At 44.3% G+C, this 102,429-nt stretch overlaps 3 protein-coding genes across 4 annotated transcripts in view; 1 reads left to right on the forward strand and 2 right to left on the reverse strand.

Moving 5' to 3' along the window:
- ACOXL (acyl-CoA oxidase like) overlaps positions 1-271 on the reverse strand; it is a gene marked incomplete at its 3' end in the record, with an annotated part of 353,946 nt that extends 353,675 nt beyond the window's left edge. Inside the window, 1 exon segment of the mRNA XM_081254598.1 lies at positions 135-271. Coding sequence (XP_081110724.1) covers positions 135-259 — 125 coding nt within the window. The 5' untranslated portion in view covers positions 260-271.
- Positions 272-7,145: 6,874 nt separating this feature from the next.
- Positions 7,146-49,903, forward strand: BUB1 (BUB1 mitotic checkpoint serine/threonine kinase). The gene is made up of 25 exons (XM_081254144.1): positions 7,146-7,186; positions 10,452-10,511; positions 10,592-10,730; positions 11,549-11,745; positions 14,387-14,430; positions 15,334-15,434; positions 16,926-16,982; positions 17,075-17,255; positions 18,479-18,630; positions 21,073-21,329; positions 23,324-23,382; positions 24,702-24,830; positions 24,927-25,037; positions 25,782-25,881; positions 26,851-26,932; positions 27,925-28,099; positions 33,196-33,283; positions 37,348-37,583; positions 38,745-38,888; positions 45,922-46,037; positions 46,350-46,511; positions 46,689-46,846; positions 46,946-47,120; positions 47,672-47,778; positions 49,335-49,903. The coding sequence occupies exons 1-25, from the start codon at positions 7,161-7,163 to the stop codon at positions 49,528-49,530; spliced, it is 3,252 nt and encodes a 1,083-aa protein (XP_081110270.1). The 5' UTR covers positions 7,146-7,160; the 3' UTR covers positions 49,531-49,903.
- Positions 49,904-55,687: 5,784 nt separating this feature from the next.
- On the reverse strand, positions 55,688-97,686 carry LOC308627956 (two pore channel protein 2-like). 2 transcript variants are annotated; one of them, XM_081254457.1, is made up of 19 exons: positions 97,344-97,686; positions 89,445-89,533; positions 88,341-88,455; positions 85,907-86,035; positions 81,716-81,832; positions 81,256-81,374; positions 80,956-81,057; positions 79,370-79,496; positions 75,583-75,784; positions 68,420-68,564; positions 66,654-66,839; positions 65,069-65,133; positions 64,186-64,273; positions 62,560-62,629; positions 59,960-60,171; positions 59,760-59,858; positions 57,473-57,586; positions 57,114-57,238; positions 55,688-56,144 (listed from the first exon to the last, which is right to left on the reverse strand). In XM_081254457.1, exons 1-19 carry the CDS (start codon positions 97,416-97,418, stop codon positions 55,999-56,001), a joined length of 2,325 nt encoding a protein of 774 aa, XP_081110583.1. In that variant the 5' UTR covers positions 97,419-97,686; the 3' UTR covers positions 55,688-55,998. The 2 variants fall into 2 exon arrangements, with proteins under 2 accessions (XP_081110583.1, XP_081110584.1); XM_081254458.1 differs by lacking the exon at positions 85,907-86,035.
- Between the last annotated feature and the right edge of the window lie 4,743 nt (positions 97,687-102,429).

The following is a 102,429-nucleotide window of genomic DNA, read 5'->3' on the forward strand; positions in this document are numbered from 1 at the left end:
GTCGGGAGGGACCTGCTTCTCGGTCACAGCACCCACACCCCCATCTCGCCCTCGCCCTCGCAGGAACGCGCGGGGACCGAGGGGACGCGGCAGGCGGCGGGACGCACGGGGCGGGGTGGCGACGAGGCCGGTACCTGTGCCGGAAGAGCGGGCAGCCTCCCAGAAGCCAGAGCAGCTCGTTCTTGAGGCTCCAGAATTCGCAGTCCAGATAGCGGTGCAAGGACGAGTCCCCGAGCCCCAGGTCCGGCGCCGGTTCCATCGCGCCGCCCGTCCTCTGGCGCGTCCGCGAGGCCGCTTCCCTGCGCGCCTCCTCCAGCTGCTGGCACTTGGGGCCGAGAAGCGCACGCCCTCTTATCCGCACGCCGCCGCCAGCCAGTCTCCTCCCTCTTCAACTGCTCGTCCCCTTCCTCCCCCGCGCTGGCCCTGCCCCGGCTCCCTGGGCACCAAGTGAAGAAAGAACGGTCCGGGGAGTCTGGGCTCTTACAGTGGTCTCCCCTGGAACAAGCTCTACTGCCTGGCCCTGGGGCTTTAGTTTCTGCCGCCCGTGCCCACGGCTCAGTCGTCCCTCCAGTCGCTGGCCCACAAGAAGTGAGTATTAGAACCCTACAGGGGGAGTTGGTGAGGTAGACACAGGGTACGCTGTGGGCACAGGGGTCCTGGTTGCTCAGAGCTGTGACATCTTACTCAGAGGACCTCCCATGCCAGCCTCTCTGCCACCGAGATCCAAGATGCCCCAGGCCATGCTCTGGTCTCCTTACGGAGTCCACGCTCACTCTGCTCTCTGGAGCCAGGCCAATGAATGGAAGATGAGGTGCTGAGGCAAAGAATATGACTTTACTATGAAAGCCAGCGGGCCGAAAAGATGGCAAAGTCTCAACACAACCATCTCATGGGGGTCTGGATGCCAGTTTCTTTTATAGCACAGAGAGGGGGAGGAGACAAGGCAGTAAAAAGGCATAAGTTTTGCAAATATCACCTGGAATGGCCAGCCTCGGGGAGGGGATGTGTTAATTTCTGCTTTCTTGTAGCCATCCACAGGTGGACAGGGTCCCGATGTTTCCCTGAACAAAGGCACTTTGGTTTAACATTCAGGCAGAGGGGCAGGGTTCCCCGAGGTAGGCCATTATGTATAGACAGTATCCTTTTAGTGAACAAAAACAGAGGAAAGCAAAGGTTAAAGTAAAAGAAACAGATCCAACATGGAGTCAGATTTGGCCCTTCCCTGTTACAGACCCAACTCAGCTGCAGCTCAGCTCAAATCCTTGCCACCCCCAAATTGGGCATTCCAATGAACTTTAATATTACTGTAATCTGGGGGTGGCCCAGGCCTGCACAGTAGCTGGGAGATGCAAACAGAACAAGGCAACGAACAAACACTAACTCATCTCCCAGCACCCTCCTTCTGTTGTTTTAACAAGTGACAAATGTTCATTCCTTTCCTCTCTGTTAAGTATCATATACTTTATTGATTCTCCTTTTAAGTATGAAGGAAATGTGAGCTTCCAAAGACCACCCTGCTGGGGAGATGACTCTTGGGGGTGTAGTGTAGCTGGCAGTTGGGTGGCTGTCTGCTGTCATTAGGTTAATGGACGTCACTTGTATCAGTTTCCTACGGCTTGTGTAACAAACATTTATTGTTAAAGTTCTGGAGGTCAGAAGTCTAAAATAGATCTTATAGGACTAAAAATCAAGGTGTTGGCAGAGCTGGATCCTTCCTGGAGGCTCCAGGAGAAAAATCCCTTTCCTCATCTTTTCCAGCTTCTAGAAGTTGCCTGCATTTGTAGGGTCCCAGCCCCTTCCTCCATCTTCAAAGTGCATCCCAACAACCTCTGTTTCCTTGCTGGTCTCCTGACTTGGAACTTCTTGCCTCCCTCTTAGAAGGACTCTGGTGATTACATTGGGCCCACCCAGATAATTCAGGATAATCTCCTTGTTTCCATATCTGTAATTTAATCACACCAGCAACATCCCCTTCCGCAGGTGAGATAACATACAGGTTCTGGGGATTAGGCTATGAACGTCTTTGGTGGGCCATTGCTCTGTCCACCATACCACCTGTGCAGCTGCAAGTAACAATACCTACCAGAGGCCATGAATAAGGACTTTGTCTTCTCATATAACAGGGAGGCTGGGGGTAGGAAAGCCCGAGGGCTAATTCAGTGGCTCTACCCCAGGGACCCAGGTTCCCTTTCCATCTTTCTTCTCCAGCATCCTTTCTCAGTGTGTTATCTTTATCTCTCAGTCATCAGATGGATGCTGCAGCTCCAAGCACCACTTGGTGCCAAGCAGAAGAGGGGCATTTCTTTCTATATCAGTCAGGATAGCACAGTAGTAAGAAACAACCTCAAAACGACACACACTGTGGTCACAAATACCCCAAACCTTAGGGTTTAAAAAGACAAGACTTTAATTCTCAGCACGCCACCTAGGGGCTCTGCCCCAGGTCCTCTTTCTCCAGGTCCCAGCTGAGAGAACAGCCACTGTGTGGCCACACAGGCTCTTCAAGCTTCCAGCTGGAAAGGGCCTGTGTAACTTCCACACACAATCCATGGGTCAAAGCAGTTCACTCCTGACTCTATGGGGGAAGGGAAGTACCGTCCAGGACATGCCCAGAAGGCCAACACCCCAAATAATCTGGGAGCAGCACTTGTGGCTACTAAATCTTGCCGAACATTTGGCTCACTGTCTGTCCCATAGGCAATATGCACTCTCCACTCCCCAAAGGAGACAACCAAACAAAGTCCCAGACTATCACAATATCAAGTCCAAGGCCCCTGGGGGATGCACAGCAGTCTCTGCATCAAGTCAGGATGCGGTACCTTTCGATTCAGAGACCTAAAGGCTAAAAAGATAAGTTACTAAGTAAGCTTCCTAGTCTATGTAACTTCAGTGAGAAAAAAATCCTTTGTAGTTATAAGTCACGAAGATTTTGCTGGAGCTTTGTTTGCTACCCAACCATAACCTAACCCATCCTAGAAGATCCTGGAAGAATTCTGATGCTGAAATAAAAAACCAAAGTGTGTGCAACTGGCTTAGAGACACTGAAGGGAGAGGGCAGTGAAGATGATATGAAACAAAGCTGGATGGAAGGACGTTCATGTTATGAAGTGGCAAACATCTGACAGTACTGTCACCAACAGATGACACGGCCTAATGAACCCATCACTTCAGAAGAAGATGCTGAAAACAATGTTAGCACCGCATGTTGGCTGCTACTGGTGGTGTCGGACAAGTTATTATAAGAGATGAACTTAGAAAAGAAGTGGTTTCTGCATTAGCTGCATATTAGATTAATTTAGGGTGGTTTGTTTGTTTGTTTTTTACTGCTCAGTGGCCCACTCAGCGGTCTCACCTGTGGACGCAGAGCCTTAGCCCTTGGATAAGCCCCGTCCTTCCCATTTTGCCACCGTTGCTAGGCGCCCTGAGAAGTTTCTCCCGTGTGATCATGAGCAGCTCCGCCGCCTCTCCCACTGGACACAGTGTGACTCCATGTGGAGCCCTGGGCTGCGACGAGAAGGTGCACGTGGGGAAGGGAGCCTGGAGACACAGCTCCCTTTATTATCATGTCACTTTGTGAACAGGGCCCTCCAGCAGAGTTTGCAGTGAGAAAACTCAGCAGCCTTTGCTGACTGCCTCTCTTATCCCAGCAGCTAGACAGGTGCCCAGGGATAGGGAGGGGGAAGATTCCAGAAACAGCCACCACGCTGTCCTCAGGAATACCCACCCCTCCAAACAGCCACAGCTTCATTACAGGATCACCCCCGATGCGCCTGCCTCCTTTTCTCCCCAGGATGGAGTCTTTGACAAATGGACTCCAACGGGCACACTCCAGCCCCACCAGGCACAAGTGGCACATGCTGGGAATGCCCAGTGTGAACATGGACCAATGACACACTAAGGACTATCTCTGTATGTTGCATGCAGGGATCTCCATGACGAGCTGTTTAAAAAGCAAGGGATGAATGGTGTGTAAAACCTTCTACCTCTTGTGTAACAGGAAGAGTATGTGTGTGTGCACATTTACTTATATTTTCAAAAAGAAACAAGGATAAACCAAAAGCTAATGAACTGTATGAGCTGTTTGTATATTTTGGAGATTAATCCTTTGCCAGTTGCTTCATTTGCAAATATTTTCTCCCATTCTGAGGGTTATCTTTTCATTCTGTTTATGGTTTCCTTTGCTGTGCAAAAGCTTTTAAGTTTCATTAGGTCCCATTTGTTTATTTTTGCTTTTATCTTCATTACTCTAGGCAGTGGAATTGAAAAAGATCTTGCTGCAATTTATGTCAAGGAGTGTTTTGCCTATGTTTTCCTCTGAGAGTTTTATAGTATCCGGCCTTACATTTAGGTCTTTAGTCCATTTGAGTTTATTTTTGTGTATGGTGTTAGGGAGTGTTCTAATTTCATTCTTTTACATGTAGCTGTCCATGCTGAACAGCAGAAAGTAATGCAACAATGTAAAGCAACTATACTCCAATAAAAATTAATTTTAAAAAAAGCCAATGAAAATTATTACCTATAAGAGGAGAGAGGGAATGAGGATGGAAGGTAAACTCTCTGAATATAACTTGTTTTATAATTTTTACTTTGAAGCTAGGTAAATGTTTTACATAACTTTAAAAAATTAAACCAAGGGCTTCCCTGGTGGCACAGTGGTTGAGAGTCTGCCTGCTGATGCAGGGGAGATGGGTTTGTGCCCTGGTCTGGGAAGATCCCACATGCCGCAGAGCAGCTGGGCCCGTGAGCCATGGCCACTGGGCCTGCGCGTCTGGGGCCTGCGCGTCCGGAGCCTGTGCTCCGCAACGGGAGAAGCCACAACAGTGAAAGGCCCACATACCGCAAAAAAAATAAAATAAAAAAATAAAATAAATTAAAAAATAAAAAATAGTAAAATAAAAAATTAAACCTAATGGGAAAATAAAGTGGCCCCTAAAAAAGCAAACTGAAACAAATTTACTCAATTCTATTTCAAGTTGGTGGCATGATCACAAGAGAAAAACTATTCAACTAACTTTAAATTCATTACTTTGAACAGCCCACTAGGAATATAGCCCAAGAAGGGTAAAAAGAAATATAGAGAAATATTATACTACATTTAATAGTCCTAATAGCAGTAGTCATATTGGTGTTATTTTGAAACTGTTTTGTGTATGCTGTAATATAAAACAAATAATTAACTAGATAAGTGGCATTAGAATCCAAGATCATTAACATAAAAAAGTGACAAAACCAAAATCAAAGAAATTAAGGCAAAATCCTTAAGTTAAATCCTTACCTTAAATTTGAATTGGAGGGACCTCCCTGGTGGCGCAGTGGTTAAGAATCCGTCTGCCAATGCAGGGGACACGGGTTCTATGTCTGTATCTCCATCTCCCAGATAATACCACTAGTTTCTTAAGGACAGGATCTGTTTCAGTAAGATAAGGTTGTAATTAGGTATAAATCCAATAGCAGTGGATGCCCAATCAACGTTTCCTGATTGTTGACTGACTGAGGTGCTATCAGACACAAGCTGAAGACTTGAGTTAGTGAGACCTAAAAATGTGTTAATTCCTATAATGGTTAGCAGAACCTAAACCTGTCTAAGGACCCCGGAGTGAGCACCCTCTGAGTTAACAGCCCCACAAATTGGATACTTGTGTAGATCCAAATTAATTAATTAATGCCCTGAAAGAAATTCTGGACTCTTGAGAGCATCAGGATTTCCAAAAGCAGCTAATTTTTTTAGAAGGTATTTAACTTAAGGGCTCTAAGAGAGCAAAATATCCACACAGTTTCTCTAAAAGGAAGGTAATCACATGAATAGCTCTTTATATTTTACTTGCATTGTCAAGTGGCTCTTGAAAGAACCTTGAGAAGTAGAATGGGAAGTTACTAAAAGACCAAGGGGCAGAGAAGGTTAGGCTGACTGTTTTCCAACTCACTCTGAGGTAGGAAGCATCAGCGTATGACATATGTCTTCTTAGACATCTGGACTCCGTGACAAGGAGGTCTCTTCATTTTTGGTTTTCGAATCCATACGTCCTCGGTCTCCAGAGCTTCTAGTTCCACGGAAGATGATGACAACTTTCCGGCCGCCAATCTATACTCTATCCAAACTTCCGTTCTTTAATTACCAGTTGGATGCAGGAACAACTCCCAGTCCCTTGAGCCCTCATTTACTCTGTCCACACAGCCTTTCAGATCAGTTAAATCAAGCCTGGAGGTCTCCAAGGGTACCAACCCATCGCTTTCATTTGCCATGTATCAATATAATTTACATAACTAACCCTGAAGTGCCTACCGACGTGCCCTCACGTTATAGCCACTAAGCTAAAAACCCACTTAGGTTCTTCCCTGGGCTTTTCATGACTCACTCCCTAGCACTCTGTGACAGCATTTTAGGGTCTGGAACCAAAATTTCACGGGCTTCAGCATCTAGGTTATTTCCTTACAGCAAGGACGCGGAACAGAAAACTGCGGGAAACCGGGAAGTGTGCCACTCGGCGGGGTTCCGTTTTCACCACACCTGCCTACCTCTTAAGCCAGAGGCAGGCATTTCCCCCAGGACTCTGCGACCTCAAACAAGTCTCGACTCTACAAACGGGATTAATTTTCCTTTTGCCATAAACCAGACATAACGATTCTGGTTTATTTATTTAAGTAAAGGATGGAAGAGGCACGACTCTCCGGACCCAAGGGCCGAGGCACAATTTTTTCCACCTCAGGAACCTCAAGTTAGTTTTTTTTCTCCTACGATACCTTCCCTGGGATGATGCTTTAACCGTGTAACCACGTAAGCCAGTTGCAGCTTGGACAGCTAAGCCAGTTGCAGCTTGGACAGCTAAGGAAAAAAAAACCCATTCCCTACTCCTGACCCAACCTAGGGCGCCCTCACCAGGCCGCACCCGGAATCCCAGCCCCCGCTCAAGACCCCGCGAGCTTTCGGTTCAACATGGCTGCGGGAAGCGAAAGGAGAGGCCTGCGCGCGGGATGGAGGCGGGGCTTGGTCTCCCGGCAACGGCCCCGGCGATTGGCCAGCCCATCTGCAGCCGAGGCCAATGGTTAGGCGCCTTGCAAACGCTCGGCGTGGCGACTGCGGCTGCGCGGGAGTTTCGAATCGGCGGCGGCTCCTCGCTGGCGGTGCAGGTGCAGCTGTTGCTGGCTCGCGTCCTCTAGCCATGGATAACCCGGAAAATGTTTTTCAGTAAGTGTGGGTCTGTGAGAGGGGAGGGGCGGGGGCGTGATCCCCAGCTGCCGGCAGCCAGGGGGCTGGGGTACCTGGGTTCGGGCCTGATGGTCTGCAGGTCCCCGGCCCGGCCCGCCCCAGACCTGCCTCCCTTTGCCCTTCCCAACCCCTTTCCTTGGCTCCGGAGTTTGTCCCCTCCCACCGTCACGCCACCCACCCCTACCCCATCCCAGCTGGGCTGTGGGCCACTAGGGAGCCGTGGAAAGGACCGCGCACCGTGTAGCCGGGACTCTCCGCTGAGACCCCGGCCCTGAGGCCGAGCTGCGGCTGGAGTGGCAGTTTGGGGGGATTTGGACGGTTCCTGAGGCCCTCAGCGCTCCTTGATTCTTTGTAAGGAATCCGCTCTGGGCAGATCGCCGCTGTGGAAGTAAAACGTCTAACCCAACAAAAAAATAAAACTTACACGTAGGTTTCATGAGAAACTTTCAAAGCCACTCATTTTAAAATTCTGCGAAAGAGAGAGAACTTAAAATTGCTTTAACCCCTAATCCCACAGTCAGTTTTTAAAAGTCTTTGAATAATGTGCACTTTAAGGGGAAAAATGTTCCCTTATGTTTATCATCATTTATGTCAACCTGCTAACAATTTTTAGAATTCCTACGCCTTTGCTTTTTATTTGTATGACTTAGGTGATTTATCCAGACTGTTTCAAAAGCATTTAAAACACTTAAACCATATGCGACAGGAAGTAAAACTGGTTAGTTTTATCAGCACCGAGGTAATCTTAACTCTCTGGGGATCCGAAGACTCAGGTGGTTAAGTGCTGTCAAAACAAAAATTTGTTTGCCTTAAGACTTTTTCTTTAGCCCAGCCTGCAAAGGATTTCGATATTAGAGGCTCGTTTTCCCCCATTTTAAAAAAGAAATCAGGTATTTCCGACCTTACTTTGACTTTTTATCTTTTAAAAATAAGTACTAATTTACATGGTTAAAAAAAGATTTAGAAAAGTGTTCACTGCGCTCTATACTTGACTGCTCTCCCACTCCCTCATATGTAACCATTTTTCTAGTTTATTTTTATATTTATTTTGCAAATATAAATATATTATAATAACATATGAGCGTATCTATATACATATATGTACGCATGTGTACAATTCCTGCCTTTATTGCACATAAAATGTAGCGGAGTGTACACACTGCTTTTTTTGCTTAACACTATCCTTGGAGATTTCGTTCTATCAATCCATAGATTCTTTTCTCATTCTTTTTTACAACTACATGATATTTCATGTACCACAATTGATCTAAAAAGTCCCCCATTGATGGATACTTGGGTTGTGGACAACATTTTGCTATTACAAATAGTGCCGCAGTGAAAAATCTTGTACACATGACATTTTGCATATATCTGTCCTCTAGACTCCCAGAAGTGGGTTTGCTAGATCAAAAGTAAATCCATCTGAAATTTTGGTAGATCTTATTACCAATTGCCCTGGCAGGGACTGTGTACACTCCCACCTGCAAGCAAGTTGTAAGAGGGCCTGTTTCCTTCGATTCCCCTCTACACTTGTCACATTGTTGCAATCTGGTGGGTGAGAAGTTGTATCTCAGGGAGGTGAATTTCTCTTATGAGAGAGGTTGAGTATTTTTCTGTGGAATACCTTTTGTTCATTTCTTAAATTGGGTTGGGTTTGCTTTTTTTCCCCCAACTTCTAGAAGCTCTGTTTGGTTATCCCAGTTTATCATTTCTCTTTTGACTCTGCTTCGTGTTTTGTTTTATTTGACATATAGAAACTTTTAGTTTATATATAGTTGACTTCATCTAGCTTTTCTTTTGTGGCTTCTGGATTTTGAGTCATAAGAAACATTGATTTCATCTGTATCTTGAGGTAAAAGAGCTAGAAGATAGTATTACTTTCAAACCTTTTTCCCCTACCCCCGAAAAAAGTCACGTAACAAAAGTCATGTAGCATCTCTGATAGAAACCTAGGAGTGTTCCTTAGCTAAAAGACATTATTACTTTCAAACCTTTTTTCCCTACCCCCCGAAAAAAGTCACGTTACAAAAGTCATGTAGCATCTCTGATAGAAACCTAGGAGTGTTCCTTAGCTTGACTGTCTCTTACCCAGTGTGCAATCCCATCAGCAAGTCTCATTGTTTCCTTTTCCAAAACACCCAAATTCCACACTTACTGTTCCCACCATGGTCCACCCTGTCACTGGGGCTCTGCAGTAGCTTCCTAACTGGTTTCCGGCTTCTATTCTCATCCCCCACCCGCTTCTTCACTTGGAGAGACAGAATGCACATTTTAAAATGCAAATTAGATCTTGTCATCCCCACCCTTCTCCTAGCTCAGTGTACTTACATAGCTGCTTGGCACCTATCAAATGTCACCCCCTCAGAGAGGCAGGCTTTCTTTCCCTGACCACTCTACCTAAAAATAGTAAGTCCCTCAGAGAGGCAGGCTTTCTTTCCCTGACCACTCTACCTAAAAATAGTAAGTCCTGTCACATTCTTACCCCTTCTCCCATCTTTTGAGGGCTTTTTCTTATGTGCTTAATGTCACCTGACAATATTTTACAGTTTTCTTTTTGTTTGTTTGTTTACCGCACTAGCACCTGGGGGCCCCTGGAGAACTTTGCTGTGCTTGGTTGGGTTTTTTTAAGCTGTGGTTGGGTACACGGAGGTCGGGCCAAGCAGAGTTCTCAGGGAGCTATAGCCACTGACTTCTGAGCATTGCCATTGTGTGTTCTTCCTCAGGGACGTTGTGTTCCACTGAGGCGCAGAAAGCAAACTGGATCTGGAGGCCCTGATTGGTGGGACCCTGGGCTGTCGCGCACCCTTCACAAGGCCTCTTCAAGTCTTCCAGCCGAGCTCCTGAGCAGCAAGGGGAGGGGTCTGAGTCAGTGCCATGCCTGGGTCCCAACATTAGGAGGAGGAGCAGCAAACTTGTGGGTGCTGCCCCTGATGGTGGTGGTAGTGACATCGGGAATCAGTGAGAGGGGAAGGAGACTCTTGGGGATAGACCTGGGGACCTTCTTTTAGCTGCTTCTTTATAGGGCTACCTCAGGGGCCTTGCATCTCACTTTCTTCTGAAGAAACACTGACTGCTTATGAGTTTTCTGACTTCTGAGGGAATGCTGTTTTCATTTTTATTATAGCATTGGAATTGATATTTAAGATTTCTATTTTAAGGTGTATAAATGATAAATATAAAATATATCTTTTGCTTTTAGGAAGTATTCCTAATAATCCCATGTACATATTTTTCTCTGCTCTAGAATGTTTGAAGCCCATATGCAGAGCTACAAGGGCGATGACCCACTTGGTGAATGGGAAAGGTTAGCATTTCATTTATTTTTTTTTTCTGTAAACTATATGTGCTGCCCTGAAAAATTAATATTATCCGTATTTTTTCTAGTTACATGCAATGGGTAGAAGAGAATTTTCCTGAGAATAAAGAATATATGACAACTTTATTAGAGCATCTAATGAAAGAATTTTTAGATAAGAAGAGATACCACAATGACCCAAGGTTCATCAATTATTGTTTAAAATTTGTAAGTATACTTTCAGATGTATAATCACATCTCTAGTCATGTTGTCCTTTTGTTTTTTACCCCAGATTTGAAGATCATTTTAGACTGTCTTTTACTCTGATACCTTACGTTTCATAAATTTTTTTAAGTTGTATGGCCAGAGACCCGTATTTTACAACTTTTTGGCTTCTGTACTCTGGAATCAGTGATTTAATTTTAAAATCCTCCTTCTCTATGTATCAAGTCTGAAATGTGACAACACGAGGTAGAAACCATTAGATTAAAAGAAGGTTCGTTGGATGAGAAGCATGCTTGGGAAGGGGAGATAATCAGGCACTCCCAGTGGGTTCCTGGGAGTAAATTAAATTCATTATGAATAATTAAGAAAATATTAACTCTCAGAAATGAAATTTAGTACTAAAAGGAGAAGGCCGCCTCAGGTTAGGCTGGGTCTCTTCAATCTTGAAATAAAGGCTTGGGGGCGTGATTTCTAGTAATAAAATCGTGAATGGAATAGATAAAGTAAACAGGGATTTGTTCACTAAATTTCCAAATATGAGGATTAGAGGTCTGTGGAGCTTGAGCAAGTATAACTTTATATACTATGTTACAGAACCTGCTGTCTTGGGAAATAATGTGGGTTATCTGGGGACATTGAATGTCAAGGAAAGGAACGAGCGTAACTTTGAGGCTTGCCATCAGAGGACCACACAGGCCTTCCCCTGCACAGTACATCCCGAAGCCTCCAGGAAGACGAACGCTGAGGGCTGGCTGGACTTGGCCACACTGAGACTGGCAGTGCCTTCGTTCTCATGTCTGTCTGCTTTGGATTTCTGCAGGCTGAGTGCAACAGTGACCTTCATCAGTTTTTTGAGTTTCTGTACAACCATGGGATTGGGACCCTGTCAGCTCCTCTGTACGTAGCCTGGGCTGGGCATCTGGAAGGCCAGGGGGAGCGGCAGCATGCCAGTGCCGTTTTTCGGAGAGGAATTCAGAATGAGGCCGAACCTAGAGAGCTGCTGCAGCAACAGTACAGGTAGTTCGAAAATAAAACTCCACGCAGTGTCTCCTACCTTGAAATGCAATGTTTGCTCTTAAAAGATTTTTATTGTTATCTGTTTGTACAGGGAAATCCTTCTCATTGGGGAAAACGGGGATATATAGAATAGGGGAAAAGCTGCCCAGAAATATTACTGTTAACATTTTTGTGCACTTCCTTCCAGTATCTTTTCTGATGCCTATGTGCGTGCCTTAGTGTCTGTGTATTTTTATAGTAGACCGTACTGTATGTCTGGTTGTATGTACTGAGCTTTATACTGCTCTTAAGAAATTATGCACTTTTATACTACTTATAAAGTGGTTGTGAAGTCTGTCGCAGAGCTGTGTCATAATTTAATTGTTCTCCAATGGAACATTAAAGTTGTTTCCAACATTTTGATTTTTATAAATAACAACATAATGAATATTTTAATGAATAACTTTGTTTTTCACAATTTTTAACTTTATCAGTGATTTCACCTCATTTAGGGTGTTATTTATATATACCCTAATACAGAAAACTAAGGAAGCAGAAGAAACCCGTCAATTTTAGTTCGCATTTTTTTCTCCGCTTGTAATAGGGTTGCAGGCGTGTTTTACGTACATATGCAGCCCTGTGTCAGGGTCTTTTTTCTTCATCATAAAAGTATTACCTATTATTATCTAGTTCCTTCTGATAGATTCTCAGAATTGAAACTATGGAGTCAAAGCGTGTATGAAGATTGTTCAGGCTTGTGGTACATGTAACCAAATTCCCTTCTCAAAAGGTGGTACAGGGGCTTCCCTGGTGGCGCAGTGGTTGAGAGTCCGCCTGCCAATGCAGGGGACGTGGGTTCGTGCCCTGGTCTGGGAGGATCCCACATGCCGTGGAGCGGCTGGGCCCGTGAGCCATGGCCGCTGAGCCTGGGCGTCCGGAGCCTGTGCTCCGCGGCGGGGGAGGCCACGGCAGTGGGAGGCCCGTGTACTGCAAAAAAAAAAAAAAAAAAAGGTGGTACAGGTTTCTGCTGTCTCTGTCTAGCAGCATAGAGACAGCTTGTCTCACTGCGCCCCTTGCCGGCTCTTAATACGCTCATTGTTTTCCACTTTGCTCCAGTGCGCATGCTCTTTTTAAACTTTATTATGAGAATTTTCAAGTATGCGTTAAAAAAAGAAAAGTTAATATAATGAACCTGAATTTACTTATCACTTGCTTTTAATAATTATTAATATTTGATCATGCTGTGCTGAAGGATTTTTTTAAATTAATTAATTTATTTATTTATATACTTTTGGCTGCATTGAGTCTTTGTTGCTGCACGCTGGCTTTCTATTTGTTGCAGTGCGCAGGCTTCTCATTGCGGTGGCTTCTCGTTGCGGAACACGGGCTCTAGGCACGCAGGCTCTAGATCGCAGGCTCAGTAGTTGTGGCGCATGGGCTTAGTTGCTCCGCGGCATGTGGAATCTTCCCGGACCAGAGCTCGAACCTGCATCACCTGCTAACCACTGTGCCACCAGGGAAGTCCCTGCGCTGAAGGATTTAAAGCAGATCCAAAACAGCAAAATATTTTACCCTAAACACTTCCATAAACATCTCAAAAAGGTGATTTCTTACAGAACCTTACATCATTTTCACACCTAACAAAATGAATAGTAATTCTTTAATATCATCTAATTTTCAGCTATTCTTCATTATGTAAAATGTTTTTGTTTTCTGCCTTTTTTTTAAACCGTTGGTTTGTTTGAATTGAGTCAAACAACATTGGCATTTGTCTGCATTTGGCTGTACATCTCTCAGTCTCTTCATACTATGCACCCCTCCTCATATCACCCAAAAATGTCGGGCTTGGAGGTTGCATATTACTTGATAGGTTGATTAACATGCAAAGATGCATGAAATGACACGTTTAAGAAGTCCTCACAGCATGAACAGTAATATATCTGCTTTTTAAAATAGTTTTGTACTTTAACATCTTTCTTCAAACCATTGTACTTTTCATATATTCCAGATGTAGAGAATGCCTAAAATAGAGAGTTCAAACACCCCATGTTGTAACATGTACATACTTGGTACCCTCAGAAGGAGGGTATGTTTGTTATATGAATTTAAGAAATACTAACATAAACGAGGCGAAAGGAGGAATTTTTCTAATATTAAGTGTATTGGGTATGAAGACAATCCAGAATTTTTTTTTTTAATTTGAAGCAGCTCTAAAATTCAGCTTTACATTCTCTCTTAACCTCAGTCTTTACTAGCTTATAGTAAGCTGTCTATCATGTTTATTTTTCACTTTTTTTTAAATTAATTAATTATGTATTTTTGGCTGCTTTGGGTCTTCACTGCTGTGCGCAAGCTTTCTCTAGTTGCAGCGAGCAGGGGCTACTCTCCGTTGCGGTGGCTTCTCTTGTTGTGGAGCACACGCTCTAGGCGCATGAGCTTCAGTAGTTGTGGCACGTGGGCTCAGTAGTTGTGGCGCACGGGCTTAGTTGCTCCATGGCACGTGGGATCTTCCCGGACCAGGGCTCAAACCCGTGTCCCCTGCATTGGTAGGCAGGTTCTTAACCACTGTACCACCAGGGAAGTCCCTAGTTTTCACTTTAATATAATATATATTGAACTGTAAATTATAATCTACATTGATGCCTTTATTGCTGTCTTTTAGGTTGTTTCAGACACGCCTCACTGAAACCCATTTGCCAACTCAAGGTAAGTAATGCTTTCTAAAATGTCCAATACGTTGGTAATTTAGTCTGATTTTCACTACCTTTTTTTTGTTTTCCTTAAAAAACAAATCCATCCACTATTTCTTGATTATATTGTCTTAGATAACAGGGGTGGTGCTATGATAATAATAATGCCTGATAAATAGCAGAGCAGGGACTCTGTCAGCACTTTAAAAGAAACCCCCCTCCAACACACACACACACACACACAAACTTGGTGATTTCATTGTATTTTTAGGATTTTTAAAAAATAAAAATAAAAATTGCCCCACATAGAGGACAATACCTACTCTGAAGTGAATCTGTTCTGAATTGAATCAAATGTGTTTAATGCAACTTTTAAAGAAATGTAGTATTTTTTTTTTTTTTTTTAGAAATAACAGATTACATTCTAACATTAAGCATTGACTATCCTGTTGTTTAAAATAACTAGTGTTTACATGTCTTTCAGGGACTTTATTGGGCATTTTGAATTGATTAGAAAGCTATCTCTACCATATTTCTCTTATTTATAAAATATTTTAGTTGCATTTTCTTTTTTTTTTTTTTTCGCGGTACGTGGGCCTCTCACTGTTGTGGCCTCTCCCGTTGCGGAGCACAGGCTCCGGACGCACAGGCTCAGCGGCCATGGCTCACGGGCCCAGCCACTCCGCGGCATGTGGGATCTTCCCAGACCGGGGCACGAACCTGTGTCCCCTGCGTTGGCAGGCGGACTCTCAACCACTGCGCCACCAGGGAAGCCCTTTAGTTGCATTTTCTGAGACAGTGTAAATGAATTTATTTTTTAATGCTACTTATTGAAAGATCAAGGGAATGTATTTGTAATAATTTTATTTAATATGGTTTTACCCTTATTTCTTTTTATTTCATCTTTTTCCCCTCATAGCAAGAACCTCAGAACCTCTGCATAATGCTCAGATTTTAAACCAACTGGTAACATCAAAATCCAATCCAGGAAATAACTCAGCCTGCATTTCTAAGAATCAGGTAATAATAATGATTGTAGTTCGTGTGGGAACTGGGAAGGGTATGGAAGGGTCATCCAGCTGCCTTCCACAGCTACTTGGGCATCTCATTTCTTTGACCTTGTCTCCCAAGACTCTAACCTCCATGTCAGCCACCTGTGCCTGTGGCACCTTTCCAGGCCTGTCATCATCCACCACTGCTCACCTCAAATATTAAATTTAAAATAACTCACTGATCATAACTTCCTGCATTGTCTGACCTAGGGACCCCTGCTCCATGACCTCCTGTCTTCGCCTCCTCCCAGCAGCCTCTCTCCTCCTTTGTTCTGCGGGGCTCCCTTTCACAGGCCCAGGATTCCCTACCTTGGGTCACACCCACGTGGAGCCACCTGAGCCCACCTAAAACACTCCTGGCTTCGAACTGTAACTTCAGCCAGGGCTTTACTACTCCCTGGCAATTACGCTTCCAATTTCCCAGTTCACTTTTTATGTTTTACGTATCACTTATGTTTCCCATTTTACTCTCTAATGCCAAATTATAATGATTTTACACTTCTTTTTACTCTCCTCAGACTTGGGACCCGACTACCTCTAACCTCTTTCTCAGGAACTGGCAAAAATACTATTTCAGTGAAACAGCAGAAGCCATCAGATGATGTCTGTCCATTTCTGCCACCAACCAATAAATAACTTCACCTTTCCCTCCATTGCAGTGGGGCGAGGTGGCTCTCCTGCCCTGATGGCTTATCAGCATGTGAAAACGCTCTTTCCTTGCTTCCTAGCGTCTTTCCTCTTCACAGTACTGTTGCTCTTTCAAAGGTGGCTAAGGACCTCCCTTAAGCTAAATCCCATGGAAATGCCTCTGCTCGTAATACACATGTGCAAGTTTTATTAATGTAGCACATTCCTGATGTAGAATATGAATTTCCAACTTTGACAGATACTCAGATGATCCCAATTTACATCCTACTCATGTTTGCCAGTCTCATTGCTTCCTGTTGTCCCGACTGTAAGTTTCTAGGCAGCGGAGTTGGGTCTTGTTTACGGTCACTTCCCAGGACCTAGCTCAGGACATGACACGTATGAGATGTTCAGTAAATACTTGTCTAGTGAATGAATGCTAGCACTGGAGACTCCTCAACATAGAATAGTACCAGAAGAAAATTTTAGTGATTTGTTTTTAAATGTAGCTATTTGGAATGTTAAACTCATTACACCTAGGTGCTGTGGCTCAGCTCCTGGACTACGTATCAAAGGGAAATAAGTGCCCTTCTCGACTACCAAGCAGATATTTTAAAATCGCTTTCTTATCAGACTCTAGTTGCAAAACTATCATAAAAGTAATAATGCAAACCTAGGCTTCAGATATTAATTGTAACTTGAAAGAACACATACACATCTACTCAATGATTCAGAGACCCCTCAAGTGTTTTTATATTGTTTTGTGAAGTCATTTGGATGATAGATTCTTTCCAGATAAGTGAGTGCTTGTGTTTCTTTTCTGTCTTTCTAGGGTTCAGAACTTTCTGGAGTAACATCTTCAGCTTGTGGTAAAGAGTCAAATATGCAAGTACAATCAGTGCATTCATCTATTGCTTAGTTTCCTTCAAGAGCTGCTTCAGTACACTGTTGTAAATAATGTATTCTCCCCATTTTAGGGAACAAAGGGTGATCATGATTTCTAAATCAGGATATTCTGCACACCCACCTGTGGCAGCCAAAGCTGATGTGCAGCAGGTTGTCATGTACTGCAAAGAGAAGCTTATTCGTGGAGAGTCAGAGTTTTCCTTTGAAGAGCTGAGAGCCCAGAAATACAGTCAACGGAGAAAGCATGAGCAATGGGGTACTTGCACTCTTACAGTCTGAGCTGTCCTAGGCCACTTAGCATAATCCTCATCTCTGAGTAATTACATTTTTAGCAGATAATTGACTAGACTGAAAGAATCTGCAAGAAAAATGTCTCTAGCTCATCCTGTCAGGAGCCTGAAAATCTTTGTTTAATACTAGTGTAGCAACCACATTTGTCCAAAGGCTAAATTGGTGTCTTTTGACAGCAAAACTCGGGGTTGAAACAGCACTAAAGGAGATAGATATCCACACCAGTGTTGCCTTAGCTTTTAGTGAAGTAGATATCTTTAACCTTTCAAATAATATCTGTACGGATTTGAACTTCTTTATCTAGCAATTCTAAACCTCTGGGTCCGTTATTTGGACTGTGAAAGGATTAGGTTAGGAACTGGAGTTGAGATTTTTCAAGATCTGCAACTACTGTAAATGAGACATTCAGGAGTCCTCCGATGACAGTGCCGTGTTCTTCATGGCTGTGCCGTACAGTGGATCAAGCTTCGTTCCCCAGGGAAAACTGAATGTTAGCACCAGGGTTGGCACTTGCCTTTGCTGTAACAATGTGGACCTCAGAGGGAAATGGACCTCTGTCCCACTCGGGGCTTTTACACCATCTAAGTATTTGTGCTGTGCCCACTCTGTAGGCCACTTTTTGTTCATTCATCATTTCTCTTTTGGTTGACAACTGAGAGGACAGTCAGTTGACGCTCGCGGAGGACTCTTTTGTGCCTTGCACAGATGCTGAAGTCTGAGCTGGACAGTTTGATTTGTACGGGATGTGGTTATGTTAACCAGTTACTGGAAATGGGACCAAGAGCAGTGTACTTGAAACACTGACCATTCGGTGCACTTTACTCTTATTTCTTCTTAGAAAGCACCTAGAGATTTAAATCTTTTAAAAACTGTTCCATTTTCAAATGATTTGCACAGTTCTGCAAGCGGTGCTTAGTATCGTACCGTGCTATTACCAAATCTTTTTGTTGCTCCTCCTGTAAATTTTTATAACTTACATGCCCTGGACTTAAAAGTAACTGCTAGGGGAAGGTAAAAATTATAACTGAAAAGTCATACATATTTCAGTTCTCATAACCTAATACACATGGAAAAGACTAGTAAAAACTTTGCCATCTTAAAAATAACCTTTTACTGATTTTGCATGGATTCCTCTGATGACCTGAATTTAAATTTCACATGCAAACCATATTTTCTCTTTTCCTAAAGTTAATGAAGACAGGCATTATATGAAAAGGAAAGAAGCAAATGCTTTTGAAGAACAACTATTAAAACAGAAAATGGATGAGCTTCATAAGAAGTTGCACCAAGTGGTGGAGACATCACATGAGAACCTGCCCTCTTCCCAGGGGAGGTCTGAGGTGTGTGTGCCCCTTGCCGACGCTTCCCATGCCCAGTACAGGGGTTTCTGTTTCTATTTGTCCTCTGTGTGCTCTATTTTTAGAGTTAATTCTGATGTTAATTTAGTTACTAGCTTTCTGAATTATGTTCCCCCCAACAGTGGGGGAAAAGACAGTCCAACACACTTCCAGCGACAGCAGAGGTCACACTTAAAGAGCCAAGAATCAGAATGACGCTGGGCTTCTCAACACCAACCCAGAAAGATGTTCAAAATGTAGAATGAGAAAGGAAGTTACAGAACAGAATGTGTAGTGTGTGTGTGTGTGTGTATGTGTGTGTGTGTGTGTGTGTGTAGGCACATTCTTATGTACTTATGTATTAGCGTATATAATCCTTTTTCTGATTTTGGGGGTGTGTGTACAATGAGTGTATTATTTCATGAAAATTCAAATATAATGATTTCTTTAGTTTGTGTTGAGAAGCCAGCACGCACCTGCAAGAATGGGTCTCAGGACCTGTTTTTTCCACAGACTTACTGTGGCCACATTCCTGCTTTCAACTCCACCTTCACGTCCATCCTGAGATGTGTTCAAATTTCTGAACTTCTCTGGAGATCAGCCTCCTCCAGCTGCTGTTTTAGGTGTTAGGATTCCTTTACTGTCATTTTGGTGAGGTTTCGGGAGGACGTGGATGATAAAGCACGTGTTTAAGCCACTGTCTTTAACCAGAGGCCTCTGTTTATGAACTTATTTCTGTATATGAGTGGTATAAGGATATATTTTCCAAATGGATCTCCATTTGGCCCTAAATCATTTACTTACCAGCTCAGCCTTTCCCTATTGGTTTAAAATATCTTATCACATACTCAATTTTTAAGGTATAAGATCCATTTCTAAAATAGCTGTCTCTTTGTTTTAGTCAATAGGTTTATTCTTGATCATTCTATATTGTGTGTTTACTGTAGCATTGTTGTACGTTTTGATATCTGGTGGAGAAAGTCTGATTATTATTTTTTTAATGTATTCAGAAAATGAATATTCATTTATTTTTAATCTTTACTAATTTGGTAGGTGAGAAAATGGTATAGGTCATTTTTAATTATCTTTTTTGATGACTAGTGAGAATAAACTTTTTATATTTTGTCCATTCGTCTGTGAAATAACTATTCTTGCCCTAGATATTTGGTGCTTTTCTTAACAATTTGTGAGAATACTTTACTATGGTGAGAAATTAACTCTTTGTCTTTTTTTTTAAGATTTATTTATTATTTATTTTATTTACCTTGGGCTGCGTTGGTTCTTAGTCGCAGCACGTGGGATCTTTCCTTGTGGCGCGTGGGCTTCTCCCTAGTTGTGGTGTGCTGGTTTTTCTCTTCTCTAGTTGTGGCTCGCAAGCTCCAGGGCACCTGGGCTCTAGTTGAGGTGTGCAAGCTCAGTAGCTGTGACGCGCGGGCTTAGTTGCCCTGCAGCATGTGGGATCTTAGTTCCCTGACCAGGGATCAAACCCACATCCCCTGCATTGCAAGGTAGGTTCTTTACCACTGGACCACCAGGGAAATCCCACTCTTTGTCTTTTAACTTGGTAACATAGGAGTGTATATGTACAGTCTAAGTACATGTGAGTAGAAAAGCAAAGATTTCAAGTTAAGGGCCCATGTCCTTCCCACTGTGAGCCATGCTTTTGTGGCAGTTAGTGCAGTTTATATTCATGTTTCCTACTCATTAAAGAGAAAATGGTCACTAAGGGTATTTTAATAGAAGGAATACCATTATGAGCACTTGGTAACATTGACTGTTAGTCTTTTCCCAAAATTAAGTAAAGAGAAATGTGCCAGTTCTTAAATACTAATGAATGGCCAGGGCTGGTATTTTATTTTATTTTATTTTATTTTTTAAATTTTTTTAAAAAATTTATTCTATTTTTTTTTTTTTGGCTGCACTGGGTCTTCGGTGCTGCGCCCGTGCTTTCTCTAGTTGCGGCGAACAGGGGCTACTCTTCGCTGCAGTGCGCGGGCTTCACGGGCTTCTCATTGCAGTGGCTTCTCTTGTTGCAGAGCACAGGCTCTAGGTGCGCAGGCTTCAGTAGTCATGGCACACGGGCTTAGTTGCTCTGCGGCATGTGGGATCCTCCCGGACCACGGCTCGAACCCGCTTCCCCTGCACTGGCAGGCGGATTCTTAACCACTGCGCCACCAGGGAAGCCCCGGGGCTGGTATTTTAGTGGTTAGAAGTATGAGCTGCCGGTTGAGTGTGTGGTTAAGAAGCTACAGAAGCATCCACCGCGTCGAGTGGCCTTTGTTGTTGACTGTTCATTTCAGAATACCTGGAGGGGTAAGGAGCTGGCTCAGGAGGAAAGGAATCTACTGAAGAAGACAGGTGCCATTCTTTGAAAAGCTGTAATACCTAATTAGTAGCAGTCTGGACCTCATGGCTTTGTTTTTGTTTGTTTGCTTACCATGAAAGGTCAATCCAGCATGTATGGGGCCACACACAGGCTCCCCGCAGGAACTGAGGGATCTGAGTCTTCCACCTGTCCCTCAGCAGACCTCAAAGGATGCAGGAGAGACACCCAAAGAGGCATCTGTTGTTCCTCTTATGGCAAATGCTATCACCGCTGCTTTGGTGTCCCCAGCCGTCACCCAGAGTGTAGTTCCCCAGGTTCCTCTGGCAGCCCAGCCAGTGACAGATGCCATGTTTATGGTGGCCAGCAAAGATGCCAGGTAAGCCAAAGGTAACCCTAGAGATGACAGTGATCTGAATGGTGTCTGACGGCTTCTTTATGTGACCTGCAATATCAAGAGCAATGTGTAAAAGATGGATGGGTCTTGTTTTTTCAAAATAAGTTTTAGATGGGCATGTAGTGGAAAAAGCAAGTTACCAAAACATTAGCCCCAAATCTTTTTTTTTTTTTTTTTTTTTGCGGTACGTGGGCCTCTCACTGCTGTGGCCTCTCCCGTTGTGGAGCACAGGCTCCGGACGCGCAGGCTCAGCGGCCATGGCTCACGGGCCCAGCCGCTCCGCGGCATGTGGGATCTTCCCGGACCGGGGCACAAACCCGTGTCCCCTGCATGGGCAGGTGGACTCTCAACCACTGCGCCACCAGGGAAGCCCTAGCCCCATATCTTTCAGCCTCACTTGTTGTTTCTTTTAGAGTATTTGTTTTACTTCATACTTCCCTCTTGAATTATAATTTTTCGATACACTGAAACTTAACAATCTTTTTGTAACTGAAGAATATACAGCTGTTAAACTGAAGTTGCCTTTGCTTCCTGGCTTTGACTGAACATATGTAGGGGTTCATTACAATCCAGATAGTTCCTTGACATATATTCTTCTCATATTCCTTCTGTCTTTCCACCGGGAGCAGTTTGGGATTAATATCTATTACACAATAGGCCAAAATATGTCTATACACTGCTGTGGAGGTTTTTTCTCCAATTTTGAGGGATTTTCCTAGATTGCAGAAATTACAATTATTGTCGCATCGCTTGTTTATATTTTCCTCTTCAGTCACTTTGGTGCTCTCTCTTTTTTAGACATAAAAATTTTATTGATCTATTAGAATAAATAAAAGCTACAATGTAACTCACACCCTCCCCTTGGGCTAAACCCCTTGGCACAGATTATGGTTCTTAAGTACTGGTTCTCCTCAATGTCCAAGGTTAACTTTACAAATGATTTCTCCTGGAAATAAGATTTAAAATGATCGTGCTTTTTCAGCCACATTAGGACAATAATTCAGACCGTGTCCTATATCAAACCATGTATGTAAAAAGAGGACTGTTGTGTGGGGCTGTAACTTCATTAGTTCTTCGTAGTTAATTTACGCAACAATAAGGTGGTCACAACAGCAGCAGTGACAGGCCCCCGGAGACGTGATGCGTGTCCAGCTGAACCTTATAAAGTTATGAAACTCTCTAGCCTAATAAGCATTCAGATCATTCAGAAGCCTTTCAGACTGACCCTGACCTTCGCCTAGGCAAGGGACTGAAAGGACCCCCCTCATGCTCTCAGTGGCCTAGACGGCTGACCACGACAGAGAAAGGACACCTTTCTCTGGTATCTCATATAAAACTCACGTTTTTATGACAGTTTAATGGGGATTTGTAAGATTAAAAGTGCTTTGCACTTTTTACTTTATACCCTCACAGGGTCCATTAAGGGAAGCAGCGTTAAATAGACAGATGAGGTCCACTATCACGACTGTACTTAAAATAAACTGTGATGTAAGTGTCTCACGTACCATTTTTTCCCCTCTTGATAACTGCTGAAGTCTAGAGGACAATGCACTGTGGCTACCTGCCCATCACAAGAGAGGTGGCCCCTGTGGCGAAGGCGCCAGCGCTTCCCCACGTCACAGCGCAGGAGAGTAGTGCCGGGCGGCAGGCCCGGAGCTGGGGGTTAGCCCTTTAGCCTGTGTAATAAATGGGGTCGTTCGAACCAGGGAAGCCCTTATCCTGCCCTACCTCATGTATGAATGATTATCGGGTGTTAAAGTACAGAATCACTATGTCAAGCAAACGTGAATTCCTGGCCTTTATCTCTAAGAATTATTGTCCTCGAAAGGAAATGAAAGAAAACATAAAACATCTTATTCACTTACACTGTAGACCTAGGCAGTCCCATCTGTGTTTTAACAACAGGCTCGTAACTGCTGACATTTTTTACTGTTCTTTCTTGAGAGTTAGTGTGTCTCAAGAGTTTTCTCTTCCAGGTGTATGAATAAAAGTACTCATGAATTCAAGCCGCAGAGTGGAGCAGAGATAAAAGAAGGTAATGTTTAACTATTGATGTAATACATTGGTGTCTAAGCTGTTTGCCCAGACTCGTCCGGGTCGCTCAAGGGTCTGTTTGGTGGCTGCAGTTCATGAAGGCTTCAGGCCTTCATGAACCTGGGTGTCAGCTTTCCTGTTCTTAGAAGGCAGGGGTTCGTTAAACCCCAGACCATTTCAAATAAAGGTAGAAATTCACTTGACAGTCACATCTTCTTAGTTGGAATCCTTTGGAAACTTGATTTGTGAAAACTTCCCTATTAAATTTCTCAGCAGATTTTAATCTGAAACCAGTCATCTTTAATATGTTGTGAAGATGGAAAGGTGATTAAAAGTTTAATTAGGACTGTTATACTTCTGTTCGGTACTGCTTTGTTAGAGGTATTTGCATAAAAGTAAGTTTTATAAATAAAATAAGACCCCTGGATTGGGTCTTCATTCCCCTCACTCCTTCAGGTACTGTGCCATCCTTTCCAATGACAGTTTAGTGGGAGCTGAGCTACTTGAAAAAGCAGTGACACCTACATTTAACCAGGACCTAACTGAGCACTAGTAGAAGCCAGGCACTGTTCTACATAATGAGAGATGCAGTCGTGAACAGAAAGGACAGAAATCCCCACCCGCAAAGAGGGGAAAGGAAGTGTGGCTGTTCGGGGAGTGGGGAGGGCCCAGGGGTTGAAATTTCAGGGGCAACTGGGAAAGACCCTCACAAAGAAGGTGATATCTGGGTAGAGACCTGACGGGGGAAGGGGCCCACGCAGCCCTTGGAAACCTGGTTCAGGTGGAGGGAGCAGCAAGGGCAGAGCCCTCAGGCAGGAATATCCCTGCACTGTTTGGAGCACAGCAGAGCGGCCAGTGGCCGCAGGGAGCAGGGGAGGAGGAGGAAGGTGAGGTGGGAGCCGAGAGGCTCAGGCTGTGCAGGGCCGTGTACACCATGGTTTGGGCCCGGCTGAGGGAGATGGAAAGCCAATCCTAAGATATACAACGTCACTATTAACTACTTCTTGGGTATAGTGGAGCAAAGAGGGCTATTCATGACCAGTCTGCTAATTTGATATGATCTTAGATCAAGCCACTTAATCTCTTTGAGCTTTTATTTCCTTTTCTGTAAACGGATACTTCTTGCCTTGCCTACCTCGTGGGACTATTATAAAGAGAAAAATGAAAGATATGAAAGCATTATAGTACTGGAAGTCCTTAGTGAGGATTATCAAGAATAATAAAAATGTATAATAAGTATAATAAGTTTCTTAAATTGTGCCTTCTAAACTATTCTGATTTCTCTACTGATGCTGCATTTTGTCCCCATTTCTTTAATAGGGTGTGAAACACAGAAGGTTGTTAACACAAGTTCTTTTCACACAACTCCTAACACATCACTGGGACTGGTTCAGGCAACGCCATCCAAAGTGCAGCCGTCACCCACCGTGCACACAAAAGAAGCATTAGGTATGTAAGGCCTTTTGTTTGAATGTGTAGCATCCGACAACAAATTAATGAAAGCTCTTCTGCAGCCATGTTTACCATTCTTTCTATTCTTTTAAGGTTTCATCATGAATATGTTTCAGGCTCCTACCCTTCCTGATGTTTCTGATGACAAAGATGAATGGCCATCTCTAGGTCAAAATGAAGATGCATTTGAAGCCCAGTTTCAAAGTAATAACAGATTGTTTAATAGCTACTAAGTGGATAGCGTTGTGGGTGGTTGCCCACAGAAATAGCAAGGATTATACAAGAAGTGGTCCTGCCCTTGGTTAGCTTGTCACATAAGGGCATGGAGTTTGTGAAATAAAAAACACAATGTTGTTTGGCAGGGTACTCAATGTGTGCCCTAGACTTGGTTTGTTTCTTAAAAAATAATAAATAGTAAGTGCTAAAGAAGAACAAAATCCGCAAGGGTAGGAATGTCCAGGAAGGGCTGAGTAGTTGAGGGATACTTGAGCCTTGCCCAGCAGGGGAATGTTCGGGCTGGAGTGTTGGGAGCCAGGACTAGCCCACCTTTGTCTAGAGTCAGAGGATTTGTGCTGGAAGCCAGAGAGGGATCACGATGAAGATAAATATAGAGCTAAGAGCTTAGTTCCTCCTTGTAGGAAAGCAAAGACATGGAGAGCTTTATTCAGTGTCAGTGACCACAGCAGTGTGTTAGGAGAATGGCGAACGCTGCTTTATGTGTGGCAGGAGCTTGAGCTCGGAGGCTCTCGTGCTAACCCTTGTGACCATAGTTAGTCCCTTCATGTCACTGCAGAGTGACTTACCTCATTGCCTAGTATATCAAAAACTGACATCAGTTGTTTTCTGTAAGCTCTTATTCCATTTTCTTATTTGTAGTTGAAGTTGCACCTAAAGGATAGTGTTTTTGGCCTATTTTAATAATTAACTGCAATTTTTTTACCCTTGCAGAAAATGCAGCGTCTTCTGGGGCTTGGGGAGTCAATAAGATTATCTCTTCTCTGTCCTCTGCTTTTCCTGTGTTCGAAGATGGAAACAAAGAAAATTATGGGTAAAGAAATATCTGGTTAAGATAACACTGGGGGAGATGCATATTGCCATAGTGACAGGGACAGTGCAGAGATCCCTCCAGGAGTCCAGGTGGTGAGCTGGTGAGAGAACAGGACCTGCCAATCAAATGGCCTGGGCCCCAGCCCCAGCTCTGCCACAGATGAGCCTTTTGACCACATGACCGGGAGATAGCTGCTGAAGTTCTTTTCCAGATCTGCAGAGTTCTGGGGGGTTACAAGAAAGTAGTCCTTCCATAACAAAAGTATTTGTTACAAAAGGAAACCGTATGGTTATAAATCATCAGAGAACTAAGGGATCCTATAGATTTGAAATTGTATTAGCTGTAAATGAATTCACCAGTACAGGTATCCATACATGCTCTGTATATATTTGCAGGATTGATAAAGTAGAAAAGGAAATGGCTTATATTGGGTCACACTGCAGAGAACATTTGTTTTAAGGCTGAGCCCCATCAGGGTAGAGTAGGGTAGCACCAGGAAGTTTCACCATTAATAATTTAAACCGTGAAAGAGAGGTGTGAACTAAAGGTATGGTGTAGAAGAGATTCATGTTGTGTAGCTAGACCAAGCACTGGGAATAAGAAATAAAACGTATGGCATCCATGCCATTCTGTTGGCCACGGCCCTAACTATTTTTTTGTCCTTAAAACTTAAAACTCAAAAAAAATTAAAATTAAAATTAAAAATTTTTTTTAAAAAAACCAACTTAAAACTCAGTGTAATAGAGAGTTCTGTATTTTCCACCCTCGCTTAAGTAACTGTAGATCTACTTTTATATACATAGTCAAGTTAATTCAACCTGCACTCAGTTTTGCTGTAACAGTAAGAAATATGTGTATAAATATTAACTAAGTAGGAAAAGGGGAGAATGTTTAACACTCTAACTTAAGTGGTAGAATTTATTTCCTTAGCATATTTTGCTGTTTGTAATTTTGCAAATCTTTCCTTAGATTACCACAGCCTAAAAATAAGCCCACAGGAGCCAGGACCTTTGGAGAACGCTCGATGTGGAGGTTCCCTTCAAAACCACATGTAAGTAAATCTCTGCTTCATCCATGAAATGGGTCCCGCAACCCTTTTCTTTTCATTTTACCAAATGCTTGTGCCAGTCAAATGAGGTGGTGTATTTAAAAAACTGTGTTGAAAAAATAAAATATTATGTGAAAATTAAGTTTTATAGAACATTATTCTATAATTATTTGCAAATCTGTTATGCACCACACATTAAGATAGATATAGAAACTGAAAAATGAGTTTGATATGATCCTTGCCCTCTAAGAGCCTTCCCTTTAGACAGGAGGAACCAGTGGGGGCATGTATATTTTTCCTAGACCTAAGAAGTTTGATACAGGCTATATGGGAACTCTGTATTATCTTTATAATTCCTCTGTAAATCTAGACTTTTCAAATTTAAAAAAAAAAAAAAAAAAAAAAAGTAGGGACTTGCCTGGTGGTCCAGTGGTAAAGAATCTGCCTTACAAGGCAGGGGACACGGGTTCAATCCCTGGTCAGGGAACTAAGATCCCACATGCCACAGGGCAACTGAGCTCGCAGGCCTCAACTAGACAGCCTGCATGCCACAAACTACAGAGCGCACGCGCCCTGGAGCCTGCGTGCCACAACTAGAGAAGAGAAAACCCTCATGCCACAACTAGAGAGAAGCCCGCGTGCCGCAATGAAGATCCCGTGTGCCGCAACTAAGACCTGAAGCAACCAAAAATAAATAGTAAAATAAATGATAAATCTTTAAAAAAAAAAAAAAAAAAGTAAAAATTGGTAAACAAAATGTGACTCTTGCATATGATATAACTCCACTGGAGTGTGTTAAAGATGAAGTGTCCCAGTTCTGGGGAAAAGAACAGACCCACGATGTCCTTGGCTCTGTGTTAGCCAGGGGTTACATCCATTTCTTTGAAAAAATTAAAATTCCTCATTTTTTTGAATCTTAAAAAGTATTAATGTGTTAAATTTCATCTATGAAACAAGGAGATTGCTGCTTTTTTTCCATTCGTCTTTCGTTGTAGGAAGTACCTCACACTGACGAGTTTTTGGATGATTCAACCGTGTGGGGTGTCCGCTGCAACAAAACCCTGGCGCCCAGTCCCAAGAGCCCGGGAGACTTTACGTCTGCTGCACAGCTGGCATCTACGCCCTTCCACAGACTTCCAGTGGATTCAGTTCACCCTCTAGAAGATAAAGGTGTGCCTTACACTATCTTAGTGGCTTCTGCCAACTTCAGTTCTTTTTCTTCCAGTTTTCTTCTGGAAGATTTGAAAATCATAAAGAGGAAACTTAAAATCCATTCACTGTATTATTACATATATGGTTTTTGGTTTTGGCATAATGTCTTTCTAAAGGCTATGTGCATTTTAAAAGTTTAATAACTTAGATTATAGGTAGAATGGGAGAAAAATCTATAGAAGCATTTAAAGGCAAAGATACAAAGTCCAACCCATTTGTATGGGATTATAGCTTTATTTCATGTTTTACAACAAACAAAATAGCCACTACAGACAGACTTGAATGTTAAAAATATGAACATTTTATTTTCTAATTTGATAAGAGTAATAAACAACAAATTTTAATCCTTGATATGTACCTACAAATTTTATTACTTTAGAGATGTAGCCAAGTACTATACTCAGAAAATCATATTTAAAAATTTTTTAGTGATCTGATAAAACTCACAGATGGTCCTTATTTTCCCCAAACATAACATTCTCATATCAAAGATCTTTATACATATGAACTGAAGCTTAATGAATGACACAGTTATTGAATACAGATAATTATTACCTATTAAACACCATCCTGCAAAATAAATACAGGCATACCTTGTTTTATTGCACTTTACTGCACTTCACGGATACTGGATTTTTTTAACAAATTGAAGGTGTGTGGCAGCCCTGTGTCAAGCAGCCTACTGGCACCATTTTTCCAGAAGCATTTACTCACTTTGTGTCTGAGTCACATTTTAGTAATTCTCGCAATATTTCAAACTTTTCCTTATTGTTATATTTGTTATGGTGATCTGTTGTCAGGGGTCTTTGATGTTTCTATTGTAACTGTTTTGGGGTGCCACGAACCTCACCCACAGAAGATGGTGAACTTAATCAATGGTTGTTCTGTGTGTTCCTTGGCTGCTCCACCCGCTGGTCATTCCCTGTCTTCCACACTCTCCTCGGGCCTCTCTCTTCCCTGAGACACAACAATAGTGAAATTTAGGCCAGTTAATAACCCTACAGTGGCCTCTAAGTGTTCAAGTGAAAGGAAGAGTTGCACGTCTCTCACTTCAAATCCAAAGCTAGAAATGATTAAGCTTAGTGAGGAAGGCGTGTCAAAAGTCCAGTTAGGCCGAAAGGTAGGCCTCTTTCACCACGTGGATGCAAAGGAAAAGTTCTTGAAGGAAATTAAACGTGCTACTCCAGTGAACATATAAATGATAAGAAAGCAAAACAGCCTTATTGCTGATATGGAGAAAGTTTGAGTGACCTGGATAGAAGATCAAACCAGCCACAACATCCCCTGAAGCCAGAGCCTAATCCAGAGCAAGGCCCTAACTCTCTTCAATTCTATGAAGGCTGAGAGGTGAGGAAGCTGCAGAAGAAAAGTGTGAAGGTAGCAGAGGTTGGTTCGTGAGGTTTAAGGAAAGAAGGCATCTCCTTATCAAAAGTGCAAGGTGAAGCAGCAAGTGCTGATGCAGAAACTGCAGCAAGTTATCCAGAAGATCTAGCTAAGATCATTCATGAAGGTGGTTATACTAAACAGCAGGTTTTCAATGTAGATGAAACAGCCTTATATTGGAAGAAGATGCCTTCTAGGACTTCCATAGCCAGAGAGGAGAAGCCAAGGTCTGGCTTTAAAGCTTCCAAGGACAGGCTGACTCTCTTGTTAGGGCTACTGCAGCAGATGATTTTAAGTTGAAGCCAATGCTTGTTTACCATTCCAAAAGTCCTAGGGCCTTTGAGAATTATACTTAATCTATTCTGGCTATTCTCTATAAATGGAACAGCAAAACCAGATGACAGCAAATCTGTTTACAACACGGTTTACTGAATATTTTAAGTCCACTGTTAAGGCATACTGCTCAGAAGATTCCTTCCAAAATAGTACTGCTCATTGACAATGGACCTGGTCACCCAAGAGCTCCAGTGGTGATGTACAATGAGATTATTTTCATGCCTGCTAACACAACATCCATTCTGCAGCCCATGGATCAAGGGGTCATTTAGACTTTCAAGTCTTATTATTTAAGAAATACGTTTCAGGGGCTTCCCTGGTGGTGCAGTGGTTGGGCGTCCGCCTGCCAATGCAGGCAACACGGGTTCGTGCCCCGGTCCGGGAAGATCCCACATGCCGCGGAGCGGCTGGGCCCGTGAGCCATGGCCGCTGAGCCTGCGCGTCCGGAGCCTGTGCTCTGCAACGGGAGAGGCCACGACAGTGAGAGGCCCGCGTACTGCAAAAAAAAAAAAAAAAAAGAAAGAAATACGTTTCAGGGACTTTCCTGGTGGTCCAGTGGTAAAGAATCCGCCTTCCAATGCAGGGGACGCAGGTTTGATCCCTGGTCAGGGAACTAAGATCCCACGTGCTGTGGGGCAACCAAGCCCGTGCACCTCAACTAGAGAGATGCCCATATGCCACGACAAAGATCTTGCCTGCCACAACGAAGACCTGATGCAGCCTAAGTAAATAAATTTAAAAAAAAAAAAAAACATTTCATAAAGGTATAGCTGCCATAGACAGTGATTCCTCTGATGAATCTGGGCAGGCAATTGAAAACCTTCTGGAAAGGATTCACCATTCTAGATGCCATTAAAAACATTTCTGATTCATAGGAAGAGGTCAAAATATCAATGTTATCAAGAGTTTGGAAGAAGTTGATGCCAACGCTCATGGATGACTTTGAGGGGTTCAAGACTTCAGTGGAGGAAGTAACTGCAGATGTAGTGGAAATAGCAAGAGAACTAGAATTAGAAATGGAGCCAGAAGGTGTGACTGAATTGCTGCAATTTCATGATAAAAAGTTAATGGACAAGGAGTTGCTTCTCATGGATGAGCAAAGAAAGTGGTTTCCTGAGATGGAATCTACTCCTGGTGCAGATGCTGTGAAGATTATTTTGTTTTGTTTTGTTTTATTTTTTATTTTTTTATTAGTTTTTATTGGAGTATAGTTGCTGTGTGTGAAGATTGTCGAAATGACGACAAAGAATATAAAATACTACATAAACTGAGTTGATAAAGCAGCGGCAGAGTTTGAGAGGATTGACTCCAATTTTGAAAGAAGTTCTACTGTGGGTAGAATGCTGTCAAACAGCATTGCATGCTACAGAGAAATCGTTCATGAAAGGAAGAGTCAATCGATGTGGCAAACTTCACTGTTGTCTTCTTTTAAGAAACTGCCGCGACGACCCCAGCCTTCAGCAGCCACCAGCCTGATCAGTCAGCAGCCACCAACATCGAGGCAAGACCCTCCACCAGTCGTAAAAGATTACGACTCCCTAAAGGCTCAGATGATGGTTCGCATTTTTTAGCAATTAACTGTTTTTTAATTGAGGTATGCACACTGTTTTTTTTAGACATAGTGCTATTGCACACTTAAGACTTCAGTACAGTGTAAACATAACTTCTGGGCTTCCCTGGTGGCGCAGTGGTTGAGAGTCCGCCTGCCGATGCAGGGGACACGGGTTCATGCCCCGGTCCGGGAGGATCCCACATGCTGCGGAGCGGCTGGGCCCGTGAGCCATGGCCGCTGGGCCTGCGCATCCGGAGCCTGTGCTCCGCAACGGGAGAGGCCACAACAGTGAGAGGCCCGCGTACCGCAAAACAAAACAAAAAACATCTATATGCACTGGGAAACCAAAAAATTTGTGTGACTCGCTTTATTGTGATATTCGCTTTATTGCAGTGGTCTGGATACAAACCCACAATATCTCTGAAGTATGCCTGTACTATGAGATCTGGGACCGCTTTACCTTTTCTGCTAATTTGCTAGCCAAACACTATCACTGCTGGCATTTTTCTTTTTTTTTTTTTTTTTTTTTTTTTTTTTTTTTTTTTTTTTTGCGGTACGCGGGCCTCTCACTGCTGTGGCCTCTCCCGCTGCGGAGCACAGGCTCCGGACACACAGGCTCCGCGGCCATGGCTCGCGGGCCCAGCCGCTCCGCGGCATGTGGGATCCTCCGGGATCGGGGCACGAACCCGCGTCCCCTGCATCGGCAGGCGGACTCCCAACCACTGCGCCACCAGGGAAGCCCCGCATTTTTCTTTTTTAATAGCAGTTGTTCACTGAAGGAATAGTGAAAGAACTGCAAAAGGATTTCATTCCCCTGGATGAAAGCTTATTGTAATGTGAAGTCTGAGCCTATAGGCCTAAAAGGTTTTAGCTAAGGAGTAAACATTTTTTCTTACTGTACTAACCAAATATATTTCTTCCCTGGATTTTAAAGGAGGATTTAGTTGAAACTTGGACAATTGTCAAGTGCTATCACAGACTTGCTACTTTAACTCTAAAAATTTAAAGCTCTTTCAATTTGGAAAACCTCATCTGTTTAACAGTCAAGAGTCTTTCATAAAATCAATATTGACCTTTCATAGTGTACTTGCTACTTTGATTGTATAAATAAGAAGCTAATGTTCTAGTACTAAAAAGTGTTAACACCTGTTCAGTGAAGCAGTATATGATAAAATTTAATCTAGTGTAATGGTTGGCTCTATATTGTATTAGTATCACTTGGTAGAAGTATGCTCTGTATTTCTGCCCTATCTAGTTTGTCTCTCCATAGATAGATTTCTTTGTTTAATTAAAGGGAGTGATAGTAAGTATTGCCAGGTTGCTTTCTGGTGTAAACACTCTGAGTCAGTTCAGTCAGCTAAACGCTGACTAAATAAGGCGAGTTAGACTGAAAGACACCAAAATCTCTGCCCTCCACAAGCGTTTCAGCCTTTTATTCTCCATGGCCTTGGCATCGGCTTCTCCTCAAACAGGGTGTGCGCACTGCCACCCGTAACTTCCCGTGGTCTGGTCATCCTCCCACGGTGGACCTGCTGCTCTCTGGACTCTTTTCTCGTGAAGGATTGTATGGATTAGATGTATAAGGTTGAAACGCTCACATATAACGGTAGAATTTTTTTAAGTGATTTTTTTTCCCCGCTTTTTAAACATAGTACACTTTACCACAGAATACTATTTTGAAATGATAATGTAAGTCCGTGTAAAAAGGAATCCTGGAGTTTATACTCATATAAAATCATATGTGTGTGTATAATGTCCATCTCTACTTTTCTGTATATTTCAGAAAATGTGGTAGCAGAACAGTACACCCATGTGACTTTGGATTCTTGTGAAAGGAACAAGATGGAACCCTTGAAAGAGAGAAAGTTCAGGTATTGTGTGGGTGCATGTGGTCCTGTCTCTCTCCCTTTTCATTCTAGCTTGCTTTTTAAGCTGTAATGGAATACCTCATTCCAGCCCTTCTTTAAGGGCTGCCAGAGTTTTTATCCACTCGGAGCTTTAAGTCAGAAGCTACTCTCTGTACATATAAATACAATGACACTTGGTACATCAGGGCAGTGAGAGAAGCAGCTGGGGTAGCAGAGGATCCTTGGGGAAACTGTTCCTGTGACTGACTTCCACCGATCTGGGGAGCAGAACTGCAGATGCTCTTGCCAGCCAAAGACCGTGACATATAAAGACTATTGCAGAACTGAGCAAACACCTAATTGCTTCTGTATACCCATTATAATTGAGGAAATCAATAACTTTCTTTTTTTTTTCTTCTTTTTGGCTGTGTTGGGTCTTCATTGCTGCACACAGGCTTTCTCTAGTTGTGACGAGCAGGGGCTACTCTTCGTTGCGGTGCGTGGGCTTCTCATTGAGGTGGCTTCTCTTGTTGCGGAGCACAGGCTCTAGGCGCATGGGCTTCAGTAGTTGGAACACGCGGGCTCCAGTAGTTGCAGCACGTGGGCTCAGTAGTTGTGGTGCATGGGCTCTAGGGCGAGGGGGCTTCAGTAGTTGTGGTGCTCGGGCTTAGTTGCTCCGTGGCATGTGAGATCTTCCCAGACCAGGGATCAAACGCATGTCCCCTGCATTGGCAGGCGGATTCTTAACCACTGCACCACCAGGGAAGTCCTAATAACTTTCTTTTAAGAGGAGGAAGATAGAATGTTTAAGCCTCTTAGGTTCTGATGCAAAATGCAGACTTACCATACATACACTAATGCTTTGCAGAAGTAAGATTCTGCCATATTTGAATAGTCTGGTGAATGTCATAGACACTAAAAGTAGCTACAATCTTTTGAGTATTTATTATATTTCTGCACAGCACTTAACACTTTTCATGTACTGCACCCTTTAACTAACCCTTATAATAACTTTAGTTGTAGGAACTATTCTTTTCCAGCATCATAGATGAAGAAACCAGATCCAGAGGGCTAAATAAAGGACCTGAAGCCCTACAGCTTCTACTTTGCAGCCCTGGGATTTGAACCCCTATCTCTGATTTCAGAATCCTCGCTCTCACCACTGTGCTGTACTGCTTCTTATTATCAAAAAACTCTTCTTGAACTAAGACCCCAGTAAATAAATGATTGGATTAAAGGACATGAGCAGAACGTACAAAAGAAAAATTAATGAATAAACATGTAGAAAAGGGTTAACTCACTAGAAATAAAACTAATGCAAATTAAATAGGTTTTGCCTTTTAATTTAAACTTTTACTCAGTGGGCACATAGTCTGTTACTGCCCACCAGGAGTCTTCCTTTGTGCAGCTAAACTTTTGAATCATAAGACTACCATACACCACACTTGGCATAAGATTAACTTAGATGTATATAGGACAGAAATCACTGTTGCCAGCAGGGTAATACTGTCCAAGAAACTATTGTCTTTGACTGCATGTGACAGTTAAGCTGCAAGGAAACAAGACTCACGTGGGGAGACACCCAGGGACAGAGGCTTCCTTAGCTTCGAAACCTTATTCCCAGGGAGTCAGCGGCTCTTGCAACACTCCATAGATTTTAGTTTCCAGAGTCCCTGCCAGGGACAGGCCCATTACGAGAATCATTACACCTGAAGCCTGAATCTATGGATTCCCAGCACATGTTCATAATTCTCCCAGTCCAGACACAGCTATTTTTTATCATAAGCATTGATGACAGTGATACCTTACCTTTTCAGTTTCAGTGGAGAAGAGGAAGAGCTAGAAAGTTAACCAAAATCCACAGTTTTGTGGAGAAGGGAAAAGGATTTGATTCATCGTTTATGCACCCACGGTAATTTGGGCACTCATGTTGCTAGTAGCAATATACATGGGTTTGGAAACACATCTGTTTTGTGGTAATATAAAATATTGGAAATATGTTCAATATCTAAGAACAAGGGAATTGTTACACTTCATCACACATCCACTGGACTGAATGGTGTGCAGCATTAAAATCCACAGTAGAACTGTGGAGAAACCCAGCAGACACCACCTTTCCCAAATAATCAGGCTGACGTCACCCGTGATGACACATGGTGATGTCATGGGAGGAGAAGGGCGCGCCACCTCCGTGATATTCTCCCCAAACCAATACTCACAGTCTAGCCAGGAGGAAAACAAGAGAAGCCCAAATTGACGGACAGTCTACAAAATAGCTGGCCAGTACTCCTCAAAACCGACAAGGTCTCAGGAAACTAGGAAAGACTAAGGAAGTGTCACAGAGGAGAAGAGAGTAAGGAGGCTGACGACTAATGCAGCATGGTGTCCACGGTTGGCTCCTGGAGCACACACGGGGCTTGTGGAAAACCTGGCGAAATCCAGACGAGGTCTGGAGGTTAGTCCATAGTAATGTGACAAAGGTTGGTTTATTGGTTTTGACAAGAGCCACTTTAACGTGAGGTGGTGACACTAGAGGAGGTGGGTGAGGAGCGTATGGGAATTCTCTTTGATCTCTGTGACATTCCTTTAAATCTAAATTCCAAAATTAGTTCATTTTTTTAAAAAATCATGGTAGGAAAAATGCCTGTCAAGAAGTACAAAATGCAACATGAAGTTGCATGAGTTCATTTGTATAAAAATATATACTCGTGCATCTGTTTGTAGATATGTGGATCTAAGGATGTGGAGAGAATATGTGTGCGGAGACGTATGTACAGTCCAAACTTGTTATTTGCATTGGTTCTTTTCTATAAAATCACTGCAGACACTGAATTAGCAAATACTGACCCGTTGCTTCTAGGGGAAATACACAGTTAGGATCCTACAGGGCTCTGGTCACAGCCCTCTGTTTAAAGACATTTATTTAGGGCTTCCCTGGTGGCGCAGTGGTTAAGAATCTGCCTGCCAATTCAGGGGACACGGGTTCGAGCCCTGGTCTGGGAAGATCCCACATGCCACGGAGCAACTAAGTCCGTGCGCCACAACTACTGAAGTCCACGCGCCTAGAGCCCGTGCTCCGCGACAAGAGAAGCCACAGCAGTGAGAAGCCCGCGCACCGCAATGAAGAGTAGTCCCCGCTCACCGCAACTAGAGCAAGCCCGTGTGCAGCAACAAGACCCAACACAGCCAAAAAGAAAGAAAGAAAATAAATAAATCTATGTTAAAAAAAAGACACTTATTTAATATATACTGTTGATGCATTAACATTGAACTCATGGCCAACAGCACTGTAACCCATGCCTGAATGAAACTTATCCAACACATATTTTCTCCAGAAGACACGTCACCGCCTTCTTGCACTTAGGAACGCTAGACCGCACTTGAGCACTACACTTGGGGAACAGTTAAACAGCTAAATCACCAACTAAAAGCACAAAAATGCAAGAAACGGAAACACCCCACATCTCTGACTATACTGTGAAAGGCCACTGTTCACAGTATGAGCCGAAATGAGAAGGCAGAGCGTCACCTTGCTCGACCTCTCCTGGGAACGTAGATGTTGAGTGCCTCAAACTTCTCATTGTTCCGCACGTCTTGAGATGACAGCGGGAACAAACCATGTAGGAGAATTTACAGGGTGGAACCCGTGAGGAATGAAGGTCAGCTGTGCGCGTGCGTGTGTCTAGAAAGGTACTGGCGTTAGGTTGTTGGACTGTGGCTGACATTTTCTGTTTGTTTCAGGGGCATAAAATATTCAGTCCCTATTACAGTAGTGATGCTTAGAAGACAACTTGAGAAAATAAACCCTGTCCTACCAACATCTCCTACTAAAGAATATCCAGTGCGTCGCCTCACCTATTTAATATATTACCACGTTTCGTATTTTATTTCTATTCATACTGTACGAGCTGTACGTCTCTGCATATATTTGTTTGTATGAAGAGAATGCTTTCATAGACTCTTTGTGAAGCAGTTTTGAAATCTCATTCCTAGAATGAAAAGGAAACTGTTTTGTGGGATTTTTATGTGTTCAAACCCAATAAAGCTTGTCATCGTGTGTGTTTATCTTGTCCCTTTAACACATCCAGTCCGATTGAAGAGAAAAGCCCAGAACCAGCGTTCCCCACAGATGTCTCTTCAGCATCCTTGCTCCATCTGAGCCAACCTGCTGCAGCTGTGCTGACCAGCGAGGCGGAGTGGGGCCTCAAGGCCTGTAAACTCACAGACCCTGACCTTGCCCCTGCAGAGGATCCAGCAGACGCCAATGCCAGGTTCCAGGCAGAACCAATGCAGACCGGCTTGCCTGGGAATGTCGACGCTCCAGGTGTGAACAGATGCTCATTCTTAATTGCTCCCTGAATAAGGACAATAACCTGTTAAAAGCTGTTCCATGAAAGAAGCTCAAAGAGCAGGGCCTTGAATGCCGTTGAGTAGAACGCAAGTTCAGACAAACTTGCATGCTGTATCGCCGTGCATACAACAGTAACATACTTCAAGTACTAATTAATTTGTTTTAATTTTAAAAGGTATCAAAATAACTACTGTTGGAAAAGAGAACTGGAATTGGAGGGCCCATTATGCCAGGCGTTTAATCTAATACTGTTATCCCCATTTTACAGAAAAGTAAACAGGCTCAGGGTTAAAGGACCCCACCCCCACCCCAAGGTTACGCAGAAACAATCTTAACAGTGGACAAGAGCACAGACTCTGGAGATGGACTAGCTGGATTCTAATCCTAACTCCCCCTCTTAGGCTGTCTTGTGATCTTGGCCAAGATTATTTCAGTTCTCTGTGGCCCTGTTTTCTATAAAGTGGAGGGGTTGGCAGTACCTACTTCAGGGTCTTACTGTTAGGACCAAGTGAGTTACTAAACATCAAGGGCTCAGAAAAGTGTCCCACATCTGCTTAGCACTAGTAAGTATCAATCATGTTGGATTAGTCTTTGATAACTGCCACTAATAGAATTTTTATAGCATTCTAAATTGGGCAGAAACCTTTTTCTTCCCTTTAGAAACGGTTCCTCTTTGTGTCTTTGTGGACCCAAAGTATATCTCATACAGACAGATTGCATGTAGGTAGTATGTGTTAAAAGGCAGCGTGTTTTGTAAATTGAAGTGGAAGGCAATTTAAAGAATACATATATGATCATGTTAGAAGTAACTAATCTCCAAGTTTGCCTTTAAGACATGTACCCATAACTGTGTTAAAGGCAAAATCTAGAATAGATGCCCTTGGTGTTAATTTCCTTTGTCCCAACTGAATATTGATTTAAATTTGTAGATCTAAAATGACAGATAATGAACTGTGCAGAAGTACCCATTTTGACTTTTGAAAATGGTTCTTTATTCTTTGAATCAATGCTCTTTAAAGGATAAGGCTTTTGAAAGCTTATTTAATGAGTGTCTCCACTTGCTTTGTCTATGATTTATTTGGTAAAAGTCTTGGATACTGAATTCCTTTTCTTTTATGTTCCTGTTCCTTTAAGACTTCACTGTTGAGAATCCCTGGGATGATGAGTTGATCGTCAAACTTTTATCTGGGCTTTCTAAACCAGTGAGTTCCTATCCAAATACTTATGAATGGCAATGTAAACTTCCAGCCATCAAACCCAAGACTGAATTTCAACTGGGTAAGAACCATATGGGTAATAAAACTTTAAACTCTTTTTTTCTCTGTGGGAAGTTGATGTTTATTCCTCCTGGCACCACCCTCACCCCTACCCCTACCCCCCCCTCCCCCACTTGCAGTAAGAAGTTTTATCTGTAGTATTAAGATGAGAACATTTTGTTAGGCCATGACTGTAGGATTTCGATTGCTGTTGGGACTGTAACTTACAAAGGGCAGTTTGGCAATATCTATCAGAATTTAAAATGCATATGCTTTTAGACCCAGACATCCACTTTTAAGAATTTCCTGCAGATACACTTGGATGTATTCAAAGTGAGGTGTGTGTAAAAGCAACAGATTGGAAACAACATAGGCATCTAAGGGGACTGCTTAAATAAATTATGGGACATCTCTACAGTAAACTACAGCTCACTCTGTGCAGCTAGGGAATGATCTCCAAAACATGCTGCTAAGTGAAAGGGCAGGCTAGTGTTATATGCTGCTTTTTATTTCTTAAAAAGGGGCAAGATCATATATATTCATATTTGATAATATTTCCAGAGAACACTTGAAGGGTACTCAAAACTAATAAAAACGGTTAATTGTTAGTGGGAGGGGAAACAGGGTAGATGTGGTAACAATGGGAGCAAGACTTCTCATAATGTACTTTACACACACACACACACACAGATTCCCCTATTATTAACATCTTGCATCGGTGTGGTACATTTGTTAAAGTTGATGAGCCAATATTGATACATTATTATTAACTACAGTTCATAGTTTACATTAGGATTCATTCTTTGTGTTGTACATTCTGTGGGGTTTGACAGATACGTAGTGACATGCATCTGTCATTACAGTATCATACAGAACAGTTTCAGTGCCCTAAAACCCCTGCGCTTCATCTGTTCATCCCTCCCTCCACCTGAAACCCTAGCAACCACTAATCTCCTACTGCCGTCCCCACATAGTTGTAATCATTACAGTATGCAGACTTTTCAGATTGGCTTCTTTTGCTTAGCAATATGCATTTAAGTTTCCTCCATGTCTTTTCATGACTTGATAGCTCTTCCTTTTTCATCTCTGAGGAGTATTCCACTGTGGGAAGGTACTATAGTTTATTTATCCATTCACCTATTGAAGGATATCTTGGTTGCTTCCAAGTTACGGCAATGATGAATAAAGCTGCTGTAAACATTCCTGTACAGTTTTTATGTGGACGTAAGTTTTCAGTTCATTTGGGTAAGTACTAAGGAGTGTGATTGCTGGATCATATCGTTAAGGCTATGTTTACTTTTGTAAGAAACTGCCAAACTGTCTTCCAACGGGGTTTGTACCATTTTGAATTCCCACAGCAATGAATGATAATTCTGTTGCTCCACATTCTTGTCAGCATGTGGTATTGTCAGCGTTTGGGGTTTTAGCCATTCTGGTAGATGTGCAGTGGTATTTCACTATTGTCTTTAATTTGCAATTCTTTAATTATGTATGATGTTGAACATTTTTTCATATGTTTATTTGCCATCTGAACATCTTCTTTCCTGACATATATGTTCAGATCGTTTGCCCATTTTTCAATCAGGTTGTTAGTTTTCTTATTAAGAGTTCATTGTATATTTTGGCTATACAGTGATCCTATATCAGTTGTTTTACAAAGATTTTCCCCCAGCCTCTGGCTTGTCTTTTCATTCTATTAGCTGTGTTTTTTGCTGAGTAGAAGTTTTCAATTTTAATGAAGTCCAGTTTATCACTTTTTTCCTTTCACGGATCATGCTTTTGGTGTTGTATCCAAGAGGTCATCAGCAAACCCAAGGTCGCCTAGATATTCTCCTATGTTATCTGCTAGGAATTTTGTAGTTTTGTGTTACATATTCAGATCTATGAACCATTTTGAATTAACTTCTGTCAAAGGTATAAGATCTGTGTCTAGATTCATTTTGCATGTTGATGTTCAGTTGTTCCATCACCATTTGTTGAAAAGACTGTCTTTCCTGCATTGAATAGCCTTTACTCTTTTGTCAGTGATCAACTGACTATATTTGTTTGGGTCTATTGCTGGGCTCTCTCCTCTGTTTCATTAATCTATTCGCCTATTCACCAATACCACACTGTCCTGATTTTGGTAGCTTTTATCGTAAGTCTTGATGTTGGGTAGTGTTGGTCCTCCAATTTGTTCTCCTTCGATACTGTGTTGGCTGTCTGATTCTTTTGCCTTTCCATATAAACTTTAGAATTAGTTTGTCATTATCCACAAAAGGTCTTGGTGGGATTTTGCTTGGTATTGCATTGAATCTATAGATCAAGTTTGGAAGAACTTCACAATGCTGTGTCTTCCTATCTGTGTATATAGAATATCTCTCCATATATTTAGATTTTTTTAATTTGTCTCATCAGAGTTTTGTAGTTTTCCTCATGTAGACCTTGTACATATTTTGTTACATTTATACTTAAATATTTCATTGGGGAGGGGGGGTTGCTAATGTAAATTGTATTGTGTTTGTGGGGTTTTTTGTGGTTTTTTTTTTTTGCGGTACGCGGGCCTCTCACTGTTGTGGCCTCTCCTGCTGCGGAGCACAGGCTCTGGATACGCAGGCTCAGCGGCCATGGCTCACGGGCCTAGCCGCTCCGCAGCATGTAGGTGGGATCTTCCCAGACCTGGGCACGAACCCGTGTCCCCTGCATCGGCAGGCAGACTCTCAACCACTGCGCCACCAGGGAAGAAGCCCTGTATTGTGTTTTTAATTTCAAATTCCACTTATTCGTTTGTGGTACATGTGGCATAGAACTGTTCATAGTATTCCTTTATTATCCTTTTAATGTCCATAGGATCTGTAGTGATGCCCCCTCTTTCATTTCTGGTATTAGTAATATGTGTCCTCCCTACTTTTTCTTAGTTGGCCTGGCAGAAGCTTATCAATTTCATTGATATTTTCAAAGAACCAACTTTTTCCCCCACAGAACCAACTTTTATTTTCAGTGGTTTCCTCTATTGATTTTCAGTTTTAAATCTGGTTGATTTCTACTCTGATTCTTATTTTTTCTTTTCTTCTGCTTACTTTGGATTTAATTTGCTCTCTTTTTCCAGTTTTCTAAGGTGGAAACTAAGATTATTGATTTTAGATCTTCTTTTCTAACATATGAATTCAATGCTATAAATTTCTAATACTGCATTTTCCACATCTCACAATTTCAATAAATTATGTTTTCAAAGTGTATTATTTAATCTCCAAATTTTGGGGGACTTTCCAGCTATCCTTCTGTTATTGATTGCCAGCTTGTGAACCGAGTGCATACTTTGTATGATTTCTTTCTTTTTTTTTTTTTTAATTTGGTGAAGTTGTGTTTTCTGGCCTAGAATGTGGTCTTTCTTGGTGATTGTTCCATGTAAACTTGAAAAGACTGTATATTCCACTGTTGTTAAATTAAGTATTTCATGAATGTCTATTAGATCCAGTTGATTGGTGGTGGTGCTGTTCGGTTCAACCATGCCCTTAAGGATTTTCTGCCTGTTGGATCTGTCAATTGCTGATAGAGGGATGTAGAAATCTCCAACTGTAATAGTGAATTGATTTATTCTCCTTGCAAGTCTGTCAATTTTTGCCTATTTTGATGCTCTGTTATTAGGCTCATACACATTAAGGATTGTTATGTCTTGGAGAACTGAGCCCTATATCATTATGTAATGCCTTTCTTTATCCTTGATAACTGTCCTTACTTTTAAGTCTGTTCTGTGTAAAATTAATATAGCTACACCAGCTTTCTGTTGATTAACGTTGGCGTGACATATCTTTCTCCGTGCCTTTACTTTTATTTTTTCTGTGTCTTTATATTTAGGGTGTGTTCCTTGTAGACAACATATGGTTGGGTCTTGTATTTTTATCTATTGTGATGTAGTTGGACTAATATCTACTGTATTTGTTACTGGTTTCTATTTATTGCTCTTGTTCTTCATTTCCTTTTTTGTCTTTCACTCTCTTTCTGCCTTCTCTGGTTTTAATTATTTATGTGATTCTATTTTCTCTCTTCTCTTAGCATATCAATTATACTTCTTTCTTTACTTTTTTTAGTGGTTGCCCTAGAGTTTGCAATGTACATTTACAAGTAATCCATGTCCACCTTCCAATAACACTATACTGCTTCACAAATAGCACAAGTTCCTTATAACAGAATGTTACCAATTCCTCCCTCCTCACTCATTTCACTTACCCAACAGGCTGTGCGTACTGAACACATTGTTGCTATTATTATTTTGAACAGCTATCTGTTAGATCAATTAGGAATAAAAAATAAATAAATAAAAGATTTTATTTTATCTTCATTTATTCCTTTTCCTATACTTTTCTGATCTGAGTTTCTGACCTGTATCATCTTCCTTCCCTCTGAAGAACTTTTTTTCTCTTTTATTAATTTTTATTGGAGTATAGTTGCTTTACAATGTTGTGTTAGTTTCTGCTGTACGGCAAAGTGAATCAGCTATACGTATACATATTGGCTTGGCCAAAAAGTTTGTTTGGGATTTTCCATACGATGTTACGGAACAGATGAACTTTTGGGCCAACCCAATATATCCCCTCTCTTTTGGATTTCCTTCCCATTTAGGTCACCACAGAGCATTGAGTAGAATTCCCTGTGCTATATGTTAGGTTCTCATTAGTTATCTATTTTATGCATAGTATCAATAGTGTATATATGTCAATCCCAATCTCCCAATTCATCCCACCCCCCAGAACTTCTTTTAACATTTCTTTCAAGGCAGGTTTACTGGTGACAGATTGCCTTAATTTTTGTTTGTCTAATGAAGTCTTTATTTCTTCTTCACTTTTGAAAGGGAAGAATTCTTGGTTTGTGGTTTTTTGGCTTTTTTTTTTTCTTTCAACACTTACTCCACTCTCTTCTTGCTTATATGGTTTCTGAAGAGAAGTCAGTGTGATTCTTATGCTTACTCCTCTATAGGTAAGGTGGTTTTATTCCTCTGGTTTCTTTCAATATTTTCTCCTTGTCTGATTTTCTGCAGTTTGAACATGACATGCCTAGATGTAGCTTTTTGGTATTCTTCCTGCTTGGCGTTCTCTGAAATTCCTGGATCTGTGATTTGGTTTCTGTCGTTGATTTTGGAAATTTCTCAGCCTTTATTACCCCAGCTATGTCTTCTGTTCTCTTTTTCTTCTTCATCCTAGTGTCCCATTGCACATTTGTTACCCCTTTTGTAGTTGTCCCATAGTTCTCGAACATTCTATCCTTTTCATTTTATTTTTCTCTTTGCATTTCAGTGTTGGAAGTTTCTGTTGGCATATTTGTCAGGCTCACAGTTTCTTTTTCCAGCCACATACAGCCTAATGATGAGCCCATCAAGGATATTCTTCATTTTGTCACAGTCCTTTTTTATTTCTAGCGTTTCCTTTTGATTCTTTCTCGGAGTTTATATTTGTCTTCTTACATTACTCTTGTATTCTTGCATTTCGTTTACCTTTTTCATTACAGCTCTTAGCATATTAATCATAATTTTTTTTATTCCTGGTCTTATAATTCCAAAATCTTTTCTATATCTGTATCTGGTTCTGATACTTGCTCTGTCTTTTCAAGCTGTGTTTTTTATCTTTTATTATGCCTTTTAATTTTTGTTAGAAGCCAGTCCTGATATCCTGCTGAAAGGAACTGAGATAAATAGCCCTTTAGTGTAAAGTTCATGCTTATCTGTCTTGGGCTTAGGCTGTGTTTACTATTTTCTGTGGCTGTAGGTATCAAAGGCTGAAATTCCCCTTTGTGTCCTTATTTGTCTCCCCTGTTGTGTTTGGGCTTCCCTAGAGACTTGTTCTTAAATAAGGTCTGAGACATCAGTTCTTTCTGTGGTGACTCCTCTCCCCACCCCACCCCCTTCGGTACTGGCTTCAGTGGTAGTTTCTGCTTCTGGGCTCTGCTGTTCTCTGTATTCACCTGTCTGTCTCCTCCGTTTGGGGGCCAGCAGTTTTCCCCGTGACCTCAGTTCTCTAACAGACCTAAGAGTTGTTGATGTTCAATTTGTTCAGCTTTTTCTTACCGTGAGGGTAGACTGGCGACTTCCAAACTCCTTACATGCCAGCTAGAAACCAGAAAGCTACTTTTTTATATTTGCTTTTAAACACATGAATTCTTTTTTAAAAACATTAAAAATCTGTTACAACTTTACCTCTGTCATCTTTCTACCAAAACCAATAACCCCGGTGTAACTGAAAAATATCAAGACAAATCCAGCTGAGGGGGCATTCTACAACTTACCAGAACAGTGCTCCTTGGAACTGTCATGGTCATCAGAACAAACAGTTAGAAACCGTCACAGCCTAGCAGAGTCTGAGGACACTTGATGAATGTGTCCTAGAACATTAGGGGAAAACTAGTGAAGTCTGAATAAAGTGTGGAGTGTAGTTAACAGTAACATACCAGTTTTGCTTCTTGTTTGTTACCAGTGTAACTTGGTTCTGTAAAAGTTAGCAGTAGGGGAAACAGGAGGCAGAACATACAGAAACTACTCTCTTCTCAACGTTTCTATAAATCAAAAACTGTTCTAAACTAGAAAGTTGACTGCAATAAACGTTTTTCAATTATCTGTTAGAAATACCGGTACAATTATACTCTGCCCTTTTTATTCTGATGTAAACTGCTTGCATTTTTCAAAGGCATGTGAGAGCTTTGTTTAGCACTTTGTAGAGGATGTCCACTTGTTCTTTCTGTCATCACAACAGTCTTGCCAAGTAGGCAGCACACATACTCCCCCTTTAAATATGACAGCACCGGTAACGAGAGGATGGCTGCCCGAGGCCCTGCTGCTCAGTGACAGGCCTGCGTCCCGGCAGTGCTGCTCTGGCTCCTCCATCACTTCGTTATAAAGGGGGTATTTTGTGGCAGGCATTTGTTTAACTTTCATGTAAGACTGGAAAAAACATTTCCGAAGGGAGCTACATCCATTTTTCTTTATTAAAGCAATTCAAGCACCAAGAAAAATTTACAAATACTTCATTTTGATAGCCTTTAATGTTTTGAGCCTTTTTTTCATTGTGACTTACCTATGTCCTCAGGTTCTTTGCTGGTCTATGTTGATCACCTTCTTGGAGAAGGGGCTTTTGCCCACGTCTATGAAGTTACCCACGGAAATGTGAACAATAGCAAAAATAAGCAGAAATTTGTTTTGAAGGTAAATGATCTGTACAATATAGAAAATGAATTTTAGGGCTAGAGTTTGCCAGCCTCCTTTTTTTTTTTTTTTTTTAAGATAGTGGTGGTTTCACTTAGGTCTATTGTCAGCACTTAAGAAACAAAACTATCCCACAAGGATTCAGAATTGCCTCGCCACTAAAATGACCTTGCCGCAGTTCCCACGCTGCAGCAACAATTCATAGCTTGTCATCACTTTCTACCCCACGTCCTGTATTTGGATGAAGTGGCTTTCTTGCTATCATTTTCCAGAATGTGAGCTGGATATGAATGTCACATACCTGATTTGCAGGTCCAGAAGCCCGCCAACCCCTGGGAATTCTACATCGGGACCCAGCTGATGGAGAGACTAAAGCCAAGCATGCAACACATGTTTATCAAATTCTATTCTGCCCACCTGTTCCAGAATGGCAGTGTGTTAGTAGGAGATCTCTACAGCTATGGGACATTACTAGTAAGTGTATTGCTTTTATGACAAACAGGAACTGAAGTACATTTTTAGCTTATGCCTTGCACATACCTTTTGCACTTGGAGCTTTTATTGGAGTGATGGGTGGGGGCAAAGCTCTTGACTTGAAATTTCATTAATCCTGTGCAACCAACTCAGGACTCCACTTTCCATTGTTTCTAGAATGCCATTAACCTCTATAAGAATACCCCTGAAAAAGTGATGCCTCAAGCTCTAGTCCTCGCGTTTGCTATCAGAGTGCTGTGCATGATTGAACAAGTCCATGACTGCGAAATCATCCACGGAGACATCAAGCCAGACAATTTCATACTCGGAAACAGGCAAGTTGCCCTTTTAACAGGTCCTTCTCTTACCGTTTCCCCAGCAGCCTTTTATTATCTGTGCTCACGCAGCCTGGCCCTTGTTTGTGTTTAATATAGATTTTTGGAACAGGACAGTGAAGATGATGATTTATCTGCTGGCTTGGCACTCATCGACCTGGGTCAGAGTATAGACATGAAACTTTTTCCAAAAGGAACTGCATTTACGGCAAAGTGTGAAACATCTGGTTTCCAGTGTACTGAGATGCTCAGCAACAAGCCCTGGAACTACCAGGTAGAGAACTAGAGTGAGAGATTTGAAAACATTTCCCTGTATGACACTCACTATAATTTCAAAATGAATTTGGGCCTCTAGATAGTTTGAGCTGATCTAGTCTTCTTCTAGCCCTGGATTCAGATGACGCTCTAGGGTTGTTTCCAGTTGTGGACACATCGCACCTCGGGAGGTTTGGAGCACAGTTCGAAGACCACAGCCAGTCCTGGGGGGAGGAGCGGGGAGGGCTTGCAAGCGGCTTAGTGTTGTGTTTGCCTCTGTGTGACAAAATGAAGGACGCGGTAGCTCAGGAAGAGCAGAGCTTCCCAAGACGCTGCCTAGGGAGGTGGCGGGTGATCTGCCGTCCGTGGAAGCCTCCAGCAAAGCCTAGACGGGCATTCATAGGACGTGTCAGTGTGGGGTTAACGCACACTTCCAGAATTCTTTAGAAGGGAAATCCTGTGACTATTTATTTCCTGTGATTTCTCATATTTGCTGCATAACTTAGACATGGGAATATGCTCAAGTGTAAAATACTGTATTAGTCATATATACCCATGTTTTCTTTATAGATTGATTACTTTGGAGTTGCTGCAACAGTGTACTGCATGCTTTTTGGCACTTACATGAAAGTGAAAAATGAAGGGGGAGTCTGGAAGCCTGAAGGTCTTTTTAGAAGGTGGGTATTAGCATTGGTGCTACAGTGAAAAGAATAAATACAGTAGAATGTTGAGTTCCATCTGGTGGAAAATGGATCTTTGCCACAGAAGACCCATGCCTTGGGAAGTAGGGTGAAATAGCATAACCCTGGACCCTGGGTGCAGTGAGCAAGTTATTTAAGTGCTTCTGTTTCTCCATTTGTAACTTTTGTGGAACAAGTTGTGTGTAGACATTTCATTGGATCTTCAGTTTCTCCTATGTATAATAGATTCAACATATCCATTCTTTTTTTTTGAATTTTTTAATATTATTATTATTTTTTGTAATAGATCTTCACTGATGTATAATTGCTTCACAGTACCATGTTAGCTTCTGTTGTACAACAAAGTGAATCAGCCATATGCATACATATGTCCCCATATCCCCTCCCTCTTGAGCCTCCCTCCCGTCCCCCCATCCCACCCCTCTAGGTCATCGCAAAGCACGGAGCTGATCTCCCTGTGCTACACTGCTGCTTCCCACCAGCCAACTATTGTACATTCTGTAGTGTATATATGTCGATGCTACTCTCACTGCGCGCCAGCTTCCCCCTCCCACCCCATGTCCTCAAGTCCATTCTCTATATCTTTATTCCTGCCCTGCAACTAGGTTCATCAGTACCATATTTTTTTTTAATTCCATATATATGCGTTAGCATATGGTATTTGTTTTTCTCTTTCTGACTTCACTCTGTATGACAGACTCTAGGTCCATCCACCTCACTACAAATAACTCAATTTCGTTTCTTTTTATGGCTGAGTAATATTCCATTGTATATATGTACCACATCTTCTTTATCCTTTCATCTGTCGATGGACATTTAGGTTGGTTTTATGTCCTGGCTATTGTAAATAGTGCTGCAATGAACACTGTGGTACATGACTCTTCTTGCATGATGGTTTTCTCAGGGTATATGCCCAGTAGTGGGATTGCTGGGTCATATGGTAGTTCTATTTGTAGTTTTTTAAGGAAGCTCCATACTGTTTTCCATAGTGGTTGTATCAATTTACATTCCCACCAACATATCTATTCTTGATGCATTAGGTTGGGTTGAGGTTAGAGTTAAGTCAGATGCAAGAGTGGGATTACCCTGCACGCTGAAGGCTACTTTTTTTAAAAAAAATAAATTTATTTATTTATTTATTTATAATAAATTTATTTATTTATTTATTGGCTGCCTCAGGTCTTTGTTGCTACGCACAGCCTTTCTCTAGTTTTGGCAAGCAGGGGCTACTCTTCGTTGCGGTGCGTGGGCTTCTTATTGAGGTGGCTTCTCTTTTTGTGGAGCATGGGCTCTAGGCCCACGGGCTTCAGTAGTTGTGGCACGCAGGCTCAGTAGCTGTGACTCACAGGCTCTAGAGCGCAGGTTCAGTAGTTGTGGCGCATGGGCTGAGTTGCTTCGCAGCGTGTGGGATCTTCCCGGACCAGGGCTCGAACCCACATCCCCTGCATTGGCAGGTGGATTCTTAACCACTGAGCCACCAGGGAAACCCTGAAGGCTACATTTTATCCTTCATTTATGCTTTGTCTCTCCAGGCTTCCTCATCTGGATATGTGGAATGAATTTTTTCACATAATGTTGAATATACCAGATTGTCATCATCTTCCATCTTTGGATTTGTTAAGGCAGAAGCTGAAGAAAGTATTTCAAGAACACTATACAAACAAGATTAAGACCCTTCGTAATAGGCTAATTGTACTGCTCTTAGAATATAAGCGTTCTCGAAAATAAAATATGGGCACTCCCTAAAAATCTCTTTGTAAATGCTAGCCTGCTCACTTTGAACCTTGATGTTTCCACATTTATTGTTTATGTAAATGTTTCTTAAAAATAAAGCCCACAAAGTATATCCTTGGGACATAGTTGTTACAAATATTTCAACAAAATACACAACACAGTAACATCCCCGCCGTAGCAGGCTGACTGGGCAGCTCTTGGGATGCGAGCATTCATGAGAGTAATCGACAAGTGAACATTCTCTAAAAGCACTTTTTAAGCAACTGACCTGTTCACTTTAAGCCAAAAAAGAGCCAAGTCAGGTTTGTTTGTTTGTTTCTAAATTGGGGAGTTTATATTTGTGTAAAATAAACAAAAATTCCCCAAATATATCTGGCAGACTTAATGTTTTTATGAATTGGATGTGCCTGTCCTTTATTGTACTTGTTCCTCGTTGCTATCCATGGGAAATATTGCAGGTATAAATCTTAAGCTTTGTTTTTTAAAAGCATGATTCCAAAGAATATCTCAGATCTTGAAAATAGTCACGTAAGCTCCATGCATCATTAATTAGCTCTGAAATTATAGCAGCCAACTTAGCATTTATTGACTTAAAGCTGGAAAGGTCCTATAACCTGAATTGACCTTCCCTCCTCTATCCCTCCCGCTTCCCTTAGCACATGATGAAGACAGATGTGAGGGGACACCCAGTTCAAGAAAACACAGTGACTGGCTTCCGCCTCCACCCTCACTCCCAGCCACCAGGTTCCCCATTCTAGAGACAACCTCAGCCCACATTTTCTGACCTTTCCAAAAATTATTCCATGCATATATATATATATATATATATATATATATATATAATGTATTTTGACAAAGCTAGCATAATTCTGCTTTTTTTCACCTAATGTATGGTGGAGAATGTATACATATAGAATGGTCTCATTCTTGTGAAGGCTGTGTAATATTTGGTTGTATGATATATAGCCATAATTTGTAGTGTAAAATCCTAGGAGGGAAATTGCTGGGTTGAAGGTAAGGGCATTTAAGATTTTGTCTCAATGTTGCAAATAATCCCCCTGTAGGGCTGTGCCAGCAGGGATCAGAGTCTGTTCCCCACACCTCCACTAACAGGACACGTCAGGCTCTTTGACCCTTGCCACTCTGACAGGTGACAAAATGGTATTTCCCTGTGGTCTTCATTTGCATTCTCTTCTGAATTAGGCCAAATATATTCATATATTCAAGAGCTATGTGTTTTTTTCTTTTTCTGTGAACTCTATCCTTTGTCAATTTTTCACTTGGGATTGCTCTTTTTCAGTTTAAGTTGTAGGACCCCTTTCTATTTCCCCCAATTTGTCATCTGTCTCTTGACTTAAGATTTCTGTTGACATGAAGATTTTTTTTTTAATTTATTTATTTATTTATTTTTGGCTGTGTTGGGTCTCCGTTGCTGCGCTCAGGATTTTCTCTAGCTACGTCGAGCGGGGGCCACCCCTCGTCGCGGTGTGCGGGCTTCTCACTGCGGTGGCCTCTCCCCCTGTGGAGCACGGGCTCTAGGTGCACAGGCTTCAGCAGTTGTGGCACGCGGGCTCAGTAGCTGTGGCGCATGGGCTTAGCTGCTCCGCGGCACGTGGGATCCTCCCAGTCCAGGGCTCGAACCCCTGTCCCCCGCATCGGCAGGTGGACTCCCAACCACTGCACCACCAGGGAAGCCCGACATGAAGATTTTTAATTTTGTTTCATACTCTGATTTATAAGGTTCTTTAAAGCCTTTTTTGGCTTTTGCATCTTAAAATGCCATCTTCAGTTGAGAGAATAAGAAGAGAGTCTTCTAATGTTTTCATATTAGTACTGATTTAAATACTTAAGACTAAACTTTCGGTTGTTTTAAATCAGATGTCACTTTTTCTTGTTTTTTCTAGCTGGTACTTTGACTATATGAACACTATTGATTTCTATAAAAAGCTTTTCAGTTGATTCTTTTGAAGTTTCCAAGTAAATAACCATCACTATGAAAATGCCGCTTATTTTACATCTTTGCCAGTTTTTCGCTGGTGATTTTTCTCTTGCCTTCGCCATTGCCCAGGACCATGAGAAGAGGGCTAAACAGGGATGGTGCTGGACATCTCTGTCTCCTGCTTTAGAAGGAGCTCCTCCCATGTTTATCCAGTAAGCTCATGAGGCTGGCCTGAGGTAGCCTTTTTTAATCACGTTGAAGAAATATCCATCCATTTCTTTTTACAAGTGTGAATCATAACATTATTTCACAGTTTTCTTGCCCCTCTTTTCATCTGTATTTGGACCAGCTATATGCCATTCCCCTATATGAATGTACCATATTTTAGTTAAACAATTCTCTATTTAGAGACAATTAGTTTCACAGTTTTATTGCTATAAAAAAGTGAGTGCAGGTGCAAATGTGTCTGCAGGATAAATTAATAGAATGGGATTCCAAATATGTTTTATTTTGAAAATAAAGAAAGTAACCTATGCGATCGATTACACATACACTGAAATTGGAAGGAAGTTGATCCAGGGACAAGACCTCATCAGACAAACCAACATTAAATTTACTCTTAAAGTGTCAAAAGTGAACACTGATAAAGCCAGATTTGTGGGATTTTTTGATTTTTCTTCTTGAAAATGTCTGTTTTCAAAGGAAACAAGACTAAAGTAGATAAGGGTGCTATTTTACTAAACGAAGAACGAAATGTGTCCATCCATGAAAGGCAGCTGTGGGTGCCTTCAGTCTTGGGCAGAGAGGACAGTTGGCCTGGGCTTCCAGCCCGTCAACATATCCTGCGTCCCCGCCAGCCCGTTTGCTGTTACTGGACCTTCAGCTCCTATCACACCCAAGATACCTTCCATGCCATTCACACCAACAGCCTCAACCTGACCAGCGTCATCTGAGCACTGTGGCTGCCCATCTGGTGTCCAGTCTATGCCAAGGGCTCCGCTTACATAAACTTCACAGTCAGATTTCCTAAGCAACAGCCTTGTCCCCAGGGAGGAAGTTTCCATCCAAATGAAAGAAGTTGCTTCAAGCACTTCAGGAAAGTAGGTGGGTTTTTTGGTCCATTTCCTGGTACAAACTACAGTGATCATCTTCATTTCGTTTTAAATTATACACACAAACACAGAGTTCATCTGTACAAGGAAATAAGCTTTGCATCTAAAGGGCCACTGAGACGGATGCCACAGACATCAGAGTTGGAAGGCAAAGAAATCTCCAGCTCACCCACTAAGGAGACTGGAGTTTCCCCAAGGATAGAGCTGAGCAAGGGCTCAGCTCATCCTAAGTGCCCAAATACCAGCTAGATTCAGCCTAGGTTCTGATTTAATACCTACTCGGGCCAAGGCCTTTCCCATTCATTCTCGGCAGCCCCGCTCCACGTTCTAAGTCCCAGTTAAGAACAAGGCTGGCTACTCTGGAGACTCAGAGACTCCTGTTACCAGTGCATTTTCACCCTGGATTATATCTGTGTCTAAGGCAATGGTTCTAAAATGTATTTTTTCATAAGACAAACCTGAGACACCAAGTGTGGTCCGGGCCTATCCGAAATAATGCTCCGAGATGCGTGGGCATCAGCACGATATGCAAATACACCTGCAAAGCTGCTTCTCTGCCACTGGTCCCAGGAGTCAGTGTCCGTGGTCCTCCTTTTATCTCATCCCTCCACTGAGTCCATCTGTCCCGTTGGTTCCATTCCGAATGGTTCAGATGAACCCATTTCTGGACTGGTCAGGCTGCAGGCAGGCTAAGCTCCAGTAACAGAGCCCGCACAGGGCTTAGAGAAGACACAAGTGATTTCGATCTTGCATTACAGTCTGGGGCGGGCGGTCCTCTACTGGCCCCGACCCTGCCGTCCTCAACAGAAGGCTTCCAGGATGTTTTGACTGTTGTATATCCCAGCAGAGGTGGACATCGTTCCCACGGGCAAGACCTGCGAGGTGTGGCCCCCAGTTGGGCTCACAGCCCACGGGGCAGACACCACCATGTTGCCCCATCCCCCTGCCAGGGAGACTGAGGAATGAGGTGTCCAGCTGGGAGCCCATGGGCCAAAATGTCGGGGTGGCTAGTCCCCTAAAAGGCAGAAGAAAGACCTGGAGAAAAGCGGCAATGCTGCCACAACTCCTGCCCCTTGTCCCCTCCCTTGGACTGTGTGCAGCGGCTGAGGTGCTGGCGCCCCCTGGTGGCCATGGGGGCTGCTGCAGGACAGTGGTAACCGGATCCCTAGAGTCTGACCCCGAGACTGTCCTACTGAAGGGCTCACACTTGAGAAAAACATCACACAACAAGTTTTCCTCCACTATCGTTTAACACTGAACACGTGGAATAACGTACAGGTCCATGGATATGTGAATTCTTCCATATCAAGAAACATCAATGGTATGGAACACTTGACAGCACTGTGTGTGTGTGTGTGTGTGTGTGTGTGTGTGTGTGTGTCTATATCTATCTCTATACCTATATCTCAACATGAAACAATTACTAGTAAGTGAAAGAAGCAAGTTCTTGAGCTATATATGATAAATGTCATGACATCCCACTTACGATAAAAAAAATGATTATATATTAATATGCATGATATCCATTTAGTTCCAGAAGGAAAAACAACAAACTCAGCAGTTCCCACCGGAAAGGGGGTGTCAGATTGCAAGTGGAAGAATGAGAGGGGAAGGGGTGAGGAGAAAGAAGAATAAAGAGAAACTTTTGACTTTTTACTATGTTTCTGTATTGAATGTTTTACAGTGACCGCATGGTTTCTAATTAAAAAATAAATGCCCATCATATTTTCAAATTAAAAACATTAAGTTGTCACTCAGCATATTTAGCCTTAATCCTTTATATAATGATAAATGTGAAATACACAAAGAAATAAGAGAGGTCTGGATGGATGGCAGGACTCCACAAATCCCATCAGACGGGTCAGCAAAGCTCCCACCTCCTGGGAATCCCAAACCCTCACACCAAACACCAGCCTTCCAGGTTTCAAACCAGGAAGCGCCATCTGGAACAGCCTGGTCAGCATCCCCACCCCCACCTTCCTCCTCCCCACTCCACACGATCCTGGGAGGGAGGTGCCATCTGCCCTGAGTTTGCAGGTGTGGAAGTACGGCCCAGAGAGCTTAGGTGGCATGGTCAGTGGGGCGTCAGGCATGAAACCAGCCTGGCCCCAGAGTCCCAGCCGTGAAGCCTTCGCTTTGCTCCGACACCAGAGGTCGCCCTCAGACCAAGGAAAGGGCCCTCCCAGGCCAGGTTCGGTTGCCATGCTGACAGGTGAGACATGACATGACACGGGACTCGGCCTCACTGCATTCAGAGCCCTCAGGTCAGGAAGCCTTGGTTCCCACCCCCGATTCCCCTGCTCAGGGTAGGAGCTGCGACGAGGTGCTGAAGACAGAGTCCTACCTACCCTGAAAACTCTGGAAAGGATTCACTTGCTCACAATGCAGTTGTGATCAGGGGTAGCCAAATTCATAGGGACAGAAAGTAGAATGGTGGCCGCCTGGAGCTGGAAGGAGTGGGGGTTAGGGAGTTACTGTTTAATGGTACAGAGCTTCATCTGGGGTGATGAAAAGCCCTGGAGGTCTGCTGAGTGTTCCTAAAATGTAACTGTACATAAGACTACTGAACTGTACACTTAGAAATAGTTACAATGGTAAATTTTATGTTGTATATTTTACCACAAGAAACGTTTTAAAGAAAATAGAATAAAATAAAATGAAATAAGTCCCTTTAATTTCCCAGGAGTAGGTCGCTGTACTGAGAGATTTCCAGCTGGGGAAAGTGACCTCAGGGAGCAACTTACTCAAAATCTTGCTATAATTGTAATTTAATTAAAGAAACTTTGAGGGACTTCCCAGGTGGTCCAGTGGTTAAGACTCCGCACTTCCAAGGCAGGGGGTGCGGGTTCGATCCCTGGTCGGGGAGCTAAGATCCCACATGCCTCATGGCCAAAAAACCAAAACAGAAAACAGAAGAAACTTTGAGAGCCTCCCCCAAAAAAGAATCAATTGTGACAGAATTTGATCTTCACATTCATATTTTTCTTCATTTCGAATAAACACTGCATCAAAAGCAGTGTTCCTTTAGCATATTAAGATATTTTGAATTCATTTATGTAAGTAGCACAGTATTCATTTAATAAAGTAGCAAAATATCATATAAAAATAAATGAAAGCTTTTATATGCCCACTGAGCAGATTTACACACATACAAACACTTGTATGGTAAGTCCTCTCCACAGTCTCCTTGTAGGTTTTCCTCTCCTCACTTCTATGATCAGCCCTAAGCACGACCTCAGGAGAGCACACAGAGCTGACCACTCAGGGCAGGGGAGGCCGATTCACAGTCTTATCGGAACACAGAAGAGAACCTGGGCTGGGAAAGTAACCTCTAGGTAGCATCTGCAAACAGTGACGACAGCTTATCTTGGTTTCCAGTTGTGGCTGCCTGTGGCCCTTACAGGCCCAGGGTCAGGCACTGTTTTCAAAACTGGGATTCTTGCGATGTATGTCACTGGGTGAGAAGTTGAGAATCTCCTCCAAGGAAGGGCCTTCATCCTCTGGAGCTATTTCAGACTCAAACATCTGCTGCAGCAAAGCATCCACGGTCTTGTACTCTGGGAGGAAGGAGAGGGCCACATGGGACCTGCCCGTGTGGGTCGGAGGGGATTACCCGGCCCTGCAGAGCTTGGCTTTCCTGAAGGAGGGTCTCTGAGCCCACCCCACCGAGCTCCCCAGACCCCGCAGGCTCTGGAGACCAAGGAGAAGGTCCTCCTTGAAGGATGGGGGAGGATGGCCGCCTCTGGGGTGGCATGCCCACACACACACACACACACACACACACACACCCGCTATCTATGCTATGCTGTGTCTAAGTGTACCATACGGTGTCCCCACCAAGGGCCCAGCTGAGATTCAGACAGGTTTGGGTTTACTCAGTCAATTGTTAATTCATTGAAAATTAATAAAGTACTTAAACAGTTATTAAGGCCCACATGTCCCGGGCACATGGTGAGGCCCTGAGGATACAATGGAGAACAAAAAAGATATGGCTCTGCACATGTGGAGCTTCGAGTCTGCAGGGAAGACAGATGGTGACCAGACAGTCACTCAGTGATCAATGTACAGCTGACACGTGCTGAAAGGCAGGGAAGGAGAGCTGGGGGGCGGGGGTGAGGGGGGGTGGGGGTGCACAGGAGCACCTGACTTCTCGGGGAGCCTGGAGGGCTTCCCTGAGGAAGTGCTGCCTGGGCAGAGACCTGCAGGAGGAAGAGCCTTGATTTTGCAAGGTGAGGTGAGAGCAAGGGGAGAAAGCAGCATGTGCAAAGGCCCTGTGGCAGGATGGAGCAGGGGACCCGAAGAAGTAAAGGGACAGCAGGGCTAAAGGGCAGAGGCATGGGGGGTCCTGGGGGAAGGAAGACGGGCTGAGGTATTGAGGGAACCACGTGTGTGTCCCCTAGAGGTCACAGCAGGCGCCCTTGAGACACGGGAAGCCCTTGAAGGTCGGATTTGCATCCTGGAAACATCTCACTGACTGCTGTGCGGAGGATGGATTGGAGGAAGTTTCGAGTTGGGTTAAAACTTACTTTTTGATGCAATTCTAAAGTACAGTCCTTTCAAGGCCTTCCTTTTGTTGTCTCCATCGTCCCCACTGAAGCCACTGTCCTTGGCGTCCACATTGTCAATGAGCTTCCCATCCTGCACTTCTTCCCTTCGGGGAGGAAGAGATGCTGTGAACACAGCCGGGTCCCTCAGCTGAGTTCCCCTCTGTCCTCCCAGCCATGGTCCCATGTCACCCATGTAGCCAGCGAGGGTCCCTGAGAACTGGCACCCAGGACCAGGCTGGCTGCCATGGGGTCTCGGGGATTAAATGTGATCAGGACCCATCCCGCCAAGAACATCCTTTTTCCAAAGTCCATGAGCCGCGTCGGGAAATGCAACTCACTCTTGGACCCCAACTCCAAGCTCTTGAATCTTCTTCTCAATGGCAGTTTCCACTTCACTTTTTTCTAACGAATATGCCACAAAAAATGCTTCCAAGATGAATGCTATGAAAATACTGAGAAAACGTAAAAGGCAGAGTGTTTTACATTGAGTCAGCCATGGTCTAGGTGATGGGAAACCATGGCTCCAAAGAGTGTTCAAGCCCAAATAAAAAGGCCGCCCATCTTTGCGAAGAAAACACAACATGGGGAAGAAACGACAAAATGTCTCTCAAGCATCAGGCACAACTTCCTTTCATTCGGAAAATCATTCTTCCTCTCCATCGTATTTAAACAGTGACTATTAAGAAGAAAATAGAGGGTTTTTTTTTTTGATTCACACTTTTTAAAGGTTTACTCCATTTAGAGTTATTGTAAAATATTGGTTATATTCCCAGTGCTGTACAATATATCCTTGCAGCTTAGTTTATACCTAACAGTTGTACCTCTTAATCCCCTCCCCCTATATTGCGAAAATATGGAATGCCTCACCAGTTTGCATGTCATCCTTGTACAGGGGCCACATTAATCTTCTCTGTACGATTTTAGTGTATGTGCTGCCAAAGTGAGCTTGAAAATACAGTTTATTTTAAGGGGAAGCTTAGGCCACATAATTGTTGGTAGACAATTCTCCATGACTATCTCGTGTTATTGCACAGTCTAGGTCCTCTGAGCAAAGGCACTGAGAACCAATTTAGGGATATATTGGGCTGGCCAAAAAGTTCGTTCGGGTGGTCTGTGACATGGAAAAACCCAGACGAACTTTTTGGTCCACACGATCTGTGTGTCTCCAGATACGCTCCACAATGGTAAAGCTTACTGTTACTTACTGTCTCCTCCCCAGCGACCACTAGGGTAGCAAAGACTTCATTTTGCCCTCCCCGGAGACTTGCTTACATTCGAGAGTAAAAATAAGGTCTTTCTCTTTCCAGAGGGGAGGAGGGGCAGGTCTCCCCAGCTACACAGATCGGGGTTTCCTCATTTTGGAGTTCCCTTCCTGCAATGCAGCCCATCCAACTGGCCCTCACCTCATTGTGCAGTGGGGACTAGGGCTCAGGGAGCTGCCCCAAGTATTGCTCTGGCTGCAGCTTCTGCCATGAGGAATAAACTATCTTTGTCTCGGACCCAAGGCATCACACTTTGTCAGTATATACACATGACGTACACGCACACTGACCTGCAACTTGTGAGTAGGGTATCCCCATTCCTTCAGCACTTCTGACTTAACATGATGCTGATGGAGCCCAGGGCTGTCACCATACTCGCGTGCTTTTGGGGGACTAGCTGAAAAACCCCTACAGCTTTTCACATTGCCTCGGCCTATCCGAGCATTCTGCAAACCTCTCTAAGAATCACTCAGAAGCACTCCTCTCTCGTTCCCACTACATATTCCATTCAGACGGTGCAGGACAAGCAGCCTTGAGGAGTTCTTCCCCTCCCCTCCCTCTGCTGGGATGTTCTTGAGCCAAAATCAGCAGGATATGGTGGCCAAAGCAGCCCTGATGTGACAAGGAAGGCCCGGGGCTGGGCTGTCACCCCAAGAATTGTGGGCCCCGGGCTCTAAGAGGGATACGACAACCAGAAAACATCTCTGCGGGGGGGAAAAAAAAACAGGGATCAAGGGGACTCAAATTCAGGTCCCACAAGGAACAGGGGAGCTAGAATCAGATTGATAAGCAGGAAGGAAAGCCCTCTGGAGTGGTGAGATGTCATAGCAGCTTTCAAACGGTGACTGAGTTCTCCCCGGAGGAGAAGTCAGGACAGAACTGGACCCAATGAAGAAAATTAACCAGGAATTAACCAGCACATTCCATTCTACCTGCAAGGACAGGTGAGGACCAGAGCTGGACGACAAGGAAATTGACTCGTATAGGTTCTAATGAGTCCCAGGAGTTGTGCAGATTTCAGCAAAGGGTGGACACAATTCACAAGGATGTTCTAAAGGTGATTTATCCCGCCAGGGAAGGGTAGGGAGACCAGCCAGGACGCCAGAGCCCTTCTGACCCACACAACTGGCGAGGCTATGAGATGTATACTATATACGGACGTGCACGGCTGGCTGACACTGGAGAACCCAGATGTGAACAAAAGGAAGATGCCTCCCTTCTGGTGCCTTAGCGTCCAGCGGAGGAGATGGGACCCACCCACAATGTACTCAAGGGTGGAGCCAGGGAGGAGGGAGGTGCGAGCAACAGCTGTAGATCTGAGAGGGGGGATCTGGAACGGCCCACCCAGCAGGAGCAAACTCACTTAACAATCAGGATGACGACCACGACGTGGAAGCCGATGAAATACAGCTTGGCCGCCTGGTGAGTCACGAGGGCAAAGCCATCTGCGAGGAGTGCGAAGCTAAGGAACCAAGCCTTCAAGGAGCCAAGACCTAATCCTCCCGGAAGGTGCCCTCAGCACCCCCTGCCACACCCGCCTCCTCGGAAAGGATATCGTGCCACTGGTTAACCACAGTGAGCTCGGTCAGCAGGATGAGAGAGGCAGCCAAGTCATTGAAATTGTTCCTGCAGTATCTGCCTCGGGCAAACGCTGAGTCTTTTAAGGCTGGGTTCCCACACACCAGGGCATCAGGACTGGTGGAACTGGGGTCAAAGAAGTGGACTTTGCCGTGGAACACTTCCATCCCGATGATGGCAAACACGTAGTAGACCACCTAGGGTGGGCGGCACCGGTCACGAGTGGGCAGGTGGGATGAGGGGAGGCAGGAGGACGTGGACACGGGTCAGCCTGCGACAATGGCCAGGAGGAAGGGCTGCTGCCCTCATTCTGGGGATGGCTTTCCCCATGGCCACAAGTTCCAGCAGCATCAGAAACAGGGTAGGAAGGGTCAGCCCACTGGCCACTGGGCTGATCAGGGACAGGGGGCACGGCCAGCTGGACCACACCTTGACCTCTGCTGTGGTCTCCATTTACAAAGACAAAATGATGCTGTTAGCAAGTTAGTGGGTTAAATACTCAATAAATAATATCAATAGTTAGGCCTCTAGGGAAAAAAATAATAGATTTGGATCTTTACCTCATTTTTTTTGTTGTTTTTTGTTTTTTTGGATTTTTTTGGCTGTGCCACACGGCATATAGGATCTTAGTGCCCCGACCAGGGATCAAACCCATGCCCCTCGCAGTGGAAGCATGGAGTCTTAACCACTGGACTGCCAGGGAAGTCCCGTTTACCTCGTTTCTTTCATCAAAATAAATTCCAAAGGTATCAAAGAGTTAAATGTAAAAACCAAACTATAAAGGAGCTAGAAAAAAAGTCAAGTAGAGAAAAGCCTTATAAGCATGATATAAAGCTAGAAACTGTAAAATAAAACATCAACAAGTATGACTACGTAATTTAAACTTTCAGACAGCCGAAAAAATACAACAGAAAACCTTTATTTAGGAAAAACAAAAACAAACAAGTGATGGATGAGGAAAAATAACTACTCTGTATACAACATACCAAGGGCCTATTTCCTTGATTGGCAAAATGCTCTTTCAAATCATATAAAAAAATACAACTAATAGAAAAATAGACCAAGGATATGAATTAAGCTGCTTATAAAAAAGATAAGCATAAGTGGCCCAAAGAACATGGAAAACACACTCAGCCTCTGGAATAACTAAAGAAATGCACGTCAGGGGCTTCCCTGGTGGCGCAGTGGTTGAGAGTCCGCCTGCCGATGCAGGGGACGCAGGTTCGTGCCCCGGTCCGGGAAGATCCCGCGTGCCGCGGAGCGGCTGGGCCCGTAAGCCATGGCCGCTGAGCCTGCGCATCTGGAGCCTGTGCTCCGCAACGGGAGAGGCCACAACAGTGAGAGGCCCGCGTACCACAAAAAAAAAAAAAAAAAAAGAAATGCACGTCAAAGGGACACAGTGCCATTTTCTCACCCATCAGATTGCAGAGTATGGAAATGTTTAATAAACCCAGCTGTGAGGGGTGCAGAGAAACAGATGCCGCATACACTGGCATTTGGAATACACAGGGAGCACATCTTTTGAAAGGCAATTCGCCACCCCTGATCCAAACTGTGGACACATTTACCTTGTGACCTAGCACTTCCACTGCTAGGAATGTACCCTACAGAAACACTCACGAAAGCAAAGACACACACAAGATGGGCTTCACCCCATCATCTGTGATGGCAAAGAAGTGAAATCTCTAGTGGTCAGACGGTGGAGGGGCTGATCAGCCATGTTCTGGAGTCTTCCCTCAGTGGGACACTTTTCATCAGAGCAGAACTCACATGGGTGCATGTGTCCTCCAGGACATGTGACAAAGACATTGGATAGAAAAAAGTTGTGCAATATTTGGTACAGATGATCCCATTTGACACAGCAATAAACTGGATACATACACATATGGAAATGACATGCCTGTTGTATGGATGGAAATGTTTAGGAAGCGTAATGAGAAACTCTTAATAATGGCTGCCTCTGGGAAAGAGGCATGTGGTGGATGAGAATGCGTGACCTGCAGTCCACCTTTCATTCTTCTGTACTAATTGAATTGTTCTGTTTTGTTTTGTTTTACCACTTTAACAGAACAGAAAGTAAGTACCCTGTAGCAGGGTGTCCACCGATATTCAAGCTTCCTCATCCATAGCATGGAATCACTCCTGGGTGGGGGGCCCAGTCCCCTCACAGCCTTGTGTGGCCACGTTTTTACCACTGGGCTTCTGGAGGAGCAGGTGGGCTTTCTTCTGAGCAGAACAAAGAAGGATCTGAGGCCGGGGGGGCAGAGCCATGCTCTGGAAGGAGGCTATACCCCTGAGACCCACCTGCTGGCTAGGAATACCCCCCTGGACTGTGGGTGAGAAACAAAATTTGACGAGATGAACCCACTGAGGTTGGGTTTATTACAGCAGCCAGTGTACCTGGATGGCTATATGCCCCATGTTTCTACACACTGGATATTTCTAAAAATAGCTCCTAGAAACCCCTTGAATCTCATTGACTTCATCTCTCTTTCTTTCCCTCACTTAAAATAAGGCTCACAGAGACCTGCTAAGAATGAACATCTTAACGCTTGCTTCACGTAGAAAAGGAATAGAACGCTCACCAAGACCAGGCCTCCAAACGCCAGCATGGTGGGGCCGATGTTAATTAAGGTGGTCACGATCACCCGGAATCTGGGATGAAACAAAGTTTCGGACACAAGGCAAAGGGAAGATATAAGTAAAACTGACACCACACTAGCCTGTTTGGTTTAATGCCCCTCCTCCCAGTCTTGGATCTGTGCTGTAAATGCTGTCAGGAATCCACCTTTACAATTTGGTCAGCAGCAGTCCATCTACTGAACTGAGTGGGGAGTTAACTTGAGTTTCCCCCAAAGCAAAACAAAGCAAGACCGTTTGTAAAAACCTAAGAAAGGTAATCACAGAGAGTTTCACTAGTAGGACACAGGTGGGTATTGAGGCTGAAAAACCATCCACCCTCATCTGCTTGCTTCCCCCAACCTTTTTCCTCATCAGAAATTCAGCCTGGGGGCTTCCCTGGTGGTGCAGTGGTTGAGAGTCCGCCTGCCGATGCAGGGGACGCGGGTTCGTGCTCCGGTCCGGGAAGATCCCACATGCCGCGGAGCGGCTGGGCCCGTGAGCCATGGCCACTGAGCCTGCACGTCTGGAGCCTGTGCTCCGCAACGGGAGAGGCCACAACAGTGAGAGGCCTGCATAGCGCCAAAAAAAAAAAAAAAATTCAGCCTGTTTAAGGCTGACCTGGAGACTTAGCTGACCCGGCCTGCTCCCCTACTTATTTTGTGGGGGAGCATGCCAGTCCTCAGATGGAGGCACCCCACACACTCCTTGAAAGGAAGCTGGCCTATCCAAAGCAGGGTGGGTGTTTCCAGGTTTAGGGATCAGACTCCTAGGTTTGCATCCTAGTTCTGCCTCTTTCTAGCTGTGCACCCCTGGGGGAACTACTTAACCTCTCTGAGCTTCATTGTCATCACCCAGGAACTAAAGATCATTAAAGCCCCTACATCAAGGGTTGTCGGAGGGATTTCACAAGACAATGGCTAGCACACTCCATTAGCATTAGCTGCCATCATGACCACTGTCCAGTCACCAGGCTGCAGGCACAGCTGAGGGACCACATCACAGGGCTGAAAGAGACGGACAGGATCCCTGCCCTCAGAGAGCTGCACGTGGGGGCTCTTCACCACCTTCTCGGGCTCCCTGCCCCTCCCCACCGCCCCCAGAGAACCCAGGTCCTCTATACAAGTTATATCCTGGGTTCACAGCTGGGCGTGTTTATAGTTCCCAGGCAGGGTGGTTTCTGTCAAGCCCCAATATGGGGAACTGCCCGGGTGCAGCTGTTTCCCATGGCTTCATCTTTTTTTTTTTTTTTTTTACATCTTTATTGGAGTAGGATTGCTTTACAATGGTGTGTTAGTTTCTGCTGTATAACAAAGTGAATCAGTTATACATATACATATGTCCCCATATCTCTTCCCTCTTGCGTCTCCCTCCCTCCCACCCTCCCTATCCCACCCCACTAGGTGGTCACAAAGCACCGAGCTGATCTCCCTGTGCTATGCGGCTGCTTCCCACTAGCTATCTATTTTACCTTTGGTAGTGTATATAAGTCGATGCCAACCTCTCACTTCGTCCCAGCTTCCCCTTCCCCCTCCCCATATCCTCAAATCCATTCTCTAGTAGGTCTGTGTCTTTATTCCCATCTTCTTTACCTCTGAATGCTGACAATGATCCGTAAGAGCCGGAGTATTCTCAAAATCAAGACAATATCCAGTATCTGCTGACTGTTGTATTTTCTCGCTGGAAAAAGAACACAACCATCTAACATTCCGGTTTCGGAGCGCCTCTGGCTTGTCCCTTTTATGCAGTGAGGTCTGAGACTCTGTGGGTCCTGGGGAACTATGCACTTCACTTCAAGAACAGGGTGATGGCTCTGAGCAGTGAGGAAGTGAGGACTGCCTTCAATCAGTAACTCCCCCAGCAAATCAGCACCAAGCTGAGCATCCCCTCTGGCCCTAAAACTAAGAAGCATGAGTGTAGGAACAGACTTCAGACCATAATCAAGAACTGACTGTGGATCCCGTTCTACAGAACACATTTCAGCAAGCTGTTCCTCCCCCCAGCATTCATTTCATAGTCATGTTAAGAAGCTGCTCTATCTCTAATAATCCCTCTGCCATCTACAGGAAGGAGTGTGCCAGGCAGTGGAGGCACATGTAGAGGAGCCAGAGGAGGGGAGAAAGGAGAGGGTGGTGGGCAGAGGCTGATGAAGAGTTCCTGCTACAGCTGGACCCTGGGTTGGGGGCCAACATGGGCAGAGGGTCAAGGATGAGCCCTGAGACCAAGGGCAGTTTGGAGAGATGACCCGGTGAGTGCTTGGTGTTGTGATACCTACAAATGAAATCTCTACCAAACAGCCAGACACAAACAAAGCTACCATCCCTCTCCAGAAAGTGGAATAGTTTTACTAATTCTCCTGTGTCCCCACTGCCTCGTCCCAAACACCCTAATGGTACACCATGGATGCTCTACAAAGTTTACTGATTGAACACATGCTCCCGGGAGGCGGGGAAGCTGAGAGCCGGTGACACTGACCTGACTGAATGGTGGTGTTGGTCACGGTGGCCACCAGGGCTGCGACGATGATCAGCGTATCAAACCTAAAATTCGGTGGAGAAGCAACGTCAGTGAGGAATCAAGGGAAAGGCCTGTCAAGCTCAGGATACCGTGAATCCTGAGAAAACTCTGAATCCAATCTCTTAGGCAAAGCAATGATCCAGCCATCAGGTTGATTTCCATAATTTTTAGGACAGCAGGTACAAAGCAAGAAACACTGTGTTTGATCACTTACTGGCTGCTCCAATGAACCATCCAAGGAAATTTGTAGGAATCAGCTAATTCATATCACTCTGTCTTCCAACATAACTATATACTTGCAAGAATACTTTGACACATTTTCAGAACACATAGTGTAATCTTTCTCGGTATTCATCTTACTAAATGCATCGCAACTTTATTTATTTATTTTATTATTATTATTAGTTTTTATTTATCTGGCCATGCCATGCGGCTTGGGGGATCTTAGTTCCCCTACCAGGGATTGAACCCACACACTTGACAGTGAAAGCACAGAGTCCTAACTGCTGAACTGCCGGGGAATTCCCTGCAACTTTTTAATTAAAGGGGGATTCATCATGCCGTGACTTTTCTTTCTCACAACAGTGCCACTGCCTTGGACCACACTGGCCACCTGGCCACACGCACACCTGAGTGAGTTTCTTGGCACTGGGAGCGGTGACCACAGAGATCCAACCCTGCTGAGCTGTGCGCTGCCCGTGATGGCTGACATGCAGTGGTACTCAAGACGGTTTGCAGCATGTGGGTGATGGTTTAAGACCGGGAGGTACAGAGCCTGCAGCAGAGAAGGTCACAGGAGAAACATCCAGCCTGGGAAAGAGCTTACTAAGCGTCCTCATCGTCCAGCCACGCAGGCCAAGTTTTCCGATAACAAGAGTAGGAAGTGGGTCAGGCAACCATGGAAGGAATTGTCTCACTGGGTGCGACATTCTAAGATCCTTTCCAAATCCAACATGCCATGATCTGTGACTCTAATTTTAGCCAGTCATTCAAACTGACATCCTAAATAACAGCTTTGACAACCAGATGTTCCCCTGCCCTCAAGACTTCATTATAAGAAGACTCGGGCTTCCCTGGTGGTGCAGTGGTTAAGAATCAGCCTGCCAAAGCAGGGGGCACGGGTTCGAGCCCTGGTCCGGGAAGATCCCACATGCCGTGGAGCAACTGAGTCTGTGCACCACAACTACTGAGCCTGCGCTCTGGAGCTCACAAGCCACAACTACTGAGCCCACGTGCCACAACTACTGAAGTCTGCGTGTCTAGAGCCCGTGCTCCACAACAAGGGAAGCCACTGCAATGAGAAGCCCATGCACTGCAACAAAGAGTAGTCCCACTTGCCACAGCTAGAGAAAGCCCGCACGCAGCAATGAAGACCCAACACAGCCAAAAATAAATAAATAAATAAATAAATTTATATATTAAAAAAAGAAGCCTCAAAACTAGGCAGATGGAGCTTGAAACACTCCACAACTTTATTCCCCCAAGTGTGACAGAAAACCCCTCTCTTCACCCAGGGCCCCCTCCCCAAAACACACAGACTCACCAGTTCCAGAACTGCTTCCTTCCAAAATAGGCTCTGGGTTCGTACGTGTACAATTTCAGGAGAATTTCAATGATATAGAGAGAAAGGAAAAGCCATTCTGCATAGGAAATTAAGGGGTTTTTCTCATCCAAAGCAATGAATATGGCATTTATTAGAATGATGACATCATAAACCCAGACAAAAATCCTGCCAGGAGGGGAAAAACAAAAGATTCTGTTATCATACATTTCAGTAAAAAAAAAAAAAAAAAAAGCAGGTTCAGAGCCCTACAAGAACTACTGTGTTTCCTGTCAGTGTGATGAATGTGAGATACTCACCACCCCCCATCCCGCCAACACACACACACACATACTCACTCATCATGGAAGGAAAGGTTCCACCATGGTCAGGGCTTTGAAATTCACCTGCCTCTCACTGACACTGGTACACTGGTATAGCCTTTCCCACCAAGGAGAAAATGAAGACAGAGTGAGGGGGAAGAACAGAGGCCTGGTTTTCCCAGGTTCACCTTTTGGGCACAGTACCTGGATCAGATGAAAGGCTGGGAAGAATCAGGGGGCAAGGAGAAGGTTTAGGGCTTAGCCCAGGACCATTCCACCTTGACTACTTGACCCTGGAAAATTAACATCTTAACTCAGAGAGCTTCTGAAAAACTCTTTACTCCTATTGCACACAAGTCTTCCAGGGGACTGACGTGCCCCACTTTCTCACCAAGTCTGGGGTGAAAAGGGGGGAAAAATATGACAGTTGGGCTCTGACTCAACTTTTCAATTACAGAGCAGGCTGCCCCTCACAGGCATCTGTGCTCTGTGCTCCAGAGAATCCTGGGTGAACCCTGGGCATGGCCATGGGAAGCGGGGGAGCGGGGGCTCCTACCCTATTGTCCTGGGGAAGCTGCAGACTCTAAGTCCCACCCCTGGATGCCACATGTGGATACACAAACATCCACTGTGTGAAACACAACAGTAGTTCAATATGGAGATGAATGGAAAGGAGCCTCTACATAAAGGGCCTTCGTAAATATAAAATATGGGAGCTAAAAGGGATATTTACCTACATCATAGGCTGGGCTACTTTCAAGGACTTCTGTACCATTCAGGTTTTTTTTTTAATTTAATTTTATTTTATTTTTTATTCAGCAGGTTCTTATTAGTCATCCATTTTATACACATCAGTGTATACATGTTAATCCCAGTCTCCCAAGTGAACCATTCACTTTTATGAAACATTAAATTCAAAGAAGGCAAGAGGGGAGCCTCTGCTGATAGGGGTGTTCCAGGCCACACATAGTAAAAATAAACTCTCCAGCCGGGATAAAGGACTCTTCCGGAGTCCATCTACTTGGGAATAAAAGAATTAATTGGCATTCTTAACGGTCATTCCAGTAGCTCTAACTCATGTCACTTACCAGATACTTTACAAAATGCCATACTTGACATCAACTTCCTAATGACTCTGATGGGGCAGGAACTTCCTGAAATCAGAGAGTGGTCAGCTTCCCTGGCTCAGAAAGCACAGCCAGTCTGTGGCCCTTGAGTATTAAAAAAAAAAAAAAAAACCGAAGAAGGAAGCATAATCTAGAAACCTGTCCTCTGGCTAAGGTTAAACATAGCAGAACCGTTTCCATGCCTTCCCAAGAAACCAGAAGCAGTGAGCAGGGGAATGATGTATAGCTTCAGTGATGAAACACGTTCAGTCCAGGCAGCATTAACAGATTCCTCTATTTTCAAAGCAATATGGGAGAAAACCGGCCCCGTCTCACTTGCCTGTGACGAACCATCTTCTGAACCAAGAGGCTTGGGGACGACTGGTATACCCGAGGCACCCAGGCTTCCAGCGGGTGTCTCTTGATGTTGATGGTGACCACCTGGATGTTGAGGAGGTCAGCCAAGCGTAGAAAGTTCATTTTGTCTGCAATGAAAAAAGGACCCCCAAATACATGGCTGCTGGGACACTAAGGTTCAACGGGTGAAACAAAGCCAGCACAGACTCTCGGATCTGCGTTTCACAGGTGAAGATATGAAGCCTCAAAGGATGAAGGCCCAAGGCCAAGGGGCCAGTGAGTGGCACAGCCTTCTGCTTGTCCTCATTCAGACCCTGAACCAGCCCAAGGCAGCCAACCCAAGCATGGGACTTTGCTAGTTCACAGACACCACTGCCTCACTCCCTGCCTTCCACCTCACAGCCATCACTGCTTTCAATGTCTGCCTGACCTACCTTTCCAGGCTCAACCCAACCTCCCCTTCCTTCTCACGAAGCCTCCAAGGTAGGCATAATCTATACCCTTCCCCTTGAACCCCTATGTTCTTCTCTGCCTACCCTCCCTCTCTGCCCCTCCTCAGGGACTCACTCAAAACAACAGCCTCCATAACAAGTTGGCCCATCACCCCAGGCCAAAGTACAGTGGGCACTTTCTTGACCAGCCTGGACCCACCCAACTGCGGAGGTGATGCTCTTGACCTGCTGAACGCCTGGAGCCAGCAGGCTATTTTCCATCACCCCATGCGCCTCTCCCTCATCAGGATGCTGACCACGAGTCCACTGGGCTGGTTCTCAAAGCTGTTTATGCGTGAACCTCCTGTTACATACAACTTAAAGAAATATCAATCACATCAATGGATGAAATCAGATTGTACATAGAGTGTTGCTGCTCCTTTGAAAACCAAGTTGAATGCTTTGCAAACTTTAAAGAAATTTGTGTAATAAATTGCAGGTACAGATCAGGTATAGCTGAGACAGCTGTTAAAGACTGGGGTGGAGTTTTTTGGGGCATTTTTTTTTTTGAAGGCAGAATTGTTGTTTTTTTAATTAATCAATTAATTAATTTATTTATTTATTTTTGACTGCCTTGGGTCTTCGTTGCTGCGCGGGCTTTCTCTAGTTACAGATAGTGGGGGCTATGCTTCGTTGTGGTGCGCGGGCTTATTGTGGTGGCTTCTCTTGTCACGGAGCACAGGCTCTTGGCACACGGGCTTCAGTAGTTATGGCTCGCAGGCTCTAGAGCACAGGCTCAGTAGTTGCGGTGCACGGGCTTAATTGCTCCACGGCATGTGGGATCTTCCCGGACCAGGGATCGAACCCATGTCCCCTGCATTGGCAGGCAGATTCTTAACCACTGCGCCACCAGGGAAGTCCCAGGGTGGAATTTTTAAATCCTAGAATGCTTCTCATTTAGAGTCCTGGAAATGAGTAGGTCTCCATTTCAAGTTTTCAGAAGTAAACAACAAATCATGGTTCTACAGGTGCCACCATAGTGGTTTATGCAAGAAAGATCATGGGGAACTGCCATCAACAGACACCCAGGCAAAGAGAAAGCCTCAGCCTTGTCAGAAGTGTGCCCTCATCTGGGTGAGGAGCCTGAATCAGACAAAACCCTGAGTGATATTAAACATTCACGTTGCTATTTTCCTGAAGAGTCAGATGGTCCTAAGAACATGAAAGAACATGAGTCCATCAAGTTGGATGAAAAACACTCTTATATGTCTTAGGATATCTTAGTTCCTGGGTCTTTAGAGTTAGAAGCAAAATGCACAGACATGTCTTAATAGCCAAGACGTGTAGCACCCGCTGAGGGGGAAGGGCAGACTTAGAGAATTAGATGATGTGATGACTTGGATCCAGGACCTGGGCTACGTGAGCTCCACCATCAGAAGGTAGGGAGACACTGACGTGACAACCACAAATAGGGTTTGGGGGGACCTACTGACAAGAATCCAGCCAAAACACCAGCCATCAAGTAACCTCAACCAACGGAGAATCCATCAGTGTCACAGGGCTCACATCTTTTAATCCAGAAGATTCTACAGAACAAGAAAGGACAAAGAGAATCAAAAGCATGGTAATTTTGTGTCAAGAAGGAATTTGTACCCATCTGGTACTTTATGTTGGAGATCAGGGCTCAGCAAACTTTTAATGTAAAGGGCCAGAGAGTTAGGTTTTGTGGACAATATGGTCTCCATTTCAACTATTCAGTTCTGCCATTATAGCATGAAAGCAGCCATAAACAATACACAAATGAATAAGCATGGCTGTGTTCCAGTAAAACTTTAGAAAAACAGGCAGTGGCCATATTTAGCCTGTGGACCATTGTGTACCAAGCCTTGTTGTAGACATATTATTCTCCATATTCGTTGTTAATAATTCTATGCAGCCCTTTTCTTTCCACATCTGTAAGTTTCATGTTTCTCAGTTTAACACTAGATTTAAGTCTAACACTTTTGGCACTAATAGAATCTCAGTGCTTAGCCTTGGAAACCACACCTGCCCATAACTGCCGATCAAGGGGGAAAGTGAGCATGTTCACAGAGCTAGCGATCTCCCAGCCTGTACTGAGGGGGGACCGTCGTGAAGCATGAAATTCTGTTTGGCTTTCTGTTATTAAAACTGTCTTTGAAAGTGTTGGTTAAACAAAGGAGTCTTTGGACACCCAGACATCAGAAATGACCGCTATCTCCTATAAAAGATAACCTGCGATCCCTAAAAGCCAACAAATCTGATTGGCTGCCTTCCCTAGAGATGTGTTTGCCCTGGTAACGGTATTTAAATTGACATCGCTGTTTTGTAAAAGATAAAATACTGGGGAAGTCTGCTAAGCCATGAGTTCACGGGCGCCTTCTTGCCACATCCATGGAGCTCTAATAAAATCTGTGACTCGGATGGATTCCTTTTTTCAAACTAGATGAGGCCTGGGCTCATTTAATTTACAAATAGGATCACGACCCAGGCGGCAAAACTGAGCAGGGCTCAGGGCGGGGGACCCAGACCTGTGGACTCCAGTCACGAGCCAGCCAATGGCAGCCAAGGTCACGGGTGTGTCTCAAGGGCATCTGCTGACCTCCTTCGCCCCCTCTCACCTGCTCAGAAGGTCAAGAGGTACTTTGGCTGAATGTCCCCAGGGAATTAGAAAGTAAGAGTACTGCACAGGTGAGGTTTGTCACTGTCGTCCTGCTGTGGCTTTGCAACCTCAGACCAGGTGGAGTTGCATCGTGTGAAGGGGAAAGGGCAACAGCTGAACCAGAACCATGGCAGTTCTGTGCATTCAGCGTAAATGTTCAAGTCTGAGATTTTGATAAACTAATAATATAAATATGACTTTCGAAGATGAGTAGTATTGGGGTGTGGGGGACAGTAAACCACAGAAGAAAGCTCTAGAGAAGGTAACAGTCTAAGGACAGAACCCCTAAAACAGGAGTTATGGGCTGGCCTGTGTTCCCTGAAATTTCATATGTTGAAGGCTTAACTCCCAGCACCTCTAAGTGTGCCTGTGTTTTGGAGATGGAGCCTCTGAAGAGGTAATTAGACTAAAATGAGGTCATTAGGTGAGCCCTAATCCAGTATGACTGGTGCCCTCATAAGAAGAGGAGATTTGCACACAGACACTCAAGGAAGGAAGATGGTGTGAAGACAGAAGACAATCATTTAGGAGCCAAGGACACAGGCATGCCAGACGACACTTTGATCCTGCACTTCCTGCCTCCAGAATTGTGAGAAAATAGATTTCTGTTGTCTGAGCCCCCCAGTGTGTGAGACTTTGTTATGGCAGCCCAAGCAAACTGATACAAGCAACGATTTCTCAATGAATTGTTAAATGAATTGTTTTAAAGTGAACTCTATGCATTCCTTAAATTCTGAATGGAGACTTAAAGGTCCTCCCAGAGTTAAGAAATCAAGGAAAAATTCTTTATGCTTTAAATGTGCTATCCCCTAAAAAAAAAAAAATAGATAAACCAAACAAACATAACAAACAAAAAGACTCACTAGGGTGGAGGAAAAAAGGAATTTCAAGCTTAATGATCACCTTTTTTCTTTTAACAAATTCTCTGACAAACTCTCGGCTTGCACAAACGTATTAAAATGCTAAAGAAACTAGGTCTTAAAATGATTTTCTCCTTGACACAGGTGCCTTCCAGATAAAAACTTGAACTAACAAATTAGTTTATAAAGTCTGGCTCCCACAAGTATAAAATATGTAAAACAACAAAATATCCATTTAAACAGTATTTCTATATTCTAATTTCTTAAGAAAATCAGATGGGAACCAGGGAATTCTAACTTCATTTAATGTTCTTAGTGTCTCTACCTAATTAAAAAAAATTTTTTAAGATATGCAAATTAACAATAGACCAGCAATTAGTAGTGGTAAAAAGGCCATTAGGGGGAAAAAACAAGCTTTCTTTTTTTTTTTTTTTTTTTTTTTTTTTGGTAAAAAGGACACATTTTAAACATCTGGTTACACACTTAAAATCTAAGGACTTTTGACCAAAAATTAAAATGTTCTAAAATTACTTTATAAACCAAATTAATATAATTTAAAATTTGAATTCAAATGCATTTAATGCTGCCAGGAAAGGAAAACCAATAAATTGTTTTGTGATTTAGGGTTTAAAATGTGGCTTCGCATCTTTTTCCTGATTTTATCCAATGTAAATACAAAGTGCAAATATGGAGTTTTAGTTCATGCAAACTTTGTTTTCTAAAGAGGCTAAAATGGTTGGAACTTCTAACATTCCTCCCCCTTATCTTATGGGTCAATTGGTATCATGATCTCAGCTAACATTTAGGTGTCTTTTAAACCTAAACATAGGCCAGAACCAAGCGGCATGATTCAAACTCTGCTGTGATTTAAAAACTCGAATCTTTATCAACTGGCTTGTGTAAATCACATGACATTGTAAACCACAAGGTCCTACAGGGTAACTCGCTTAAACTATATGGATACAGTGTCCAGAGTTTCACGCTTCTCTGACAAATCCTTGGTGTCAACAGGGAATCAACTACCCATGGTTTCTTAAACATATTTTCTAAAATTACTAATTGAGTTTGGGGCATTGGCCTAATGCATATTGAGATAAATAGTCAATAACTTGCATTTACCTAAAGACATAAGGAAATTACCAAAGAAGTTTCCAAATAAATTAAGATGCTATGTCCCCATGTGTTGATATGTTTGTTCTTCATGACACCCAAGTGTCAATAGTTAGACTGACCTTATAAACAAAGAAACACTGTTCATCTGAGTGTGTCCTGGGGACCATGTGTATCTTTTCTGGATGAGCAGGAGATACCCAAGGGCGAAGGCCTCATCAAGCCCGACAAAGACTCCTAAAGGCTCCTGCTCCTGGGTTTGCAACAGCTCATCTTGTAAAAGCAGCCCAGGAATTCATGCTACAGGAGGAATCGCAGAGACAGTTTATAAAGCCCTAAAGCTTCATCAACATCTTCAGAGTCTCACTTCTCTAGAAACAGCAGAGGTATTCAATGATCAAAAGAGAATTCTCAAAAACAGAGGGGCTGAGGTCTAGGAATCCTGGACTGACATGGGCCACCGTCCCACCCCAGTCCTTGGAGTGGGAGATCCACGGGGGCCCAGGTCCCGACCTCTCCTCCAAGTCCTAGAGCAGCGCTCCTCCCTGGAGGAGGAGCATGGTCCCTGGGCCACGGCTGGTACTGTCCTCATGTTCCCCCACTCACCCCCATGAGATCAGCTCTGAAAATTTAGAAACTTATAGAACAATTGCCAGGATCATTTCACGTCTGTTGATTCTAATAATGAAACATTGGGACTTGCGTTTTACATGTTTTTTTATTTCATTTTTGTAGTTATTCATTTTTGTTGTATTTTACCGAAGTATACAGCTGCATGACAGGCTAGAAATTTAAAAGCTTCACTGCACTTCCCAAAGAGCTTGGGAAGCACGGTGCTCAAGGGTTGCCCAGCCACCCTTCCCCCACCGTTAGCAGAACCCTAACCCTGACATGAGGATCGCACAGTGCATCACCGCCAATCCCTAACGGGGGCACCAAAGCCATCTCTTCAGGGTCTGAGAAGCCTGGCTCCTGAGCCACTGAGCTGGGTGGCTGAAGGGACGTGCCCAGGGCTCAATGGAAGGCGCTTGTCAAACCCTGCTGACCTTCCATCTTGGATCCAAAACCCTCATTGGAAGATGTTGGCATCACCCATTTAACAGTGTCTTGCCACACAGTTCTCTTTTCCCTGGACACTCATGTAAGTTCCAGAGAATCACTGTCATTTCCTTCTTCTCACACAGGCACCGAGTCCTAAAAAGCCCATGGCTCTGCTGGACTAGTTTGAGTGTCCTTGTCTCACGTAAATTTACATTCTATCAGACCTCCCACTCCATTTGGGTGTGTTTCCATCTAGACTTTTCTTGAAACTAGAGAAATGTGTGTGCCCTACAGTGTGGGGTGTATTTTAGTCATCTCACATCTTTCCCCACTGTTACCTCATCTTCACAGTCATTTTTAATGTCACCAAAATTTCCCATTAAGTGACCCTCAGAATTTGGGGCAGCTTAGAGTAATGATAAAAAGCAGGGGCCTTGGAGTCAGATGGCCTGTACCACGCTGCAGCTGTGTGCCTCTGGGCAACCGACCAAATCTCTTTGAGTCTCAGTTTCCATACTGACAAAAGAGGATAACAAGACCTCCACCTCGGTGAGTCTGGGGAAGATCACATACACACAACAATCATGACAGTGCCTCATGTGTGGTAAGCATGCTACCAATATTAAACATTATTGATAATAACCATCAACCACTAATACATGAATATTTAGGTGACTTTCAACTTTTCAAACGCTAAACGCAACTTAGACGTTTATTTATACAGCCCTTTTCCATATTTTAGATGAGCCCCCTAAAGCAGAATCCTGGGAGGGGAACGACCGTGTTACAAGGTGAAGGGCTTCTGGAAGGCTCATCACATGCTGACAGCACACACCACGACACCCCTGTCAGAACACAGCGTCAGGAACCTAATTCCACTGTGACACTGCCAGCGGGGAATGCCAATATACATGCTCAGTTGCAAACTTAAGAAAATGAACAAACATCCCATCACTTCTAGGAGCCCCCCACCCCACTTTGTGATGCACGGGGAAGAGGAACTTCAGCGGCCGAGGCTTCTTACCCACATAACCCCTCTGTCCCTCGTCGGAGATCCTCAAAAGGAGCTCCAGGTGGGAACTGCTGATGTCTGGCGCCACGATCTTGGCCAGCTGCCTCCACTGGGCCTCCTTCACCACAAACTCTGTGCCCACCTTGACTTTCAGAATGTTGAAAGCCTCTATCATTTTGTGACGCTTCAGGTATGCCAGTGTGCGAATCTCATTCTTGAAAAAACAGAAGTGTGTTTTTTTAAGGGGAAGATTCAAGAAAGTCTTGATTTTCCACCTTAAACATTTCAAGGCAATGGAAGAGTTCATCTGAGTGTGTCCTGGGGACCATGTGCATTTTTCTGGATGAGCAGGAAAGACCTCACCATGCTTGACAAAAACTCCTAAAAGCACCCCCTCCTGGGTTTACAACAGCCTATCTTGTAAGAGCAATTCAGGAATTCACGCTACAGGAGGAACTGCAAAGAGAAGTCACCATGGTCCTGCTCATTCGCAAGGTACCAAATCCCTCCCCGGCTCCGGGGATGGGTAGCTAACCCCCACCTGCAGAAACAGAGCTCAGCTTACCAAGTGCAAATGAGGGAACCCAGGAGGGATAACCTGTGTGGTGAGAAACAGCACCAGGAGGCAGACAGGTCCAAGCTCCGCGCCGCCCAGGAGGAAGGGAGATTCCAGAAAGGAAGGAAATCAGGTTTGCTGCTGAGAGAGAGGGAGACGCGGGAGAGGGAGAAGACAGATCTACCATTAAGTCAATCAAGAAAGAGAGGCGGGGCTTCCCTGGTGGCGCAGTGGTTGAGAGTCCGCCTGCCAATGCAGGGGACACGGGTTCGTGCCCCGGTCTGGGAAGATCCCACATGCCGCGGAGCGGCTGGGCCCGTGAGCCATGGCCGCTGAGCCTGCGCGTCCGGAGCCTGTGCTCCGCAGCGGGAGGGGCCACAAGAGTGAGAGGCCCGCGTACCGCAAAAAAAAAAAAAAAAGAAAAAAAGAAAGAGAGGCGGAGGGGGAAGAAAGGCAGGGAAGTGAAACCAGGCTAGAAGTGGTCAGAAGGAAGAGGGCCAGGGCAGGAGGGTCAGCGAGGGTTTGCCAGGAGCTGCCATCCGGCTTGACTGTGCACAGGGAATCTTCCAGACAAGGAGAACCCCCCTCATGTTACAATCGGCCACGTCGATGCCCACCCCTACTGCTCCCTTTAAGCTGATTACATGGCTAGACCTTAAGTTCTTTTTTTTAAATCGAAGTAGAGTTGACTTACAACGTTGTGCTAGTTTCAGGTGTACAGCAAAGTGATCCAGTTCTACATATATATATATATATATATTCTTTTCCATTATAGTTTATTACAAGATATTTAATAAAGTCCTCTGTGCCATACAGTAGGACCTTGTCGTTTATCTATTTTATATATAGTAGTTTGTATCTGCTAATCCCAAACTCCTAATTGATCCCTGTCCCCCTTTCCCCTTCAGTAATCATAAGTTTGTTTTCTCTGTCTGAGAGTCTGTTTCTGTTTTGTAAATAAGTTCATTTGTATCACATTTTAGATTCCACATAGAAGTGATATCATATGATATTTGTCTTTCTCTGTCTGACTTACTTCACTTAGTATGATCATCTCTCTAAGTCCATCCACGTTGCTAAAATGGCATTATTTCATTCTCTTTTATTCCCCTGTACATATGCACCACATCGTCTTTACCCACTCATCTGCTGATGGACATTTAGGTGGCTTCCATGTCTTGGCTATTGTGAGTAGTGCTGCTATGATCATGGGGTACATGTGTCCTTTTGAATTAGAGTTTTCTCTGGGTATAAGCCCAGGAGAGGGATTGTCGGGTCGTATGGTAACTCTATTTTTAGTTTTTTAAGGAACCTTCATACTGTCTTCCATAGTGGCTGCACCAGTTTACATTCCCACCAGCAGTGTAGGACGGTTCCCTTTTCTCCACACCCTCCAGTATTTGTTATTTATAGACCTTACATTCTTAATGGTACAGCTGTGTCTTCATCACCTTTGACTCCTCAGAACTTTGGTGTTGGGCACAAAAAACACGTTTAAGATACGCTTGCTGACTGATCCACGTGGCAGAAGATTACTTTTCGGGAAGTGTTAACTAAAAGACACACTTCTTGGGGGAGGGGGAGCCACAATTCTGTCCAGAGCATCAGACCCTCTGGGGATGCCTCTTTCTGCTCAGAAGGAGGAAGTCAGAGGAGGAGGGTCCCTGCGAGGCCTGGCCTTGGGGTCGGGAGCAGCTGAGGTGCCCACAATGCACAGACTTCTCAGAGCCTAGACAGGCCAGACACCTTCAAAGGGAGGTTGGCCGAATCTCAGGCTCAGCCCACCACCCGCTTCTCCTTAGCTGCGAACATTTAAGTTCTCCCCGACTTTCTACTTGCCCCCTGGTGGGAATATCCCTAAGCAAAGAAAAAGGATCTAACTCAAAAGGCTATGTCTTCCCTTAAAGAAAATGACCCTTGGATGAAATGTTTCTCTGTGCAATTAGTTTTACAATCCTAGAAAACAGCCAATGAGAGGCGTGCTCAGGTGGGTGACGGTGGGGCCCGCAGGTGAGATGACCCAGGTATCCTGGCAGATTCCAGAAATAAAACACGCTGTGCCCCAAGCACTCAGAAGCCTCTGCCTATGCAACATCTCCAGGAATTCTCCAGACATCAATCAAACACGAGTCACCAGGGCAAAAACTATTGGCTTTAAGGTATTTTTGCTTCTGTTACAGGTGGGGAAAGGAGCTTGGAGAATATCCCCAACCCCAGTGATATACAAAACATTTCCAGGAGCCATGAACTATTAGATGCATTAAGACTGAGGAGGAATGGATAAAGAAGATGTGGTCCATATATACAATGGAATGTTACTCGGCCATAAAAAAGAACTAAATAATGCCATTTGCAGCAACATGGATGGACCTAGAGATTTTCCTACTGAGTGAATTAAGTCAGAAAGAGCAGGACAAATATTGTATGATATCACTTACATGTGGAATGTTAACAAATGGTACAAATGAACTTATTTATAAAACAGAAATAAAGTTACAGATGCAGAAAATAATCTTAAGGTTACTGGGGGGAAGGAGGGAGGGATAAACTCGGAGATTGGGATTGACATATACACACTACTATATATAAAATAGATAACTTGGGCTTCCCTGGTGGCTCAGTGGTTGGGAGTCCGCCTGCCGATGCAGGGGACACGGGTTCGTGCCCCGGTCTGGGAAGATCCCACATGCCGTGGAGCGGCTGGGCCTGTGAGCCATGGCCGCTGAGCCTGCGCGTCCGGAGCCTGTGCTCCGCAATGGGAGAGGCCACAGCAGTGAGAGGCCCGCGTACCACAAAAAAAAAAAAAAAAAAAAAAGATAACTAATAAGGACCTACTGTATAGCACAGGGAACTCTACTCAATACTCTATAATGACCTATACAGGAAAAGAATCTAAAAAAGAGTGGATATATGTATATGTATAACTGATTCATTTTGCTGTACAGCAGAAAGTAACACACACAAAGTTGTAAATCAACTCCAGTAAAAATTAAAAAAAAAAAAAAGCGAGGAGCAAAGCCAGGACCTCCTCCTGCACGTGAGGCTGAGACACACCATCAGACCCATTGCAGACTGGCAAAGAACCACCTGGCCCAGCAGAGGACAGCAAGGCACCAAACGAACCTTCAGATTCACCAAAGCAAAAGGTAAATGGACACGTTCAAATATTTAGCAAACGCATTTGCCAGTCTCCCTGCTACTGCACCCAGCCAGGCACCCTGACCCCCGGATCACACATGTTACCTTTAAGTGCTTTCTATAATTGTTGTAGACCACGGCCAGAAAGACGGACATGAAGATGTAGGTGTTGATGATGATGTAGGTTATAAAGTACAGAGAATACCACCAGTTGAACTCATAGGCAGGCATCCTAGAAGGAAATAATTATCTTTCATGATTTCCCGTGCCCTGGGCCCACAGTGCATAGAAGGCTGACCGCAGGTGACATTCCACATGGACAATCCATGTGCTCGAGGCACAGGTAAAGATTCTCTCACTCTAACTCTCCCCCAAACTGTGCTATGGGGCCTCAAAGCCATAACTACCGTCAGCACTTAAGAGCTCGCTCCAGATTGCCTTCTGAAATTCTTATTGCCTTAGAGAGGTGCCCACTTTCAAAGCAGGCAGGACCCTGGAGATCCCTCCCATCCCTTCCTTCACAATGAGAAAATCAAAGCCCAGAAGGAGAGCCACTTGCCCAGAATTACAAAAATAATCTGAACTATGGCTTGGAGTTATACTCAAGGCTCTTCAGGGACACCAGACTGCCTTGCTGGGGAGCAGATAATTTTCTGTCCACATTGGGACAATGAGAATGAAAGGCGTACGATTAATAATGGTGCCGGGACAAAAGGCATAAATCGGGATGCATGTTCACGCCACCTTTAATGGAAACTCGATTTTGTGCAGGAGGGGATGTTGAGGGGGGCAGCCTAAGGTTTGAGGGGAAGATCCAAGAAAACACAAGGAGGGCCAGGAACTTCACCTTGCTCACTTTTAGCCAGAGCCAGGCCCAAGAATGAGCAGGAACCCAGAACAAGTTGACGTGATGATCCTACACACAAGTAGACAACAGAAAGCCCGCCCTCTCCCGCAGTGCAGTATGGGAGGAGATGGGGTTGACATTTGCAGTTAGAATTCTATCTACACTCTAGAACCCCAAGAGCTACCTGCTCAGGGTAGCACTGGTAAATAATCTTACCTCCATGAACAAGGCCAGCCCATAATATACAGGACATTAGGGGGAAAAAAACCATAATGTTTTTCTCCTAAATAATGTCCACATGCATGGAGACTTTTCTTTCCTGTTTCATTTAGCCAGAAAACCACCTCAATGCTTAGGAGAACAAGCCATGATTCCTTTACAAAAATGGCTTAGGCGTTTCAACTCAAGACTCAAAGAAGATTCCAGAATAGAAAGTGGGCTCAAATATTTCAGTTGTATCTCCAGAGATGTCTCCTGTTGCTTTCATTTTTTAAAACATTCATCTAAATTTAGTTTTCAATAGAGTGGGTAGGCTAGCGTTAGTGCCAACACTTTGCACTCTTCAAAAAGTTTACAAGGGACTTCCCTGGCGGTCCAGTGGTTAAGACTCTGTGCTTCCACTGCAGGGGGCATGGGTTCGATCCCTGGTCAGGGAACTAAGATCCTGCATGCTGCACCGTGTGGCAAAAAAAAAAAAAAAAAAGAAAAAAAATAGTATACAAACATTTTACAATGAATATGAATAAACAGAAAATCACTTTTTTTTTTCTTACAGCTGCTTTTAAGAAAGTGAATTCTGTTACGGTAACAGATGTCCGTGAACATGAATTGGGGACTCACGTACATGACATCGGGGCTGTTTGCGGTGGTGACCAGCACGTAGAGCTCAAATGCTATGTCCAGGATGTTGGTGAAGTAGGGCGATCCTTCCACTGTTTTGAGACCCCTAAAAAGGAAAAAAGAGTGAAAAAAAACCCACAGACATAAATGAAGCTGCAGTTTCCGACACACATTTCCCCTTTCGAGAACCCTCCTGGAGTGCCTGAACGAGGAAGATAGCATCTAGTGACCGATTCTGCCACGAACGGGCTGAACTCAACGTGGGAGAATTCTCAGGCAGAAACTTCCAGAGAAGCCTGCTCACCTATCCCCGAAAAGCTTCAAGGCCATGAGGGAGAATATCAACATGCTGAAGATGAACAAGAGGAAGACGTACAGGATATCAGGCAGAGTGTTCCGGATGCTTCGAAAAGCCCTTCGGATCTGTGAAGACAATATTTCATTTCGTTTACGGGCAATCAGCTAATTTTCTGCAAAAACAAAAACCACACCCCCCTTAGCAGATGCAAACTGGTATATCGAGAATGGATAAACCACAAGGTCCTACTGTAGAGCACAGGGAACTATATTCAATATCCTGGGATAAACCACAGTGGAAAAGAATATGAAAAAGAATGTGTGTATGTGTATATATATATATGTATGTATAACTGAGTCGCTTTGCTGTACAGCAGAAATTAACACAACATTGTAATTCAACTATACTTCAGTAAAAAATAAGTTCAAAACAACACGCCCTTTTGTATCCTAAATCATATCCTTACCTGACGACTTTCAGGGAAATTAATTAGGAAGACTGGCCTCAAGGCCCTTGACCATCGAACTCCGTGGATGTTAACAGCCTCCAGGGACCCATAGGTAATCAGATCAATCAAGGTCAGCTGTGAGAGACACGGGACAGAGGTGTTGGTACTGCCAGACGACAGAGGAAGTGACCATGTGGACGCATGTTCACTGGCCCAGAAGGAGGGTCACAATACGTCACGGAAAAAGGCACGTTTCATAAACAGCATAATCTGGTTTCATAATAGAACGTTAATAGCAGCTGTCGTTTGAGACTTTACTATGTGCCATGTCCTCTAATAAGCTTTCCATAGATTATTCCGTTTATCTCCCCACACCCCTAAAGTGGGCACCATTCCTGGATGGAAATGCTTGAGGCACAGTGAGGGAGATCACGTGGCCCCGGTCACACAGCCAATACGGGGGGCAGACCTGGGACTGGAACCCAGGTAGTCTGGCGTCAGAGCCCCAGCGGTTACCCACACATGGTTACCTACATGCGCCCACACTATATTGTACTTGACTTTAACTCCTCTTCAATTCTGCATATGAGATAGGTTTTCTAGCCTAGCAATGGGGTAGAAATATCTAGACTACAGAAAATTTTTATCATTCCTTATTCAGGTCAGTTTGTGATCCCGAGGACAGGCAAAAGAAGAAGGACCCAGTGCAGTTTAGAAAAATATAAGTTAGAAAAGAATAATCTACCGTCATCAAAAGTGTTAGCTCAGTCCCTTTGGTGGCAAGGCATAGAGAATCGAGAGAGAGCCAGCGCAGGGGAGAGAAAGGACAGAGACACAGAAAGACGCTGGTGCTGGCTGCTGCACTGCGCACCCACTGCAGGGAACCCGGGTGACTGTCCCAGGGCAGCATGGATGGACAGGTCACCAAGGGTTATGGTATCTGAGGAGGCTTCCCGGAGAAGGCAGTCCCTGACGTAATCTTAAAGCAAAGAAAAAACGTTAAAAGGATAAAACTCAGAGAAGTCAAGAGCCATGGCAGGCACACAGGAAAGGGACTCTCGGGAAGCAGAGGGTCCTGGGGGTGGGGGCAGAGGAGAGCAGGAAGTGACCAGACCCCAGACCGAGGGCAGGTGGCTTTGAGGGCCAGGCTAAAAAGCTAAGTCTTATTCCCAGGGCCTGGGGAATCCAGAAAGTCTTTCAAATAAGGGTGATGGAGGCAAAGGAGTGAGACCCACCCTTGGTAACAGATGCAGGACAGATCTGGACGGGGCAACCGTGTCTCCTCATCCAGTTCACTCCATACACCTTGACGGAGTGCCTCTTACGTGCAGGGTATTGTACTAGCTCCAGAGAGAGAGCAAAGAGCTATAGCTAGAGAGTGCCTGCCCTCAAGGGGCGCATCCTCCAGCAGGAAGGAGCAGCAGTGATGTTATGTATGCTCTTTGGCAGGTGGCGGGACCTGCTCCGGAGAAAACCTAGGTGAGGCAAGGGGCTGAGGATGTAGGGGGAGGGGCAACTGAGCAGCACTGGTGGGGAGGGAGACATGGGGGTGGGGAGGGACACAGAGCTTCAGCCACGACGAGGACTTTGGCTTTTTTCTGATGGGCTATGGGAAGCCACTGAACGATCTGAAGCAGGGAGCACGCTGACCGGACTTAGGACTTGGGCTTGAAAAGCACGTGTGAGCCCATCATATTCTAGGCTGCACGCTGGGCGTCTTAGGAGATGAGAAGAGACCTCCGACCCTGTCCTAGGAGGGGGCCATGTAGCAAAAAGGGCCACAAAAGAGGTACCCGCTCTCCCCGAAGAAGAGCAGGGGTGCCTTTTTCTATTTTATATACTCTGTATCATTTGGATTTCTCTGTCTTCCAAAAATAACCTCTCCCCGCACTTTTTTTTTTTTTTTTTACAGTTTTCCCACCCATCTCATCCTCCACCTTCCTGTGTCAGGTAACACTGTTTTCTGGACTGAACCCAAGCTGTGGTCACAGGTCTCATCCCAGATGGAGTGTTCCTGCATTCGTTTTTTAATAATAGAAAGTGAAGATATTTCTAAAAACTAAGACCAGACGGATACTCTGTGTATTCTGGGCATTCAGCAGACGTGCGAAAGGAAGTCGAAAAAAACAGAGAAAGGGCGAGAAAAAAACAGTGGACATTCTAGGCCCAAGAGACACTGCACACGGAGGAGGAGCACGCAGGGCAGCAGGCAGCTCCGGCGGCTGGCGTGGAGGGGACCGCGTGAGGCCCGTTTGCAGGGTGGGTGGATCGGCGGGCTCAACGGTCTGTGGGGCTCACAGAGTTTTTTTGAGCAAGGGAGGGTCGTGACCTGAGGTGTGCTTCTGAGAATTAACCCAGCAGTGGCATCTCAAATGCATGTATCAGGGATCCGGGGCTGAGGTGAGTATGGCAGTCCCTGAAAGGGGAGACAGCGCTCTGGACCACACCGTGGGAGCAGAATGGCGTGCAGCAGAGAGAGAACGCGCGGCCACATCAGACCACGGCAGTGGTCCCGGTGGGGAGAGGGGGAAACGGTGCAAGAGGCATCCTGAGGGGGGTTAGGCAGGACGGGGATGAGAGAGAACAGAGGGAATCTTGACAAGGAGGACTTGGAGTGAGTGATGGGAGATGGAGCACCACAGACCAATGAAAAACAGCTCTGGGAGTCGTGGGATGAAAAGGGTGGGTTTGGTCCCTTTGAGTTTGAGTTGAAACACGGATGGGGAAACAACCAGTAGGTGGCCACAGAGTGAAGAAACTCAGAGGGGAAACCAGTATCAGCTACAGCCTGGGGACCCCTACCCACCAACTGTTCGGGGAAGCTCTGAGAATGGATGGCCCTCCAGGCAAAGAACATCGAGTAGACGGAGCAGAGATGGGGACTCTGAGTGGGGGTTAACTGGGAAGAACTGTGGTCCGGGCAGGCTGCCTGCTGTGCTGAGATGCTAATGGTAAAGTACCCTCAGCTAATCACTGCCCGGGCCCCTCTCTCATCACAGCAGCATTTCAGAGCACATCACCCTGCCTCACGTGGCATAACGTCTTAGCATATGTCCTTCCAGATTTTTCTATGGATCTCTAACACTCCTTCCTCTTTTAACAAAGGTGTGCTCCAACTGTATTGTAACCTGCTCTTTTGGCTTAACGGACCATAAGCATCTCTCCTTGAGAATAGACACGTAAGTGCATTTAAGGCCATTTTAATGGATGTGGATGTACCATGTTTTATTTATTTCCTATTGTCAGGAAATCCAGGTGTTTCCAATGTTTCAATGCTATGAACAACACAGCCATGACCAATCTTGTGGCTAAATCTTTGAACACATCCTTTTTTTCCTAAAGACCAAGCCCCAGGATTGGAAATCTGGGAGCAAGCACATGCACACCTAAGGCTTTTCGAAAAGAACTGCCAACCGGCCTTCCAAGAAAGACAGCTTATTCCTCCCTCGAGTAGAGTGTGACAGGTTCTGTTTTCAATCTTGGTAACATTGTTTTATGGGCAAACACATGGTATTTTATTGCTGCTTTCATATGTAGTTCTTAACGTTCAACATTTTTTCATACCTGCTATTATTTATTTCTTCTTTTATGAGATGCTTTCACCGATTTTGAGCACATTTTTTATTGCAGTTTCTCTTTTTTCTTTAATTTGGAAGTGCTCTTGATATGTTAGATAGCCACCCTGTCATATTTTGCCCAATTTGTGCTTCAGTCATTGTGATCTGCTGGCAACTGTGCTGATGGTGTTTGCTGTACAAACATTGTCATTATTTCTCTTTTTTTAAATTAATTTATTTCATTTATTTATTTTTGGCTGCGTTGGGTCTTTGTTGCTGTGCGCGGGCTTTCTCTAGACGTGGCGAGCGGGGGCTACTCTTCGTTGCAGTGCATGGACTTCTCACTGCGGTGGCTTCTCTTGTTGCAGAGCATGGCCTCTAGGCACGCGGGCTTCAGTAGTTGTGGCACGCGGGCTCTGTAGTTGTGGCGCGCGGGCTTAGTTGCTCCACGGCACGTGGGATCTTCCCAGACCAGGGCTCGAACCCGTGTCCCCTGCATTGGCAGGCGGATTCTTAACCACTGCACCTCCAGGGAAGCCCTGTCATTATTTCTTGAACCACCCCAATCCTACTGAGTTTCTCTTCATAGTTTTCTCTTCATAGTTTCTACCTTTGACCACAAACTCTCAAAGGCACTGTCATGAACACTCACCACTATGGTTACCACGATGCAGATGTTTTTCGTATCCTTCCAGAAAACCATCTGAGGAGTGACTTTCGCAAAGTGTACAAGTCTCCCAGAGAATGCAGTCAGACAGAGTACTTCTGCTATCGAGGTAGCCTGTGACAGAAGAGAGAGAGGGAGCCAGCGCCCTGCCGCTCAGAGGCATGGCTTAATTCTCTCTTACCACTCTGACCTCCGACCCCCCTGACACCACCCTGTGAGAATTACCAATGTCCCTTAATTTTACTGAAAGTTGCAGCAAAATTCCTTGCTGGTTGGAATGGTTCCTTTTTCTTAAGAGGAAACCTGCCTCTGAACCACAAATCCCATGACCCAGCTGGCAGGGCTTCCTTGGGGCAGGGGCTGAATCAGCAGGCAGAGGACCCCTGGAAGGCATTTCCTCAGAAAATAGGGGGGGTGGTCAGGGATGGAAGAAGCAGGGACATCCACTATGCTCTCAAATTCCCCACATTCATACTCAGAATAGACACCTAGAAGTTCAGTTTCTCTAATAATAACGCTCCAAACATGTGTTTCGAAATGCCAGGTCATTCCCTAGACATCGCTGCCACTGCTGTGCCACTGCCTGTACTTGGTTGGTTCGAGGAGAGAACGGAGGCCCCTGGGCCCACTGCAAAGTCCTGACCATCTCCTCCGTGGGCTCCAGGGCATCAATTCCAAACTCCCCGCAGGCAGCTAGATCTGCAGGCTGTGCGTGCGGCCCATGCTTTGCCTGCGATCGCCAGGAGACAGTAAGTCCTCCCGAACACGGGCACTTTCCTCCATTCATGGGGAGAGGAGGATGGCAAGTAGGACAAGATGGGGAAAGGGACGGTTTGGCTCAGGCTAGGAAGATGGAAAGGTCTGGGGTGAGGGTGGAGGGAATGAGCTTCCTAAGGGACAGGAGGAAGGGGCTGGGGCTGGGCCCTGAAAGCAGCAGGGGGCACAATTCCCCCGTCCCCACCCCAGCCCTCATGAGGCCTGGGCTCCGAAATGGGCTGCAGCCTCCTCAAACTTTCTAGCTCTCAGCCTGTTCACCTTTCAGGGGCTATAGAGACTCACTGTCAAGGCCAGGCTTGCAAAAGGGCCTGGGGCAATCCCAGGACACCCTTGCTCAAGATAAGATTTTCTTGGTAATGCTGAATCTGGCCAAAGCTCCCCCCCCATAATACATTGGATTTTAGAGGCTTGAAGTACAAACACTGGCTGAAGGAACACTCTGGAACTCAGGCAGCCAAGCCCACGCTGCCTGTGACCAATAACAAACAGAAAGGTGAGGACTCAGAGGGAGGCAATGGGCTGAGAAGAGACCCTGTGGACCTGTCACCTCGGCCAGTGCCATGGGGAGGGCAGGGGGGTAGGGGGACCGACCCTGTCCAGGTTTGTGAATGCACAGCTCCGCTTCTTCAGACTTGGTGTTTGTTTCGAAAGTCACCGGGCTACAAGTTTTCTACCCAGAGACTTCACTAATCGGGACACCCTCATCAAACGGATGTGTGGAAGACCGCCAACTTTGAGCCCCCAAAGAACCATGCTTCTGGTTTTCACCCCCTCGTGCAGTGTCCTCTCCTGTTGACTCAGGGCTCGGGCATGTGATGGGCTTTGGCTTTGGGACATCAGCAAGTGTGGTGTGTGAGGAGGTGGATGGTGCTTGCTCCCTCGGATGCTCCTTCTTGGACCCCACCCACCCACTGGGAGAAGCCCAGGCCATGTGGAGTGGCCATGTGGAGGGAAGCAGAGCTCCAGCCAGGTGAGCTCCCAGCTGCCAGCCAGAGATCCACCATCCTAGCCAACATGAAAATCTGCCGGGTTGAGCCCAGTCACCTGCAGAGTCATGGGAGATAATAAAAGGCTGTTCTTTAAGGCAAGAGGTCAAGGAACTCTATCTGTCAAAGGACCAGACAGTAATATTTTAGGCTCTGCAAGTCATACAGTCTCTGACACAACTACTCTGAGAGGCAAGAGCCATGTTGAGTCAAGAATTAATGTGAACAGGTCATCAATTTATTACTTAGACTCATCTGGAGGAGTTGGGTAATTTGATGTATTACTTAAAAGCACCGATAAATAATGATTTATGACTATGAAAAAAGCTGGAAATGTGGCCAGTACAAGTCATATATTACACTATATTATGACACTGTCTACTCGGCATTAGATAAATACGCTTTTAAAACATCATTTGTCTGTCCAGCGTGCCCCTGCAGGCACAGAAAACCAAAACCTGCCACCCCCTTTCCAACGCTTACTGATGAAAGCATCAGCTCAGCGAGTAGGCAGAATTCTTCCAACCTCCCCCCCAGCAAGAAAAATAAAACCAAATCCATACTTACTGAAATTTGAGGGGGAAAAAAAGGAAGAGGCATGGGACCCAACTCATCTCTGACAAAGTCTGGTTAGCCACTCTGGGCTGAATGCTTACCAAGAAAGGGAGCGGGAACAAGGCTGGTTCCTCAAAGAGGGCAAGAGCGAGGTCCACCCAAATGAAGAAGTAGGTGACTGCCCGCGTTGTCCAGTGGTTATAGAAGTGGTAAAGTCTGGAGCAGAGAAGAATAAAGAAGGTTATAAACAATGAGCAGGAGTTAAACAGCACCCCCAAATCCCATCAGAAGAAGCGTAGTGGGAGGTAAAATACAAAGTCCTCTCTCTGGCCACCTTTCCTTTCAGTTCTAGAGAGTGAGGGGTAGCATTTAACTGAGCGCACGCTATAAAACGCTAACAGAAAAAATCAGGGATATTATCATATCTCAAAGCACTTTCGCTTAACAGTCTCAAGCTAGGATTAGCACCCTCCCTGTGGGGTGGTGGTGACCCTAGGATGTACTTTTAGAGGATTGATGCAGAACAAACCCTCATTAGAGTGACCTGGTATTACGTGGCACAGGAACCTAACAGATTTCTAATGTGCATCAGCCTATCAGGGCATGGTGGACTCAGAGAGATCTCGCGGTCACACGGGTCTCTTCCCATCAGGGGGACAGTCCCCCAGCATCCAGGCATGAGGTATTCACTGCTGCCTTTCAGGCACTGACACTCAGTCCTGATGATAAGATTTTTTTTTTTTCTTATCCTGAGCCATAGCTTGAGTTTTAGTTCAACCCCTAGGGGGTTAGGGAGAAAAAGCTGAATTCCCATGAAAAGAACAAACATGTAAGTCATGTCAAAAGGCAACAGAAAGGAAAAGGACAAGTCTTCTTTTCATTTAGGCGCCTCTAAGAGGACACCTATATCTAGGAGGGAAAGATGATGACATGTTTTTAATTTGGATGCTTTATCTCCTGTCCTGGGTGTTATTTACTCATTTATCTGTTCTTAGTATACCTGTTGAAGGCTTCCCTACCTGTGAGGTACCATGCCATTAGAACTAAAAAAAAAAAGGATAGGATTTACCCAACTCTGTGTGCCATACCTTATATACTTCTCAAAAATATTTGTGGAAACAATGCCTTCAGTTTGGGTTCAACTTCAAGCATATGAAGCGCTAAAGGAGAGGTGATTCTAGGTGATCGTTTAACACTTTAATTACCTGACAGCCTGAGGGGATGTTTCAAATGGAACGTTTCTGTTGTACTGAGCATCAGAAACATAGGCAGCTGCCAAGAGAAGGTCCTGGTCCTCGTTGGGAGAAAGTAAGGGGAGAACAACAGTTAGAGTCAGAAAGGATACTTTGCTTGTTCGTTTATAAGTATTTATTGAGTATAAAAGGAAACTCCTCTTCACCTCTCCCCTGGCCCCCACTCTCGCCAGACAGAACCAGCATTAATGGTACTGTATGTTCACTTCCAGATGTTTTCCTGAGCAATGAGAGTCCTGCAGTGGGGCCGAGGCACAGACATGCTTAACTTTCCTGAATTTAAATGTAGGTTCTCAGAGGAGGAAATGAAAACAAGAAAGCACTGAACAGTATATATAGATGACTTAAATGGTGTATTTATACATACATATATAGGGTTATGTACACAAATATACACACACACACACACATATATAAACATAAAATTATATTTAGGCCACTTGATAGTTGGTTAGAGGGATTTTCAAATTTAATTTTGACAAGTAAATTATTGCCTTTCTTGACAATTTTTGAACTTAACTCCTTCTCAAGGTATGACCTCATTCTATACATACACATAATTTTAAAAGAATAAAATTGTTTTCACATGACACAAAGCTTACTTTTTCACTCAATATATTCTGGACTTTTTTTTCATGACAATACTTATAGATCTAACCCATTCTTTTTAACAAATGCCTCTTCCTTTAGGTAGTTTCCCTTTTTCAAAATATTTTGAACACAATTATATTGGACATTTTAATATATATTTATTACACACACGTACTTTTGTACCATAGGAGTGTTTCTGTAGGATAGAGTATAACTTGTGGATGGAAGGTATGTCATTTTCTATTTTGATAGGTACGACCAAACCGTCTACCCCAAAGTTACGCATTTTATATGCCTCAAAATAGCACATGAATATACATGTTTTCCTACTTCTCACCAACATTAATATGATTTTAAATGGTTGATAACATCCAATCAACCAAAGGGGCATCTTGAGATTTAGTTTAATTTGTCCATGACCTGTACAGCTGAGCCCCGTTGGTGATGGCTCACACTTCTGATTCTATATAAATTAGATAAAGAACACATACAAACAGATGAGCTATTTAGACCTCCTTAGGTCCTTCAGAAGCAAACACAACCTGATTATCCAACTGATGACCGGAGTTACCTCCTCAAAATAGAGGACATCTTCCTGCCCGGACTGGTATGGAAATCTCTTACTGGTCAAGAAAGTTAATTTTGAAAATGCATGAAGTATTCGGAGAGGTCAAAAGATTCCAAATTTTATATTTAATTTTCATATCAAACACACATAGTAGATATTTGTACACATAGTAGAACTGTGTTTCTTAAATTTATTTCATATTGCAACACTTTAAAAAATAAGTTCTAGGGCTTCCCTGGTGGCGCAGTGGTTGAGAGTCCGCCTGCCGATGCAGGGGAAATGGGTTTGTGCCCCGGTCTGGGAAGATCCCACATGCCGCAGAGCGGCTGGGCCTGTGCGTCCGGAGCCTGTGCTCCGCAACGGGAGAGGCCACAACAGTGAGAGGCCCACATACCGCAAAAAAATAAAATAAAATAAAATAAATAAATAAAAAATAAGTTCTATTGCATTAAAAACACAAACATTAGTTATTATGTCTTTTAATAGACATTTCACCAAAGAAGATATAAGGATAGTAAATAAGCACATGAAAAGATGCTCAACGTCTTTAGTCATTAGGAAAAAGCAAATTTAAGCCACAGTGAGATACTACTACATATCCACTGGAATGGCTAAAAAGAAAGACTGACCACACCAAGCGTTGACAAGGTTGTGGAGCAACTAAAACTCTTGTTGGTAGGGATGGAAAACAGTGCATTTACTTTGGAAAACAGTTTGGTGCTTTCTTGGCCATTCCACTCCTAAATATTTATCAAAGAGAAAGAAAGCATACGTCCACACAAAGACTTGTACATCCAGCCCAAGAATGTGGCTTATGTTAGACATGCCATTCCAAAGTTGCACTGGTACACAAATGTTCACAGCAGCTTAATAGCCAAATACTGGAAACGACCATAATGCTCTACAAACAGGTGAATGGATAAACAAAATGTGATATATCTGTACCAGGGAATATTACTCAGGAATTAAAAGGAATGAATTACTGATAAACATATCAAAATGGATGAATCTCAAAATAATTGTGCTGAGTGAAAGAGGCCAACCCCTCCCCCTCAAAAAGAGTACCTACTATATGAGTCTATCTATATAAAATTCTAGAAAATGCAAACCAATCTATAGTTCCAGAAACCAGATCAGTTGCCTGGGGATGGGGCACTTGGGAGGAGGAGGAAGGGGACAGAGAGATGAGGCATGAAGAAACTTTTGGGGGAGATGGATACAATCACCTTGAATGTTGTGTTAATATCACAAGTGTATTCATATACCAAGGCTCATCAAACTGTAGACTTTAAATGTGTGGTTTAGTACATATCAATTATAGCTTAATAAAGCTTTAAGAATTGCCCTCCAAAAAAGATAACAGTTTGGATTAAAAACTGATGTGGAACAATAACCCCACAGGTGAATTAACTGCTGTAAGAACCCATCACCTACTGATTCATGTGCATTCTCAGGGCTGGTATGGCAATTCTTAAGGGCAGTTTATTAAAACCGAAGAAGTATCATGTAAATGTGTTAAGCACTTATCACACATTTTCTTTTACATATTTACAAAAATATTTTAGAAATATAGTAGAAAATCTAATATCAATTATTTTTCCATGGAACATCTTGAACATTGAGGAACACCAGAGTTCCCCAGGATATGCCTAGAAATCTATTTTAGGTATAAAATGCCTAGCATCAGCAAGAGTTGATTTTTTTTTTTTTAATGAACACATGTTAATTTTAAGAAAGTTTCATTAAGCCTCAAAAAGATCATACTGGGACAGCAAAGAATTCTGATATCAAGGTTTTTTAAAAAGAATATTTAAAGCAAAATGTCTCAAAGGCACTACTGTTCCCAATTTTAAAAGATGACGAGGGAATTCCCTGGCGGTCCAGTGGTTAGGACTCCTGCTTTCACTGCCAAGGGCACACGGGTTCGATCACTAGTCGGGGAACTAAGATCCCATAAGCCACACGGTGCAGCCAAAAAACAAACAAAAAAAAAAACAAAAAACAAGCAAAAAAATATGATAGTACTAATATCTACCCCCAAAGATGGGTATAACAGACCCAGCAAAACAGCCTGTCCACAAACACGAACAGGAAAAACATGCTCACCAGCAATTCCTCAGCCAGCCGGGCCCTGGGGGTTACCTCCCTCAGACCCCACCCAGACTCTCGGCATTGAATCTACAAGCACCACGGCACCCCATCCAATTGCCCCCTTGCCAGCTGAACTTATGCCTGTCACGTTTAAATATGCTGACACTTTCATAATAGCTAATTTACCTTTACAGTAACGTTTCAAAGTGTTCGCATTCTTAACTGCTATTACGTTTCTGACAGTCTGTCTCCTTTTAAGGTCTCGTCTGCTCTATCTTCTGGTTCTTCTTGCCTTCCCTCCCTCCATCCCATTTGTGTATAACTTCTAAGTCTCCACCCATTTTTTGCTTGGGAAGAAGTACTCTCAACAGGCAAATTTCTGGTAAGTGAGCATTCTCACTCGTATTAATGCCATTTGTATCTTCCCATAAAATGAATTTTTTTCATCCACCCCAAGAATGTGGCTTATGTTAGACATGCCGTTCCAAAACTGCACATACTTTTCAAGTTTACATGAGAACCACTGCCCATGTCTACCATGAAAATGGCAAAGACCGGATATCAGGCGTCTCCCCAGAAGCAGCTGATAAGTGGCTTCGTACATCAAAACAGCAGCCCCACCCTAGGAGAGGCTCTGCTGACCCCCTGGACAGTAGATCTCACCTCCGAGGCAGAACACAATCACCTTCAGAGGTTTTGCTTGTAAAGATCCTGTTGCCCAGACCAGTTGCATCAGAATCTCTGGAAGGTGGGACCCAGGATTGAATTTTTAAAGTTCCCAGGTGATTCCAACGTGCAGTCAAGATTGAAACATCACTGGTCTAAATATGGCCATTTTACTACTGCTTCTCATAGGTTTTGTATTTTCTTGGCACCCCGACAATAATTGACTTCTCCTGATTTTCTTTCTCTCCTTTTCTCAGAGCCGTGACATTTCCTTTCCGCTCCCCAAGACTTAAAAACGTATTTAAGATGTTTGTGTTTTCTCCTCCCACCTTCCCCACTTTGTATGCCTTCAGTCTGAGGAAGGTGAATAACTTAAATACCTCCGGGTGAGAGGGAGGAGATTGTACAAGAAGGAGGGAAAAATGGATTCCAGAAGCTCTGGAGGATAGCAAGGAAGTGTAGGAATAAATAGCTGTAAGCGCCAGATACCTTTAAATCAGGCAACAGGAACCTTGACAAAACTGAAGTTGTTGATAGAAGTGCTTTGAAAAAAGCCAATATGACTTGCTTAGATATAGAAGAAAATTAACATAACTTAAGGTAAAGAGAAGTTACCATAAATTTCAAATAAAAAATTCTTCCCTGTCTCAGTTTTTCCCTGTGTCATTACAAGCACTGTACCTTCTGTCTGTCTGTCTGTCTCTGCCTCCCTTCTTTCCTCCCATAGGTTACAGGCACTCTGATATCCAGAATACAGTAGGTCATTGCTTTCCCATGCACCCCCATTCAAAAGCTTCAGGCGACTTCTCTTTGCCTGGAGTGCCCACGGAATCAGATGTCAACCCCCTGGCTTAGCACTTAGGGGCCTCACAATCTCCCCTCTGTCTTGGATCCCTCATTTTCCCTGCAGGAACCCCCTTCGCTGGCCCAAATTGGTGGACTGACTGTCCCACTCCCACGCCTGATCCCTTGCTCGCCTAAAACCAAGAACACCCTTTCCATTTCCCTTCACGGGGACCCATCTCAAATTTCACTCTCTCCACGAGGGCTGCCCATACCAGCAGCTTCCATTTCCATATGGGAAGACGGCCAAGGGAAGCTTGTGAAGTATACGGTGAGCATTCCATACAAAGAAATGGCTGCTGAGGGTAAGCTGGGCACGGCAGCCGAGGCAGGAAGGGTAAGAAAAGAGGGCGCAGCTCGGTGTGGGTATAAACACCTCATGTCCCTCTGTGCAGAAAGCGACAACCTCCCGGCCAAGGGCAGCCTGAACATGTGTTTTCTTTGGCCCAGAGAGCACTTTCTGGATGCTGGCTACTGAGTCAAATTTTTTAAAACCTGGAGCAGACACAAAAATGTGAACTTCTGGTTTCTCTTCAAAAGATCATAACATCTGGCCATGTTGGGTTGTATTGCGGTAAGTTGTTGCAATGCACCCTGATACTCAGTCTCCTGAGCAAACGCTTATTATTTTCCCCAATTCTCTGGGTCAGCCAGGAAGTCGTTCTGGTCCGGACCAACTTAGCTGGTCTCTATGGTCATCTGGGGCTAGATATTCTGGAACAGCTGCACTCACACGTCTTGGCCATGTGCATCACACAGTCCCAAGAGCCCCAAAACAGGGTGATCTAAGAGTTGGATGAACGGGTTTAAGAATAAGAACATTCAAAAAGAAGCACAGGAAGTGTCAAGAGGTGATCACATACAGTCACAAAGAAACAGCACAGGACACCGGCTCTCAGCCTTGGCTGCACTTTCAATCCTTGGTAGCTTTACAATTGCTGTTGCCTGGTCCACACCCAGACCAATTAAATCAGAATCTCAGGGTAGCTACATTTCTAAAAGCAGATAATTCTGACCAACAGTAAGGCTGAGAATCACTAGCATTGGATTATTTCTTTTTCAAAGCTGAAAGTGTTGGTCAAAGTACCAGAATGGGTGGCCATCTTAGTAGCAGCCAAAAGAAACTCCAGGCAGAAAAGGGTTCTAAAAAAAACTGCTTGAGGGCTTCCCTGGTGGCGCAGTGGTTGAGAGTCCGCCTGCCGATGCAGGGGACACGGGTTCGTGCCCCGGTTCGGGAAGATCCCACATGCTGTGGAGCAGCTGGGCCCGTGAGCCATGGCCGCTGAGCCTGGCGTCCGGAGCCTGTGCTCCACAAGGGGAGAGGCCACAACAGTGAGAGGCCCACATACAGCCAAAAAAAAAAAAAAAAAAAAAACTGCTTGAAAGGAGAGGGTGGAAATGCATTTCAGGTGACTAGGCAGTTTCTTATGAAGTGACCCCAAACTAACTTTTAAAAAGGTTAACCAGGTCATACTGGCTACCCAGTGTCCGAGGTCAGAGCTTCAGTTTCATGACTCAGTTATCACTGCTCTGCTGAGAACTACCTGTTGGTACCAGGCTCCTCATCTGTTATGCCTGCTCCCCTGAGGGAGGTCTTTGAAAGATACTGAGACATAAATAGCTGGCCCTTGCAGGCATGCATTAAGCCAACGCCTCACACAGGACTCAGCCAGGACTCTGGGCTGTTTTCAGACCTCGCATTTCTTGAGGTCTCAAATTATTAGTTTTTTACATTCTTCTCTTATTTTGAGAAAGAAGCAATAAGTACACACACAGAGAGAGATGGACAGTCTCAAGCTAAAAAGATTTTCTTGCTATAGAAGATGGGTGATCACTGTCAGTTCCATCATTTTGCAGAATGAGGGGAGCAAGACCTGGGTTGGGTCAGAGCTGGGGACCAAGAATCCTTTCCCTCCTCTCCTTGAACTGCTCTGCCCTGCTTGTTCCCTTAAGGGACAGGGACATGGTAGAATCCACCTGTTGGAAGTGGCCAAGTCCCTTTGGGATGCCAGCAGGCCAGGGAGCAATGACCGGGGCAGGGCTTTTACACCCCACCTGCCCTGTGGACCGTCTTGAGCAGGCTTGCAGGGGCCATACTGGCACAGCAGCCCAGAGCTGAAGGGGCCACTCAAGGAGAGGAAGACAGAGCTAAAACACCCTTCAGCTCCCACCCACTGGCACAACCAAAGGAAATGCGGCACACATGAAAAACCTACGTGTGCCAGGCACCGTGTCCTGGGCCTGAGGGACACGGTCTTCGAGACTCCTCCGAGATGGGAGTGATTTATCATCGCCACTTTACAGAGGGGGAAACCAGAGGCTTTCAGCGTCTTGCAATTCACAGCTAAAATTTCCTGAATCAGAGCCGAGGCTCTTCCATTGGAGCCTTGCCTCCCTCTCCACTCTCTGAGTTCTCATCCAGCGAAAGGGAACAACCCAAGAAGGACTCTTGAAAGCCTCAAGTCTTCCAAAGCTCAGGCTGTCGGAGGGAAGGCAGAGCTAAGCGACTTGTGCAGCGCATCTGCTTGGCCCGCAGGGATCGGAAGAGCCAGGGCTGCATCAGCACTCCCAGCGCCACATCTTGCAGCCTTCTTCCCGGGCGTTTCCCTGCAGCGGGACCCTCGCTTGTTTTCCTGCCGCCATGGAGCGCCGTGCGGCGGGCACGGGCCACCCAGATCCGGGGGCGCGCCACACGGGGACAGGACCCCCGACACGCAGACCGGGCCCCGATTCCGGCTTGGCCCCCGTCCGGGGGAGGCGGCTCCGGGCGGGCCTCTGGGTGCAGGCTTGACAGCTCCCGTAACGACCCTAACGTGCGGGGTTGCGGCCTGGGGCAGGGCGCCTCTGCGCTCCAGCCGCCGTGCGCTTCCCGCACCCGGAGCTCCCAGAGGACCCGGAGGACCCAGAGGACTGCGGAAGGCCGGGGGCGGAGGGGCTCCGCACCCGCATCCCCGCCCAGGGGCCCTCGTTCCCCCAGCCGGCGCTGGCTGGGCCCGGGGTCGCTCTCCACCCGGGAGTCCCGGGGACGGTGGGCGCGGAGCCGGGGGACTCTGCCGTCGGCTCGCGGCCACCAGCCCTCGGGGCGCCCTTACCTCCGGGGCAGGCGGCTCCTCGGGGGACGACGGGTGTGGGCGATACAGCCCAGCGGCTCGGTGGGCCCCGGGCATCGCAGCGGCGGCGCGTGGGGCGAGGATGGGGGAGCGTCGGGGCCGCGGGCAGCGGACTCTGCCCTCGGGCGGCAGCAGGCCTGGGCTCGGCGCGCTCCGCTCGGCCCTTCACGTGACCGCGGCGGGGCCCCGCGGACGGAGGACTGGGGGCGGGCGCGGCGGGTCCCCGGCTCTGGGCCGTTCCCGCCCGGCCTCCGGGCTCTTGCTGGAGCCGGGGGCGGGGACGTGGTCCAGCCGGGGGCGGGGGCTGGACGCGGATCCGGGGGGCCCGAGGCGCAGAGAGTTAGAGGCCAAGCTGGCAAAGGGTCCCAGCCATGTGCCCTGGGCGTGTCACTGAGCCCGGGTTTCTGTATCAATAAAATAGGAACAAGACCTTCCTCCCAGGGTTGTTTGAGAATTAAATGAGTTAATATATTTAGTGGCTGCCACTGGCAGGTGCCCAGTAAATGATGGTTTCCTCTCCGTCCTAGTAGAACCCCCTGGAGAGCTGGGTGTGGACCCAGAGAGAAGACACCTGGGGCAGATGCCTCCGGGGAGGGCGTTGGGAACCCTCCTCCCTTCCCCCAGTCCCAGCCTGGACAGGAACTTGGGGTTACAGAGCTGCTGAATTTTTGAAAGAAAGCAGAAATCTAGATTTTTCATGAGCATGTTCCTGATTTTTATTAATGTTGGTCATGAATTTAAAACAGTAATAGGGGCTTCCCTGGTGGCGCAGTGGTTGAGAGCCCGCCTACCGATGCAGGGGACACGGGTTCGTGCCCCAGTCTGGGAAGATCCCACATGCCGCGGAGACGTTGGGCCCGTGAGCCATAGCCGCTGAGCCTGCGCGTCCGGAGCCTGTGCTCCGCAACGGGAGAGGCCGCAGCGGTGAGAGGCCCGCGTACCGCAAAAAAAAAAAAAAAAGTTAAAATGGTAAATATAACATTATGTATTTTTCCTACAATAAAGAACTTCTCCCCAGATTTCATCCATTACAGTTTAATCTTTGTGTGGTAATGTTATATGGGTTTTTGGCAAATACATGATGTCATGTATCCACCATTACCGTAACATACAGAGTAGTTTCATCACCCTAAAAAATCCACGGTGCATTTTTACACGGTGCAACCCTTCTCCCTCCCCCAAACCCAAGGTAACCACTGATATTTTACTATATCTATAGTTTTGCCTTTTCCAGAATGCTATGTAATTGGAATCATGCAGTAAGTAGCCTTTCAGACTAGCTTCTTTCATTTAGCAATATGCATTTAAGATTAATCCATGTCTTTTCATGGCTTGATGGCTCATTTCTTATTTGTAAATAATATTTCATTGTATGGCTGTAGCACTGTTTGTTTACCCCTTTACCTATTGAAGAACACCTTGGTTGCTCCCAACTCTTGGACATTATGAAGAAATAGGCTATAAACATTCATGTGCAAGTTTTATGTGGACATAGTTCCAAATCAGTTGGGTTTACATTTTATTATTTTTTAAATTAATATGTAAAGTTAACTTTTTTAAAATGTACAATTCTATAAATTTTAAGACACATATATATTTGTGTAACCACCACCACAGTTGGGATACAGAACAGTGTCATCACCCTAAAAAATTTCTTTGTGCTACCCTTTGTAGTCAAATCCTTCCCCTGCCCTAACCCTTGACTACCACTGATCTGTTGTCTAATCTATAGTTTTGCCTTTTCCAGAATGTCATATAAATATAATCATACAGTTTGAAGTCTAGTTTCTTTCACATAGCAAAATGCTTTAGAGATTCTTCCCTGTTGCCATGTTCATCAAGAATAATCCCTTTTTAGTGCTGAGTGCTGTTGCACTGTATGGATATAACATAGTTTATTCATTCATTCACCCATGAAAGGACATGTAGGTCTTCTCCAATTTTGGGCTATTATGAATAAAGCTGCTAAAAAATTCATGTACAAATTTGAAGGTAAACATAAATTTTCATTTCTCTAGGACAAATACCTAGGAATGGAATTGCTGAATCAACTAGTCAGTGTGTGCTTAACTTCATAAGAGATTGATCAACTGTTTTCAGAGTGATTACACCATTTTGCACCTGCAACTAGAGATGTAGGAGAGTTCTAGTTTCTCAGAATCCTTGCCATAGTTGGTATTGTCATTTGAAAAATGTCTTAGCTCTTCTAATAGGTGTGTAGTGGTATCTCATCACAGTGTTAATTTGCATGTTCTTAATAACTAATGATGTTGAACATTATTTCATGTTCCTCCTTCTGTATATTTTCTCTGGTAAAGTGTCAGATAAAATCTTTCCCCATTTTTATAAAGCCGTTTGTTTTCTCACATTGAGTTTTTAGAGTTCTTTATGTATTCTGCACACTGTGTTTGTTGGATATGTGATTTTCAAATATTTCCCCCAGTCTTTGGCTTGTCTTTTTGTTTTCTGAACAGTGTCCTTAGCAGAGTAAACTTGTGTAATTTTGATAAAGTTCAATGTATGGATTGTACTTTTGGTATCATAATAAGAGTTCTTTGCCTAACCCAAGTTCATGAAGATTCTCTTTTCTTCTAAAAGTTTATAACTTTATGTTTTACATTTAGATCTATGATCCATTTTGAATTAATTTTTATATATAGTATGAGTTGAGGGTCAAGGTTCTTATTTTACTTATGGGTGTCCAATTATTCCAACACCATTTGTTAAATACTATCCTATACCTACAAAATTTCCCTTGTATCTTTGTCAAAAATCAATTGACCATATTTTTGTGGGTCTATTTCTGGAATTTATTCTGTTCTATGTTAATATCTTCTTAATGTTGAAGCAAAGGAAGATCTTAGACCAATTGTACCCGTGAGCAAAGGATTAACAACAATCCTCCTCCACTGAAAAAAGTGACCTTGGATTATCTTTCCAGCCCCTTTTCCCTAGAAACCTGACAGAGCTGGAACGTCTATATTGCTTATGGTAGAAATGAGCCCTGACTGGTAAAATGCATCTAGATTACAAGGACCATGAGTGGAGTATAAATGCCAGTGGAAAGCCATAGCTCTGGGCTTCCCTTAGTGTGGTGACTTGTAACTGGGACTTGTGGCCTGGAAGCTCTGCCTATTGGGATGATTACGCAGGATACTGATTCCTATCTGGGACTTGAGCTTGGCTCTCACACCCACCTCTGTGATCTCATTCTCTCACATGTAACTCTCCACTTGGACTGCTCTGTGTGCTGCTATGAAACTATTGCTGAGAAACACACCTGACACTGCCAGGTCAGAATACTGTTTCCTAACCTCTATCCTATCCAAGTGTGGCCTATTATAGTCATTGAGGGGGTTTTGTTTGTTTGTCTTTTGTTTTTTTGTGGTACGCGGGCCTCTCATTGTTGTGGCCTCTCCTGTTGCGGAGCACAGGCTCCGGATGCGCAGGCTCAGCGGCCATGGCTCACGGACCCAGCCGCTCCGCGGCATGTGGGATCCTCCAGGACCAGGGCACGAACCCGTGTCCCCTGCATCGGCAGGCGGACTCTCAACCACTGCGCCACCAGGGAAGCCCTATAGTCATTGAGTTTGGTTGTCTAGTTAGGCCTAAGAGCAGCCACTGGTGGGCATTACTGTAACTAACCAATTCTTCCTTATACCAGTTTATGTAATACATCTGCTTTGTTGTTAAAATACCTAATGGCTGAGAATATAGACTTGAGATCTGTGAGGAATTAGCAAAATAGTTATACCTCACTTCCTTGCAGTACCTAACCTAAACACCATCTTCTCCTCACTGTAATAGTTTTATACTTGACTTTCTTTAGTGTCCCAGTTAAGAAAGATGGTCAATATTACTTGACCCAGGAATTCATTGAGACCTCATCATAGTTCTCCCAAGTCTTAAACCAAAACTGTAAGGATATGCTATTCTCATAGGTGATCCCTTTGATCCCATATGGAAATGTCCTCTTCTTAAGTTCCTCTGATCTGGATGATTCTAAGACTTACTGTAACCATCTGCTCACTGACCTGGCCAAGACATATTGGCTGAAGGAAGGACAATATCTAAGGAGCGATTACAAACTAATCAAAATTATCCAAGATCAACCACGGAAAGACAGTCAGAAGGATTTCTGAGTTTAATTAGATATTGGATACAGTGGGTACCAAACTTTTCTGAAAGAACAAGGGCTCTATATAATTTGACCAAGTCGAATATCTTAGAACGTCTTCCATGGAATGCAGAAAAGGAAAAAGCTTTCTGTGATCTCACAACATCTTTCTACAATCAGCTAAACTGGATCTTCCAGATTAGCATAAACCTTTGTGTGTGTCTGTGTATGTACATGAAAGGAAAGGTTTGGTTTCCATTCTGTTAAATCACTAAAATCAGGTTAATTTTAATAATATGCGAACAGGATGATGCAGCTCCCCTGCTATTAAAAAAAAAAAAGCCTGCCTATTTCACTGTGAATAAAATCAGAGTGGGGACAGACTGGGACTTTGGGAACTCTACTCAATACTCTGTAATAACCTAAATGGGAAAAGAATTTGAAAAAGAATAGATACATGTATATGTATAACTTTGCTGTACACCTGAAACTAGCACATTGTTAATCAACTCTACTAAAATATAAAATTAAAAATATAAAAAAAAATCAGAGTGGCCTGAAAGTCCTGTCTACATTTCCTACCTCCCTTCCTCTCCTGCCACTCAAGTTCTCACTAAGTCAGCCTTTTGCAGCCTCACAATGTTCACAGATGTATTCCCTCAGCCAAGAGAAGTCCCTTCCCTGTTATTCCTACTCCTAAGTCTGCCTTCAGATTTTAAACGTAAAGTCCATAGGAGGCTTCCCTTGACCGCTCCCACCCTCCCAACCTTGATGACCGACCCTCCTTTGGGTTCCCTCAGACATGGTACGTGGTGCTTTTCCATCTACACACTGATTAATGCTTGTAATGCTGTATTTATTTGTGTGAGGATTTGGTTGTTGTCATTTTTTTCTTCTAGCCAGTAGATCCTGGAGACTGGCTCAGCATAGACTACGTTGCACTAAATATCT

The sequence above is a fragment of the Mesoplodon bidens genome (genome assembly GCF_964165515.1).
Source record: "Mesoplodon bidens genome assembly, chromosome: 14".
In the NCBI taxonomy this organism is placed as follows: domain Eukaryota; kingdom Metazoa; phylum Chordata; class Mammalia; order Artiodactyla; family Ziphiidae; genus Mesoplodon; species Mesoplodon bidens.

Coding starts and splice junctions, on each gene's coding strand:
- BUB1 (XM_081254144.1), top strand. CDS start 7,161: ATGGATAACCCGGAAAATGTTTTTCA. Junction 38,889..45,921: donor CAAGACTGAATTTCAACTGG/GTAAGAACCATA, acceptor CTATGTCCTCAG/GTTCTTTGCTGGTCTATGTT. Junction 46,038..46,349: donor AGCAGAAATTTGTTTTGAAG/GTAAATGATCTG, acceptor CCTGATTTGCAG/GTCCAGAAGCCCGCCAACCC.
- LOC308627956 (XM_081254457.1), bottom strand. CDS start 97,418: ATGCCCGGGGCCCACCGAGCCGCTGGGCTGTATCGCCCACACCCGTCG. Junction 81,058..81,255: donor TTGAAGCTTTTCGGGGATAG/GTGAGCAGGCTT, acceptor TTTCCTTTTTAG/GGGTCTCAAAACAGTGGAAG. Junction 66,840..68,419: donor CAGAAGATGGTTCGTCACAG/GCAAGTGAGACG, acceptor CCCTCCTGGCAG/GATTTTTGTCTGGGTTTATG.